Genomic DNA, 144,179 nt, shown 5'->3' with positions numbered 1-144,179 from the left:
TGGGGAGGTGACTGCCAGCCATTCACTGGGAGTTATGTCCCACTTGCATTTGCTGACTTACCTGTGCCACAGGCAATAGTGTGAATTGCAAAGGCATTTGCCGCCAGCTTCCTTTTACTCAAGAATGATGGTAGTTAGGACAGGCAGAAAAAGAAAACAGAGAGGAAATTCAGTTACCTGCTCCAGCAATTTAGGACTAACTCCTGGAAACAAAGCTGTAGCATTTCCTGCAAGTATCATCTCTACAAAGCCAGCAATGAACACAAAGGATTTAAAAAACAATCCTCAGTTACAAATGCACATTGATTTTCAATAAGGCCATTTGAACATTTTTTTTGCTTGGACTGCAGGTTACTCTGTCACCACTGATTTACTGACAAGATATCTCCATATAATGTTATTACTACTATTATTTTGTATGTGTTAAGTATTTTTTTAAGCATTTCTACTTCCAGCAGTGGGGAAAATAATATGAAAGAAAAAAAAAAGAAGAATGCCATTTGATTTTCTTTTATTTCCTGTTGGAATTGCTTGGAAAGCTGAAAGAACACATAATCTTACCAGATAAAGAGGCATTTGTTTTGAAATAGCAACACAGATCATATTGGCTTTCCACCAGCAATGTCACTAACAGACTGGCCACAGGAAATTAAGAAGAGACAGCTCTGAGAAAGCTTTTCATGATTCATATTCAAGGTGAGTGGTCAGCTTTTTCTTCCTCATTCAGCAACTTTCCACTACAAAACATCCATATACTAGAAGGCTGTCATGCAAGAGGCAGAGGTCATGCAAAGAAATTAAAGTAATACAACTGGCTGATATAGGTCAACCTGGTGACTGCAGACCTTCCAATTCAGAACTGCCTTAATTTGTTCAGCTATCAAGTAGGATAGCCCCTGAAAGAGCAATCACAGTAAAAATGTATGAATAGGAACATGGAAAGGATGCAAAGAGCACCTGTTTGGTGATGCTGGATGCTTCACACATACATCCTGGCAAATACAAAAGGAGGAAACCTTAGAACAAAACTCTTGACTATTTTTCATCCACACACAGTACCTATGGGATCTGATTTCACTTTCAAACAGATGCAACTACAGCTGCTTCACTTGCAAGGTGTCTTCTAACACTGTTGATGAATAGCCCTACATTTATCTCCCAGGGACATTGATCAGAAGGGAATCTGCTTTGTGCTCCAGATTTCAGTAAAAGTGCCTAAAACCATGAAACACCACAGACAACCGAGGGCTCACCTGGGAGGGATGATGCTGTTGTTATGATTCCTAAATAGTTTTCAGGCACTGTCTAAAGGAAAAGTGAGTGTGCACTTGGAATGGCTAACAGTGACAGAGGGTTACACACTGGAGGTAGGTCTTTCATTCTGTATCTCATTCAGGTGCTCAAGCCCTCAGCTCTTTGCTAGGACACCACAGTGAGGGCTGAGAGCCTGCCTGGCCTGCATTAGGGCCAGGAATCTGGTACGGTCATCAATTCAACATTTTATCCATTACTATCAGTACTTACTATTAAATATTTAGTGTCAATATTTGGCAGGGGTAAATGAAATTATCTGGATAATTGTAGACTTCTCAGCCCCACTTGAAATCAGAGGAAAATAATGAAACATTTGATACAGAATGCAGCTTTTAAAAAGTGATGAAAGGTGGTGTGATGTAGAACAATGTGGATTTATGGAGAAGAATAGAACTTTTCAAGCAGTTGTTACCTTTCTTAAGAAAGATACAAGTTTCAGTGAAAAGGGCAATATACTCGGCCTTCTGTAGGGTATTTGACTTGCTAGTCCTGATAGAGGAGATGAAATAATATGGAGTCAACACAGTTAGCACTTAATGTGTTAAAAATAGCCTGTCAGGTTTCATCTTAGTAATTTGAAGTAACTAGTTATAGTTGAGAAGTCATCACAAAGTAAGTACTTATGGGGAGGGCTCCAAGGATCTGCCCCTTGGACATACAGTGCTGACACCTCTCCTCAGGACACGAGAGAAAACAGAGCCTCCACACTGAGAAAGGTGGCAGAGCTGAAGATTGGGAAGGTGGTGAGAATCAAAAACACATCTTTGCTATAGAGCATTCAAGGAGTCACATGCATTTTAGGACAGCCAAATGTACATGTCAAAAACCACAGACAGGCTAAAAACAAAGAGTGAAAGCCAAAGTAAAAAAAATAATAAAATCTATTTTAAAAACATTTCTCCAGGCATTGGCTCCCACATTCACTCCTCCTTGTGGTGCAGCTAGCAATCATGCAGCATGGGGCTGGCTAGTTGTCTATGCAGAGTTAGTTTTCTGTTTGTAAATTTTGGAGGCTTTAAATAAAAACACCGAAGAAAAGGTTCCAGGCATTATGTGGTAATCCCAAGGCTCCAGCTAGCTAACACAAGGAGAAGGGAAACAAGAGAAACCTCCCAGGAGATGCAGAGAGGCTAAAAGGGAATGTTCCTCTTTCTGGAAAGTGCTCCACTGATGACCATAGACTTTTCCCTGTTCCTGATGCTGTGGAAAAGTCATAGATGCCGTGGGCATCCATGCATGTTGCCTCATCATTTTTGGCAAGTGGGATCTAGGTAAGAAATGACAGGTCACAGAGTGGACCCAGAAAGTATCCTTCCTAAGGACAGCACCTCAGTATGTGTTTAAAGTATACTGCTGCACTTGACGTGCAGCTAAGTATGTGTTACCTGCCTCTGATTTTTGTGCTGAAGAGTGATGGCTTCGAGTACGTGCTTAAATCAGTGTCAGAATCCTTCACTTCTTGGCTGAGCAATTAGTGTCAAGTCAGGGAAGGGGAGCATATTTTTATTGTGAGAACATATGCCCAGAGAGAGTAGGACCGAGCCCAAAAATCATCAAATATGGTCCTGAACGTTGCCTGAGGGTAAATTTCAAGTTGTGTCAACTTGGCCCACATTCGAAGGAGTAACTTCAGGCAGACAGGCGGGAGTAACCTGCCAGCCCTGAGAGCCATCCATTACATCCTCCCTGCCACAGAAGGAAGCAGGTTAATTTGGATTCAGACAGCCCAGCAAAATCCTACTTGTACAAAGTGAGCCATTCTTCAAGGCTTGTTTTGAAAGGCTTTTTTTTATAATGGTTAAATAACTATTTGTTTTTGTGCTGTTATCAATCATTGTGGTGAATGGCCAGTGATAACTGAAAAAATGGGATGTGTTCAGAAAGGAGGAATACCTGGGGACCAGGCTATAACCATCCTTCAAAAAGAAAGCATCCTCTGTGGAAAGCTGATTTTCATTCTTTCCAAACACATATCCTAGACACACTGGCACTTTGTGAATAAACAGTTAAACTGCTTTAATTAAGGCAATACAGCTAAGCTATCATATCCAGCCAAGCTAATGTGACTTCTACTGAGCAATAATGGTAAAAGTATTATTCCCTGAAACTTGGACGAGGGACAATTTTGCAAACTAATTTTTTTCTAGTCTGTCCATCATCACTCTTGTGTGAGAACAAGTTTGTGGTCTCCTCTGTACTGAAACCCACTGAGCTAGAAAATGTAAAGACTAGAAATATCTAGTCATCAATCCCCGTTAAAGCACTTCAGGAGATACCCAGTAAAAAATGGCATGGTTTTAAAAGCTGAAGTCTGATATCACCATTCTCCCTTCTCCCTCCTCTCCTTTTCAAGGCATACAGTAAGTTTCAGAAGGAACTGTGTCTATCACAGTAGTTGCAACTCTGGCAAGGGTATCTAATTATGGAGAAGGAAATGGCAGTGCTCTAGGTTTCAGTGCTTGCAGGCAAAGAACAATGCCTCCTCCTTTAAAAATAATCAATGAAAGAATAATACCCTAGATATTGTATAGGGAACTTCTAGTTAAAGAATCTAAAAATATTTATGACATATGGACAAAATCAACAAGAGCATTAGGAGAATTTCTCAGCATAGGCAAAAACATCCCTGACAGGTATGAGCAGTGTGTCCTGGAGACTTCCAGCAAAATATTTGTTCCTTTAGTAAGAAACCAGCCTGGATAACCTCATATCCAGCACTGTACAATTGAGGGGCCAAGACCAAGCTTAGAATTTGGACACGAAAAAAGATGACAAATTTTCAAGTGTAATGAAAATAGTTTCTCTAAGGATTTAAACATGCCTTCGTGGCATGAGCCCCTGCCCTTGGGCTCCCTCAGCATGCAGTACCCACCCCAGTCCAGGAGCCACCCCCCTCCACAGCGCTGGAGAGTTGGACTGTACTCCAATATCCATGCAGCTAGTCCAGAAAAGCTCCACCTGCCCACAGCATCTCCCTATTTGTGTGCAGATCCCTACTCTCGGGTTAGCTTAGACATGAACTGTAGCCATACTTTGAACTTCAGTGTTAGTATAAGAAATTAGCTGAGGTGACATGCACAGCCAAGGCACCCCTTGGTGCTGCTGGTGACACTGCTGGGACGTCTGTCCTCTGCAGTGCATGCATCCCTAGAGAGATGCCTTTGTCCCCCCTCTTTCTGACCTGAATCTCTCATGTCACACCTCCTGGGGCACAACAAGGAACCTGGCCAGATGTTTCAATTTCCTCATATTCACAGCTTTGATTACATTAGACTAGACAGGATTTCTCCACTGGCACTACCCGGGGGTAATGTGAAATGAGTTATGAACATTATCCACTCTGTGGTGTACATATCTGATGCCAAGGAAACCTTAATGGGGTCAAGTGGAATTTCATGCTTGAAGAAGCTCATATGCTTGGACATGACCCAGCTTCAGAAAATGAGATGCTTTTATGTCAGTAAAAAGGCTTTGGAGATGTAGTTCCTAGTAGAAAGTGACTGCTGTGTGAGGAAGCCTGGTATAACCCGTCCCGAAGGGGAGTCCTGCCTGTGGATGCAGCTTTTTGTCATTTACATCACAAACTGTTTGGCACATTAAATGGCTCTTATTCTTTCTGAAAGAGTGACTACAGCAGCCTAGCATGTTTGGTTCATTAACTGAAATGGATAACCTGATCTACAAGAGAAAGAAAAATACCAAGTTTCGCTTTTGAGCAGGTGGTAACCATGACTTGGATCTTCACATGAACTCAGCCACTTAAGAGAGAACAGAGGACACATCATCTCTTCTTAAATGAAAAGCTGAAGTTTTGATGACATCCTCTGAACTGCTGAGTAAAAGCACAAGTGAAGCCTCACTCCTACACACACCTCTTCCCAAGGTGAGTGCCTGCAGGCGGCTCTAGTGTCCAATCTGGTTTAACACAGTGCTGCCCTCACTGGTGTATCAGGAAGGTTTCCAGATGCCCTATTTAAATATGTAAGGACTTGATGCCTCTGAAATCTTCACCCTCAGTCAAACCAGACTGACATTGTCTGAACCCAACTGGCTCAGAAGTACAGGGAAAGGGGAGAGGGAGAACAGTCAGATAGAAAGAGCGACCACATTTCTCATTTTGTTGAGAAATCAGACTAAAAATCATTAGCTAATTAAGATGATCATTTTTGCAGTCGAAACACAATATGTTGGTATTGACTGCTATATGCATAATCGATAATAATATTTAACATTGCTCTAGCACTTTTTGTATGCAGCATGCACTGATTTAATCACTGACCAAGCAGTACAGAAGATGAAATTCTGATGTCTGCACAGCTTTTACATAATGACAAGGCAGACTTGCCTGATAAAGCCTGGACTAGAAGGAGTTAACATGGTGTGCACTCTTATGATGAAAGAATGTGTAATTGTCTAAAGATAAAATATATTTATTTTCTTTTAAGCACAGTAGCTTGTCCAGTATGCAGTCCATTACATCTGCTTGCCAAAGATTTGATCCAAGCCCGCTCTACATTTATTAAGTTTGCTTTGTGTAAATTTGTGGATTTAATAACAGAGGAACTTTGGGAGCAGAGTGTCCAGCAATCCATTTACTGCTGGCAGAGGCCGGTTACCACATGCTTCAAAGGAAAGCACAAGAAACCCTTTGTAGACTTGTAGGGAACAGCCTGTTCAGAGAAAAAGCCCTAATTAGTTCAGAAGATGGCTTGTACCCTGAAGCACAGGAGGCATTCGACAGTAATTAAATATAAAGAAAATTAGCATGTAGTTCATGAACCACACAAGCAAGATGACACAATGCCTGGTAGCACTGAAGTGAACTATTCTGGACGCCTAGAAATTAATACTTTTGTTATTAATATGACCTTTTCCTCAGCCCCAATTTAAGTCTGAAAGAAAAGGAGAAGGATGAGAATTCAGGAGCAACTGCAAAAGAAACCAAGACTTGCCAGTGGTGTGAGGAAGAGGCAGAAGCAGCAACTTCTGCTCGACCTTGACCTGGCACCCAACAGCACAGGATGCAGGGAGCTTCCCTTGCGCCTGCTCTTGCCCAAATCCTGTGGGAGGCACGCCAAACAGAGCACCAGATGGTTCCCACTTTGAAGAAAAAGGTGGAAAGGATTCCAAACAGCAGCTGAAGTTGTTCAGGGAAAAAGAAAAAACAAATGAACACATCACAAAGGAGGACATCAGCTAGAAAACATGCCAGACAGGCTGGATGGGTGCAGGGAACGGCAAGAAGAAAAGTAGAGAAAAGCAGTTGAAATGTGAATTTCCTACTGTAAGGTCCTACGAGAAGCCTGAACAAAGAGATGTAGAAAGAGCCAGACATGAAGGATATGCAGGCAGGAGCCTGGCAAGCCAATTAAAAAATAGCACTGAAGGGGTGAGAGGTAAAATGTCTTGTCAGTATAATGTGAGAGGTAAAGTGTGAGTGATACAGACCATGAGAATAACGATAGCATCTCAAGTACAAAGACATACTCCACCCCACCAAAATACAAGGCATTAGACAGAAGCAACAGTGGATATAAAAAGGATGTGCAGAGTAAATTCAAAACTGTTAAAGACTGCAGTGCTTGCCAACAGACTCTGCCAGCAGGGCATGTCAGGTTGCTGGTTTTTCCCAAGCCAGGCTACATTTTACAAAGATGGGACGTATGTCTGGAGGGAGTGAGGAGGCTTGTATCTTTTTCATCTGCCTCAGCCTAGAAGAATCTTTCCTTTGGGGCTATCATGTCTCATCACAAATGTCCCCACAAAGGATTCACTCTTCTCCCTATCATGACTGCACCAGAGGGCTTTACACTTAATGCTGTGAAACTCCTCCCACTTCTATATTTCAGTGTGCACCGTGACCTATTTCTGCTCAAATCATAGTCTAAACCTTGTCTCTATTGAAAGTACCTCCTAATTTTTATCATTATATCTGCTCAAGAACATTGATTTTTTTAGCCCTGCTATTACTTTTTCAAACTGTATATCAGTTCTCCTTTGGGAGTCCCTGTGAAATGCATCCTCCTACTCCCAGGTCTCCTGTTTTTCCTTTGCAAATTAAACTTTTATGGCTTAGTTCCTTGACGTTGCTTACAGCCTGAGATGTGATTTCAGACCCTTTTTCCATGTGAGCATTTCTCTGGCATTCTCAAGCCATGGCCCAGTGTCCCAGAACAAGCCCCATAACCCTGGGAGCAGCAATGTCACTGAGTGACCATCCTTTCTGCCTCAGTGAAGAGTGCTGAAACTTTGGAAGAGGAACAAAGATGAATTTCAAAATCTCAGTATTTTTCACAGGAACACAATTCCTATATCATTTCAATTTTCATCATTTATAAACCGAGCAACAAAACCCAGGAGCAGTGGGGAGGCAGAGTGGAGTGACTACCTTGCCAGACCTGGCAGACGGATGTGTTCATGCTCCTGGTATCTGATACGACAAAGGCACACTCAGCTAATCCCTGCTGGCAGCTACCATTTCAGCTTCTGCTTCTAGTGGCAACACAAGGCAGCTAATATCCCTTTAAATGCCTGGGAGATTCATGTGAAAAGAAATATGGGCACCTAACTGGAAAAAAACACTACAGAGCCATAAATCCCAAGTTAAATTAGGAAAGACCTAGCACAGTATTGCTGGCAAAAAAAAAAAAAGTGAATATATGTATAAATGGTGACGAGCTGCATGTTTACAGACAATCATCTTTAAGCAAGATATCTTTTGTCTTTAATAAACACACAGAGCTTTTTATATATGCCAATGCAGACAAACAAAGCAATCAATAATCCTGCTCAAGCAGGATTACTGCTCAAACAGTAGATACCAAGCCTGAAATTTTTTTTCAGGAGTTTATCAAACTATAAATGTGAAAGCCATAATGCTGTCTTAAAAAGCTATTCATAAATTAGGAATGACACAGACAAGGCATTACAAGTGTACAAAAAACCAGAACCCACCTTAAGTATAAGAAGACCGCCATAATTATTTGCCTGCTTTTCAGACTCTCTCTTAGAGATGCTTATTTGCCTGCACTCTCTCTCAGAAACCAAGGTCTGGCAGCTAGGAGTCACAGCTGGTCTCAGTTCCTCCCTGCAGGTTTGGATGCAGACCCCACAGTCAGTTCCTACATCAAACACCTCCAAAGTCTGGGGTAGGTGTTCCAAAGTCAGCCTAGCCTAAGCCTTAACAAGAGCTGACCTCATCTGCAGCTCACCTCATCCATCTCCCACCTTGGTATGGGTCTGGGTGTTTTCAATTACAAGCTGGAGTCCCCAGAGTAATAGGATTTTCAAAAAGCCTGTTTTATTTAGAGCCACAAGACTGGTGAGAATGGCGTTCTCGGATGTGTAGAGCCTATGCTCACCCTCTTATGCCTCCTCCTGCAGGTCCATCCCAGGCCAGCCTGCTCCTCTCCTTGCCACGCTCAGAGCCGTGTGTGGGCCCAGAGCTGGGGCTGAGAGGCCCAGGCAGGCTGGGGCAGAAAGGCGGCACAAAGCCTTGGGGCTTTCACACCAACCGCTTGCCGGGCAAGGCACAACCCTGCTTCTACTTTCCGCTTAACCCAAAAAAACAGTTTATATCAGTTTACATTTCCAAGGCTATTATGGCAAGGAAAAGTGCCAGAAAGTTCCTTTTTTTGAAATGAAAGCCTACTTTACATGTTTAGCTCCTGCAAACAAATGCAGCCTAGACCATGTTTTGAGAGGCCCGAAGTCTAGCTCTGTGCAAGCGAGAGAAAAACTCGAGGCCTAAATCTTCTCGAAATACATGTTGAGTGTCTGTGATTACCAATGGAAATGTGCCATAACGTGCATCAATCTAATTTTGGAAGCAAAATGTCCAACTGGATGGCAGATTGCTGGTTGTTTTCTCCTTGCCTGTGATTCCCTGCAGCCCCCGTCACTCCCTCCATCCCTGCGTGTCCGCAGCCGTCGGGAGCAGTGCCTCCCGTGCGCGGCGCTGACAGGAGCCAGCCCTCCTGGTCCATGCCACTGCTGCCCAAGGAGCTCCTGATGAGATTGACACACTACAGCACTTTGTGCTTGCTTTTCTCTCCTGCTCCCCAACCACACCTCTGCAAAATGTCCCAAGCCATTGATGTCTGTTTCTGTCACTGTGCCATTAACCTAATTAGCAATAGGAAACAAGAAATCAAGACAGTGTTTAGCATGCTGAATTTCCAGAACAATTTGCAGCAGCTTTTGTCTGTACACAAGAGGATGTCATAAGAAGAGAAAAGCTGAAAGTTTATCTAAATTAATCTCTTGGAATCAGAAATAACAAACAAATACAAACACTCAATAGAAAGCTTTATTAATTTCTGCATTAGCCTTGATTTTAATTCTTTGTGAGAAAAAAAGTATTAACAATGTGTTAAACATTCAATATTTAAAATTTCAGCATCATGCAAACCTGTAGTTACATAGCAGAGATATTAAAACATTAACACCTATTAATTTTTTTTCTTTTTGAGGAGCTGGCCATGACTCTTTTAGCATGTATTTGCCTGGTTTATCAAGTTTAACAATTGTAGTGTGTCTCTGGACTATAGGGCTAATGTAATTAAATCCTATTAACACATCAGGAATAAAATCCTTTAATAGGCACATGAGGCTTTGAGAGGCAGCTCATTCCTGAGCACATTTAATATCCTTAAATTAAGCAAGTGTGAATGGGAGGATGAATCTTATTAAAAACTTAAATCTGATTATATTTGAAAATTATTGGTTTCTTAATGTAATAAATTATCCAATACAGACTAGAACAAATAATATATCCTAGCTTCACATAACTCCACTCTATAACAAGTGACAAACGAAATTAAGAATGACTGTGGGGCAAAAAGGAAGGTCTTTTTATAAAAGTCATTTTGCATAATGAAATACTTAAATCATTTTAACAAACACTGGGGGAGGGGACGGAAGATATATATGCAGATGAGGGCATTAGAACAGGACTCATTTTTTCTCTTCAAAAAGGAAACGCAAAGACAGTCGGATTGGGTTTTTTTCCTCTAAAAATGCCATTCTGACGAATTTGTTGTAAATTTTGAAAAGAGAAGATGAAGCTTATGTTGGTGGGAGCTGATTCCTTTTCCAGAAGGCTAATGCAAATGTAAACCATCTGCCACACATTCTGCTGATAAAGCTGTACTTCCGAACAATGGACCAACAGCACTGGAATACTAAAACATTAACGCAACATTAGGAAAAAGTTTTGAAAGAGATAATAACTTCCATAAAATAGAGGTGTTTTTACTGCCCCTTCATGCAAAGAGAAATTATTTATGGTAGACAGATAGATAGATCTGTATATAGACACATTTTCTTATGTAACATGTATGGGGCATAAATCAGGAATACTGAGGAAGAAGTAAGGGAGTCAGTTAATGAGATCCTCTGCTAAGGTACAAATCCCATTAAATCACTCATATAAACAGAAATACCTCAAAGTTTATGAACAGCATTGCTACTTGAAATGAAAACTGGAATTGCGATTAGTCCCTGAACACAAATGTGTCTCTTCCTTTCAACATGGCACAATTTCAAACCCTTAGCAAGGAACAGCCAAGCAAGTAGTTGGACAATCAGTAGTCTGAGGTCTTTACTCAGGATGGTGGACACCATCCAATCCTTAATAAATCCAGTGGAAAGTCCCAGTAGACTTTTAATCTGGTCCTATGTGACACATTTCTGAATGGAAAAACTGGGTATCAGAAAGCTTGACTTTCAAATCAGAGTAACCAAAACGATTTACTGTAAATTCATGCAAATAAAAATAGTTCACCTAAACAAAACACCACAAAAATATCCTTATGGAGATAAAAAAATACACAACTGATTAAACAACATTCCCTAAAATGGTTTCTTAAACTACTTTGATGATGGTAGGTACCAATGTAAGAATTTCTAGTGAAAGAATTTATGATTTTTCTATCATGTAATGCACTAGCTTAAAAGTGTTGCCCTATTTCAGCACAGTAAAATACTCTCAAGTGCATTTCAGGCTTGGCATAGGGCATCATATATGTATTCGCCAGAACACATCTGGATATAAAGTAATTTGATCTTAAATTGCTAATGATTTAACCAGAAGACTTCAATATCCAGTAGTTCACTTAACTATGTTAATTATTCAGGCATCAAGCTGGAGGTGGGAAGCCAAAACTGCAAAATCACAAGTTAAAATTTCTTTAACATGCAACAGCAGTAATGCAAGAAAATAGCAGATACCTATGTGTTGAATAGACAAAATAGGTTATTCTAGAAAAAAACAAGTATATAAAATAAACAACTCTCCTCCACCACCACCTTTGGTAGCCATAACTCATTTCTCTTTAAATCTGAGGCAAAAAAAATCCCAAGAGTTCTGGTTGTTTCTTAGATGGATGACAGATTTTGTTCTAATTAATCTAGAGCACTGTGTATAGAAACGACTGCAAAAGCAAACATGTCTATTAACAAAAAGCAGTGATTACTGCTTGGCATTTAGCCAGTAATTCTACATAAGCAATGAATTGATGCCTGCAACTGTCTCAGTGCCATATGGGTTCTGCTGTAGCAATGAATTGGATCCAACGCAAGGTTAAGATGTGTCAAATTTAACTGGGGTTTAATTGATACTGGTAAAGAGGCTCTAAATAAAGAAACAGTGTGTGTGCTATTAGAAACAGGATGCATGTCAGCCTACATCCCCCAGCTTGTTGGCAACAAAACTATGCTTAGAGATCCAAAGGAGTTTCCAAACTCCTTTTTTTTGCCTTTTTCTCTTTTTCTTTTCCTTTTTTTCTTTTTTGATTAAAGAACAAACAAACAAACAAACAAACAAAAGAGACAACAAAAACTTTAGGTTAACAGGTTTACTATTGGAATTGAAAGATGGAACACTAATCAGGTGAACAGTGTTACTAGTTCCTGTTTATTACATGCTACAAATCTCTTCACAGCAACACCAGTCATTTTGCCTGGCTGAAAATCCAAGCTAGTATTTCCATTCAGTTATGAAGAAACATCCCTGAACTACACAAGTGGCAAGATTGCACAGCTTACTACGCAAGAGCTAAAATGGTAATGTTACCTCCAAGAAGGATTCTCATTTCTCGATCAGCAACAGAATACTGTGTGACCCCTAATGTGCCTCAGAAGTTACTCATTGTGTACGATGATTATTTTTGTTCCACTGACAGCTTTGGGGCAATGAGCCTTTTATCCAAAGTGACTCAGCATACTCAGAGCATAAAGACCCAAATTGCTCAGTGGGAGCGGATCAGCGCCCAGCCTGGGCAGCAAGGAGCTACTGAGAGTTATTGCCATCCATTTTGTGTTTGGAGTGAGTCGGCAACTGTGGGGTGCTGCAAACATCCACGCCTGGCTGGCTCCTGCACTGTCAAGGACCCTGCTCCCTCCATGCTGCCAAATCTCACCCCAAGTGGCAGCACCATCCAAAAGAAACCCAGCACCAGTCACTTGCCAAGCCCCTTCCAGCCGGCTTCGAAAGCACTGCAGCAACCAGGCTGCATCCAGACCCTCCTCTGCTGTCCAGGCTCACACCCTGCCAGGCCTGAGCTCCCAAAATGCCACTGTCCTCAGTGGCAAATGCTGATATTCATAACAACGGCCCCCCTGTGCAGACCTCAGGTGAGGAAAGGGGTTAAAGTGATACAGGAAGAGAAACAGAAACCACTCTTTGGTTCACAGCTTTCCACAGCAAGGAAGAAGATGGCAACAAGAACAAAACTCCTGAGTTTTTCAGTTTTCAACATTAACTAAATTCTCGGAAAATAAGGATGACTGTCCCTTCAAAACTCTTTAGTTTTTACACAATTAGACCAAACGACAGTGCCTATAAATACCAGATGGGAAAGAACAAAAACCACCAAGCCAAACTTTTAGTAGTACCCAGTGGAAGGACGAGCAGCATCATGCACAAGCTGAAATACAATGAATTTCACCTAATCAGGAACAAATTGGTTGGTTGGTTGGGTTGTTTTTTTTTACAGTGGGAGTGATCAAACATTTGAAGAGGTTGCGCAGAGAAGTTGTGGAGCCTCCATTCCTGGAGATCTTTAAAACCCACCTGGCTACAGTCTGGAGCAACCTGCTGTGGCTGTCCCTGTCCTGAGCAGGAGTCTGGACTGAATGGGCTCCAGACATCCCATCTCAAACACTCTATGATTTGGTGATTCTGTAAATTAGCATCACTTTAACAATGAGCCAGATCTCACTTTTCATGATACAAATCAAAAAAAGAAAAAAATTCTAGAGAAAGCTGATAAATAAAAATATGGAATGGAGGTATTTTTAACCTGTCTTCCACTTGTTACATTTCCAAAGATATACTACTTCCTTCTAACTGTTCCTCATGCTCCAGTGGTAGCAGCCCATAAATATCTCTAGTTTCCTTAAAACTGCTTTGATTTACTTCCTTCAAAGAGAAAAAAGAAAGAAACCACCCATGCTGAGACCCTACTGTACTGATGCTGGCTCAACTACACCTATCTCCTGTATTCTAAATTTTGTTTTGGAAATAGGTCACTGCTTTACCTCATTTTTGAGCAATACCTGGCATAGTGAGATCCATGTCATAAGCCAGGATTTCTAGGTATATCTCTATTAGCAATAAGAATTACTTATTCTAAGAACAACCTTGATATATTAATTTATTAAATTAATATCTTTGCTTCTTCTTCCAAGACTAGAGTGATTCAAGTTACTGTTTACGTCTAGTTTGGCATTTATACATCAAATGGTATCAAGCTTTTATTTGGTAGCCTTTAGCCTTTTTATCTCAGCATTGAGTTCTTCTGATATTCTGTGACTATTTTGACAATTCTTTATCATGAGGCTTTATTGTGCAACTAATTTATTTTTCATAATCATTTTGATGCAATTTTGATACTTTTGCCAGCAGTGGAAAATGTTTTCTAGTAATTGTAATAGTTCCTTTTCACTTTGCTTTGCTGGCAGTGTTCTAATCCTGTAGGTAGCTTTCTGCATTGTTTTTAACCCTGCAGGGAGTAATGACTGTGTGACATATTCAGCAAAGGAACCATTTACTGTAAAAGGACATTGTTCCATTACTTACACTAAGAAAAAAGACCAAAAAAACAAGACAGAGAAACGGAGTAAAAACAACTGTATCTGTATAGCTAATGTTTGATATTTGTCAGAAAGACATAACAGAGTTGTTGTTCTCTGTATGCAGACAGTAAAGTCAATATTATTCTACAAATAAATATATGACAAAGGAAAAAAAAAGGTTGCTCATTGCTTATTAATGCCCAGTTATATCATGTGCTCTATATATTTCAAGCAAAATGCAAACCCTGGTCTCATGCAGCAAGAAACACAATGACAAAACAATTATTTACTACTGTATCTTTAATGTCTCACTGACTGTCTTGCCTGAAAAGTAGGAGTTTGATTTTCTTCCTCTCTATCCTTTCACACGATGCCTGTGTCTGAGAGACAAGATTGCCATGTTAGTTCCAATTCTCTAAAACACAGTCTTGTACACTGGAAATCAGTATGGAACACTGCACTCACATCTCCCCTAACTTTTTACAGCCTTTAAATTGCCAGTCTTCTGACTACATTTCTTCAAACAATATTGCCATCTGACTGATATCAATCAAACACATTGCCCTTTGATGTCAGAACTCACAGAGTCATCCCACTTGACTGAATTTTGATTACCTCTGTATTCAGTCGAGTAATGTGCTGTTCTTCAAAAAATAAAGAAGCATAGCCACTGTGCATTTTTAATAAAAGGACTCTTGGCTCCTGTATTAGGAAAATAATGCCAAAACCATTAACTTTGAGATTCTAAGTTTTGTTAAGCATAAGCATAGCATGTACGTTTTGTTTCCTGAGTAGAGATGGATGTTTTATAATTTAGTATGAAATGAAGGAGAAACATTTAGGGATTAAACTTCTAATATCAGGCTTTCATCTGTTGTGGCTCACAAATTTCCCACATCTCAATAGTCCTACAGTATCAATACAGAGGGGATGTGCACCCATCTTTTTTCTTTTTTTTTAATTTTAATCTGTTCTACATTGAAGCATGAATCAAAAGCAGAAGGCTTTGCATAACAGGGAAGGAAAAAAACCCACCAGATATTAGATTCCCTATTGTTTAAGTCAGGTGCAAAAAAGTGCACTAGCAGGCACAAAGGACAGGAGTCCAACCAAAACCCTGAAAACCACTGATCATGATAACTGCTGCATTTGGTATTTTTTGTTCGATATTTATGTTTTTCCTAAGCTCTTTTCTAACCCCTGCAGTATTCTCTGTCTCTGTGCTTTACTCTTTGCTTCAATGAATGCATACCTTTCCATTCTGCTACACCCACCTCCATCCCTCCACGCTGCCAGAAGGAAGGCAAGAATAGCAGACTTATGTCTGCAGGTCAGAAGAAGAAATCTCAGCAGAACTTCCTTTGCAAGCAGATATTTTTAAAGCTGTCCAAACAGAGAGAGCCATTAGCCATCTTCCAATCTGAGACTGAACATTAGTATATGGTCTTTGACTCCTGAACAGGAAAAAGAGACCCATTCCAGGACATGAGATCAAACACAGTCTAAGCATATCAAAGATAACTGTCTGCAGAGTAGGTAGAGACCAGTGCAAGTCACTTTCTCCTTGTATGTTAAAGGTGCTAAGAAGATGGGCAAGATTTACAACCTTAAGAAGGAGGCAGCCCAAGCCACCATCAAGTGGAAATAGTTCTCAAACTTGTAGATAACAGAACTGAAAAGATGACTTTCAAAAGACCCCTTCTAAGAAATAGGACCTCAGGCTGCTAAAATTCTATTTTTTTTCAAGCAGAATACAGCTTTTAAAAACAAAGCAAACCAAGAAACCCCCTTCCCGAATAACAACCAAAAAACCCTCTTTATCTTCCTAAGCTACCTAAACTTCCTTTATGGTAATTTATGTAACTGAGTGGGCTGTAACTGTTCTTGATTTGGTTATTGGTACACCTGCAGTGCAGTACCTACTAAGCATGCTGCTTAGACTCAGTAAACTAGCACAGTTTCTATGGTCTGTGTTTCAGACAGCTCTGTCTTTGCTTATGTACCTCATGAAAATTCAAGTCTTTCACAATGCTTAGCTTTTGCTGCACTCTCACTCCATCACTGTTGCCAATACATAAAGTTCCTTGGCACATCAGGGCAGACAAACTGTTTCTCTGGATGGCTCATTTTTCCAGAAATGACATGTGTCACAAAGCAGCTCAGACTCCTTAAACCCTACATTCATTCCAAGCCACTCAATATATTCTCATGCCCTTGTATACAACCTTCAGTCCTTGAAAGGAAGAAGAATTAACTTTCATAAAATCAATCCTCAGTATTCCTAGCATAACTGACTGTACTGTCACACATGAAGTCTCTGCTTCTCCAAACGTCCTCCTCATCCTTTAGGGGCAAGAAAGGGATAACACCAGCTTTAGGAATTCACACCCTCAGAATAAGCACAAGTATTTATGGAGGTAGGAAAATGCCATGCCTTCATGGCATGGAGAGAATGATGGCCTCCTTTTGCTGGAGATAGACTCTCTGAACACTTGCAGCATCATTTTTCCATTTCTGGGCCAGGAAAACTCACCCAGCCATTCTTTGCAGAGTCTGATCAAGCAATGTGACTTGCTTGAGGCTATACATAATTCTTAAGATTGTACTTTGAAGAATGATTTTAACACAAAAGGGATTTTTTTGCTCCTTTCAATCTAAATGGCTTATAGTGACACTTTATTTTATTGGTCAGCTACATGAAAAGATTAGGTCTGCCAGAAATTACAGTATGTGGGTAGTGCTGATCAGAAAAAAAGAAACAAAACAAAAACCAAGATTTACAACTGTGGGTAGTTTATAACTCTGCTAGTCTTCCTTCTCAGTCTGCCTTCTCTAAGGCCATCAAAAGTTTCTTTGGAGTTGTTCTTACAACATGACTTCAACATGTAAAGGGATATATCAGTATGAGTTTACTTTGCTTCTTCAAAGTGCTGTTCTTGCAGACACACAGGCTCTCATGCCAAAAGGAAACACTTCGTGTTTTCAGTATCCATCACAAATGCTCCACTCACTGTCCCAGATTTATTGCCTGGCTGAGCATGTTTAAGCAGAAACAGCAGGGAAAAATGCAGGTGTGCTGAGGTAAGAACCTGGGTGAGGAGGAGAGCAGGGCTGCCCTTGGCTGCTGCTCAGGGCTGATGTGGCACAGCCACCCTTGCCACCCGCTGGCCATCACAGCCTGCCCTGGGATGTTGCTCATCCAAACCAGGAAACCACCATGCTTGTTGCATTAGGAATTGCATTTCCATTTGGAAGCTAAAAAAATATGTAGTTCTACAGCATCCTATCTCCTGTTTCCAGAGCTCTTCACTGGCCCAGGCTTTCTCCTTTCTTCTTTCTATTTTAAATCTAGGAATGCATTTGCCTTTGACTATTAAAAAAAAAAAAAAAAGAAGAAGAAGAAGAATATGTAGAGAACTCAAACACCAAAATCCTTCAATCTCTAACCACAGGTATGGAATGCTCAACAACTAGCACAAAAGAGCTCCTGAATGACAGTAGGAAAAGCACAAATGTGACTGAAATGGCATTTACAAAATTAAGACTCAAATCTTTGGCACTTTCTAAAAGCATTTTTTGAAAGAAAGATGTGTTAGTGGTGCACTAGCATGGGGAATAACTCTCCTCCAAATCTCTGACAAAATAGCTCACTGAATGATGACTGGTAGATTTTGTATCATTCAGAAAAAAGAAATGAAAATCAAATTTGAGTAGCTGAGCATAGTATATATTAGCATCGAATGGTTATTATGTTCTGGTCAACTGTTAGAAAGCTGTTAGAAGATGACATCTGCTTTTCAGAAGAGAACCATACTTAAATGGGACTTTTACACATAAGTGAGTCATGTTTTTAGCCATGCTCGGTCACGATTTTTTCAGACATATTTCTTCTTTCCCCTTCTGATAATCAAAGCCTAAATCTGTTGCAAATCTGATGGATACCACTCCATCCTCTGTCAGAGTCATGGTCTACTTACAGGTAAGAAGACACTTTTACTATTAGGTCCAAATCATTGCTTGGTTTTTTACACTCCTAAACACCAGTGTCCTACTTCCTTCTTCAGCCCAATCCCAACCTCTTAAATAATTCAGTCCAAGTTTCCACATTATGTGCAAATATAGTCATTTCTATTTGAAAGAAGGCAGGAAAATTAAACACAATATGTCATTCTAGAACAGGGGCGCTACTAAGATATTAATGACAATTAGCACACAGAGAGATATGCAGGCTATGGACTGGTTTAATGGGAGAAAATCCATAAACTCCCCCAGAAGATGCTCTAGCCAGTGCAGAAAATATATAAAATCCAAAAATTTAAAAATTAGCTAAATGCTGCTTATCCACCCAAAGTCTGGGGGTTGGTTGCAACAGCCAGTTCTTTCCTAAAGCCTGCTGAGTACAGAGAAATACAGAGATAATATGGAAGTTTCTTCTTGTGTTCTTTAGGGAATTAACAGAAAACACAGGGAAGAATTAAATAATATTTTCATTGGCTGGGATGTCCATTTCAGCAATTCGGAGGACAAAAGATTAACTTGAGAAGCTAGGAGGAGTTCACACAAGGAGTTTCAAAAGTCAAGTGCAGAAGAGGTTAGCACCAGAGGATACAATAAAAAAGTAGTTTAGTCTATGATCCAAGGTAAAAGCATTGTTCTTTAAAAGCTTACACAATGCTGCAAAACTGTATGGTGTGCTGCCAGAAAACAGCTTCAATAATATGCTTTAGAAATGGCAGCTTTTGCTTTTGGTGCTCATTTAAAACTGGTTCTTGTCTCTTTTGTACCATTGCTCATCATGTGTTGCTGTTCTGGACCAATTCTTTCTTTTTTGATTTGATGTTTCTTGGATCCTGAATCCTTTAGCAACTTATCTTTTAATTGTCACACTAAACAGAACACAGCAGTAGTACTTCTTGGTTTTGTCCTTAAGTATTATTTCTGAAGCCCTGTCAGAGGGATTGACCTTCCACTCTTGCTTTGAGTCAGCAGGTAGTCACCAAAGACTAGGTTGAGCCGTTTCTCTTGAAATACTTTTCCATCCCTGAGTTTCATGTTCAAAGGTTGGTAACTTCCCAGAAGCCAAGAGAGCAGCACCTTTCACTGATGGTGCTACAGGCCAACGTATGCAGGTACACACAGCACAATTACACTCTAATGCAAACAACAGGTGTTTTATTCCACTGAGGGGCTTTACAAACTGTGCAGTTTTCAATTCTTAACTGCTGTGACAAGTTACTCCCAGGAAAACTAAGCATGAAAGCTCAATTTTACCCTTCACCAGTTCAGAACCAATTGTTTTATGAACCCCATTAGGAAATATTTGTTTATGGACATGTTCCTCTGGACCAGAACCTTTGTATTTCTCTACTATTGCTTAGGATTTCTCTTCCCATGACCCACTATGCCCATCTCTGGACAGACAACAGCACAGGCCAGGAACTGTGATTTATTTCAGTTACAAAGCACAATAATTTTAAGTCTATTTTTTCCATTCTGCAAGGGAAAATACCTTTTAAAACAATAATATACACAAACAACCAAAGTCCTGAAAAGATACACATTGGCTGTTTTAATTGGGAAATTCAGAAAAGCTTTAGCTGTAGAAAGTATTTTAAGCTGAAAAAAAAAAAAGTAAAAAGAACAAACCAGTGAATAGCTGCATTTATAACAGTTTTGCACTGCCTTCACAGTGGCAGCATCTCTGTTCGTGAAAACAATCATGGACAAGTTCAAAACAGGCACTTGCTGATATGCTACCCTGAAGGTAGCCAATATTTGGGGCCATTTTTGGAAATTGACAGCCTACTGAAGGCTTGGATAATCTGTACTTTTGCCATTTGGTTTTCAAATGCAGAATACAAGCTCAACAGCCCTTACAAAATATTGCAACTGTGGAGTGATGAGGGCATATGCTGATAGAAAGACTTACTTCTGGTTCCAGCTGTGCAATGTCCTCACATCTCAAACATACAAAGGAGGTGACTCTCCCATTTCATTCATTACTACAATCCTGACTTTAATTCTTTCTAGATATTTTGCTAGGAATATGCATTTTCAAACAAAGCTCACTCCAAGCTGTGCCTTTGGCAGCACGTGGATCACCGCAGCAGTTCTTGGAAACCTTCATTCCTTGCAGAAGGCTCGGTCTGCTCCAGAGCTCCTACACAGCCACGTAAGAGCTTGCAGGACAGGAGGATGTGTGGCACTGCCCATGCTGGCACTGCCCATGCTGGCACTGCCCATGCTGTGCACAGAGGAGCATCCCCACTCGTGCAGGCACCTGCAGTCACGTGCTGCAATTGCCCAGGGTCCATTCTATTTAAAATTTTACTGCCTTCTCATATCAGCTCCAAGGGCCAGTAGAATTATAGAGATATCCAAAAAGGGGAACAAGAGATGGTTGCAGATCCTCCTGCCCTACTGTAACTTAGAGCCTTTACATCCCTTCCTGATGGCTGGCTGCTTCCTTCACCACCACCATGCTTTTACCACTAGACAGAAAATGATGAGGCAAGAGGAAGAGGCCTGCAATCATGAAGCAACCCAGTGATAGCCAAGCTAATAGCATGAAATAAAACACATTGTGCTTCCCTGCTCCTGTGAGAGAAAATGATGAAGCACAAACCCAGCTCTCATCATTCAGGAGTCTGGCTTAAGGAAAAATAAAAGAAACCCCACATGATGGCTGAAGAAAAGGATTTTGGATTGTGCTACAAAAATAGCTCCATTTTCTGTATTCCATAACTGACCAATTTTAGGTCTTTCTTCATACCCACACCTGTGAAGTTGTCGGGCCTGGTAAAAGTGAAGGGGTCCTACATTATTTAACAATAAATCACACTCTCAGCAAGGTGTAACAGCAATCCTGTTTAAAGAAAGCACATGTATGTTGTTTTGCCTGTGGATTATTCCCTCTAATAACTCACGAAGAAACTCTTTGTTGCATTGTCTATATTCCAAGAAAAACCCTGATGACTGTAATGAGGGAAGACAGTTGCCTTCTCCTGTTTACTTATTACCTGTAAGACTGCTCAAAAGAGTGACAATTTTATTGTGTTTAGTCTTTTCCCCAAAAGCTAAATGGTAAGAAATGTAATCAAATAAAATGTCTTTGCAGTCCATTTCATAATCTTTAAGATAAGATTTTACTTTTTAGTAGACTTCTACCTTTTTTTTCCAAAACAGTAAGTATTTATGACCTGTCACAGGAAAAAAAAATAGAAGAGTTGAAAAGCTCTGACTCACCAATTTATTGCTCCTCATCATCACCTCTGACCATGGCTGGATCTTGTAATTTAAACTTTTATTTCATTTATTCTTTGAGCAGTCTGACTTCTTGGGGAAACACAAGAGCAATCAAAACCAGGCTAAGAAGCATCCTAAATACATAACATTATATTCAATTTGTCTTTAAAAAAATTTTCTATTTCTACTGTCTCTGACTTAGCATACAGAGACTACATATTCTTTGCTATTTTATAAAAGAGCTCTTCAAAAATAAACGAAGGCATAAGTCAATTTTTGAGATGCAGAAGTGTTATTAGTACCTGAAATTTTAGTTTCCCACTGTAAGGCCACATTTCTTTGCAGCAGTTTCATTTTTATCAGGGTTTCATCAGAGTACAATGATAAACAACTGTTGCATACCCCCAGGCTCACAAGCAGATGAGTAAAAATCTGAAATTTCAGGAATGTACAATTGCTAGATTTTTAATAAATACACTGTATCATGCAGCTATATATAGCAGACATATATAACATATTAGTATTAGAGGCACATGCATATTATATAACTTCATTCTAATAATGCATTTATACCCTGATTTATATGAGCTTAATCATAAATAGAGACAAATTAAGAAGTGCATAATTATCAGCTCGGAGACCAGCACCTACTGTTCTGCACAGGGATTAATATTTTACTTAAAAACCACTGTGTAATTTGGAAGGAAATAATCTCTTTTCTCATGTTTGCATTTCTCTAGCAAAAGGAAGTGATTAATGCCCAAGATATTTTCCACTATGAAAGAATCTGCTTCCTCCATACCTTTTGATTTACTCTCTCTTATTTTTGTATTTTGATAAAGTCCATCAGGACGGCTCTGAATCTTTGTAACTAACCCAGTTCCTGAAGTCCTCAGGCTTCATGCAAACCATTATTACTTGTATCCAACCATATTACCAATTGCTCCAGACACAAAGCAGCTCCTTGCAGCCACACTACTCTTTTATTTAGCCTCAATATTTATTTAGCCTCTTATAAGAAGAAATATAATCAAGAAAAGGCACCAGAATTCACCATGCAAAGAGATATTCATTGCATAATTTTATGGCAGCAGCCTTATTTCCTACCAGTTGCCAATGTATTGGATCACAAGTTGCTTTCTCTCAAAATCAGTACAGCTGACTTCTTTCTCAGAAGGTTTTCCAACACACCCAAGAAGAAGAGAGTCCCCTGCCCAGTGCTGCACAGCAGAATGCTTTGCCAGGGAGGGCTGCAAGGGGCAGCAGTGGAGGCACAGGGCTTGCCCTGCCTCCCATCCATCACCACCCAGCCAGGTACCACCTCACTGAGGTACAAACACCCACCCAGCAGGGATCCCCCCCTGCCTGACTACAAGACCATGCCTTCCCAAAAATACAGAGCGCTCCCTTCCCTGTCCTGGAGGCTCACTGCACAGAAACCAAAATCCTAAACCTCCACTGTGCCCTTGGTCTTTAGCCCTTTGTCCCTCAGGCCATGTCAGCACACAGCAAACTCGGGCTGTGTCTCCCTGCCCTCCACACCCAGCTGCAGCAGAAGAGCCACATGGAAGGAAGCTCCTACCTGCAAAAGAGAAACCCCAGCCAGACCTTACAAGCCACATTTGACAAGAATGCTGTCACCTGTTTGGCTATGACACCTGCCTAAGTATAAGTTAAATATCAGAAAACACCCAGTTTTAATGCTAATTTGAATATTTTTGCTAACACTTGTTGAAAGGAGATGACAACTTGCCAGGAGCACAAATGCTCCAGGAGACACTGCATCCCAGTCTGACTAACAGCATTTATTCCCTGCAGCTTATAGCTCAAAATGGGATAAATGCTGGAAAATCTTTCAACTCACAGCACACAGGAGCCACCGTAGAAAGCAATGTTTGTTTTAGAAATAAGATTACAACAGTGATTCATAAATATTTGCATTTTATGTCTTTCTGCAAATGAGTTGGTAAGTCAATCCACATAGGAATGAGATTCTTCCCCTACAAGGGGAATGAGGCACAGAATTTTAACTGCCTGTGAGGTCTGGCCACTTTTTCCCTCTCAGAGCTCTTTCCTCATTTTGTGCAAGTGAAAAGTTACTAGCTTTTCTTTTGCACATCTTCTTACTTGGAGCTGTGTGGGAAAGGCAGCCATTCCCAAAAAGCAACAGAAATGGCAGGAATAAAGCAATGGTCAATTCCAAAACAGAGCTGATGATTCAGTCACCTTCCTGCAGTTCCTTCCCTCTGTTGTACAGAGTGTAAATACTTGGCTGCTACAAAGTCAACATGCTCCAGCTACAGGGTCTAAAGAGCACAACCAGACTTACAAATACTTTTTACTGTGATATTAAAGAAATCCCTAGCAGTACTGGGGAAAGCAAAAGGCTCATTAGCTCTCAACAGGGATGCAGAATAATGCACACTCTCAAGGCTGCTTTTCCTGAAGTCCAGGTATCCGAAATGCCAGTGCCACATTCTCTTCATCCTTCCTGACCTAAGGATATGTGGAGGCTGGAGGTCCCTCTCCATGCTGATGAATAGCAAATCAAGAGTACATGGAATTGTACTGAGTCACTTCTCTCTCCTTCCTCAAACACCATAGAAAGAAAGGGAGGGAACACAAAAGGTTGAAGAAAAACAATCCAAGTCACAAACCAATGATCACATGGCAGCCCAAAAGCAATGTGGTCACCTACCAGTGCACAAAGCAGACAGCATTACATGGAGACAAAAAAAAAAAAAGAAAAAAAAAAAAAAAAAAAAAAAAAAAAAAAAAAAAAAAAAAACACCTAAGGCAGCTGCTCACAGCCAAAACAGCACAATACAGCCTTCAGGGCACAAGCCTTGTGGGCTTCCTACTCAGCAATGATGTTACTCTCCCAGGCCTCCAGCATAAGGGTTGCCTCTCCTAGGAGAAAGAGAAAATGGCAGGTGCAGGACTTCACTTAGGAATAAACACCCTGAAGCCCTCCTTTCCCACACTCCTCTCCAGCTCTCCAGACACTCCCTCCTCCATCCAGATACAGGTGTGCTCACTGGGCAGTTTTGCTCTTTTTCCACACTGGGTTGGACTCTTGAACAGGCAAGAAAGAGTAAGGGACAGGTGGCTGCTGCAAACACATCAGCAGGTGTGTCCTCCTGCTCTACCCAAGGGAAAGGGCTGCCTTCGAGAGAAGCTTGCTCAGTGAGTAAACCAGGCTGAGGAGAGAGATGAGCATACCTAAAATGAAGGAAAATAAACACACTAACAAACATAACAAAGAAACTATCCATGTCTACCTACCACAGGAACAGACTTACACCACTGAAACAACATGGGCACATGAGGAGGTGCAAATGTGCTTAACCCTGGCAACCAGAAGTGTGTTGCAAATCACACTGAGCCAAATGCACACGCTTAATCTGGTGGCAGTAGTGGTTCCCTTTTCCATTCTGGACATTAATTCTTTTCTTTCCTTATCCTGTGCACCTGGCAAGCTCTGTGAGATATCTTCCAAATTCCAGCAAATACACCAATTTCTGACCATTTGAATGAGGCTGTTGCTAAGCAACACCTTTTTCCTTTCTCTTTTGGTTTGTTTTTTTAGGGTTGGTTTGGGAGGGTTTTTTGTTTTGGTTTGCTTTTTTCTGTTCAATTGAATTTACAAGAAAAACAACATAAGATTAACAATCTCAATTTCTTTATGAAAACAGCACCTCAAAAAGCAGCTCACTTTTGTGGAGACTAACTGTATTCCTATAGTCTTCAAATAAATTCTTTACATGAAAAACAATTTTCTAAATAATATGATGTTACTAATTCTTACCTACAGGCCATTTTATACTTTTGGTGGCTCCAATGCTAATCAGCTTCCTTACATCCATTTTTTTCCTTCCCACCCATACATCTGCTCCTCTGTGTGAAAGATGGAGAACCCTTTTCCCTAACTGAGTTATGGTAAATACGTGAGAAAAAAAATCCACATAAGAGATGACCCAAAGCATGCAATACTAGTGGGAGATTTTCTTTTAATTTCAACAGATTTTGGATCTGAAAGGAGTCAGACCATTTATAAATTTTCTTGCAAACACTGCACATAAAATCATGAAGCTGTTTCTGTAAGCAGCTCATTAATTTAAAAGGGTGGCTGATCCCTGAAGGGAAGACCCACTTCAACAGGAAGGTTCTGATGTCACGCCGGGATTTCATTAGTGTACCGGCTAGAAAAAATGCTGAAATAAAATGTAAATAACTAACTAATTATGCATGCAGTACAAAATGGAGCGCCTCCAAAGTAATTAGAAATGTCCATACATGGCAGTCGGAACTGCAAGCTGAGCACAGAGGGTTCGTGCTCTCCAGCTATGACAGCAGAGCCATCACGGAGAGTTTCTAGGCTGCAGTGGGGCAAAAAGAGCTGGCATTTCCTGAGTGTGCAGCCTGTGACTATATTTAAATTAACAAAATTACGGGGGACTGAACCATTGCCAAACCAAGACATTCTGGGTTCCTTGTCTGTCAGAGACTCGTGTTAAGGAAGGCTGAAATCTTACACTAGCAGAGAGATAGAAATGGATTGTTTTTAACAGAGCTGAACCTCAGTAAAGACAAATATAGTTCTGTATATTGTGAGTGAAAATGGTGGGAGCTACGAGAGAGGATGAACATAGTGACGAGTCAGGAACTAGGATGTTTCCCCTTCCCTTCACCAATTAAAATTTTCTTTTATTTTCATGTCATTATTCCACCTGTAAAACCAAAGGATTCAATGTAAATTCTTCTTTTATATATATATATATTTTTTTAAGAACTCCTTGTTAGATCTTTTTAATCCTTGGCACAAAGAGATGCAATTTTGAAATTATTTTCCTTCTAATGAAAGTACCGTCTTTGCTAGGAGATGTAGGAAACTTTCTTTGTAGAGAATACAATTATGCAGAATGGCACAAATTTTGCTGTCATTTGTAATCCTAAAACTCCTGTGGAGCTATTGAAGCTACATGGGCATTTCAGAGAAGAATCTATTTTAACTCTTAGACACTCTCTGCTTTTTTACAGCAAGAGCTGTCACTTCCCACTCAATTCTTCTGCCAAGACATCACTTCTCCTCTGCTGCAATCTGAACTGAGCCCTGCTCTGTCACAGTGATGTGATGCTCACTACCTGGGCCAGAGGTTTCATTCTGTAAGTCACACCTGTAGAAGCATTATTAGCAGCCAGAAGAAACACCATGCAAGGCTACTCAGCCTGTGGGTTTTTCCCTTCTAAAGCCTCCCCTCCATTTGGATTTAGAAAGTGGTAAACTAAGGAAGAGTCTCTCATGTCTCTTGTTCTTGGCTGGGTGTTGTGGGTGCCAATGCTAGTCCCTTCTTTTTGGTTTTTTGTCATACCATAATAAATCACTCATCAGTTTTAAGGTTCTTTATGGTTTACACTATTGTCACCCAAGCCCCTACATTTCCTCCTATAGATCAGCTTTCTGTCCTTCTTGCAAAAGTCTGTCTTGTCATTGTCTTTGTCACATCTATTCATAACATCTTCTACTCCTCCTCCAAAAATGCTTCTATCTAGGAAAGCCAGATTCCTCCTCCTATCTTCAGAGATATTTAAAGTATTACATGTTACAAGAGGCTTTCCAGCTCAACTAGCAACAATTTTCCATATGTTTGTGTAATTCCTTATATGCCACAGGTTTCTCATGTCTAACCCATACTGGATTAGAAAGCCTTGACCCCCATCTCCCCAAGGATGTCCTGTGTTTTATCTCTTTTGCACCTTTAGGTGAAAGCAGAGCTTGGCCACCTCCCAAACCAAAGTCCTGTTCTGAAGTGGCATCAGGTCTAGTTACTAGGAACTCCTGCAAAATGAGAGCCATCATCATCACACTTGGCACAGTAACCTACATTTTGGAACAGATAAAGTGCAAACTGCTCTTATTGCCTAGTTTCAGTCTCTTGCTCAAGTCAGATTTCTGATGTAGGCTCCTGGAGCAAGCACTGCTGTTCCCCTGCTCTCACCTCAGGTCAGCAAATGCTGCTTTATTAATAACTGAATTTAAAGCCAAATAAATGTAAGGCAAGTAAACATTCCTTTCCAAAGAAAGAAAGAGCTGATTATCTGATATTTTACCAGTGCCTTCTGGTAAGATCCCAGGATGATCATGGACTCAATTGTGATTTCTGAGCGGTGTTTTTTAAAGCGTGATGTTTGTTTACCTTGGGTGTTTGGGCTCTCTAACCCAGGGCTGATGTTCCCAAGGGTTAAGGGAAGGAGCCTGCCCATTGGGAAGAGCAGAGTGGAGCCAGGCAGGGATGGAGCTGCACACCAGGCTGCCCATGCAGCAGGCACAGAGCCCAAGGTGCAGGGCCAAGGAGGGCTGGCCTCACACGGAGCCCCAGGCTCACCCCTACAGGATGCCACATCCACAGCGTGGGGGAGTTGCCATGGGAACTTTATTTTCCCAGGCAAAGCACACAGATGCATGCAACCCAGCAGCTTGCCCACTGTAAATTACTGTTTTCTCAAGAGCTCAGTAACTTATGGAGGTGCTCCTTCAGAGGTTGCTTGAAGAGTTATGAAATAAACTCTTTTTTGGGACACTGTAATGACACCTGTGCCACAAAAGGCAGGAGTTGGCCAGAGAGAGAAGGGCAGGGGGATGGGGGTGCTGGGGGGGGCAAAGGCCACCTGGCACCCCTGCCTTCAGAGCTGCTGCACAGCCATGGAAACACAGGGAAGCAGTTAAAGGAAGCAAGTCCTACGTAGAAAAATGTGTCATGGAAATAAAATTTCATTTTAAATACATTGTGAATATTGTGAATTGATTGATCAATTATAGCAGACTTCAATGAAATCACTACCGTAAGTTCCTAAAACCCACAGGAGTTTTTTTAATAGCCTACAATTTTAAAACCACCTGCAAGTTTAAAAACATACCTAGGCTGCAGCTTAGAATTGAGAACGGGGCATGAACAAGGTGAGTTTACTGTAGTATGATTATTAAATAAAAATAAATTATCTTTTCAAATTTTGGAAGTGAAAAATAAACAGTTGAATAATGCAGGTGCATGCTGCATACCCTTTCACAATGACCAACAAAAAAGGTTAGAAATCCCTTGCGCATAGAATTTAGTTAACAAAATAGACTGAAAAAAATAAATAAACCAAAATCTGTACATCCACAGTCAATTATTTCTCTACCTTTATAAACTCTTCATAAATAAACATACATTTTTTAAACTAGAAATATTCTATTCTGTTGAAGTCACAGGGTGAACACTGGATTCTGAAAAGACAATGGATCCAAAGGGCAAGACACTCAAATTTCTCTGGCAAACATTTGCTGTGCGAGCAGAGCATTTACAACTCTATGTGCAGTCTTTGGTATTTTGGTTTTTTTTCCCTTTCTTTTTTTAGAAGATAAAGAAGGGGGGAAGGGGAGAGTGCTGCTTCTGGTTTACAGGCTACAAGATGAGATTTGCAACATGCCATATTTTGTGTGGTCTAGCAAGCTACTACTGGTTCAGGGAGCAGAGTATTTGCAACTGTTTTCCTGGATAATAACACCCCATGCAAGTATTTTCTAACTGAATCATATAGAAGGTTTGTAATCCAAATGTATTAATACTCAAATAACTTTGTGTTAAAGCAGGTAAAAAAATGCCAGAGGGAAAACAAACAACAAGAAATCACGTTTGAGGAAGAAAACCAAACAAACAAACAAAAAACAAGGAGAGTGATGGAAGGTGCTACTGCTATTTTTCTCATGCAGCGAGGTGTTTTGTGAGGAGGTTTACATCCCTGCAAGATAAGGTTAAATTATAACAATATTTTAGCCATTCAAATCATTAACAAGTTGATTTAAACTATCTCCTACCGAGGATTTGATCTAGGGGTAGAATACACAAGAAAGAAGAAGAAGCTTCACTGCTTGCTGTACTCTGTAAGTATTACTTAAATTATATTCAAGCCATCAGATAATTATGAACTTTCTTTTCCTGTATATTTATATGGAATATTTATTGAATTGCACAGTGTGCTTTTACAATAAAGTGCTTTTTACGTTGGTTTCTTTGTTCATCCAAAATAAAACTGACAGTTATCCTTTTATAACCTATTCTGAGAACATTTTCTCTTCTTTGAAACTGATTGATGCACTACTTTAAATGTTCCTGCAAATATCGTTTCAATTCAAGTTTCTGCATAATGTAATAAGAAGATAAAAGAATTCTATACTTCAACAAGAGACATTACAAAGCAACTAAAGACATTATCAAGGGCATTAACAAGCTCCTAATAGCAATAAAACCTTTTAACTGTCTGATGTAGAACATGCTCCCACCAAACCACCACATATTATGGTAATTGGCTCCAATTTCTGAATCTTTCATTGAAAAGTTACAAAGAGTTAGGTAGAACTGAAAAATGAACCTGGAATTCACAGTTCAGTTGCTTATCTTCTTTTTGTTATTGTTATGATGGTGTTTTCTGTACAATACACAGAATCAGCATGAGTTCCAGCTGCAGCAGCATCATTTTATATTCTGCTCTAAGGTTCCTGAGTCTCCTCTTATTCTTGTTTCTCAATATTTAAAGGTATATGGTTTTAGTCCTTCTAACAGCTTATCACATAAAGACTATTACAATGTGTGAATTAGTCATATTTTGGCAACCTCATTTGCTCGTTCACTACAACACTGAAACTTCAGAAAATTAAATAGAACTTAACTTCAGTGTTCTAATTTACCTTAGGAAATAACCTGGGGTAAGTCGCTTACTTTTCTTTTTTGGATTCTCCTCTCAAAAACATAGAAGTTCAGGCTTCATCCAGGGTCCCGTGAAAATAAATATAAAATTCAGTACACAATAAAAATGAAACCAGAACCTGCAGCAGAAAAGTGGAGAAGAGACATGAGCTGCCTGGTGATTACCCTGAGGTGTAAAGCCACGTGTCCTGCTGACACGTCCATCGCACCACACCATTCCTCACAGGCTGGCAACCTGTTCACTGGAGAAGGAATCATGGTCCAAAAAAGAAGTTGTCATTTCATGTCCCTGGAACTATCCTGGCTTAAAGGACAAGACGCCAAGAAAAAGTATAATGCAAAAGAAAGGGCAAGGAGAAAATAAAAATCAACCAACCAACCAACCAACAAAATTTACAAGTTTGTAAATTTTTCCAGCCCAAAGCTTGGTGTTCAGATACCACAAAACCTGCCAGGCTCCATTAAAATGACAGGCAAGGTTTAAAGAAGAAACACACACTGGAAACACCAAACAGGATAACTGGACTCCACATACCTCTCTCTCAGAAGAGGGGGCAACTACCTCATTTCTGAAGTTCTGGCTGATGGCCGGAAAGACAGTAGCTGGGACTTCAGTGAGATCACAAAAGCACAGCATGCAATTTCTACCTAGTCTGGAAAAGCAGTTCTACTATTTCCTGTAACATTGAATGGCACAATCCTTTCATTACAGTGTAAATTAAAGCAATCTTTTATTATTTCCATTATCAAAAGCTGTGTTAATTAGACTCACTTAAAGGTTTGTTAAGGTTCTTGACAACAGAGCACACAACTATTACAGTTATAAATACGCTTTCAGCATGATTACTGATAAACTCCTGAAACCTACTCAAAAGTAAAACAAAACTAGGACAAACAAACTCATTTTCTCCCAAAATGCTGTGACTATGGTCCTTTTTCTGCAGCTGTTGTAAAAGTTTTGGGGGATTAAAACAAAAAAATTAAACAAAAAACAAACAAACAAACAAACAAAAAAAAAAAACAAAAAAAACCCACAACACTTGAGGAGCAACAGACCAAGGACACCAATTATGAAGGTGAAGCATTTTATCAAAGCATTTTAATTACTTTGACTTCACTTCCAGAAAACACAAAATGGACTTTTTGCTTGATACCAGATTTTCTCCATAAATTGCAATGAAATCTGTAAAGCCTTGCCTTTGCTTATTTCAATCTATTGTATCTCTGGTGTAAACTCATTAACTATTACAAGTGAGACATTAGCCTTGAGAAAACAATAAATGCATTACTCAGTGCCATATTACCTTACATATTTCTGCATTGAAGGAAAACCTAATGTGGTGGTCTCCATCCCAGATCAACCTTTTGAATGGTAGCATTGCTAGAAATATTTTTAGGGCATTTTAGATTAATTCCAATGTTAAAACAATACATTTTCAAATCATTATTTTACAGAAACCAAGCAGAAAGAAACCAGCCACTCCAGAGCACGGGAAGAGGAATAAGCTGGCATCACGACACTGTCTTTGGCATATAGCCGAGATAAAAATCGCGCTGATACCGCCTCACGGAAGGGAGACGCGTGAGTTTTCCCCTGCGAACACGTTCCTCTCTGATCATCGCCGGGGCTGAGCGGCACTCGGCCCTTCACAGCGCACCGGCGGGCCAGTTTAAATCACCGCACTCATGCCTTGGGGGGAAAAAATTTACAAAATTAAAAATAATAATAATTATTATTTAAAAAATAAAAAAAAAAAAAGGAAAAAGAAAAAGGAAAAATATCCCGTGCGGTTCGGGGAATTAATGAATTAATTACAGCCCGCATGCAGGGACTGGCGGGGGGGGGGGGCGGGCGGCAGGGGCTACGTGCGGAGCGGGGCGGGGGGCGCTCGGTGCGGAGCAGGGAGCGCTCGGTGCGGAGCGGGGCGCTCGGAGCGGAGCAGGGAGCGCTCGGTGCGGAGCGGGGCGCTCGGAGCGGAGCAGGGAGCGCTCGGTGCGGAGCGGAGCGCTCGGTGCGGAGCGGGGCGCTCTGTGCGGAGCGGGGGGCGCTCGGAGCGGAGCAGGGAGCGCTCGGAGCGGAGCGGAGCGCTCGGAACGGAACAGGGGGCGCTCGGAGCGGAGCAGGGAGCGCTCGGAGCGGAGCGGAGCGCTCGGAACGGAGCAGGGAGCGCTCGGTGCGGAGCGGAGCCCGGGCCGGCCCGGCCGCCGCCGCGGTGCTCGAGCAGCCCCTGGCGGAGCCGGGGAGGCGCTGCCGCCGCTCCTCCCGCCGAAGGGGCAGCTCCGGCCGCGACACCGCCCGCACCGGCCCGCCGGGTCCCGCTCCCCGAGACACGTACCGCTCCCTTCGCCGTGTGCTTCAACACCGTCTGGCTCCTTCTGGCACTCAGAGAGGGAAAAACCAATGGGGAACGTTCAAAAATGTCTATTCGTCTCGTTAAAATGCCGTTATCTTCAGACAGGTGATTTACCAGACGAGCTGGCAATTCCACAAGAATTTCCCCTCAAAAACTTCCTCCGATCGCGGCCCTTGCTAAGTTTAAAAGGGCATGTATGATATTAGGCGTCGCATATGGATCCCGATTTTAGGCAACGAGCCCTCGTTTAACGAAGAGCCCGGGAGGAGCCCCGGAGTGCCGGGGTCACCCCCGCCAGCGGCCATCTCCCCCGGCTGGCAGGGGAGGCGCAGCTGCCAGGACCCCGGCCCCGCACTCCTGTCCCGCACCAGGACGTGCGGGGCTCAGACTGCTCCACAGCCCCGGCCCAAACTTGGTTCTAACAAAGACTGTTGAGCGCTGCAAGACTGAACTGCTCCTTCAGTACACGGGAAAATAAAAGGGGTAAGATCGGACAGTTTCTGGATACGAAAGTCAGTTTGATTATGAGTTAAAAAGATCAATGAAATCAAATAAATCACTGAAAGGGGGATTAAAAGCTCCACTGTAAGTTTCTACTAGATGTCACTTTATTTGAACAAGAAAGGGAGGAATGAACGTGAGGAAAGCAAACAGTGTGAATAATCTCAGCCTAACGATTAGTAATTGCTACTTACCTGACATCCGAAGGCCCCTCGTGAGCCCCGGGGACAGGGCTCTGCAGGCTCTGGCGGGGCTGCTCTGCAGACTCGAGGGGTTCATGTTAAACCCCAAGCATGGGGGCATCGGGCTCCTGCACGTGGGGTCTCTACACAATCTCTTCTACATCCTTGTAATCCACTAAACACAGCGCCCTGGACACACTGAGCCTCTCACAGGAGCCACTGCTCAGTGCTGGGTGCCTGCTCAGGAGCTCAGGCCACTTCACCATGACACCTTGCACCAACATATCTCGCAATGACCTCTTCATGAGGACAAACCAAACCACTACATGCCATTTCTTCTCCTAATCCTGCCTTTTTTTACAGGCAGAGCTGTGCAAGCACAGACCCATCCATGGGTTAGGACAGCACCAGCAGCTCGTGTGCTGCCCCTGAGCTGTGGGAGCTGAGTGCAGGAACTGCCGTACTGTACTGCTGGAAGTGAGAGATGAAGCACATCTGCCTAAATCACAAACTCTAGCACAATGCATGACTCATTCTAGCACCTAGAAAAGGAATTGCTTTTGCTCAGGTGGCACCAGCAGCTGAATTTTACAACCAGTTTTCCAGCTTTGCTTGTTTCCTCCCATATGAAAAAGTAGGGCCCTGCATTTTTCAGACTATTCTTGAAAGTTGTCTATTTCACTGTGCCTGCATGGTACTTAAAACACAGCCCATCACAGACCACCAATTTTTCAAAAATAAGTGGGCAAAATCAATCTCTAAAAAAACAAAAATCACAAAAAATCTCAAAAAGGGAATAAAAAGGGGGGAAAGAAAAAAAAGACCTTTAAGGGCCCCATCTGAAGTTACAAATATCTCCAGGGTCATTCAAACACATAAAAGCAGGTAACTTAGCACACAGCATTATTTTCAAGTAATTATCCAATCCAACCAGAACAAATGCAAATGGTTAAATTTAATCTAAACAGACTGCACAGGGCAAACCGATTCTGGACTAGGGAGTCCACAGAAACCTAAGTGTTTAAGAGTCACAACATTAGAGTTTCTCACACTGAATTTTTGAGCAATGTATTTTGATCAACTCTTCTTCCCCCTTTTTATATTCAGTTGTCAGACAATTGAGCTTGGAAGGGAGCATGGGAGTCCATCCTATCCAGCCTGTGCTCAGGACAGAGTCAGCCAGGAGACCAGACCAGGTGACTCTGGGCTTTTTCAGGTTCTCAGAAACCTCCGAGGGCGGAGGCTGCAGAGCCTCCCTGCTGCACTGCTAGAGCTCCCACCCATGATGGAGAAAGGACCCTCCAATGGGGAAAGTGCCTCCAGCAGGCTGCTGGAAGGTGACAAATCCACTCTCCATGCCCTCCCCTGGCTGAGCAAGTCCCCTTCCCTCACCTCTCCTCACAGGGCTCCAGCCCCAGACCAAGCTGCTGGCCCTTCACTGAAATCCACTTTAAGGATGTCATTACTGTACTGGAGGTACAAACTTGATGGATATCTAGACAAGATCTAGCAAGTCCTGAGAAGGAGATAATCACTTTCCTCAGGTTCCTGGCTTTGCTCCTGCTAAGAGCCCAGGATGCTATCAATCTTCATTTCTGGTGCACTTTTCCACAGAGATGTCCCCAGACAGCCCATCCCAGGGCAACCCCAGGGGTTTCTCTTTCCCCAGGGCACAACTTTGCATTTGTTGCCATTGCATTTCATGAGATCCCTGGCAGCTCCCTTCTCCAGCCTGGCTAATTCTCCCTAAAGAGCAGCCCTCGAGTATGTTGATTGGTATCCCTCCCCCAGCTGCAGCTGGTGACACCTGCACACTTGATGAGACTGCACCCTGTCACCTCCCCAGGTCACTGACAGGGAAATCAAACAGGACAGATCCCGGGACAGACCCTGGTACCACACTGGTGACATGCAGAGCAAGACCCACCACCCATAACCCTCTGAGACCCACCCTGGGTCTATATCCTCACAGCTGTCCACCCATCCAGGTCTTAGCATCCTAATCTGGAGCCTCCTTCTATTTAAAAGTGTTTTGTCTTGTACTGACATAACACAAAAAGAAATATCTCTGTACAAACCTCCTCCACAGGCAGAATAAGCAACCCAATCACTGGAAAAGACCATTACTCCTAACAAAGAGTGGAGAAGTAAGAAAACCACAGCAATGTCCTACACCTGACTTTAGAGACAAGCTTGTTTATGCAGCATTGCCTTATGCCATAAGTGCCTGAGCAATTCAAGGAGTCATTACACAGTGTAACAGATGTTTCAATACTTTACAGATCTAACTAGCAAGTACAAGCCACTCCATGCTGCTGTCACCTGCTTCAGTGCAAGCAGGAAAAGATGTGGACCCCCAACTCCATTTTTTTTTTTTACAGCATTAACTTCTTTCTTCACCACTGCCTCTCTTCTGAGTCCCCACTGCCTGTGCCTTTCCACCTCGCTGGGCCAAGGCCCTCATCTCCTCACTGTCCCCAGAGTCCCTACCTCAGTTTCCTCTCTCCCTTCTACTTTCACTTCTGAAGGACACAAGCAGCCAAAGCCAGACAGGCCAAAACAGATATTTTCCATGGTCAGAGAGACTTAGGTGAGACTCTCCTAACTCTCACCTGTCTCCTGCTGGGGCTTTGCTGCACGTTGCCTCCAACATTTCATGACAAACATTTTCTATTACATTTTCCATTTCCAACTCTCAACCTTTCTATCATATGATTTCAGGTTAAAACAGCAGGAATTTTGTACGGCTTATCTAGTACAATGTGATCTTTCTGTCAGCTGCTGAAAAGAGATTGTAGATGTTAAAGCCAAAAGCCAAAATCCAGCTGTGATTCATCTCCAGCCTCACCCTAGAAACTTAACCTCATCCCAAATACCAGAGTTTTTCTAACTGAAACCCAAGGCTTACACACATGAACCATCATCTGTAACCTGAACACTCACAACACACTTTCAGCCACTATAAACAGATTTTCCTCAGCTGTGTACATTTTTTACTGATTAACATAGTACAACAGCTAAAATAGAAAATACTATGTAGTTTCAGCTACTGAACCTGTATTTAACAGCTGCTCACTGCTCTGTGGGACTGCCAACACTGCTTTTGCTCCAGGCAGATAAAAGAAGAGTGCGAGAAGAGTCACGTTGGCTGAGACCACAAGCGCATCCAGGCAAGGGCTCTCATCCCAGCCAACAGGGAAAAGGAGGAGAACACATACACCCACAGGGATATTCCCTCTGGCTATCTGTGGCCTTAGACATAATGCCTTTATATTAATAAGAAAACATACAAGGAAGAAGAACACCTCGCTGCCTAAAAAGGGGGAGAAGGCTTCTGACAAGAACAGTCCTTCCTCAAACCGGCAGTTTGCAGTGCTCCTGTTAGAACAGCTCTTCCAGGAGACCCAGAGGAAGCTCATGCCCTAAACATATGACAGCGCTACAATGGCACATGATTTATATGAATTCAACTAGATTAGGAAAGAGACAAATTATATTTCTGCCATTTTAAAACTATTTCCATATTTAGACATTTTATATCACTTCACAGAAGGCTCCATACCCTTGTGTTAGCTATCTCATCTGTATCCTGTAGCAGGTTTTTCCATATTTTCCATCTTCCTCATGGCAGAGGAGTGGTTCCTGAACTGCAGCCCACCAAAGCAACTGATCCCCAGGAAAAGGCACACAGGGGTTTGCATTGCCTTTGTAATGCTCAATAAAGTTTAATGAGGAGGACACTTCATTCCTCCATTGGCCTCTCCTTGCACATTCATAGTTGCCTGTGCTGGAAAGGCAAAAAAGCTTGGGAGTCACTTTCTGCTTTCTGTTCCAAATAATAATGGCTTTAAAATGGAATTTTCCAATGACAAAATTCATCTGATCATATAACCAATTAGGATAACTAAGAAATTCACAAAAGTATGTCTCTGCAGCAAAAGACAATGATTCCAGAATTTTGCAAATCCCAGACACTAACTGGCTTGATCTTCTAATTTACACTGACACCACATTACAATGACCTGCCTACATCTGACATTAAACATAATTTAATGCTTGTTAATCAACAATGAGGGGAAATGTAAGCTCTGTGTTCCTTATCTAATGCTTTCCCTTTCCTCTGCTGAGAGAGTTAGAGGATTTGCCTTGTTCTGTCTATCATCTTCTTTGGTAAACACCAATCAGTAAATCTGGTAAGCAGGCTGACTTCTGACCTCTTTGTTCATATTTGTGCCATATATAAATATGTTGCTGGCAATATTTTCTGGTGTTTTTTTTTAACACATTAAACAGAAATGCATTATAGAATAGAACAGAAGGGAATTTCAAAGTATTATAAATATAGGATTAGGAAACTTGCCAGCAATATCTATTGCTGACAGCTGACTTTATTAAAGTTCATCAGCATTAATTGCCTCATTGTTGAATGACTTTTGCATGTAATTATCACCAGTCTAAACACAGATTGCCTCAGGTACAGTATCTAATGTGATCATGCATTCTGAATCCTATTAAAATAGCCAGGATGTAGCAGAAATCATTCTCTCCCTACCAGTAAGGAAGTGAAAGAAGCAACAGAAACAGGGGGAATTTATTTTGTTCTGTCTAAACAGTGTTATTTCTCTGTCTCATTCCAATGTTTCCAGCAATACTTTGGTGCCATGGATGCTGGAGCAAGACTTAAGAGATGCCAATTCTATACCAGTGACATTTATCTCAAGGACAAGTGAAAATTCCTGTGTCCCACTAGAAAGACAATGCCTGAGGCATGATTGCTAAAATGGGCTTTAAACGTCATGCTATATTTTAATAGACAGAAAGATGGATACATCAATGTCTAAAATAATAATTCTTAGATTATATTTATCAGAACAAGGCAAGGCTTGAATTGTAATTTGAAGAAGTCTGCGTTCCAGTACTGTGAGCTAATATCCAAGGAGAGAGGACACATAGCTCCTTCTTTGAACTTCTATGCTGTTTTAAGATGTTTTCAAGATCTAAAGGCTCAGCATCAAAGACAAAATTTCATACTTTTTTTACACCTCCCTAAAATCTTCACACCATATTACTATCCCATTCCCAAACCCTACTTTCTCAATAAAAAATAAATAAATTCAATTACTATTCCCTTTTCTCAATGTACCAGCTCTTTTGAGACTGAACAGAATATATTCTACTCTTTGGAATCATTACATGCAATAGACACATGAAGGATTTTTTTTTTTAATGAAATGGAATAAAATTTTGCAATTTAGCTTGCAGATTTATTTAAAGTCTTCAAAGGATAGTCTTAAAAGCTTCAATATCATCTTAGAAATTAGTTGCTCATCATAGCAAATTTTGTCAGTGTCAAATACCCACCATTCTCATACATATGTCTCCTTATATGCACACCAACCTATTACCAGCCAGGCTTCTGGAGTGACTTTTCAGAAATGCATATTCAAGATTGTGTTTCAGCCACACACTTAGCAGCAATGGGTTTCAAAACTGTTACACAGTATTTAGAAAAACAGCATGAAAACCTATGTTGAATATGGACTTTAGGCACAGAAAAAAAGATTTGACTATGGAATCACAGACAGCTTCAGAAATTCTACAGTCTTTTCAAACACTACTAAGCTGTTCTCCATTTGATGTCTGTTGTCAAGGGCTTTTGCAGTTCTCTTGTAAGAAAAGTGGCTGCAGAAATAAATGCTTGAATAAAGACAAAACTTGCCACATACTACCTTCCCTTACCCCTCCTCACATTGCTTTCTCTCTCAAGTTTATTAACATTAATAACTGGAAGCACTGATGTAGCCTTTTAGGGTATTAGACCAAACCTGTAAATTAATGCATTGGTTCATCACAATTCATTAATCAAGCCTGTGCTGGATTTAACAGACAGCAGATTATTAAAGACACCAAATTACACAGACGAAAAAGCCCAGTTCCCAGAGGGTCAGCTGTAATGTGAATGGTTTTGCATAAAACCATAAACCTGCTATTAAATTAAAAACAGGCAAAAATTATGTCCACTGCTTATCTAAAGTAATTTTTTTTAAAAGGGATGCTACACTAATTTACTTCTTAACTGGTCCTGGTTACACAGCAAAGGACTAAAGGTTAACGGCAATGGCTCCTCTGATGCTTGGTTAAGCAACTTACACCAACATATCCTGACTGAGGTGAAGAAATTAATGAAATTACTACTGTAATTCATTACTAATGGAAAATTGTCAATGCTTTCAGCCAGCAGTTCACACAAATTTTCTGCAGACATGAAGACCTAGTACAGTGACTCATGCTCTTAGACTTGCTACTCTTATTTCAAGTCCTGGCACCATTCATCACAGCCGAACTTTATGCCATGCTATACAGCAAAGTTGAGCAACCTTTGATCTCAATAGTTGAGGTCTTTCTACTTCTGTGACACAGCTTTATGAAGGAGGAAAAAATAACATGTAATTTTCAGCATCAATCTAGGGAATGCTAAAATAGAGGAGAGAGGCAAAATCACTGCAACCAGAATCCAAAGTATAACAAACATAGAAAAGGTTGTAATTTTCCAACTAATGATGCCAAAAAACAAACAGTGTAAATTAGTGTAAAGTTTATATATCAATTACCAATTTAAAGGACAATATCTGTAACAAATTGTGAACATCAACAGTTAGAACCTAAACAAGCTTGTCCTGTTGTACTACATAGTCTTGGCTTCTCTTTATATTCCTCACTAAACCACTAAACAGAACATCAGATCAAGGATAGCAAAATTATCCATCCCAAAAGAGAGAAATATTCATCTGTGACTACTCTAGTAGTTGTCATCTACAGAGAGCAAGAATATGTTATATTCAGTGACTTTGACATAAATAAATTATTTAATATTACTTGACTGCATATAACAGGAAACTCCTAACAGGAACATTCTTTTACATTAATTTATAGAACAATGTTAATTTATAGAACATTGTTTTATGGTTGTGGAGTTATGCAGGGAGGAAGCTAATAAAGCTAATCTTTATGATCTTCCCATTGATTTGCTTTTCATTTGTGAGCAAGAAAGATACTGTTTCTGATGGCCATAAATGCCCAAGAGATGAGAATTGTGCAGTGTCCTTCCCAAAGAGCAGCAGAGTTACACTGATGGAAACAATTAAAGTTTGAATATCAGTATGGTTTTCTCCCATAAGGAAGAGCAGAATTAAAAGGGGTAGGGAAATCCCTACCCCTTATAGGAACCTGACAAAGCACATCCAAAACTGCTTTGACTCTTCTGTGCATCCCACCATGTGAAATGGAAAGATCTGGCACAATGGTAGTAACATCAGCATGGGGGAGTTTTTAGTGGAAGAAGATAGCAGATTTGCTGTCACATTCTTCCCTTCCTGTGGGGAGGGGGGCTCTGTGAGTAACATGGCTAGAAAGTCCCTGTACATCACCTATTTTAAGTGATAGATGGTCTTCTCAGGAGAATCGAGTGCAAGTAAAAAGACCAAAATAACATGGACCAGGGAGGAGCCTTTCTGCAGATACTGCCCATTCCTTATCCTTGCTCTACGAGCATCCCATCAGCTGCTTACAGGGCGCACGTGCTGAGACAGGCAGGACCTCAGTACACTCCAACCAGTATTTCTCAGGCTAAGCAGAGTTCAAAAATTAGCATTTCTTGTAAGTCAGAGCAGGGTATTATAAAAGCTCTTAGTCAAACTCCAGCTAACCTTGGCATCGCAGTGCACACCGAGAGCAAAGCGCTGTGTGAGAAAGTGTCTGCCCGCTTCGCTTTGAGCTGTTACTCCCACGGATTAATACAGAGCAGAGTTCAGAAATGCAACCTAGAAATCACAGGAACAGTAATGTCTTCATGGAAAAAAGATGCTCAGAATGTATGCAGTGTAAAAGCCTCCAGTTATGTTATTTAATATATAAAAATTGCCTAGACTTCTAAGTCACTTCTCACTGAAATCAGATGAGTACTGCCTTTGCATACCCATCTATACTGGGAGAATAAATGTACTGCATCAGGTACAGTCCTTTTGCCAGTACCACAGGCCAAATCTTCAGTTTGCACTGCGATTTACAGTGCAAATCAGTAACCCTTCTGTCAATTTTTTAAAGCATTTTAAAGCATTCTTTTCTTTTTATTCTATATTAATATATTATTTATATCCCTAATTTAATTTTAAAACTTTATATTGCGAACCCCACTCTAGCATTCAGTGGGATAGTACACACAGTCCCATCCTTTATGCAAGTGTCCCAAATACCTGGGGGATTAGGGAGACAGCACATAAATATAACACTGCTGCAATAGCTGGACTTCTCTATATTACAAGCAGGTGAAAACAACAACTAGTTTAAGTGCAACAACAAAGCACACCTTCTTAGCACTGTAGAAATTGCAAAGCATTAATGAATGTGTTGAATGCATTCCTTAATTATATAAAACGCTGAAAAGAATAACATGATTTAAATTTATTATTCAAATGCTTTTAATTTATAACAGATTGCTACTTCAAATACAAGTATTAAATCTCTATTAGATTCATTGAGGTAATGCACTAATATGCATGACTGAGATCTTAAATTCCTAAGCAGCAATAGTGTTGGCTAGATGCAATAAGGATTACCTTAATTAAAACACTATCCTCAGCATCTCAGAAGATTTAATCCAAATCTTTATATAGGGCACATTCATTATCTATCTCCAGTTAATAAAAATATGACCTACGTCGGTTACATTTTAGAATTTAATCTTGATTACCATTTTGTTAATAGAAATAAGATACTAAAGACTTTAAAGACAAGCCGAAAGCAATTTTGCCAGCCTAATTAAAATATTATTTAATGGCCTCAGAAGGAGCTTTATATTTATTCATAACTGTGGATGTAGACTTTTTAGAAATGTTTTTAAAATATCAAATTAGACAATAGACTCCTAAAATATGCCTAAGAATAACAAGTGAGATTTATAACCAACGAGCTTAAAGCAGAGCCTGAAGAGATTCAGAGAAGAACTCCTAAACCCCACAGGGACACTTTGGAACACGCGAGCTGTTCTGATAAGCTCAACAAGACTCTGCACTTCTGTAGGAGGAGGCCCATACCATGTGTCTTTGCAGAAGCAAGGCTTAAATTAATCATAACACTCCAAATGTAGCGTCAGGTTACTGCTAAGTAGTAGTTTCCAAGGAGACATGATGCTTATCAAAATACTCTGATGCACTGCAGGCTGCCAGATCTAAGACAGCATCTGAATGGTTTAGTGAACTTCTTAGCAAAATGCAGCTTATTCTGCTTTAAACCAGGGATGCAGCCGGCTCAGCAAGAAGGCAGAGTTTTGTGAGAGCAGGGGGAGCACACATCCACACCATAAACCTTCTCCTGTACGTACTACTGACATATTAAACAGGATAAAATGAGTAAAGAAAGATCACAGCCAGCCAAAGCATGTGATCAGAGCCCTCACGGGGCCACCACTTCCCCAGAGCAACCCATTCACCTCCTTGGATTTCTCAAGCTGAAATTGTCCTTTCACAGCGTTGCTCAGCAAAATGTAGCCTCCCTGTACATATTGCCTTTTCCCTACAGAAAGGCTGGACAAAAACATGCATCCTACAGAGAGAGCATATCCTTCAAACAAAGGTGTCACCTACAACATCCTAAAACAAAATACTTACTTTTGAAGGTACAAACGTCAAGTGATGGCTGAATTCAAAGCCTTGTCCATCTATCACCCAACAAAAAAATTCTAGCATACAGAGTTCCGCTTGAGAAAATTCATTCAGATTGGACAGCTCTAGCTATTACTGGGTTTCATTTGTTGAAAGGGCTTGAGAGATGAAAGAATCTTGTTGCTTCCAAGAGACACAATGCTTATGGCTTTCTACTGAAAGTGATTATCAATTCATACATTGAAAATGAGAAAGCATTCTAGGTAAACAATGCTACAAACCTCTCACCAGGGTTCTCACCACAAGAGGCAATTCCCAGTTTAATTAAAGTCAGTACACACAGTTTTCTCTTGATCTCCATCATGTAGAAGCCACCTGCTTCAACAAGGGAACCAAGCAGACAGCGCTTCCACTTGGAATTTACAGAGGTTGGGAGAACAAGTGGCATGAGTGACACTGCTCAGAGGAGGCTGCAGGGAGACACACAGAAGCCTTGCTGCAGCCCGTGGTCTCCACTCACACGTTCTGCTCTAACACACTGTGCTCTGTCTGGCACCCTCTGCTCTCTTCCCTCACACTGGTTTTAGCATCAGTTTCTAGTCCAATGTCTTTTTCCTCCTCCCTCATTTAGTATTTTGACACTATTTCTTCTCTATTTTGTAATTCTTTGCTGGTCCCTTATCAATAAAAAATGTCTTCCCAACTCTCAAATACACTTTCAGGAAAAAACAGGGATAATGATGCACGTTCATAGAACCACAGTATATCCTGAGTTGGAAGGGACCCACGGGATTGAGTCCAACTCCTGTCCCTGCACAGCCCCATCCTCACAAGTCACACTATGTGCCTGAGAGTGCTCTCCAAACACTTCTTGAATTCTGCCAGGCTGTTGCTGTGATCACCTCCCTGAGGAGCCCATTCCAGTGTCTGACTACCCTCTGGGTGAAGAACCTTTTCCTGATATCCAGCCTAAATCTTCCCTGACACAAATTTGGGTCCTGTCACTGTCACCATGGAGAAGAGATCAGTGTGTGCCCCTTGTCATGCCATGAGGTCTCACCTCAGTCTCCTCCAGGCTGAACATCAATTTTGCCACACTCAGGCTAACAGCAGCAGCTGTTGCCCAGAACCATTTTGACTGCCACGTGCCCATGGCCAGCAGCACCCTGTCCTGTGTCTCTGTGTGTCCCCAGCTCCACAGCTGCCCGGGGCACCCACTGCCACACACACCTCTGGGGCTGTTCTCCACAACTCCCAAAGGCTGATGGCCGAACATGAGGAGTTAATTTTATAAGAGAGGTAATTTTGTAAGCCTAAAAAAACTGATGACATTAGAAAGCTCATTGTAAATTTTACATAAAGAGGTCTTGTCTTTTTATCATGTACATAAATGTCACCCACTGGAAGACTGTTGTCACAAATGCCTCCCATGAGTGCCAGATCTGTCTGTACACGGCATATAAGATGCTTGTTCTTCTAGTAGCTGCACTTTTCAGCAATTATTAATTCCTTAAACATTTAAAACAGACCTTTTCAATTGTGCTTTCACCTCTTGAGGTCAATGCAGCAATCTCAGCTTGTGTGGCTCATAGTCCCCCTTTTAACATCATTTTCAAAGACATATAAAACACCCAGACAAACCAAGAGTCAAAAGCAGACTCCTGAGGCTAAGATCTGTTTTTCCCCAAAAACTCTTCCATATGTTAATATGGAACCCTTTTACCAGGCTTCATGCATGAGACAAGGGATTGTAAAATATTTCTTATCTCAGGGAAAGCACAATAGTCAGGATTTTTCCCCTTTCAACTCTCGGCTATTCCTCTCCATGAGACCATAGGCTGCAAAAATGATAAGGAGAATATTCTAGCAGATCTATCCCTCTCTCTTCCTCTATTATTAAGAAAGCAAAAAAATAAAATACCCATTACCTCCAAAATGGAGGCAGGCATTTTGTGAGATAAGCCACTCCTCCACATCATATATTCCACCAAAGGGATTCATACTGGGCTCAGTATCTTCTAATGGTTTCATCAGTTAACATTAAATTGGTTTTAGATAGGAAAAAGGAATTTTCCTTGCACTGCACTAAATAAAATGCCTTTATAGAGACTGCATAAACTACATTTCTGAAGAGGAGCAACAATTATTGTTCCATTTCTATAAGTGACAGATTGACAGTTACATTCCATGCTGTCAGTATTTTGCTGTCTAGTTGACTTTTACCATTTGGTTATTTTCTTACTGCTTACAAATGGAAAGACATTTCATGGTAAAAAGACAAAAGGGTGGTGGTTCATAGCACAAAGCCCTGGAATTAAGGTCTTCCCATCATCATGACAGCAAGACAGTCCCTTGTGTCAGGGTTAGAAATGCCCATATACACAAAACCACCCATGTAACTTGGACAGTTGATGGGACAATGTGGCACATAATGTATGTGGGGTGACAGTCAGCTGTCCCCACAGGCACTGTCAGTACCAGTCCTCATGCAGCCTAAATCCAGCTCTGATACCCACCTGACCCCTTGTGCCTGTCCCAAGGTGGCCAGAAACAAGCACTGCTGGGAACAGCCTCTGCTCCCCTTGCCTGGACAGAATGGACATGGCTTTCCTGTTTCTTCCAGCCCCAGCTGCCAGAGCCACTTCCTCAGTTCTGGGGCCAGCCAGAGTGAAATCTTGCCCATCTGGTGCCCCTTCAGCCAGCAGCTGCACCAACACAAACTGCAGGAGAAAGCCTGGGAGCTTTTGCTTGCAGCACATGCCTGCTCCTGGAACAAGCAAACCTCTGCTCTCTTCTCTAGGTCATTATTGGCAAATGGAGACACTGAAGTAACACCCAGCCTGTCCTGACACAAGCACCCTCCATGGGAAGCAGTGGCTTTACCATGCCAGCTATAGCTTTCCAGGGAAATGACACTTCATCACTAAAAACCTTAGGATGCTGCCTTCCATCATAAGCCAATCACTACACCTTTATTTACAATTAATAATTTAATTATAATTAATAATCACTAGTCCTTTAATTACCATTCTGTCTGTATTCACTACACAAGGGGCTGTGAAACCAAATGGACCAAAGAGCAATGTTAACCACTGCACATTTCTGATTTTTACCATATTGTGTAATGATCCTCCAGAATTGCCAAGGCTTCCTGTTCTCTTCGGTTTATCCGTGCAACATCCACCCTTCTTCCTTTGTATCCAAGGGTAACTAGTCCCTGTTAAGGAAGCTTCCCTGTTCCTGTCTGACCATCCAGGAGCCACTCCAGCAGTCCCTCTCAGCCACCAGAGCTGGGGCTGAGGCCCCTTCCCAGCTGCACATCCCACACTCAGTCACACCACGCTTCCTTACCAGCCCTGCTGTCCCATGGCAGAGCCTCAGACTCCTGCTCCTGAAGATAATTTAATCCTCGTGCAATAACTAAATAACACAGTAACAGCTGGAGCTGGTGCCTCAGAGGAGGGACCCCCAACAAAGCAGCACCAGGGCTTTTACCCCTCCCAACCCAAGGGCTGGGGTCCATGGGCTCCCACCACATCCCTGAGTGTCCAGTCCCAGCTGTGCCAAGGTCAAGGGCCCTTTGTGCTGCCAAGGGTCAGCAGTTCAGGCCCTTTCCCTGCAGCTTGGGCTCACCCAGAGCTCCCTGCACTGAATGCATTCCTCAGCACACCATTGGAACAACTCACTCATGTTTGACCTTGAGTGGCGACCTGAGGTTTACTGCAGGTTATTTGTTCACATACTAGCTCTTGCTCAAATGTTTCAGAACATTCCAGCATCCCTTCTGGCTTTAAAAGGAAAAAAAAAAAAAAAAAAAACAAAACCAAACCAAAAGGCACCTGTGCAGACAATCATCTCTCAAATACATGTGCACAACCCAAAAGCTATCACTTCAGATTGCCACAAGCTGTATTTTACCATGAAAGTAATCTTTTCACAGACTGTTCTGGGGTTTGATGGTGTTTGGTTTTGAAACTTATGAATGAGACCTACAGATTTGTTAAAAGTTCTGTTACCCCTTCATGGTATTCCAGAAATACATCCCTTTTCTTTCTGCTGTCGGAAAGTTGGCATAAATGGAAACTCTTCCTGCTGGCTAAGAAAAAAAAATTAAACTCTTATTACTATTCAGAAAATTCTGAACCCCTCCCTGCTCGCTGCAAATCCCAAGGGTCCCTGCAAAATACTGAATAACAGCAGTTATACTCACAGCTTTCTGCTGTAGTTTATTGAAATTTTTCTAATGCTTGTGTCAGTTCTTTAATGATTTGCTGTTAATAAGACATTTTTAGGGAGCTGTAACTCATTCCTACTTCAGAACCATAAGAAACCTAACAGTTAAAATTTCTCTTAGAACTCTCACATTCTACCTAAAGTAGGAAAACTTTTGCTGATAAACAATTATCCACAACTCATTTGTTCCAACTTAGCAATGAATTTCTAGAAAACGATCCATAATTACACAAGCAATAAACAATGGGTTTTTTTTCCTTTTTTTCACACCTATTGCTAAGAACCATGCAAAAAAATCCTACAGATTAGCTTTTCATTGCCCTAGCTGCTGAAAACTATCCAGCTTTCAAAAACCAGTGTTCTCCAGTACTGAACAGCTTCACCCTCTACAATCACCACCTCTCTTTGGGAATGATTAGAAAATTTCAATTTTGTTACCTTTTCTAATAGACTTGGTCTGTTAAATAAGAGCCAGTAGAAGAGCTCCTGTGGATATTACTGACAGTGTTACACAGTGAGTAGCCCAGCTTTCATGACTGTTCAAAAGCTGAGACCCTAAAAACTGTCAGCGTGCTGCCTGTGCTTCCAAGCTTTTCCTTTAGCTGTCCCCAATCTTCCAACACTAAAAGCTCTTTAGTGCCAGCATCAGGCACTACTGAGTAGAAATACCTGTTCTCCTCTGCTAAGCACTAACATCAGCTTCTGCCAGAGATCAGAGAGATGGCAACTCTGGACCAGTGCAGGGATATCTTTACTCCCACTCGGCTTTATGACTCTTCTTCTTGTGATAAATCTTTTTTTTTCACTGCTCTAATATGTAAATTAACAGCTTCTCCTGAGATTTTATCTCTGTTCCTTTATTTGTTTTAAAAAGCATTCCCCTGCTTCTTCAAAATTAGTCTGAAGGAAACCTGTAGCATCCAAGAACAGAATTCACAGCAAACTCTCTTCCTGCAGCTGCCTTCAAATAAATTAAAAAATTAAAGGGGGTGAAAAAAACAAAGAAATTTAGTGCAATGCTGGCAGAGAAGACACACATACTGTGCCAAGCACTGTACAGCCCAGAAATTCTGATTGACACCCTCATACCCAGCTGAGTTTACAGCATTTGAATCCTTGTCAATGCAAGGGTAACCCTGAAGTTTTCCTTTGCCACACCAGTACCTCACAAACATGACTTTCTGGATTTCTTGTAGCTATTCCAGTGGAGTGTTTTCTTCCCCTCCTGTTTTTGCTCTTATTAGATGTGCCTTGTCTAATTCATACTTAAAAGCTGTTTCTTAATTCCAGAGCAAGTCCTTGATCCAGAATAGGCTTGCAGTACTTAAATCTTTTCATGCCACTGACCACCAATATCACCCAAAAATCTTCTTAATTGACCTGGAACTGAGATACATCAGGTTCCCAAGACATTAGGCACTATTTGAGCAAGGACCATCTAAAATCTCTACACCATCTGTCTACAGTATCAATGCAGAAAAAAGTCTTGTAAAAATTAAACACTTACCTGTATTCTCTGAAGCAGAATCTTTTTTCCCCAAAAGTGATTTGTGAACCCCCTTAACCCTTGCTTTCCAGAATGCCCAAATTTTGTAGAAAATCTTCTGGGAGCTGCTGGTCACCTCTTCCATCAATCTTCCCGACCGCTTGGAGCCACAACAGCCTGGTTTTTAAACCATGAGACTTTTGGAGTTTGTTGCCTCTACAAAGTCTCTGTCATTTCTGAGTCATTTGAGGACAATTTCTAAGAACTGCACTAATTCCTTCATGGACAGCCTACAGCTCTTGAGTGAGGTTTGTCATTTCTATACTCGTGAAAACTTCCACTACTTGTTCTCAGTTCTACACGCCGGTTCTGCTAAAAAGAGAAAATGACAATGAAACTGCATATTTATTTCAGACATTTCTACTTGAAGCTCGGATACAGTAGCAACTTCTTTGCTCATACTCTGAAACTTCTTTCCAGAGAGAAATCAATGCAAAAACCCCTTCCTTTTGCTTCTCTGAGAGCCACATCACCAGTGCTTTTATTGCCGTCTGTTCCTTTCTAACACTTCCACTTCCCCCAAATAAAAATCAGCCTCTGGCACAGCTCAATCCATACAGCTCAGCTTCTGTTCAGCATCTCACGTGGACAACATTCTCACAACCAACTCAGTTATTTTACTTCAAAAAAAGAACTGCTTTTTCTTGTATCTTGGCTGAAAGGTAGTCATAGCACCATCTCCCATAAAAATGCACTCTGCCTCTGTATACCACTACAGATGAGTGACTGATCAGAGACCAACAAAATCATTTTCTGTTGGTCTTTTTTCTAAGCACAACTAAAAAAATGGTCAAAGTACATTGAGTTTACCACCTTCAATCTTAAAATCATGGCACTGATTTTGCTGTGCAGTGTTCCCTGGGACTAGCACATGTGTAAACTTCAGCTCATTACCCTCCGTGGCATTAACATAAAAGGAATATCAGAGAGCTTTCCTGATGTAAAGCTCAGCTCAAGCAGCAGCCATCATCTTCTGCATTGGTGGAATTCACTCCATCGATTCTCTACACGAAGTTCAAGAAATATCCAGCTAATCCCTTCAGTGGCAGTTAGACATTATCAAAAGTGGTCCCACAAAGGCCTGGAGAGCACCCAGCCTCCACCCATCTGGCACTGAGATCTAGTGTAACACACTGGGTTGGCCTGTTAAGCTCAGCTCCAGAAAACTCTCATCCTTGGACAGCCTCCCATGGCTGCAGGAATGTAAAAGTTGACAACAGGAAAAGCAGCACAAAGTAGAGTTACTGTTCTCATGCAGAGCTCTTTTGTAATGAGTCTCATCCTAAAGTAATGCTTTGCATTCAAGTTATAATAGATAATAATGTATACATATAGAGAATCATAGATATTTACAATGGGAAATACTAATAAAATATTGACCCAAATTCCATGATCAGCTATGTTGTAACACAGGATACAAACTGATTACTGGTATCACATTAAAAAACACAAAGAAAATTCAAAAGTGCAGCAGTTGCTACCTTATTAGCATAAAATTAAAGCATCAGAGTGCATAATTAACTCAAAACATTAAAAGATTCATCTTTAGAGTCCAAAGAATTCCTTAAATTAATGTCTTTTAGGCAAATTTTTCTGTCACCCGGAAGAGTTCTCTTCACTGCAGGTTAATACTTTGAAGTTAGACAACACAAACTAATATAAAAGCCAATACATGAACATAGCAGAGAACAATAGCTGCAAAATGCTATCAGCATATTTATATTCCAAGTTCCATTTATGTCTATAATTAAGAATATAAACAATCATAACTCTTGCATAAGATAACAAAAATTAAGTATACATACAAAATATAACATCACAGCAGAGTGCTGCCAGTGTTGCATGTGTTATACACAAAGACAGGAAGATAATGCTTAGTACTACTGTAAGATATATTAAAGTTGATTCCAGCAATTGCACTATTTCATAATATATGCAATTTCAGTCTCAAACTCTGGCAGAAATACAGTGAGTGCAACATTTCATCATCTTATTTCAAATGTACTATAGCATGGTTATGTTTGTATTTTCACAGATAAAGCTGAACAAATCAAGGGACACTAGGCTTTAATTCATCCATATGTAGGGTTTATTAAACTATTTTTAAAAGAAACAATGTAAACAAAATATTTTTCCACTATGAAGTTTCTTAAGGTTCATTACAGTACCTTTGCATATAATTTATACTCATCTCAGTGGATTTTGTGGGTCATTCACACCCAAAGTAAAAGACAAATGCTCTTATTATAGGTAAATGAGATGTAACCACAAAAATCAGTCTTATTCACAAAATAATCAAATCTACTTTTAGTTATTTTTAATTCATTGTGTCAAGGATTTTCACATATGAGTTCTTACAGTGTCCTGTCCTCCCTGTAACATCAAATAACAAATTCAGGGGTGATGGGGGAAAGAATTACTGACATTAAGTATGAAAACCAGGTGAATACCCAATACTGATGATAGCCCTCATTTATTTCCCTCCTCTGGATTGTTCTTGTTTCCTCAACCTATTTTTAGTTTTCTTCATACTTAATAAGCCAAGGTATTCAAAAAGACCAATCAAACCTCTGTTTTGTCCTAAAAAACATGATTCAAGTTGTCATTCCTATTGCAACATCTTTCATTTTAGCCTGATTTTTAAAGGAAACTATGGTTATACATCTGTGCTGTCCATACAAAAGCAAGCATATTAATACTACAAAGTTTTCCTAGAACTTTTGAATTTAAGTCATTTCAATTAAAATGAGGTTAACAACCTGAAAGAAACCAAGTACCAACAACTTTGATTAAGAAGGTAACAGGTGAAAAAAATGCTATTCATACTTTAAAGATTTCTGCAAGAAATAATCAATTTATGCACAATCAATACCAAGGTAACCCACCTGGGACATCAGGAATGTATCTCCTGCAGGGAAGGCTTCATGTGTGCTATAGCTTAGAAACTAGCAAGGCCATAGGAAACAAGGCTTTACTGACCATGCTGTTTGAAGAACTATTTTATAACACCACATCCACAAGAAAGCTAGCTTCTAATTTGTTAAATCACCTTTAATTGGTGGATTTCTTCTTCTTTGCAACTGAATTGTCAGATTCCGATAGTTACATACACTTCACTAACTTTTTACACAATGATGCATTTTTTCCTTGCTTCTTGTTTTTCTGTATCTGTGCATTTTATTCTTCTGTGTATGCCTCAGCTCCCTTGGAAGGCATAACATGCACCACAGGACCCAATCTGATGACTTCTGTGCCCCAGAGGCTCACAGGCTAGCTCATCTCTTATTACAATGAATGCAAACAAACCATCAGTTAACAGACAGCTGCAACATCCTTCGAAAAGAACAGCCTTTAAAAATATTGTTTACTTGTCTGAACAGAAGATATCCTCTTACCCTTCAAAATAAGTGACTGATTGATAGGTAGGCAAAAGCATTTGCTTTAACAGAATCAGACTGACATCAGTTTTCATGTTCCCTGCTGCCTGAACTGTATCAAGCTGATCAGATTTGTAATTCTCCTGAAGCACATCAAACCAAGCTATAAACTGTAGTCCTTTCCTACAGTGAACTAGTGGATTTGTCCAGTGTGAGCTAGTGAATAACAAATTCAACTATGGTAAAAATCCGTTGTATAAACTGCATTTTCCAACTCCTGAAACAAAGAAATTGTTCAGCTTCTTACCACAACTTCATTTGGCAGGAAGATGAGCACACATAGGAGAGAGCTGCAACTTACCCAATTGTAACTTTTTCTTTTTAACTGGCTGTTGCAGAATGCCAGCTCTGGCCAACCAGTTGACCAAGAAGGCATGAGGCAGTAAAAAACAAATATGTTATATTCAAGTGCAACTGGCAGCCACTGACACCACAAATGGCTTTTCTAGTAGAGAGGAAAGCTTTAGTAAGTCTGCATCTAATCTTGCAAGAAAGGTGACCACAATAACTTATGCCTCAATTATTTTTGAAGTCACACGCATTTTGAGATCACATGAGTAGGTAATGCCATTCAACCTGATTCCTAAAATCAGCAGATTTACAATGCATCTGGCAAAATCTTACAACATTTAGGTTTGCACAGAGATACTGATTATGTTTTCTTATACTGCACATGCATAGGCCTTTGCTTGAGTTTGATATTTGTCAGATCTGTCCCACAGTATAAGGAGAGACCCTCTGCAGCTTTTCAAAACTTTATACTGTACTGACACACATTTTTTCAACACCTGAGAACAGCTAAATTCTGGAAACTGTAATTTAAAATACAAGTTATTTTAATATTTTAAAGATACTTCTGTTTTATTCTTCTTTGGAAAAGTAAGAATTCATCTTCACGTGCACTTAAAATGATAGAAAATTAGATTTCCTGTCCCTCGGGAAGCAATTTCAAAAAAATATGTAAAACCTGTTCAACCCAGTCTCTTTTCTACTGAGCCCGAAGTACTGTATGTGGTAAAAATGAAAGACTCACTAAGAACAACTTTGCTACTATCTCAGTAAATTTGCATCAGTGCATAAAATAACATGCAACATACATATTTGAGACACTCTATATTAGGAAAATCACCAAACTCCTGAAAAACTTCAGAAACTTTCAAACAATATGCAACCCATTATGCATCTGATAATTCAAACAGTAAAATATAAAACTCTTCCTAGTCTGCTTTAGTTGCTTTTCTAGAATATATAAAGGAAGAGGTATGATCTCATGGTCTGAGCATGGAACAAGAAATCAGATCTTACATAATTATTTGCCAAACCACACTTTCGGAACTAAACAAATAGTACTGGTCTTCCCCCAGAACAATGGAAATAAATTAGTTTATACTGAATTGATCAAATCTCTTTAATTACAGAATACATGAGACATTTGGCTTCTGTGACTGAATTTTAGAGAGCAGTAAAGCATATGCTACATGCTAAAGCCAATTGAAATGGCAAACGGCAGTGCTAGCTACTAAGAAAATCATGATTGCAAAATTTTTATTACTGGATAATTTATCTAGTCTTGTTAGAGAATGGTTTCAGGTAAAATAGAAACTAAAGGACTCACATTAATAATTGTAATAAATAAGTATCCAATCTTCCCTAGGTAAACAGAACTTGTAAAATTTGCACAATTCCTAAAATTATGCATATAATTTGTAACGCTATACAGATGTAAAACACAAACTACTGATTAAAAAAATTACAGGTCAAAGCCAGTGACCAATCAAAAAAAACCCAAATAAAGAAACAAAAGCAACTTGGCAGAAGCCTGGAAAGATGGAAGACTGAAGTCTGTATATATACTGCTCCAACAGTTTAATTCAATCAAGGTAACTGAAGCTGCACAGACAGTAAAACCAGATAAAGTGCAAAAAGACATCTGTAAACTATCAAAGAAAATATTACAATTGGCTCTACCTCAGCTTTTTATCAATTTAAATCCTCTATGTGGATGTTTTTACAAATTTTAGAATAAAAACTAACATTCAAAAAGACACTTCTAAGTTTTTTCAGGCCTCAAGTGACTTGAGCTTTTTCTTCAAATCAACTATCTAGTATTTGTAGTCAATACAGGGAGAATGAAAAATTAGCAGATGAACTCCTAAGGGACATTAAGTATATGCTGTCCTCACATATTCAAATGTGTTTTTGCTATGTTTTTTTAATGGAAATATCTTCATACAGTCTTCCAAAGCAAAATTAATCATGCACTCTCACAGGCCATTATTGACAAATTCTACCATGAGAGAGAAGAAACAGAACATTGAAAAACAGGGACTACAAAACAGAGTCTCACTGTAAGACTATCTTTTTAGCATTATTTCTTCCCAGTCTCTCATGCTTGCCATGCAATTATAACAACCAACATCACATTGTTTTTTGACATAAATCTCAAAAAATTACAAGTTCTTAATGTATTAATTGCCTTCTTCTTGCAAAAGGATGACTACTACTGGTATTTTTTGCAGAAAAGCTTCAACATTGTTTTGCCACATTAGTCCTTTTGTCTTCCATCAGCATCTGCAGTCAATTACTGCTTTGGTCAAAGGTCCAGTGGTTTCTTTTAATTATATTTCAAGAGAGGAGGCACAAACTCAGAGAAAAGAGTTGTAAGTCCTGCAGTTTCAAATTCCTTTTGTAGCTCCTCCGGTGCCGAGTATTCTTTGACTTCAAACGTCTGAAACCTACATTGTAAAAGGGAAACTCATGAATATGCCTGGATTTGTCAGAATGTAATTATAGATTCTGTTACTTTTCTATCCACAACAGTACTAAATTATACCTTTTATGCTGGGACTGTACTTCTGTCTCACACAGTACTCTCATCATTTTCTCTTTGCATTTCTTTCCACTTGAGTCCACATCTACCTTTGAAGTTTTCTGAAGAATCAAGTATTCCTAAATGACACCAAAAAAAAAATCCCAAAATATTACATGTCACCTAGTATTTCCAAAGTTTAGTAAAATGCAAAAGCTCACTCAAAATGTAGTCTTTTTTTCTGAACATAGCAATGAAACTTTGAAAGTGCCATGCCAAAAAGTGCACGACTGCTTCTATTCATCAGTTCTAAGTTAAGTAGGCCTAACTGACTGAGAGAACATGAGTTAGAAAAGCCAAAACATTCTCCTCCAACATCACCACAAAAACCCACCTAAGACAGTGGGAGTTTTTAAGTACAGACAAGAATTTCAAAGCTCAGGCATACACTAGGAGTACCACGTGGTTTTAAGTCAAGGAAAGAGACAGTTAGCGATGATTTAGAAATATGCCTGTTACTAATTCCTCACCAAAATTTTTTCCACTTCCTGTGGCATTTGGGAAATATGGGAAACTGAATCTAGGTATATTAAGGTGAGGAAACAAAGGGATATGGGGGTATAATTCCAGTGGAAAGCAAAGCAATACAGGCCACAGGTCTACAGCTATCACTGTAGACAGAACACTTTCTTTTTCTTAAATACAGAATAAAGTTGCTGGGTCTTCCTACTCTCATAATGATCAATTTGCTTCCAAAATTGTTAATCTTAGAAAAACACACACAAAATATTCAGACATAGAGGTTTCAATGGTAAATCAATAGAACGAGTCAGCAGTCATTGTTCCTGCACCTTAATGCTGCTCCTGTCACCCTGAAGAAGAATCAATATTATCTTGCCCATGAACATCAGTCTTCCAGTCAGCCTTAAACTTGAAGCCCATTTTTCCACAGTTTTCACATATTTTGCCTTTGCTCTCATGTGATCTAAATGCAAAAGGAGCATCCAGATACCATCTTCTGTTCCTTTTGACAAAGTAGTTTTTTCATTGCAAACTGTTGCTGATTGCTTAATGACTTCTTTAAGATGCTGCTGTACCCAAAGAATCAGATCGTGTACCATGGGTTCAGAAAGATGCTTCTTTGCTTGTTCAAGTAATTTCTCTTTCACATCCATGCACTGGGCCCTTGTAAGCTGGTCTGAGTTAACAGAAATATCTGGTAGAGTTGATGGGTAATTGACTGGTAAATGAAATAACAGCTTTAAAAGTATATCTGTATCCAGCACTTCTTTTGCACTGATTTGAATTCTAAATGAGATCCCATGTATCTCTGGAAAACAGAAAAAAAACCCCAACATTAATAGTTTGCTTGAAGTTGAAATACATATATATCATTAAATCATGTTATTTTCTTTAACAATTCAACTCAAATAATTGACATTTCCTATAAAATAAGAGGGGGTGATTTTTTTTTTCTGCAGGGTCGGGGCTTGCAACCAATGGCTCAAGCTATACCTGCAGGGAATCCTGAAATGAAACACTTCTATAACATAGTAGAAGGAAAGTTATTAACACATTCTAAAAAGCATTCACACCTTTTGGCTCTTTCAAAGTCTAGACAAGCCAGTAATAAAGAATTGTCTCTCTCAAACACATAACTCAGCTTCCACAGCTCAACAGCAAAAGCAAGGAAAAGCAAAGACAACTGAAAATAGTGACTTTTCCAGATGGATTCAGCACTGCCTTGAATTTACTCCTAAAGAAATCTGTAATACTTCTAACATCAACACTAATGCAAGGCAAACAGACTTGCACCAGGTATTTTTTAAGACAATCACTCAAAAGCAGTTCCACACTAAGCAGAGACTTGGAAAAAAAGAAGTCAGATTCTTTGTCCCCTACAAATTGCAGGGAAAACACACTTAAATCTTTTCTGCCAACTCCTCTACAACAGTTGGACTGACATAAGGAAACCATCTCTGTTGGACACCTGACCCTAGATACTATATATATAAATATGCATGTACTCATATTAATGCATGTTTATATATCTTCATAGCTGCTCAAAATCTGTTGTAGGTCTACTGAAGAATAGAATTATTTTCAGAGTGAAAAGGATACATTCAGTATGCAGCAGGAAAGGCTGAAGACCACATCACCCTGATACATCATATAATCAAAGATGCTTAATATGAAAGTTATTTACAGTATTTCATTAAATAAAGCCTTCTTAACTAGAAGTTTCACAGAAAAACAATATGAAACTTGACAAAATGAAAAGCACGGACAAAGACCTAACCTATTTTCACTCCTCTGCCATGAAGCAAGAGGGTATCAATCAGACAAAAGATGATGATCTTCAGATGTTCTCTGCTTCACCCCTTTGATGCATTCTAAACACTTCACTCCTTTTCTTTCAAAAATTGCTAAAATGTCAGGTTGATTCACTCTATGAGGGCAGGAGATGCCAGATTTGAAAGGCAGATTAGAGGAGAGCTGAGTTTCAGAGCAGGTCTTTTGAAGTGACTTACACTCTTCCCCCTCCACCTTGCCTTCCTTTACATGACAGTCAGATGAATTATGTTTGATTAGTATTACTGATGCCACTAACCAACCTCTCAAAGTGCCTCTCACATAAAATGTATTATTTTATATTTGAAACCTTAAAAAAGTAAAAGAACCTAAAAGTGACTTGGACAGATAGAAGTACTTCAGAGAGCTTATCCAAGGGCTTGTTTTCAAACCTCCTTCCTGGGTCACACAAAGAACTCTCAAGGTCAGAGAAGTCACAAAATAAAATCAGCAAACCCTCCAAATCCAATAACCAAAATCTAGCAGTACTATGAAGAAGTCTCCAAGTCAAATCCAGTGATGAAAGCAGTAGATGCAATTCCATTGAATTCAATGAAATTACACCCAACCATGCCCATATTTATAGGCACCACATGCCAAAGAAGTAATTTCCTGCCAAAAGGAGTTTGTCTTCTATTGTCCAAGTCCCCGTCAAAGGTTCCATACTACTTTTAAGACAAATGTATTCCTCAGAAAAACACCAGCCTCGGAAGAAGACTCTTGCACATGGTCAGTAGCTACCGAGGAGGACCTCAAGCCTTCCCACTCCTAATTTCTGTCTTCTGCTGCCCTGACAAATGTTTCTTGCCGGGCACCAGCAGCAGTAGCTCCTCTGCCATTATGCTGGGCTCAGCACACACAATCACAGACACAGGGAGCAAACCTGCCCTGCGTGTCCTGCGGCTCCCAGCACCCTCCTGGCCACCACGGAGGTGTCTGCACACACAACCACAGCACCAGACACTGCTGCTGCCCCATGTCCCTCAGCTGCCTCCACTCAGGGCAGCCACCTGGTACACAGCCAGCTGGCATCTGCTGAATGGGACGAGCATTATTGAAATCCTGCCTGCGAATCACTTTGTTTTAAACTATGTTGCCACAAGATTTTAAAATGCACGGCCTATATAAGTTGAAAAACCAGCTTAATTACAGTGACAGAAAAACATGTTACCTTTCTGATAATCCTCCTAGGATTTTTCCACTACCTTGTCACAACAGATCTCACCAACTCAGAAGCAACAGAGGGATAGACCCTGTTCCTCCGACAAGGGCCTCCTGCTGCAGTGATCTTATTCTTAAACCTGCAAAAATCTCACACCTTTCCTTGCGATGAACTAATCTGAAGGAGGCAGAACAGCCTCGCATCCCAAGGTGTATCATCCTGAGCCATCAAGAAAAGCCCAGCCATGCTCATTTACATCTGCTTCAGACTTACTTTTAAAAAGAAGAATCAGTTCAAAACCTTTGCAGGGCTACAGCATCTAAAGTTTATTTAAACCCTGCAGCGTCCATTTTCTGCACCAGCGCTGCAGACACTGGCAGAACAAAGAGCAAACCACCGGCGCCCTGCGCAACCTGGCTCCAAAGAAATATTTCCTTTGTTTGCACATGCTACAAGGGCCGAGTTGTCCTCACAGCAACATGATGATTATTTCTGAAATAAAAGGTTGGGTATGACTGTTCTGCTGGCATTTAATGTGCTAATCAGACTAAACTCAATACATTTTAACTCATTTCCCCCATAGCAGCATGCTTATCAGTATATTTAGCTCTAGCATACTTCAGATTTTTTCTTATGTTCCATGTCAACCAGACAGATATCCCCCTCCTCTCCTGCCCAAAGGCATTTTATGCAACACATGCAGTCTATTTTTAAATTCAGAAAATGGCACCTACTAACGTACAAGCTTAGAATATCTAAATATATTTTTATAGCAAGCTTGGTGAACAGACCAAAAGAGAAGAGATTAATAATTAAATTATGGATTTCTATCTGTTACACTAATCTTTGCAAATAGATATGTAAGGTAAAAAGACGCTGTAATTAGTTTATTTAAATTCATCCACACATTGGTTTTGATAAAAACACATTTTACATTCTGAATACTTCATTGTTAAATTCAAAAAGCCAAGTTTTTACCATACCAAGAGACCTGTAAAAGCATTCTCTTACATTCCTCAAAACCACTAATCCCCAGTGGCCTCCTTTTTGATCCCATGGATCTACACACAAATTACTCTTAATGTCTTAGAGATCGCATAACATAACAGTCTTCCTGGAAGTTATGTCTGTGCACCCTTTGTCAATGACAATTTATATGGTTTGAAGAGATAAAGCAAATGTAATCTAATGACTGGAGCACAAGTTAACTGTATACTGACTAGAGATTCTGCAGCTCCAACAAGTAAATTCCAAGAGTAAGAAAAATACCAATAATCATTATTGTAAAATAGTATTTTCAATTCCAGTAGAAAACTATCCTACCATATCATGAACACAGCCTGGTTAAAGGCCCTCCAAGATCACATAACATCAATATAAATAAAATAGTCTACTCCCACTGTGCACTTGTGGCACCTCACTTTATATCCAGGAAGGGTTTTAAGCCTTTTAGATTATGGTAACTTATAAATACAAAATCATTTTTCCATATATAAAGCACAGAGAAGAATGTGCCTATATTTCTTAACAGATTTGGAGGAACAGATGTGTATATGCAATGTTCAGATATGCTCACGTTTTTTAAAATTATCTGATAAGCCTGGATACTGCTTTTCCAAACTATGCCCAGAATAACATTCTTGGAATTTTTCACTTAAAAATGAAGCTCAGTTTAAACATTTCATCAATCATATTTTAAAAATATAACCCTAAATACCAAATTAAAAAAATTAAATGGCAGTACTACATGCCTGCACTGGAGCAGAAGGTGTGTCATGTCTATCTAGATACAAAAATTGGTGGTTTTAGATTACTGTGGTTAGTTGTGCTCCCTGCAGATACTAATGCCTTCATCCAACCTCTCTTCTCAAGCACAGTCACCTACAATAGGACAGCTGCCCAGGACAATATCCACATATTCTGAATATCTCCACAAGTGAGGAAGACTCCACAATCTCTCCCAGCAGCCTTCAGCACTTAGTCACCCTCACAGTAAAAAAAAAGCCTCCTTATCAACCCCAGTTCTTTAGGGCTGAATACATACATGTGCAGACAAAATCTGACAGCAGGCCACTACATCCATCTTTAGCAGCATTCCCCAGGACTTAACTGCAGTCCAGCCAGCAGGAAGCTGCTCCCTGTCCTGGGCAGCTGGGCACAACTCTGGGCAGCTGGGCACAACTCTGCAGGAGCTCCCAGACACCAGGGACCTGTGGCACACAATACAGGCATACTCTGTGTGTATGTGCATGTGTATCTCTCTCCAGCAAATACCTGAGAGTTGTCACATCTGTGGTGGGCACTAAGCAAAATTTACCAATGGCCTGGATCTAGACACCAACATTTGCATATCCTACCTAGCATTTAAGCCTGACCGAGCTGTTATTATACACTGGAACTACTGAGATTTACTCTCCCTTGCTGAAGAGGCAGCTTCACAACACTACACAGCACAGACTGAAAAAAGCCATCTCTTAATACTATGTTCTGATCAGCGGCCACCATGGCTGGGGCAGAAACCATGAAGGCATCGACACTCCCCGCACTCCTTGTCTACAGCATCCAGCGGCTGATGGGAGCAAGTATTACAAACCCGATCATCCCACCCACAGCAGACACGACACACGAGCCTCGGTACCCTGTAACACCTACACCCGTACACATCTTGCCGAAGCAGGAGTAACATCTGGCACGTCACAGTGCCCAGGTCATCCCAGAAAAATACAGCGATAACCCAATGCTTCTCATGCACTGCAACAGCTGTACTCTACTCAGCATTACCAGACAAATACCTGGTCTTGCTAAGGCGTACAAGCTTCCCCTGCTTGTCTGCCTAGAGAGCAGCCAGCCCGTTCCCAGCGCTGCCCCTGGCTCGCCCCAGGGCCCGCAGACCCTGACTATAACCGAGCAGGGCCCGCTGGGCTCCGCGCCCCAAGCGAGGCCGCCGGCACAGACACCCGGCGGGGCGGGGACACGCGACAAGCGACAGCAGCGAGCGAGTGCGCCCGTGCTGCCCCGGGGGCTGAGCCCCGCCGTGAGCGGCCCCGGAGCGCTTCCTCCAGGGGCCCGGTCGGGCCGGGAGAGCCCGGGCTGGGAGCAGAGAGCGCGGCCGCATCACCTGAGGCCGCCAGCACCTCGCAGGCGCCCGGCTCGCAGTAGATGGCGGCGAGCGCCGACAGCTCCTCCCGCGCCAGCTCCGACATGGCCGCCGGCGCGCGCCGCCGCGCCCCCTGCCGGCCGCGGGGCCTGCACCGCCAGGGGGCGCCGCCGGCCCGGCCCGCGCCGCTGGGAGGAGAACAAAATGGCCGCTCCGTGCGGCCTGGCCTGTGTCCGTGTGTCCCTGTGTCCCTGTGCCCGGCCCTGTCTCTCCGACCCTGCCCCAGGGTGCGGAGCGCTGTGCGACGATCTGACCCACGGGAGGAAGAGCCGGCTCGGCCTCGGGCTGTACACGACCCCCTGGATCGCAGCGCACACAGCCCTGCACAAAGAGTTACTAGAATATAAAATAATATCACTTATAATCAACTACTGTGGTTTCACAACCCCGTTACCAGCCCTGACACCGAGGTTGTGCACTGCCAACAGTACCATTATGATGTCTGAAAGATAGGCTGGAAATAAATCCCCATAGACCGATGTCTGCAGAGCAAGTATTTGTTTACAGCAGTGCTGGTGTGAGGGGGCTATCTCCACCTGACTGAGCCACATTTGTCAAATGCTGTGGCACATTTATACAGGAAGTGTTGCTTAGTATTGCTGTGTCACTACAGCATCATCATATAGGCGCCATACATTACGCAGTATGATCTCATGGTTAGTAGACCGTTCTTTTGCCCTGTGCTTGTGCCTCCCCAATTTGGGGGCCTTTGATGAAGGCTTCCAAGCTCTTCTTCACATCTGAACTTTTCAACTTTGTCTTTGGATCGTGCGTAGTTACAGTGTTCCTTGGTCTGTCTGGTCTTGACCGGCCTAAATTCTTTGTTTTGTGGCTAATTGGCTTTGCACTTGCCAATTTTTCATTAGTACTATACTTACCTATCTCTGAAGCTATCCACCTGGCGAGTTTTTTCTTCTTTTCTGTCTATTCAGCATTAAGCAACTAGTTAACCACATACTAGCTATTACATTGTATAAAAAGTTATTTATATCAGGTTATATAGGTATAAAAAACTGGTTCAGGTTATCTAGCTATCAGGTTATATAGATATATAAAAAGTCATGATTTAAATGATACTGATACCAGGTTACATAGATACATCAGGCTTTACTGGTATTTTATAACTCAAGCCATATAAGCACCTTTTAACTTTGATCTAAGTTACACAAGCATCAATTAACTCCCAGGCAAAATCATCCAGTATGTCCTATTATTACAAAATCACTTCTAAAACCAAGGGTTGGGGGTTTACGTCTTAGGAGAGTATATCCTGCTATTTCTAACCCCCTAACTTGTGTTGAAATGACAAGAACTATGAGCTGGCTGAGCAGGGGAGGAGGAAGATGCTGGGAGGGCACAGCACAGCCAGGCTGCTGTCAGAAAGAAGGCTGTGGTGGAAATTAGCCTTAGAAGTGCCTCAATTCTATTATTAAGAACTTCCATGCCCTGGTCTTTCCCCCTTCTCCTGTGCCACTCTGCATATTCCATTTTACCTGTTTAAATAAAAAAGTCGATGTAAATGTCTTTTGCATTGACACTATCACAAGACATGGTGGTCCCTATGAATAAGTTACTGCACTCTGACATTTGGAAGTCATCAAATGAGACAGTATAATGTCAGCTTGATATTTTTCACTCTCTGAAAATATCAGCTTCATGTCAAAGATCTAAATTCCATCTTAATGTAATAAATTTTCGTGTATTCACAGACAACTGAAAATGCTAAATATTTAAATTTGAAATGAACATCTACAGTTACAATCTGGCCTTCATATTGCATTATTATGAAATTGAAAGTCAAGATCTTATTGCCCCTCTTTCTTTATTTCTTCAAGCATTGAAGTGTTTGATAGAATTTTAGCCATATTCTCTAAATGGATACTTCCCTATCAACATGTGGCAAATAAGTTAAAAAAGAAAAGTTTCACTTCTTAGTCAGCCTATATTAAACCAGCTCCAAGATCCTGTCACACAACAATTGTGCCACCAGTATCTTCCACTTTGCCTGACAAGGCAAACAGATTGCAACCCTTCATACATAGGTTAGATTAATCTTCCCAGGGTTATTTGCAAAAGCAGTATCCTTTGCCTTCCAGTCACTATAATTACAGCCTCAATTGGGTGTTGTTTTAACAACCACTAGTGAATATACATAAAATAGTGCATTTAGACCAGTTTTGCCCTAACCTGAGTGGCAAATCAGAGAAGTAGACAGACATTTGGAAAAAAGTAAATTTGGAATATCCCTCTGTATCTTTTTACCATCATCTCCATGCCAGCCCCTTTGCCACCTCCTCGATCGTAACTGCAGGCAGTGCTAAAAGCACATCCTCCAGAAGGCATTAAAGGACACTAGGAAGTCTAGAAGTCACTGCAGGTGCCCATCTGGGGCTCACAAGACCACATGAGGAATGAGGAACCCGTAAGCACGGTGAAGGTGACAGCTGACCAGGTCAACACAAACCACCTCTGCCTTTTGTCACTGCTGCAGGACAGCTGCAGTGCCCATATTTTCTGATACAACAGTGCTGCCAGCTCTAGTGCAGCCAGAATGGCATAGTCAGACCTGTCCTTACCTGAGTTAAATAGCAATGCTTTTTCAGAGACCTGAGAAAGAAGCTACCATTTCTCTAAAAACAACTCTAAGTGTTATTGCAGTGGTAGAAGTCTTACCCAAAGTGGCTTGTACAAAAATGGCAGAGAGAAACCAACAGGAAACTTGTAAAAATCTCTCTAAATAAACTAAGGCAAAAGCTTGAAGAAAACAGAAAGAGAAGCAATCCCAGTAACTGTGAAAATACATGATAAAACATGGAAGTATTTTTCTCTTAGTATTCTTAAGTACACCTAGTGGAAAAGTTTTCTTTTTTTTTTCCTTGTGTTTTTTTTACAGTTGAAATAAACGCATTTTTAAAAATTTACATTGCAAATTAAAACTGCCAAAAATTGCATGGTTCGCTGTAAGGTTAAATTCAGCATTTTCATGAGGTTTTGCTTTTCAGTTCTTGAAAATGCGGCAAGAAATTCTCATTGATATATAAAAAAATAATTTGAAGAAAAAACAAAGCAGAGGAAGAACCTTTTCTATTACTTTTCCTTGTAAGTATTTAATAAGTAAGTTTTTCAAGGATTTGTGATCTAGCAGTGCTTTTTAAAGGCACTTGCATTTATCCTCCATGCATCAAACTGCTCTCAGTCAATTCCCTGAGACACTTAATCTTTTGGCAGATGGAAACTCATTTTCAAAGTGTACTAATGATCAATTAAAGCATTAGCTATCTCTGCAGACAGGAGGTTTATGGGGTCATAGTCTTCAGAAGCTGGAGGCAAGAACAGCAGCATGTTAGCAAAATAGCTAAAACTTTCTCTACTTACCACAAAATTGGCATAAGATTGGAAAACAAAAAACATGACAGTCTTTTTTTTTTCCATAATATGTAGAAAACAAATGTGATGGTTTCTATTTTATGTGAGAAGCCATAGTCCAAACTGAATGTCAGCAAAATAAATAATCTAATCTTTTAAATTTTCTTAATGAAGCCTAATAACTATCCTAATAACTTCCAATCAATTCAGATAATCCTTTGAAAATTTGATTAATTCCGACTCCAGTCAAAAGTATGCACCCACACTGCAAATAGGCAGACCCTTATTGTGGGGAGCTGCTATTGGAATCCGTGGCTCTCTGGTAATAACGTGTCATTTCACACTTGGCCAAGGCCCCGCGATAAGGTCTGCAGTCCAGTACTCTGCCCAGAAGTTTCTATGCAATGTGATGTACAAGTAGTAAGACCAAATAGATGTAACTGTCACATTAATAAAAAAATATAAGATTCTTCCTTTAGGCGTTTGACAAGCCATTTTTTCTTGAAGGAGAAGCACATAAAAGTGATTATCCATCTAATGCAAACTAAAATGGTTGCTTTTTACGACCTGACATAATATGACCATAGAGTCCATTGATGAGAGAATCAATACTTACTTGATTCACTGCATAAATATCTTTGCATGCAATTTACTTTGTACAGAGGTAGAATGATAAACAAAATAAATTTTCTTTCAGTGAGAGTAAAAATGCATGAAGTTGCCTACTAAAATTTTGTAAAAAGCTAGCAATCCTGTGCATTTTTTAAATAACATATGCAAAGATACTTGTAGGTATCGATAGGGTAGGGAAGGGTATGATACTGAAGAGATAAGCACATCTAGCACAGAGTACTATATTCTATCCTCAGAACATTCAGCTTCCACATCAAGTACATTGCCTTGTGGAACCTTACTCCTGGCTTCTCCTCCAGGTGTAAGCAAAGGCATGCCATATCATTTAGTCAGTGTTGGGAACAGATGTCTTTAAAAAGTGATGGCTCTGAAAGAGGCATTTCTACCCTCTATAAAAAACAAACTTCAGTAGAAGTCCAAATATTAGGAAGTGCTTCTTAGTCTGGCAGTTCATTTTTAGCTGCTGAGCTACAGCAATGTATCTGCCTTCATCTTTTGAATTTGGCACATTAGCTCCTCTTCCCCCACACTTTGATACAAGAGCGGAACAAACACAATGGGAGTGCGTAAGATGACAGACTATTTATGTCCAATTTCAGAGCACTGAGAGGTTCTTTGTCACTCTCACACCTTTTGAAAGCAGAACAGTATTCATCAGTGCATTTGAGACTTCAAATTTACAGAGCACATTAAAGTCCTGATGGTAAATAAATTATGTAAACACTAGACAAAATTTCACACTAAACTAGCATGCCTTTTTCACCTCATAATTCAAAAGTGGTAATCCAGAACACTTTGCTTTGGCAGAAGAAAGTAGCAATAATCAAGAATGGACACAACTATCTTCTTACAGCAACACCATTTCTTTTACAGCAAAGCAGGGCAGAAATTTTAAGGCTTAGCTGAAAAATTCTTAGAGGAATTGAAGGTCAGACCATGGACATAGTATGAAAGGAAGGAGCAAAGGTGTTTCTAGGGGATGGGGGAAAAAAATAAATGAAAACTGACAGAAGAGCTACAAACTGCCTCCAAGGGCAAAATGCAGGATGACTCGAGAGTCAGGAATTCCAGGCATCCCAGAAAGATCAGCCTCTGAATTACTCCCCAGTTACAGAGCACTCATGTTGGCCAGATACTAACAGGACAAACTGCAGAAGAGCAGAGAGCTGGTCCCTCATGCCTGAGCAGGGAGGGTGTTGCAGGCAGAGCAGCAGTCTGGTGCCCCTGTGCAGTGGCAGCAGTGCCAGGCACCCCAGGGCCGGGGAGCCACTGCAGCCTGAAGTGACACAACTGCAAGTGGCCAAAACCCGTCCGTACCTGAACACAGAATGGCTTCCTGCTCCAGGAAATCAAGGTCAGAACCACTCCTGACTGCATGTGATTACAGCTGGGAATGTTATGCTGGAGTCCTTTTCCACCAGTCCCAGAGAGTGCATTTTCTGGGCACTGCAACATCCTTCACATCTTCAGGGCAGGCCAGGAGGGCACCCCTGACTTGTTTCATCTGCAAGAGTCAAACACAATAGGTCAAGCAGGGCTTTGATACAGTAAAGCAAAACACAGTGATCTTGAGGTATCTAAACAGAGAACTAATTATAGAAGCAGCCTTTCTTTAGTGAGTGTCTGCATTTTCCCTTTGGAATGTGCATAAGGTTAACCTTAGTTTGAGATGGGTTCCAAAATTCTGTTTCAGCCTGACCAGGATTGGGAAGCTGATGCCACTGCAGAATTCCCTGAAAGAACTTATCAGGATATGTCTTCACTTTCTTGGGCTCCATGAATTCTCCATACCTTCCTATACTTACAAAGAAAGGATATAAATGAATTTATTTATGCATATACACACATTTCTTTTAATATAGCCTAAACAATAGTTTTTCAGTTAAAACATCCTTCCTAAAGATTAAAAAAGGCCAATTTAAATCACCATTTTTCAAATTTACATTGGAATTGTAATAATTTTAATTCTAACATCTATGCATCATGCATAAATGCACCCAAGCCAAAAGAAAACTCCATTTACTTCCTTAAGTCTTACTGCTTGTAGAAATTAATTATTTTCCTTTTGTCTTCTAGGATTTTTTAATTTCCTTGCATTCCTCTCAAGTTAGCCAGACTCAGGATGAATGTATTTTTTTGTCATATGCTCTTATTCTGAAAACTGCTGTTTCAGTTAGCAAACACTTGAATTTAGTCCTTGGGTTTTGGTTTTGTATTCACCTGAAAAATGAGTAAGAATATATTCAAAGATGTGACAATAGGTAAATTGTAAATATACAATAATACATAGTAACAATATCAAATATATATACTCTGTAGCAAGATTGTAGTTCTAACAGACTAGAATCTCATATGACACTGCAAAAGCTCATTTTAATAACTCTTACAGCTAAAAGCATGATCACCAAATACCAAAGTTAAGAAAAGTATATTTATTTGATTCTCCTTTTAGTTTGATGACAAAGTAGTACATTTCATTAACAGTAGCACAGAAAAGAACAATTTTGAATCTGTGATAGATGGAACATAACAGGAGATAGTAAACACATGAAGTGGCTTGTGACAGTTTCCCCAGATTTAGCAGCAATTACCATTTCCATGCTCTCAACATCACACTGCCAAAATCAACAAAGCAAACTCCTGCTTTTGAAGCTTCTGAAGTACTCCCTACAGTGGTGTAGCCTTTCCATATTTAGTTATGAGAAATACAGAATCCTCAGTGTAGCAAGTTGCCAAATACATAAACCAACAACTACCAAAAAAATCCCAAAGGAAAACAACCCACCACCCCAAAAAAGTACTCTTCAATCTTTACTGTTAGAACAGAGCAGTTCCTTCATTTGCTTCATAAAAACACTCTTTTATCTCATCAATACATTGGATTTAGATAGAATTTTTATCTTCCATGTTTATCATTTATGTATCTATATAGATATAGATATCTGAATCACTGAAAAGGTGAAAAAGGAATAAGCAAAGTGGATATGGGTAAGAGCATGGTTCTCCTCTTAGTATTCTGGATAATATTTATTCCTACCATGCACAGCAGCTGTCTCTGAAGTGGGAACTATTCATGATCATTAGAATTCTAAAGTAGGAAAGCTTCCCTGACTAATTTTTCCCTAAATGGGAAGTGACTTTCCTGAAACATTACAAGGGGCTTCCTATCAAAAGAGGAAAGGGAAAGGGAACGTTCCAATGTCAGTTAAACATAGGCCACTTTCAGAAAATGAAATTACAGCTACTTTCCCGTTAAGGTTGGGGAGTTTCAAGAAGGCAGCTTCCCCCATTTGAGAAGCTACAATGTGCTACTCTCTTACTCCCTTCCATTCCCAAGTGTTTTGCACAGCACCTGAAACTTACTGAGTTGTGCAAACTTAAAGCTATTATAAGACTTTAAAAAGTTAGTTTCCCTTACTAAGCACAAACAATAATCAAATCTTTACGCCATGCATCGCCCTTAGAAAACACTCCAATCAACCTCCTCCCTTGGCACTTTTGATACCCTTTTAGGCCAGTTGCATACACACCTATAATACACCTCCCTATACTCGTGTGTGTGGCTGTGTAGTCACACCCCCTTGTGCAATTCCTTATTATATAAAAAACCATGCTAAATAAATATAAATATCATTAATGCAGCCAGGATGCCAAATGTAGATGCACTGCAGGAGGTTCTTTAAATAAGGCTTAGCTCTGTCCTAAATTCATGACATGACACACATTACGGACATGAAAATGCTGTAATAATGCATTTTCTTACATGAGAAAACTACCTCTTTAATATTCAAATAAATAACCATTAAATAAAAATTTTGTCCTTTTAGAAATGCTGTTTTAAAAGTGATACTCATTTTCTGCTTCTAACAGGTGTTCTTCAGTTCAAAGAAAAATTGCGGATTAAGGCATGAGTATATTCTCTTTTTCTACATAACATACCTTTAAAATACTCATACCATACTACACCTCCTTTAACTGATTAACTGAAGTTATCTGAGGATGTATTTGAATAGGTAAAATGTCCATATGAAAACAAATACGTGGTTTTGTTATGTAAATAAAACATGGAATTTGAAAGCGTCCACATCTTTTACCCTTTATTCATCATGGAGGTATCCAAATACTTTAAATATGTGAAATAATTTATGAAATTTCCAGTTTTCAATAATCAAATAATACTCAAAACTCCAGTCAGAATCAGAATTGCAATGTATTTGGAGCAGCACTGAAGTCATGAAATGAAAAGAAGGCAAGCTTATGCAGAATCTGAGACAAAATAAGAAAGGCTTCCCAGTTCTTAAGAAAATTAAGATACATGTTTTTGCCACTGTAACTTTATTATTCCATTTGAAACACCACAAGCATTGGTGTACTTAAGGAGAGACTTTTCTGTCCTCCCTTCCCACCCCCAGAGAACAGTGGTGATGATGAAAGCAATGACAGCTGCAGTGAACTTCTGTCTCAAGTCCTGATATGCACACGTCCATTGTCTAGGAGGAAAGTGGTTACTTTTCAAGTACACACCACAGGGGCAGTTAGGAAGTCCAGCGCCACCAGGCCACCTTCACTCTGTCCCAGACGGCCGAGAGCGAGTCCAGCGCAGGGCGCACGTCCAGGATGGTGAACTGGTAGTTCTTGTCCACTGCTCCGCCGTCGTAGTAATCGATAACGTAGCGCACTTCCTTCCCACAGCGGTCAACGATCCAGTCATGCCGGTCAAAGGGCAGCTCGTACCTGGAGAGACAGGGAGGTATTTTAATGGACATTATGAACCTGGCAGAGGGAGTCCAAGATTTATTTGTTCATAAAATCCCACCAGTACGTCTATCTTCTGGCAATTCTAACTTGCAATACCAGTTCTGAAACATGTTTAAATTAATTCCACACCATGTTTTCAGACACATTTCTCCAGCCTCCCATCTCACTGAAAGACCTTCTCCCTTGCCCACATACCCCATCCATGAACGTATTCTGGCTCTCGGTGAGTACTCCTTTGCTTTGCCTCCAAACCGCATCAGTGATGGCCCACACGGACATTCCCTGTGCACACAGTTAAAAAGGAAAATAGTTTTTACCTGTTAACACAGTCTTATTTTCAATGATTAAACCACTATGGTAATTTGTTTTAGCAACAGTAAAAAATTAATTACAAGTGATATAACCCAACTTTTTTCCTTTTTTTAAAGCTTTAAAAAGTCACCCACTTTCTGTCAGCACTTACTGCTGGTATTATAAAGTATCTCTGATATGCTCCACACCATTGTTCTAATTTGTCAACAAAGCAGTTCTCTGCAAATCTAATCCACAGATTTAATACATTAAAGAACAGAAAACCATAATCCAAACTACTGTGTAAAAACGATCACAGAATTTCAGAGAAAAATTTATAATCCCAAATGCTTAACTAGTCTGTGTCCTGTAGGAACAGGGACTATGCTGATCTAAAAAGTGACAGTCTGCTTTGCAGCAGTCATGCTAATCTAAGTTTACAACTCATATCTTTGTCATAACAAATGCATATGCAACATTTCACAGGTACATACACAGCATGTAGAGCTTCCCACTTCAAAATCTCCTTCCAGGCTTGCTCATTATTTTGATTATGAATCTTAATAATGTTGGTCATGTCTTCACTTGTTATGTCATCATCTTTCCACCTCCACCTAAAAAATAAGAACTTGAAAAGAGTTTATAAACATTACAGCATAACTACTCTACCTTCCTATCTTTACCTGATGAACTTTTGAATCGAGATTTAAGGTTGTATGCAAGACACAATACAAGTATGCAAACTTCTGGCTCATCTGCTTAAGCATCTTGAGGACCACTTCATTTTCTGTGCAGCAGTGTGGTTATCCAAAGAGATTCACAAATTCTACATAGCCAAATTAACAGTTTAACTGGATCAGAAAGTTATCAGAGTGTGCAAGCATCACCTCATCCACAGTATTCATAAAAATGCTTAGGAAAAATCCCACTTGCATTCCTAATGCACAGAATCCTGTATTCAATACATTTTGCAAACACTTAGAAATAGTTTCCATCTCTCTTGACACTGCATTTTGACTGCATGTTTGCTTCCTTATCAACTGGCATAACATTAACACATTTCAGCATTTACAGGAGCCAAACTTGTTCCATACAGGCTGCTTATGTCATACTGTTTTATGAACCACACTGACACACAGAAAAAAGAATTACTATTCCTCCAAAAGTAAACTACCTGTAAAGTTCACCTGTTCGAGAATGACAAACAAATCATTACAAAAGAACAAGGAAATATCATCACAAGAGGATTTTTAGTCTTGCCTAAAAATCTAAATTTTTGTAAATACCAAATATATCTACTTGCAAATTCCCCCATTTTTAGCTTCTGCAAAGTTAGATGTTCTCACTTAGAACTTCTACTGTCATTTTACAGCATTAGCATGAAACCAACTTTGTTGAAAGCTGGCAATCATGCAAACTTTGTCTACACCTATGCATAGACTTTGAAGAAAATTTTCTGAGCCAGTAGCAGTTGCTTGACATTTTTTGCCATCCTCCTGATCTCTAGAAGACATCTGGCCTTTTGAGACCAACTCACCCTTTAAAATATAAAGATGTTTATAAGAATAGTACTTTTTTAAAAGAGATGCTTTATTATTTACTGGTTAAAATCCACAAACTCTCAAAAGAAAAAAAAACACCAATAACTAATGATACTAGTTCATGAATTCCATGCTCACAGACACATCTGATAATTCACAGTGTATTTACCCTTTTCTTAGCATAGCATTCCAGAACATTTGCTCTGAAGGGTAGACCCATTTCTTGTCAGAATGTGCTCTAGGAATGGAAGATTCTTCTCTAACAGTTGACAATGGAAATGGTTGACCTGGAGATGGCTGCTGATTGGGAGGAGGCATCTAGAGAACAAGGAGAACCAACAACAAACTAGAGTATTAACATTTTGGTAAGTTACAGTGTTTGAGAAAAATCAAAGCATGATCAATCAACTCCTACAAAGATCAAGAAGTACAGCCTTTATTTAATTCCACCAATATTATCCTTTTTTGCAGCAGAACTCTGCACAAGCTTATCATCAAGAGACTACAGGAAAGCTTTCTGTCTAAACTTCAACTTTCAAAAGAGCAATGGTTTTTGTAAATCAGAGGAAATCTTGGAGATGCCAATCAGAACTCAACCATACTGCTATTACACAGAAACTGAAATCCAACAATGTATCATAAAAAGCATTTATGTAACTAGTAAGTAGAGAGCAAAAGATATTTAAAAACAGGAAAACCACCACAGATGTAAATTTTAATACAATGCTAAAGAAGATGCAACTTGTTTTTAAATAAAAATGTGCACAAAAAAAAAGAGAAAAAGCAGTCTTAAAAATAAAACAAATAATGTTATTCCCCAGAGTTTCCAGCTTACATAGTAATACTATTTACATTTCTGGGTATAAGACTTCAGAAGAAACAAGATAAAAGAAAACATGTGAAGCAAGCAAAAGTTACCATATTGCTGGGATCTATGTCATCTTTCATTTGAGATGCACCAGACTTCACAGGACATGCTACAAACTCATAAGCTCTTTCTTGATGTGCAGGAACATCATCTGTGTTCTCAGTTCTATGATCAGCAGTCTTCATGTGCATTGGACAACCTTAAACACAACAGCAATATACATTTTGCTACAAGATGAAAACTCTAATACATGAAATGGAAAAGTTCATTGAAGGCTCATATAAATGCAAATGGCTATTTCACTCTTTCTTCTGAGCTTTTCTACAGTTTTAACTGCTCTCTTTCCTGCATTTCAGGACCCAAAATCATGATAAGATCTGAGTTTCCTGTGTAATCTTTGAATGCTCATTTCCTACCCCCATCCTGGTCCCAATTCTGAACTGTTTGCACAAACAGTTGGGACAACTGGAAGTGAACCACAGGTTCTACAGTAAGCTCCTCCTGTCGTTACAAGCAAAGCACAGTGTTCTGGTGAACAAGTGACTCCTCCTAAGGAAAATTTACTTGAGAATGACTTTTGTTAAACAAAAAACTCAAGTTTATTTGCAGAATTTCTCCCTCCCCCCATGCCCTCCTGCAATATTTTTCAGTCTTGTTTCCATGTAGAGTTTAGCTCATTTAAATTTCAAGAATGATTACCGCTCATTTTTTCCTGATGCATGGGACATTCTGAAGGTGGAGACGCCGCTGGCTGGTACTGCCTGGATGCATTTGGCGACTGCTCTGTAGCAGCCGGGGAGGATGCGGACAAACCCATGGCCTCTGCACACCGGGCCTTTTAAGATCAAATTTCTAAAGAAAAAGAAAGCAAATATTCGTAAGACAAAACTACACTGGCTATTTATTAAGGTGAACGCCAAGTGCAGGTGCAGTGCTGCACCACAAATTAAAAAAAATTAATTGAAAAATCGATGTAAGTAACAAGCTTCCAGCCCAAACAAAAACCCAAGCCCCCAGCAGCGCTGTCCCGAGCTCCTGCCCAGCCGCTCCTCACGGTCCCAGCCGGGGGCTGTGCCCGCACGCCGAGAAGGACAGCGGCTCCCTCCGGTGCGGCCCGGCCCGGCCCCCGCCGTGACCGACCCGCAAGGTCAGGGCAGGCCCGCCCCTCTGCGCGGCCCGGCGGCGCCGCCTCAGCGCCCGCCTCCCAGCGCCGCGGAGCCCGGAGCTGCCGCTGCCCCTCCGCACCCCGCACATCCTCCGCACCCTCCTCCTCCTCACCTCGCCTCGCCCGGCCCGGCCCGGCCCGGCCCGGCCCGAGCCTCCGCGGCGGCCCCGAGCGCCTCGCGAGAACGCGGCCCCGCTGCACGCCTGCGCCCGCCGGCGAAGGGCGGGACGGGGGCGGGCACGGGGCCGGGTCCGAGCCCGGGTCCCCGCCCGCCGCCGCGGCTCCGGGAGCGGGGCGGGCACGGGGCCGGTTCCTCTCTCGCCGCCGGGCACAGGGCTGGGTCCCCATCGGTGCCCACCGGCCCCGGGGCTGCGCCCTCGCCCAGCGCACGGCTGCCCAGGCCTCGCAGCCCGGGGGAGGCGCAGGGGGAGCCCGCGGGGCAGGGGACAAGAGCTGGGTGTAAACTTGCCAACGACAGCGAACTCTGCGAACCGGGGCTCGCGGGCAGCTGCGCTAGCCAGAGCTACGTGTGCCCGTACCTCCTGCTGGGGCTTTATCCCTTACAACCGCAAATAATCGCTTAAGTATAGAAGGAGCCCACAACGTCCTAGCAGCACGCACCGATACCGTACAGGCGTATCCTTTTGAGTACTAAACTTGCGTAGATAGTAAAGTTATTTAAGGTTATTTTTAAACATCAACTAGCCAAGAAAAGTATCACAGATCTTTTAAGATTTCCTAAGAATATTATTTCCAAGCCAGAAGATGCATTTTACCTGTGTGTGTGAAGTACCGTGCATAACACACAGAAGATGGAGCTCACTGTGCATCAGAGCACGGAATACTGCCTTCATCGCATCCCCTTTTGAACAAGTGCTCAGACCTGGCTATGCAGTGACCGCTGAAACAGTAGGTACAAACCCCACAGGGACTATTTCAATGTTCATCCCACCACGTGGATTCTAAAGAGGCTGTCAAGTGCAAAAAGCACGTGGGGAGCCGAGAAACATTCAATTAGAACTGATTAAAAAATAGCAATAGTTTTTTCCCATATACTCTATTTCATTGTAACAATTAAAAATAGAACTGAAGGAGACAGGAATTTAATCTTCAAGTGGCATAGTTATTACAGTACCTTAGGATGAAAAAAATCCAAATTCTTATGTGGAAGAAGGGTGTACGTACATACAGAAATGACTGATTCTCTCCCATTTCTTTCAAAAAAGACAAATTCTAAACCACACTGAAATGGTTCTAAGCAGCAGTATTTCAAAATATATATCTACCTGAATTTAAAAAGCTTTTATATATTCCTCTCAAGAGGTTTTTTGAGATAACTTTTACATGCCATCTTTCAAAGTAGGGTCTTTCTTACTAACAAGGACATTGCCATTCAGTGTGAACATGAAATAAAAATACAAGTATAAAGCAATACCAAATATTCATCCTTTCAGTAATTTTTGCCCTTCTATAGTCTTGATTACTTAAGAGGAAATTATTTTCTACCCCTTCTGCATGCAGGAATTATTAGCACAGGATATAGAACCTTAAGATAGAAATTTAGTATTATATCACTAACCAAATCTCTATTATATGCCCTGGAAAATACTCTGATTGCCTCCATCATTTCCCAGTTTATGTATATTTAAGTTTACTGCAGTATCTAAGACTACACTCACAGTAACAGCTGTGTAAGCAGCACTAAGCAATCATTTTAAGTCTTCACTTGCTACACATACAGAACCACAGAACAGATTGGGTTAGAAGGGACCTTAAAGATCCTCTCATTCCAACCCCTGTGCCATAGGCACACCTTCCCCTGGAAGGAATGAGAAGGAAGTGTCTTTACAAACAAAATGTGGGTAGATAAGGCCAGATACACAGAAGTGAAAGAAGCAATGGGGGGAACCACAAATTCCATAGGAATTCCACTAATTGACACAGACTGCTACTCACTCAAGACTGTGCTAAATCTCCAGATTTAGAGAAAAAGAACGGAGACACAAAGAAAAAGAAAAAGAGGGTGGAGGGTATTAGGTGTTTCAGGGAGTCTGTACCTCTGAAGTACCTCAGCCAATGGGGAAAGAGAGGAATAATGCAGCCGGGAAATTAGGATAAAAAGGAGGCTGCATCCCCTAAAAATTTCAAGAGACCTGATGGAGAATGCCCCATTACTTCTTTTATTTGAATAAAGTTACAGGACTCCTCTGTCTCCTTTTTGGACATAAACCTCTGGTGTTTGTGGATTAATTTTCCTGACAGCTTCACCAGGTTGCCCAAAGCCTCATCTAACCTGGCCTTGAACAGGGGCACCCACAGATTCTCTGGACAATCTGTTCTAGTGGCTCACCACTCTCACAGGGAAGAATTTCTTCCTAACATCCAAGCTAAACCTGCCCTCTTTCAGTTTAAAGCCATTCTCCCTTGTCCTATCACTACATGCCTCTGTGGGGCTCTAGAGTGTCCACAGAGCCTTCTCTTCTCCAGGCTGAACAGCCACAAGTTGCTCATCTTGTCTTCACTTAATGACACTGTTTAATAAGATCCTCCCACAGAGCAACTGAAATATCTGCTTCTAAATATTTCAAGTCAGTGGCAGAAGGACCCTACGGTAAAACAGATTTTCTCTCTCTGATGTTCTCGAATGGAAAATTGCTTCTCCTCCTTCCTCTCCAAGTAGATAATGCTGTAGATGTCAGTATGCCATCTCTCTGCTTCCACCATCACTCTCCACCAGAAGCAACAACTGCACTATTAGTTATTGTATAGATAATAGTTTTCACCCTCTGTAAGATGAGCCAAGTAGGAAAAATTTTTTTACTCAATGTAACAGCTTCTTCACAAAGAACATCAAGGTCCCAATCTCAATGAAGCACAATCTACCCATAGGTATACTGCACTGTGAACTCCAGAAAAGCAGAGCAAAAGAAGACACCACAGTAGCCCACCTTCGAAAATATGATAGATATCCATTGCAAAGATTGAATTTTTTCTTTAATCTTAGTCAAAATTATCACACCAATATGAGGAGAGAAACCAAAGTTTTCAGCAAGAACACAAAGAGTAATAAAAAAAAAAAATGGGGAAAAAATGAAAAGTACCTGCACACCCAAATATGACAAAGAAGTGGATATAAAAAATACTTCCTATATCCTACATCTTAGGGAGAGATGTTTCTCACACTTTAAGCAAAATTTGTTGAAAGCATCAGTTTAAGAATGGCTCACTGAAAGGCATCCCTTGTTCCCAGCCATGCTCAGTCCTTCCTTCCCACTATTCAGTGTTAAAAGCTGCCTAGTGCCAATACAAAAACCTCCTACCAAGCCCCATTTTCCTTCCTCAAGCAGTTGGAAATCTGACCTATATAGCATCTGACCCCAAAGAACATCTGTTCCCAGAAACTCCCACTCACTTTCTAACAGGCCAATTAGTTAATGAGTAGTTTACTACACTAGCAATGTAAAATTAGTTCCTTAAGTATATACTTTACAAATGCCAAGTAAATTCCCTTCAAAAATGAGAAGAAAAAAGTAAAAACACTGGAGTGCTCTGTGCTTTCTTCTAGCAATTTAACCACTGCATAACACAAGAAAACCCAAAGAAACATGAATAATTCCTGTGCTTGGAACCCAGTGGTTAAGATATAAAACAGCAGCAATCTCTAAGGATGCTCAAAGAAACCTGTAGGCTTTACCACACAATTCATGCTTCCATGCACATATAGAACCTAGGAACTACCATATTGAGGAACTTAATTGCCCATCTGAGTATGCAGTAAGGGACTGTGTACTGCATCATATTTATAATATGCTGACAACAGCAGCTTTTTATCCCCAGAATCTTCAGAAAACTGTCCAGCCTATGCCCTGACACACATGGTATTACAAGACAATGCAATAGAATTATATTATCCAATCCAAAAGTTCTTCCCCAATACACAAATTTACATAATGTACAATTCCCCAATATACAAACTTAAACTATAAGTTACATTCCTGGCCCCAGTGATGTCCTACATAGAATTTCAGCATTCAAAATTCCAGCCACCTGAGCAACAGTGGGGCTCAGACCTCATACACCCATTTTCACCTTCTTTGAAATACATAAGATACAGCATGAAATCTCAAGATACCATAAAAGCCAGTTGTTTCAGAATTTAATCCCCCCAAAACTGTTCTTTCATAATGTACTCATTATAGGCACATAAGTTCTTAACCATAGTAAGAAAGAAAAATTCACAAAATAAGAAACTGTGTTCCTTTCCTTTATTATGATGTACCAATACCTTGCATACAACATGCAATTTATTGCTTATTGACATTATTGCATATATCAAAGGGAAAAAAAAATCAGCCAATATAATTTTATGCAAGCTCCTAAACTGTTTAAACAAAATACAGAAATGCTTTACAATATCACTGAAATGCTAACAAATAATCCAGATTCTTTCTTGTAATAGAAAGTAAATTTAAACCCATAATACTTAATAATTCACTTTACTATGACGGATTACTTTTATCACCAATCTTCAGAATTGTTATATTGCATGTTTAAGTTCTTGTGCCATGATAAGGATTGCTACTCCAATCAGGTCACATTACTAGTTGAATTTAATAATGTGATCCTGACATTTTGTGACAATATTAGAATTTACTGCAAACCAGATTGTCAAGATTTATCAGAAATCAGTCTAGCAGAATCTACAGTTTTCATCCTTGCTCTGCACATAAGTTAGATAAACTCATCATGTTTCTTCTTAGGTAGACTATATAAACATTTTCAAATTACAGTCTCCATTACTTATGCCTAACTTGTAACTCATTTGTTCCAAACAGGTTTTTAAATTTGATTTTGTAACAGGTTAGCTGTGCTTATTCTACATAAATAGGTATCTGTCAATATTGAAGAAAACACTGTTTGGTAAATGCATGCTAGAAACAAATCCAGGACATTTGGATGTGTGCATATTAAGTGTGCAAATTATATAGCCAAGCTCATGAGTAGCCCTTTTCCTCCCCTCCCCCTATGATTTGATGTTTCTTGTTAAACTTGATTAGGATTACTATAAACAAAACCCCATTGAATTCAAAATTTTGTGTTCTGTATTACAGCTTAGTATTCATATTTAAATGTTGCTTTCAAACCTAGTAAATTTTTAAAAATACCAAAATTCAAAAAATTAGAAGACAATTTACATGCAACATATTCCATTTGGGTGCAGATTCTCATATACTTAAATATTTATAGGCTCATAAAAGCATGTCCTGTCCACAAGACAAGTACAATGTTTGACATCCCACACACAGATTAAAAATAAAGATACAATACAGAATATTTTATTTGCATTTATATTTTCAATTTCAGTAAGTAGGAAGTTATAAATAGCACACTGAATCATTATGTGGTTGATACCAAGCCATGCTGATCTCTTTGTACTTCACTCTCTTACAGACACTTCTTTTACTTACAACTAGTTAAAAATGTATCTATTTCGTATTAAACTGATGCCCTCTCAGTGCAGGGCATCACACAACGAAACTGTTTTTGCCAAAATATTTCTTATACCAAACAATATGATTTATTCTTCATAGCTACCTTCCATTCTTTACTGAGCTATAAAGTGCTTGGTTATTATAAATAGAACAAGACTTTGAAAGGAGGTAGCTAGTAGGAATTTTTAATGGATAAGAAACCTTACCAAGTGTTACCATCTAAAAGTATGACTTGATGCTTTATCCCAGATCTCTAAACAACCCAGGCAGCACATATTTCATCTTCTCTGCCATAAAAACAACTTCCAAGTTGCTTTCAGAAAATCCTAAGAACTTCATCTAACACAGATTTCATCCAGGTTTGGATGAAGGTTAAAAGTCCACAAATATTATCACTATTTCCATCTGACTGTCATCCATCAGGGTATCAGCAATGAAATACTATTCTTTTTCTGCCTGTATTCCATAGACAGAGAAATCTGACCAGGAACAAACTTTACCTCATGGAGTTCCTTGTAGCCAGATAATGCTGTTGTACAGTAGGTTATTAAAATATGAAAGGGGCTTGCAATGGTTTTCAAAGTCTTCTACACTTGCACTTTTTCATCTGAAAATTCTAGTCCCTTTCTATTTGCTTCATTGATAGCTTTCAGCAGCAGCCAACAGCACACCAGACACTAAGCTGGAGTAATTGTCAAGCAGCCCTTTATTTTCCTCTGAGTGGCTCAGCAGAAGCATCACAAAACGATTTTTCAGGCTTCTCTATTAAATGGTCTTTTACAGAAAGCTTGTACATCCATATGCTTAAACACACTAATGCCATGAGGGAAAAAATCCTCTTCATACAATAATCAACAACTGGTATTCCGTTTTATACCATTTTATATTTATTTATTTTAAAGAAGAAAATTTCCTTTCTCATCACAAACAGAGGCACAAACCTTTCTGCTATGTATCTTCTGCTGTTCTCCCAACCACAGCAGTAGGAAGACATCTGGATCTCTAGGTGTGTACTCAAAGTTTCCTCCTCTTCTCCTCTTTAAAGCTGCCTGAATGCATTTACTCACTTGTGTAAGCTTTTACCCTTAGGTTGTTAGTTCTGCAAGATGAGTAATCTTCTCCCACAATATTTGAAGATGGAAGTCATTCTCTTCCAAACACTGTAAATAGTTTAACTTTTAATAAACTTTAGTATATAATTTGGAATTGCTAAGAATTTATATATGCAGTCAGCTCCCCTCATTTTCCTCTGCATGTATTTCATTTTTCAATGGATTATATTTTTTAAGCAATTAAGTTATTAAATTATGGAGCTCACTCATGATAGCATGTATTTATAGAGGTAGAGTAGGCTTCAGAGATGTATTTCTTACCACTGAAGAATTCACACAGATAACCCAATACAGCATCCCTGTTGTGTGAGACTCTCCACTGAAATCCACCGAAACATTCTCTGAGAAAATGAGTATTTGAAGTATACTTCCTCTCTGCAAGTACTGATTCCACAAACCAGTTACAGAACACCTAACCTACCATTCCCCTCTAGAGTTCTGAAAGTGGTATTTACTCATCTTTTGATGAAAAATTAAAGCCATAAAAAAGGGAAACCTGCATTTCTACATACAGCCTAACCAGTATCAACAGTCTGTCCCATGACCAGCAAGCTAATGTCACCTGGTATTGAAGAATGGAAAAGAAAAAACTATTTTTTAAAGAAAAAAGAAAAAACTATTTTTTACAAGAGTCACTCCTTCCATTTGATATGCCCACAGAAAGGACACCTGGTGACATGCCAAGAGTCTGCTTTTACAATGCATCTGTTAAAAATAGAAACTTTAAGCCACTAATAAGATATTACATTCAAAAGCATTTCTTACGATGCTAATTACCATGCATTTACTTTTTTTGCATAAAAAAAGCAGACGCAAGCTTACAACATTAAATTTTATCAATATTTCACCACATTTTTAAAATTAATAAAGTGCAATTAAAATATAGGTGCCACGGCTATCTAATTTGCTGTATCATAAGCTTTTAATGGCAGGCAAAAAGTGCCCTATATACTACTGTATTCAGTACATCACAACTTTGCTGCCTGTTTACTAAAGTCTTTGCTGAAACCACAGCTGTTAATAGTTTTTTTTAATTAGAAAATTTTCCTCTGATGCATCAGGACATAACTGTAATAACTTTTTTTTAAAGATTATAAAATTTTGAGCTAACACGTTGCAAAATAGATTTTTAATTACACTAATTTTGTGCAGCAATCCAAAATACTAGCTGTTCTAAAAGAATTATCTCACTGCCCTTCAATCCTGGATTGTTGGCCAAAGTGGAGTATGCAGAGTTTTGGATTGTTTTTTGTTTCTAATCTAGTTTTAACATCAATTTTATTATAGCTTGACTTACTTTTTTTTTCCCCCCTATCAAACACAAGTCTAACTGGAAGTGGAGAAGTAGGCCATTTTAATGAATGGCCTCTACTGACAACAAAATATTTAAAGTACTGAAATATTAAAATCAATGTAAGAAACTATAAATTTCAGAAACTTTTCATGAATTATCACCCTAAGAGTTGCTCCAAATCGTCTTCTCAATTTTTTCATCCTACTTCCCTAAAAAGAAAAGCAGACTTCTATTTTCAAGCACAGTTCTCCAAAACATTTGAATGTACTCAGTTTTGGAAAGGAACAAGCTTTTACAAAACTATTAATCACAGGGATCTAGTGATGTAAAAAAGCAAAGAAAATAGTATTTTGCATCAGGTATACTGAAATCACATTTTAAAAGATACCAGGTTCTGCAAATGAGCATAAAAGAGAGTCCATTGCTTTGAGCAGGATGGACTCTCTGTGGATTTACTGGTACCCAAATGAGGCACTGCTCACTCAGATCATACAGCTCAAGAGATTCATTGTTAACTCTCCCAAGGCATAAACAGCTCTTTTGTCTGTGAAGTGTTAATAACCATGGGATCCAAAACCACAAGTACTGACAATCCTTGCTATCTCCTTCAACAAGGCAGGATTGGGAAACTTTTAGAAAAAAGCCTGCCGAGCAGAGCAATGGAACTAGGCTTTCAAAAGTGCATTTTACACAAGTCCCAGCAATACTCCCCGACAGCATTTTAACTGGGCAACTGAACTCGTTGCAGCTGCCTTGGTTAGAAGGCATTGCAGCCTATGCAGTTCTCCTGGGTCTTACGTGCAATTTTTGGACAAGGGGAGTGCCTAGTTCCTCACCAGGGAGGACAGGGGCACTCACACCTCTGACTACAGAGGGGAAAGCTCATGTTACCCAGCTTTGTCAGAGGGAGCAGGACTCTTCACCCAACACGGGGTAAATGTGCTGCCTTTCTGTTTAAAAATGAATTGCTTTAACAGATTGCTACATTAATCGGGATGTGCACTGAAGTCTCAGTGAAAATGATCACTTCTACCACACCTACACCAAGGAAAAAAACTAGAAGTTATTCAGGCACAATTCTGGATTAAAAAAGTGAAACAAAATAAATTTACACGTAAATATAGCTCTCAAAATAATTTTAAATAAAACATAACTCAGAATTTCCTCAAATTGTATTACAAATAAGATTTAGGACTATTCCTAGATGATGAGATTCCTCTCTGATGTCTTCCAAGCCCTCAAGTTCACAGACAGACTAACTGAGTATCTATTAACAAACGTGTGGTTTAAAACAACAACAACAAAAAATTGTGTCTACAGAGGTCAACTGTTGCTTCTACGTAATTACCACACAGTTTTAGAGGAGTTTGGCACAGTTAATTCAAGAGTGTTCTTAATCACACCTCAGATTTCTAACTTGATTAACAAGAAAAATGTGACAAAAACTCAATGCTTCATATCAAACAGGTAATTTTTGTGATAAAAGAACAAAGTATTACTTGAAGTTACACATCACACATACAGAAGATTTTTATATCTTTGCAATTAAACTTTGAATCCAAATAGCCAATGGTTAAAAATACTCTGAGAAGATTTGCAACACTTCTCAAAGGTAGTAGCAGCACAGGAAAAAGCACTTCAGTAAGAACTATGCCATTTCCACACATCATCTACCATATTAACTTACAAAAAAAGTTCCATGGGGAATTTAGAAGATGTACTGTTGCATGTAACCTAGCACAGCACATGGGAATCCTTCCCATCAAAGTGAGAATTTTAACAGCTCTTAAGATATCATGTGGTCTTATAATACAGCATTTTAGATAAATTATTTCAAAATTTCCCAAAATGGTTTGCATTCATATAAGGCAGAACAAAAAGCAGTAAAAGTCTTCATAGAATCAAAGCCAAATTTTTAGCTTTTCTTGTAAAAATTATAAAGTTGTCAAGAATGAAATCTTGATTGTTATTCCTAGAAGAAAACATAGAAACGTGCCTGGAAAATTGCACCATATCAGGAGTTTGGGGAATTTTTCATTTTCTAAAAAAACCAGATATGTCAGTATTCACTGGATTTATAAAACATTTTTATCGGAGAAACCTGAGAGAAACACTTTGAACACACTGGTGGACAACAAGCAGTAACCAGTCTGCTCCTTTCCAATTTCTGATGCTTGCAACTGCTTAGAACAGGCATGTGGAACTCATCTGTGTGAGCTTTTGCTTTTATTCCTCACTGGACAGGATCCGCAAAGCGTGGCCCTGGGCGTGCAGGCAGTGTGGCTAGGGAAAGAGTAAGGTCAGTACAGAGGTAATACCTTGTTTCTGTAATAGGAGCATTCCATGGCAGAAATGTGCACTGCTTCAGTGAACCCAAATCATTTTCATAGCAGAAATTTCATTTATGTATGATTTCTAGGCAGATTTTCCATTTCTATGAGTTTTTGCTTCCTCCTGTCCAATAAGACATATGACCTTGTAGCATCCTTTTGCAATTTTGACCATCCACATCACATTCATAATATCCAAGACAACACTTGAGATCATCCAGGCGCTCTGGGCTGCAAATCCTAATCTCTGGAAACCTTCTGTTCCAAAAGAAGAAATTACGTGGCTGTAATACACAGGCATGACGGCAATCCTCACCACGAAGAACACAACTGTCATCAGCACACCATTGATGATGTTGGCCTTTGAAGATTTGGGATATCCCAGAACCTCAAAAAACCACCTGCAAAAGAAGTGTTCACAAATACCAGGCAGACTTGAAGCCATCGCATTAAAAATTATTTTACTTCACGTTTATTTTTAATTCATCATGTATTAATTGCTTCTACCTTTATAATTTCTAAATTATTGCACTTTTTCTTGGCCTAGTTACAAATCCTTCTGGCTGGCTGCACTTTTTCCCCACCATTTAAGCAGTGTATGAGATCCACAATACTGCAGAATAACACATAGAAAATCCTGACATGAATTGTGAACCAGTTGACAACCCACATGCATTTCAGTGAGTATTGTGTAATATACAATAATAAAACTATATTTTAAAATCATAAAGACATATTTATTACTTACTGTTATAGCTTATACCAACAGCAGCTAAAATTCTTTATCTTACTGAAAGCAACTCTAAAATTGCATTTGGATTTGGTAATTCAGATAGAGCTCTAATTTCTTGTAATTAGGATTTTCTGACTGCTTCTGTTCAGCCCAAAACCAGAACATTTTCAGAACGAGACATTGTGAACTCTTGATCATGTCACAACTTGGACCATTTATCCAATGAAAAAAGAGAAATCTAAAAACTGCCTCTCCATCTACTGCTGGGTCATAAATGGTCTCTAAAAAAGAATTCTTGCATATTTACTCCTAGATATAGTAAATATAGTAGACAGGCATAACTTATCTATTGCCTAGCACACAGAACCTGAGAGTTGAAAAAGGAACAACAAACTTCTCTAATCCTTTGTCATTCACACTTAAACTAGAATGAACAAGTAAAAATTGTGCAGCAGTGGCAGGCAAAACCACAGCAAAATAACTTGAATCACTGTATTCATAATGGGGGATGGGGAAGAGAATGAAATAATCAGTTTTTCTCCAGTAAGATACATGGCTAAAATGATTTAACAAAAAAACAGTTCTAAACCTGGTTTTAAAAGTAATTTTTAATTTAATTACCTACAGATTACAACCTCGGTAATTATAAGTACACTAGAAAGATTTTTCCAGACATCCAGCTCTAACAGAAATATTCTAGAAATTCATTAAGCATGCAACTAGGACAATTAAAATCCAGACACTCGAGGTGGCAGTCCAGCCCGGAAGCAGGATGCCTCACCATAGAAACACTTACTGACATCATGAAGAGCAAGACTTGATATGTTTGATCAGATTAACAAAGCCTTTACTTTCAATGATATATATAAGATATATATGATATATATACAATGCAGAATCGAAAATTAATGTAAAAATGGTTTTCAAACATACTGCAACATGCTAGTATAGGTAATTGCCATCTGTTTAGCAACTTCCCTTTCCCAGCAAATAAAAAAAAAAAAAGTCTGTAAATAACAGTTACCATTACAATTTTACTCACCACAGTTCAGAATTAATTACATAAATGCTGATACTAACATTAAAAGATCTAAATGCTTGGCATGGAGACAACCTCCAATTAGAGATCCCTAACAACACAGACAGGAAATACACAGACAGTTCTAAGATTAGAATATCTTTTTATATTTTAATAAGAGCTCTTTTGGTAGACTAAGAATGCAAACAAGAAAGATAATGTAAGTCATTATCATTACCCACTACTTACTCTCTTAAGGGTCTGATTCACTTCAAATTTAATGGAAAAAAATCATGCACTAATGAGATGACATCCCTTAGTGCAAGGGACTTTATTATCTCCTGTAGCAATTTCTGCTTTTCTGAGAGTGCTAAATGTCAGTATTCAAAAACCCATAATCTCACTATGGGCATTTTAAAAGTATAACATAAATTACTTTTAATAGCCAGATGTACCACAGTTCTTTCTAACACCACAGTCTGAAAGGTGAGCACCACTGGAGGAACCCACATGAACCCAGGATGACAGCCTATCTTGATAGAAGCTGGGACAACAGCCTTTCACAAGGACATGAATAACAATATAAACCCTTTTTTCTTCATTAAGTTCAAAGAAGTGTTTATTTAGTCTTTAGTTCCTCTGTTTAGTTCCTGAACACAGAGCACAGGCCACAACAGACTGTTATCTCCCACTCAGCTGCACTGGGGCAGAGGAGAGCAGCCTCTGGAGAGCTCCATTACCCCACCCTGTCCTCCTGAGAATTCGAGTTTACCAAACTGATGTTCAAAAGGGACTACCACACAATCTTTTTTATTTGTAAGAGCTCTGAGGAATGCATCAGTGTCATGAAACACTTCAGAGATTACAGTCACAATGCAATGATGGGCAACAGCCTGTCTGCAGGAGGAATGCAGTTTCTATTTGCCTTATCCTTTCTCTACCAGACATCTGGAAAAGCAAACAGATGCCACACATACACCCCAAAAAGCATGGTTAAGGAAAAGGCATCTGATATACTCAAAGTCCTCATCCTACCCTGCAAAAAATTGGAGGAAGAGGAGAAGACTGCAGCCCTGCTCTGTACCAAAGCCCCTCACCTGAGGTGAAGTCTTTCTGGGGTAAATCCTATTCCCAGCTGTGGCCTGAAGGCTACAGAGCAAGGGGAGAGGCCACCCTGAAACTCCAATGACAGCCTTCCCCTTGCAGCAGTATGTGGCATTATCAGCCTCCTTTTCTGATACAGCAGCACATCAGGTAACAACACTTGAACCAGTAGCCAGGGCAGGCTCTGAGCTCTGCAGGAGAAGCTTCAGCCCCTTTCTTCTCTAATCACAGGTGTGAAGATTAACCATTTCAGATATAGTTAAGTGCTCAAAATAACTTGCAGAGCTATTTTTCAAAGCAAATAAAGAGTATACATTTATAGTATTCTAGATATTCATATGCATATATTAATACTGATCTACAAGTGTGGAATATTGGAAAATAAATTTCAAATTATACAGGACAATGCAATTCCATTCTAGGATTCTGATGACAACATTATCTTGCTTCTTTTCCTTGTCCATGATACAAAGAATAAACATCCATATTGAAGATGGCTTTATTATAAAAAATAAATGAATATATAAAAGTTAATAAAGAATAATTTATTTGTGAATTTTTGTCTGGTATTTTATAAAAAGCTGGCATTTTATACAAAGCCTGATCTAATCTAGAAAGGAACTCTGAGATGAATACATTAGTTATACTGTTGCAGCTATAGCAGCAAAATATTTTCATAGCAAAAAAGACTTTCATATAGTAATTCTTAGTTCAATATATATAAATTCCCTGTCAGCAGATATTTGATAACTATTAAAAGACTTCCTAAGTGACAGAAATAGTAATGCAGATTAAATTTTAAAAGAACTACAGAAAACCTCCCTAACCACTTACCGCTGATTGACAAAAGGAGTGGAGAACTCTGCAAGGAGACGGAAGTTTCCAAAATAAGCCAGCAGACCTTTGCTCTGGTTAGCAAAACAAAACAGACATACAAAAATCAACAATGTAGATGTGAAATTGTCATTTGAGTCTTTAAGTATACACAGAATGATACATCATCTCAACTTCTTTAATGGAACTGAGTTTGCCAGCTGTGGCCACCTTTCCTGCACTTTCAAAGAAAGTTTTTTCACAAAAGCTGCAATTGTCCTTCAGGTATCTCCAATCAGCAGCTTCTTACTTCAAATAAACCTTTATAAGACCTACAGCTGAATGGCCATGAAAACTAACTAGAGAAGGTTTGCACAAGTAATCATAGATTACTAATTACCATGATAGCATTACAGTCTGAAAGAATTATAAACATTTTTGATTTTTCAGCGTTTAAACAAGAAACACTTTATGCTGAAGAAAAATCTCCCTGCATGGCTGTAGGAACGTATTTTGCCAAAGCAAAGACGAATTCCCAGCTCTTATTTGACAGCAGGGAAGGGCACAGGATTCCTTTCTTCCCTCCTGCAGAGGGCAGGGGCGGCCCTTGCCAGCAGCTCTGCCAGGTCGCTGCAGTGCCCATGGGTCGGGCACAGCTCCTCCATGGGGCACATCCACACCACACCCCCTCCAGCTGAGCTCTTCCCTCCAGGTGGCACACAGTATCCACTTACACAATTGCTGGGTAAGCAGCAGTTGGCAGATGTAGAGATCAAAAGATTGGGGGTTTTTAATTTCCTTAGGTTTCCTGACCGCCCTATGGAGTGAGTGTCACGATTCCTCTTTCCCCCACCAAGCAAGCAAATACCCACTACTTCAAGCTTTTCACATCAGATTGCACTCACCAAAGAGAAAATCTGTGTGTTTAACCAAATTATTTCCTATCCTCAAAAGGCAATTTGGAAATAACATACTTAGGGGTAACTTTCTCTGAAGACAACAGACCGAGAGCAACACACTGGCATTCACAGGCAGAGCTAGATCCACATAGAAATAAATGCTTTTAAAGAAGCTCACACTAATATAATGCTTTCTGTTTCCTCCAGAAACAGCTAATGAATTTTCTGCATGGGGGATTAGCCTTGGTAGTGGTATTTTAATTTATCTAATATTCAGCTCTAATTCACTTTCATTCATGATAATATTAGTAAATTTAATTATCTTCAACCAGAAACAGAGTATTTATTTGACAGTGTACTTCAGCCCCTTAAAACCATTACATGGGAAATCTGACAGTAATCTGGCATCTCGACACTTTTAGTATTATAAGCCTGGGATTCACACAGTAGGCAGGGAAGACATCATTAAGGCTGGAAAAGACCTTCAAGATCGAGTCCAAACATTAACTGTGCTCTGTGTGCTCACCACTAAACCATATCCCCAGGTGCCACATCCACACGCCTTTCAAACCTCCAGGGATGGTGATTCCACCACTTCCCTGACCACCCTTTCAGTGTAGAAATTCTTCCTACTATCCAAAATAAACCTCCCCTGGCACAACTTGTGGCCATTTCCCCTCATCCTGTCACTTGTTACCTGGGAGACAAAAGTAGAACATAACCACTTGAAACCATTTCCTTCTAACTTTCCAACTAAATATTCAAGCTTGTTAATAAAAAATATTAAAACCCTGTCCCATAATATGAAAAGCTCTTCTGTCAAAATCTCTTTACAGCAAAAATTGAGAAAAGCTTCTAAATTCAACAAAGTTACACATTTTTGTTGGAATGTAACATTGAAAAGTCATGCATTTTCCATAAATAACTGATAAAAATAATGATTCAAAGTATAAGTATGCCTTTCATTAACCAGTGAAATTTTTTAAGCAAGTGAGGTCTATAAAAGCTGTTTCTTTAATCTCATCTGCTTATGTTACAAGAAAATACAGCACTTACCAGTACAAAATAGTAAGCATACAGAGCTGCCAAGTGATGTATTACAAAAAACTTGTCACCAATTGCCTTCCAGTAGTAAATAATAAGCAACAGATCTACAAGAGAACAGAAATAACTATAAAGAACTATTTATTATACAATCATTTTATACATATTATACAGAATAGCTTCTGTGCATTTTAGACATATACCAAGATATGGCATCAGTAGAAAGCCTCTGAATTAATGATGCCTGAAGAGAACATCTTTAGGATAAAGACTTTACTTCAGTCAAAGCATTAGGCAATAGTATTCTCCCAACACTTTCCATAAAGGATTACTTTCCACATCAATGGAAATACAGATGTAATAACTTTAGCCTAAGTATTTTAGAAGGAAAAGGTGGATCCTGAATCTCATAGTGACTTCACAGTTATGACCCTAAAAATCTGGAACAAATGACATAAAAAAAAAAGGCATGTCTGTAGGGGGCATAGCAAATACACAAATACATGCAACAAATACAGGGATCAATTACAGAGAACCTCTAAATCAAAAAGTAAAGTATATTAGTAAATTTGGAACCATTTACCAAAACTATTCGGCAAGAGGCATTTGGAATAGGAAGCATATTTGCTTTATTAAATCCCAATTTTCTAACTACTGCAAAAGCGACATAGCAAGTTAGTGTTAAAAAGAAAGCTTTAACATAAAATAAACCAAAAAAAAAACTACTAAAAAATAATCTTTCTTCTTCCATGATGGTCTGAGAATTCAGAAGATTTTGTTCTCTGTACGGGAACAAGCCATTTCTGTCCCTACTTTCTGCAAATGAGTACTTTGGACTGGAATATTATTGACCAAGGTTCCAAATCAAAGACTTTACCCCTGTGCCTTTCTAAAGTCCAGAGTGTGCCTTGATCTCTTTTATATTAGCTATCCTCAGGCAGGGCTTTACATCATCTGACATAGCTGCTCCCTTCCTATTAATAATTAAACATCAGCTATATAGGGAAGTGAAAGAGAATGAGTGGTCAGGTTGAGATGCCTGTTCAAAGGCATTCATTAATTCATAATGAAAGTTTAATGTATAATTATTCAAAAATAGATACTGATTAATTTAAACATGGCAGCAGAAGCTATGAAAAACCCCAGACACTTAAAGTAATGCACAGTTCAACTGAATATGCTGATCACCAGATTATCACTTCCACTGGGTTGAGAAATCCAGTATGAGATAACCAAGTCTGTGGCCCAGTTTCTGATCAGAGACTTCATCCTAACATGAGAAGTTTTCACTGAAAATAGTCCAAGTCACAAGTTTTTGCTTTGATAAGCCAGTATTATCCCCACGCAACATAAAACAAAGCTCCAAAGCATTTTGTAGCAAAAGTCCCATGCCAATTTTAGTTGACAGAAAAATTAAGAACATAAAACATATGTAGGAATAAATAACATACAAAATAAATGATTTCCATGTTTTATACATGGCTGAATTTTGGCTTAAAAGGAGACTAAAAGATGGCATCCTATGGTATCGTTTGTCTCAGCTTGTATTGAGGGTTACTAAAATTCTTCTGCCAGCATTCTGGCAGGTCACAGGAAGAAAAACATGATGGAAGAGCTACGAGTTGTAGGCACCGAGAAGAGAGTGAAGGCCACTGCTCTAACACCTTCTCAACTCCAAAGGACAAAACTGAGCTGGAGCTGGTGGTTGCACATCAAACCATGACAAAGCCACAAAATGGTATTTCCTCAGTGCTTGGGGAGATATTCCATCTTTCACATCTGCTAGCAAGATCCTGCGATTTCACCACAACCCACAAATCCATTAGCAATTTTAAAAGCCACAGTAGAAACTGTATTGTGTACACATACCACATCTTCACCACAGTAGCTCAGGATAAACATATAGGTATAGTGATTTAATATAAATAAACAGGTCATGCATGCTATATACATGTTGCATAATTACCCGAAATGAGGTAGCCTGTGGTAATAGCAATATTCAGCTTCACAATTGAAGGGTCACCCCTGTAAACACACCAAAAATACATAGTTACAGCCTCATTTGTAAAGGACATACACATCTCAAACACCATGCCCATCAGGGCACATTATTCTTAGCCCATCAGCAAGAGATTAAGCAATCTAGTTAAGAAGGGTTCTAATCATACAAGTGGATTCATTTTCCACCCAAACACAAGACACCTACTAACTACCCTAATCAGGATCAACCCCTGCCTTGGTGCAGACTGCCCCAAGAGCCTTGCTAGAGATTTGAACAGCAAATACTCTGAGCTGGCTTCTCAGGAAACTGAGGATAAAAGAGAACAGCCCAGTCTCTGTCTCTTAGCCCTTTAACTGACACTCTGTGTCTCCATTTTTGTTTTCTGACAGTGCTAGAAGTTTGTTAAGGATGACAAAAATATCTTGCTCAGCTGATTCCTTTCATATTCATAATCAGATGGATGTTTATAGGGATAAACAGAGTAGAAGGACACAGGAAAGGAATTATTTGCCGGTTCTCTGAAGTCAAAGAACCTTTGAGCAGAAATGCTTTTCAGAGTGGTTTCCACACCTTTTATCCCCTCCCTTTTGGTGCCAAACATTCAGCAGGCAAAGCTCTTCGTAGCATACCCACAACTTCAGTTCCTCTAGAATGTTCAACAAACCCAAACTTGTGAATACAGCTCAAGAAAGGAAAGCATCCACATTACAGCAAGCAATGTTTGTTCTTCTCTCCACTGTCCTCTGTGCATTCCTACTTTGAGGAGTTTGGTAAGCAAGTCTTTTTTCCTTGGCACAAGGATCGTAACTTAATTTAAAAATTAAGTTGTGCAACTAGTCTAGCTATGTTTGTGTAAATATGAATTGCGCTTCAAATGACAGGTCAACAGATCCATAAAATGTAGACTGCTCAAGACAAGCTGTGAAAGCAATCCTTGTTGTAAACCTTCCCAGAAAAAAGGAAGCTAACTGTGCTTACAGCCAACTCCAATACAAAGTCTGCCTCGGCATTTTACTTAAGTAAAATGCTATTTACTTAACTATTTTTTCTTAATCCTATTGGAATGGAGGAGTGGGAAGAGATTTCCTGTATTATTACAATCTGATCACTAAATTGTAAAGCTTTCTTAGTGCCTAAAACTAACTGTTCCCCTCAGTGAGAGGGTAGTTTACAGGAAAATAGGACTCACAAAACCAAAATTCTGCTGTTAGGTGAAGAAAAATCACTACTAGGAGAGTTTGGAATTCACTCAATCTGTTAAGATTGGCCATAGATGTTCTTTTAAATACAGCTTGAAATGGGAACATTTTTCCATGGCTTCAAAACCTGATTTCATGAGCTACATATGTAGTGGGCTAAGTGCTTCTTTAGAGGCCTCATGTTAGAGCTCTCAGCTGCAGCAGTAGCATCATAACTAAACTTCTCAGGGGTCCCAGCACACTTCCGCACATCACCACCAAGACTAAGCCTGCACTCAAGAGCCTTCATATTCTCCAAAGAACATGCAAAGGACTGAGTATATGAAATTGGTTCCTTGATAATGGTAGACATGACTTAACTGGATGGGACAGGGAATGATTCACTTCCCTCCTTTTTTTCCCCAGAGAATGGTCACTTTGCATCAAACCTCCTCTAGGCTTTCTATACCAACACTTCAACAACATACATGGCTGCACTATCCATCTGTCACATCCTTTCAAGAAGAGCCCATGTTAGAATCCCAAATTATTCTCCATAAATGGAGAACTCAGAATTTAGTCTAAAATCTTCCAGATTTCCTGACCTACCTCCTTGAGTGGAAGGTGCAATGGAATTAATGAGCCCTGATTGCAGGCCAATTTTGATGCAAGCAAGAGCCCAGAGTGACAAACAGGGAGTGACTTGAATAAGCAAATGGGAAGAACTATCTCTTTGATGATTGTTAAGAAGGTATATGTGGCAAATTAATTACACGTGAAGATGCGCAGGCAGATAAAACAAACGAAAGTCCATACAACTGACTTTCTTCAAACTTCTCTGCAGATACAGAGTTATATAAAATGGTAATCAAAGATCAAGCTTGAAAAACTGTAATGACTATGAAGTGAACAGTCATAGGAAAGAGCCTGTTCTCCTATGAAGCTACAACTTAATCTACTTATTATGTCTTCTCCCTCTCCTTATCTGATCTCTACCACCTCCACATTTTCTACCATGTGATTCTCACTACCACAAAAACAATTTCTACATCATCTGTGTTAGTCCCTAGTACATACAGAAAAAAAAGGAAAAGTTTTATGAGAAGTCCTAGAACATCAAAAACCGTCACACACAACACTGATGCTTCTCTGGAGCTTACCAATGCTCCAGACTCTGTTATGATCTACTACTGTATCTATTTTCAGGCATTACGTGACAGTAATACCACATTCTCTCTCCACTGAACCCAAACCCTTTGTAGGGTTCAATGGAGAACTTTCACACAGATATATACTATCCAGATCTGCTATAGCTTTTCAATTTCACTTTAAAATGATTACTGTAAATAGCAGAGTTTCAGTCATACTGACTTATAGTTACAGTTTCTTCTTTAACAGTTGAATATGCTATTTCAAATCAATTGCTTGTATTTTATCTATTCCACTTCACAGAAACACATTGAACTAAGACACTAATACTGACACAATTGTTATCAAATTTTCAAATAGTACAGACAAAAAAAAAGAACACATCACAACTGAATATTTTAATGGAAAATGAAACAATCATTCAGTACTCAATACACTGCAGGAATCTTTTTTTTCTTCTCAATTATGTTCTTTTATTGTGCAACTATAACATATATGTAACAGGCCTTACCAGAGATGGTCAGCATTAACAGCATCATCGTACAATAAAATATAAAGGCAAAACCCTCCAACCACCAAGGCGTGGAATGTGGACACTGTCCTGAAAAAGAGATCACAGTCACAAGGAGGTACTGCCATTCACAACTTCCCATACTGTGCTTAAGGTAGGATGGCATTTTCAACTGCCTCTAGATACTTCTGTGGGAGACAATCATCTGTTCTCTATGCTACATCCAACCACTTAGACAATGACAGGTGGGAAAAAACAGTCAAAAAGAAGGAATCTATTAGATTGGAGTGGGATCGACGATATTAGATACAAAGTGAGTTTTAAAAGTAAGGGAGATCTAAGTTTTCTTCCAATTATCCCATATATTAATGAATCCTTAAAGACAGTATGACATCTAGCTCTCTAACAAATGTTTTCTGTATTGTCTCATTTGCTGGAAAATGTATATGCAATTTCATACTCAGATTAGCCCAGGAGTCCTGCAACAGTAGGTTTCTCCTTTCAGGCACCAAATTAGAAGACCCATAATAAGTTTGGATTTGGAAGGTGGCATTAAATGAAAAATCCTAAGGTTCAGATAGAATTTCTAGTGCATTTGAAGTAGATTCTGGTTTTCAAAGAGAAAACTTGTATAACTTGGCTGTAGTTGAGTACCCAAGGTAAAACAACTACAGGCTTATATCAATTAGCAGCTCTGTAGCAGACAAGGGAAATATAAAATAAACATCACAGTAATCAAGGTTGCCTTGTCCCTACCTGGGTACTAGACACATTTTTCCCCCCAAAGACAACAGTCTCCAGTTTACAGGGCTGCATGCACAGTGTAGATAAACTCTGCATGTTAACAAGCATGCACTTTTAGAGAAATATCTATTTACAGAAGCCCCAGCAGGGTTTCTGCCAGCACACCGGCCAGGGCCCCTCCTGCCCTTTCAGTCCACATGTATTCTTGGAAAGTAGAACAATGCAATGGGCATGGCTCCAAAATGTGTAACCCTCTGCTCCAGCCATGGATTTAACACAACTATAAGGTGCACCTAATACTGTGTAGCTACAGTCTACTTTCCCACTTTCCAAATGTAATTAGAAAGAAAAAAAATGATGTGAAAAAATATCCATAGGGAATTACAGATACTGTTTGAAAGATGAGAACTAGGTTCAGTGCTGTGTGATTGGAAACACTTCACACCATATTCACAGCACCAACAATACACACACAAATGCACAGATGCTGTTAGTTATTATTCTTGTCTTTGTACATATTGAATACATGTATTTGGGAGTCATTAATATTTTAGATGTCCTTAAGGCACTCTCAGGAATCTAAGCTCTACCATGCAAGATTTGAAGAAAACATCTTACTTCCTGCAGAAGACTTCGCATAGAAAGAGGTTATAATCCCTATTCCATTTCCAGAAGTGGTATTATTATCTATTGGCAATAGAAGATTCTGTAACTATTCATAAAAGAGACTGTATTTACCATTTGTTTCAAGAATGTCACTTTACTATTTTCAGCAGCTTTTTCAATAGTGTGCCAGAAAATAAATGGCGATTAGTATAATATGAATAGTCAAAAACTGGATGAGAACAATTAATAATAATTACAGTACAGGCCACACTTCTGCCCTCTCTTCTTTTAACAAAGAAAGAAAATTTAATTATCAGAATTTTAATGACAACTAATAGTTTAATTAAAAGGTCTACTTTGTAACACAGGATTTAAAAAGATAGGAACTTTTCTTGCTTTTTAAGAACAAAGTGGAACATGTGATATTAGTGTCTGAGAAATACCTGGAATTTTTGAACTTGAGGAGAGGATAACGCTACAAGAAGGAAAATTTGTCCTAAAATGTAGCTCATTAGTTTACAGTTGTAATTTGTCTTTGAAGAGGCCATTTACCTGAACCTTTCTGTTTAGAATACAACTTTTATACAAGTAGAACACTTGATGGGAGTGAAATAAAAGAAAAAAAATAAGAAAAGAAAAGGCAGCAGATTTCCTCCTTAACTCTGGACTTTGAAGCTTCTCCATAGACAGGGCAGAAGGGAAGTAGTACAACAGTCCATTTTAATAAGGAATCTAGGTCAAGCTATCAAGCTCTGTACATTTCCTTGAAATTTTTTTCAAAGCTTGCATCCTTTAACTCCTCATTAAGCTGCAAACAAAAAAAAAGCTGCAAGGCTAGGTTGCAGACTTGCTTTTTTTCTAAATTTTTTTTTCACAACTACTTAATAGCAGTACAAGCATGTATTATAGGAGAGACGAAAGGAATATATGCACAGCTTGAAGAGTTATACTACATCTGAGACCAAATATAGTTTTTAACTCAGTTTGAGTGTCCATATACTTCAGATGCCAGAAGCAATTACTTTATTGGTTCATAATTCTTGGAAGGTCAGAATGAACAAACTGACAGCATGGAAAATACAGTCAAGAGCTGCAGCTCAAATGCTTGATTACAAAGCCCTCCAAACTGTAACAATATATTTTCAATGCTACAGCTCATTTCAGGCAGATGCCCTCTTGCAGACCCAGCTGAGCTGATAAAAATGCATAACCATCCTCTGTGCCAGTTTCCTTAGCACTGCCAACAGAATCATTTGTGTGCACACTCCCTACACCAGTTCAATATAGGACAAAATAACAACCATCTACTTTTAAATAATTTAAATGAAACCAACAGATTTTACTGGGACATAGTAAATGTCTCTACCTGCAGAGCTCTCTGCAGAATAAATAGATACTCTGCATTCTATGAACTTGCAAGATACTCCTTGAGGCCTCTCTTCATTTCCAATACTGGAGTGACAGGGCAGTTTGACAAAACACTGTGTTTGGTTAGCAGAGCTGAAGTAACACAAGCACAGCTAGCCTTTCTTTCCCTTCATGCCCTCCTCAGTTATAACATCCACAAGATGCTGATGAACCATGCTTTGTGTTTCATGCCTTCCAACTCCTGAACTGGATGAAGCCTGGAATCACAACCCATCTGTGTGCTAACATCTACATCCTGCTATCAACCCCAAGGAAAAGAAAATGTGCAAAGAGGTAAAAAAGGACATAATCGGGGGTACTGTGTCAAGTTGATCAGTTAAACACCTTATTACAAAGTAGCCCAGAGATTATGGAGCAGCTTATTTCCAGCACATTTGTGATGTGTAAAACAATTCATGTTATTATGCAAAGCACTACACCAGCAAAGCGCTACCAGGCATGGGGTAAGTTCTCATAAAGCCTATTATGCAATTCAAAGGACATTTGATGTGGCTTACAGACAATAGTGCAGCTTCACATGGGAACAGTTTAGTTTACTTTCCCTGTCTGCCTCTTATTGTTAATTGGAACAGAGAGATAAACCTATGCTGCATTGATACTGTGAACTGGTATCCTACACAGTTGTTCTCACAGATAGGTAATTATTCAAAGATGGAACTGAAATCAAGATGGTGCCTTTAAGAACACTGCAGGTGGACATTTGCCAAATGGAAGGGCAAGGCTATTTGAGTTGCTAATGCTGCCTAGAACAATGGAAACAACTTTAAAAAGTATCCACCTGATACTAAACAGCACTGAGGAAGAACAGAACTGCAACTAATGCCTTTTGAGTGCAGTGACAACATACCGTACACATTTTTGAGCTTTAAATTTGGGAAACAGCTGAAAAAATATTTTAAAATTGTAGTAGGCTACTCAAAGTTATACTGTACCAATTAATTTAAACTGGAGAACCTTGTGTGCCATATATACCCTCTCAGAGTAGCATGTTGCAAATAAAACCTCACTGATCACCCCATTTTCAATTACTATCTTATACTTCCCTTATGGCTTAAAAGACTCATGGGTCAAACAAGTTTCCAGAAGTCCTGTAACTGACGAAACAAGTGAAATGCAGGTGGATCCATCCCACTAATGGAAATGCAGAAACACAGAGTGAGGCATGTTTTTGGACTGAGTTTCCACAACTCCTTCCTGCATGTGTACCCTGCATCTGCTATAGCTTCCCCTCCTCCTCCTGCAGTCTCCTTTCCCAACAACACACATGAACCTGACTCTCTTCAATACTACACCAAAGTGTCACTAAATTCCTTGGGAAACCTTAACCTATATAAAACAGTTTGTAGTGTAGTGGCACCAGGTGAACACAGAGCAAACTGCTTTGCTCCCAAAAGCATGACCAGAGATACACTGGGACTCAGAATAAATTTCCATAGGTTTGATTTTCACATGTGTTTGGAAAGGAATTTCTTATCTCTTCTCATTACTAGAAGCATCACAGAGCATCGCGTCAGTTTATTCCCTCTCACCAATCACTGTTTTATCTTTGTACTGACCTTTACTTGGGCACCCCTGTCTAACAAAGTCTTTAATGTACAAGTGTTAGTAATGCTGTGCTTCCATGAAGGGGCCTCAACATTTCACATGCATTATTTGTCCAGTGCCTAGAGCCAGTCCTCTGATCTTTACAAACATTTAACTAATAGAGTTTTCTTCAGTCTTACACATACACACACAGGTGGTGCAGGTATCCATGATTTCAGGTAGGTCTTTAACTGTTGTTTTGAACACTTTACCTTGAATTCCATTCGATCTTCCTTTTTTGGCTGAGATTGTTAAAACCAGGTGTTATTCGTGTTGACACCCAAGAACTTAAAACATGGAACAGGAGCTGAAATACAGTAAAACTGGCAACAGCAATGCCAATAGTCAGGTTGCTGAAGGAAGCCATTGTTCTTCAACCTGTGAAGAGAAAGCAGAAGGTAATTTCACCCATTCTCCATTTAATTATTTTAAGCAAAAACAGAAAGTGTTTCTGACAGCAAACTTACCAACAGAAATATTATTCACTAGAAGTTTCTACCTGTTCAATGGCTCTACTTAAACATTAACAGTATAAAAGTATGCCCAAACTTTTAGATACACAAGTTGCATTTTCATTTTGGTTTTTTTTTTTTTGTTTTTTTAACATTTGCATATTATACATTTTTGTGACCTAAAATTGCATGTATTTTATCTACACAGAAAGGGAAGTGAAGACCACTGACCAGGGCAACCACCAGCTCTGCAGCCTCCACTCCTGTCCCAAGAAGCTCCAAAGTTAAAACTTGTTTCATTATTGCCAGATTGAATGCTGCCAACGGGAGTTTAAAATGCAACAATGAAATCAGATAAGCAGAGAAGAGAGGTTTTTGGGTCAGCCCAGAGAAGCAGTAGCCTCGCTGCAGCTCTGTGTGTGCACTTTGCAGAGCCAGTAGCTCTCAATCCCCACTGCGCTCAGTCCTTGGGACAGGCTGCCGGCTATCGCATTGGAGCTTTCTTCCTTCACAGAGCTCTAACCTCCAACATTTCCACTCAGGGGAAAGCCTCTATCATCACAGCTGACTGGCTTTTCTGTTGCTGGATGTTCAGCTATTTCATGAGGCCCAAATACCAAAAGAATTCCAAACATAAGTGTCAGTCTCTAAATGCTTCAGTCGTTTTTCCTGAGTTGCCAATATTTGCAACATAGAATGATATTTTCCCAGAAGCCACAAACTTCTGACATGCATCTCCAATTTGACAGTGAAGTGGTTTACACTCCAAGACTGGCAAAAGTTACAAACTCAAGAAGTGTCAATTTCTATTAAGTTGAACAGGAAAGGGGGAAAAAACCCAAATGGCTTCATTTCAAATATTTAAATAATTATTTTAATACCTATAAAAATCTGCTGTTACTTAATTTAGTTTTACTTTAAAAAGTATCTAAAAATAAAATGAAGACTTTTAGGACAGCATAATTTGATGTTACTACAGCAACCTAATGGCCAGCAAAGCAATACAATGACATAATACAATTATATCCACCTTTATTTCATGTGCATTACAGAATGAGTAAACATGCCTTAGATTTTTGAAATTGTATCTGCATTGCAGATGGCAAGAAACTTGAACTTCAGGAAGAAAAAACAGAGGAAAAAGTCCACCACAATAACAAAATAATAACTTTTTTAAAAATTAAGTACAATATTTTCACTTTGGGGTGTAAATGGTGAGTATACTGAAACATATAGATCAGAAAAAACGTACTTTCATCTTCAAAGACTTAGAAGCAGAAGGTTCAATGGTTTCAAACTTTTCCCCCTCTACTTATTTTCTTTTCTATTTATTCTCCCAGAACTGAAGACAATAAAACTTCCTCTGACTAGTACACCCAGAGCTACATGTATAAAAACAGAATGCAGGACAAATAAGAGTAGATTTGCTGAGTGAAATCTGCCTCTATCATGTAGATTTCAAGCGCTTACTTCAGACCAGCTTTAATTCTCTACTACAGACTCCACAATTCTTGGAACATATTTGATGTGTTCCTAGGGCCTGTCTTCCTGCCCAGTTGAACCCAAAAGGAATCCAGCTTGCATGCTCTGGGACAGCTAAGCAGCACAAATCACAGGGGGTGATGCAGTTCATAAATGCATTTTTAATCCAAACTAAAATTGTGTACACACACTGCAGTGCATTGCATCAAACTAATTGATTCCAGTTGTTTTCTGATGACCTGTTCTAGTGCAGCAGCATGTAAGTCCTGCATACTTTTTGATGTTACTCTATCAAAACTTCCAATTTCAATTACAATCCTGAATATTCAGTATTCTCGATTCTCCACATACTTCTCCATTTACCTCCACTGACCAAGAAGACACAAAACACAAACCAAACTTTATATCCTTTTCACATAAACTACCAGAGACAATGGGTGTTAAGCTCAATTTTCTAAAACCTTACAATTTGAAGGAATAGAGCTATTTAGTATCTACCAGTTTAAACCCACTGAGAAGCACTGTATAGTGTCCAGTTCCAGGTTCTAACCCCAAGGACAAAATTTTGTTATTACATTATCTCATTTGTAGCAACCAAGTCTTCTCTTGGACCATGTAAGGGGAAAAAAAATCAGTTGGTTTAATTAATGAAGGAAGCCAAAATACAGGTTAAGTACAAATCTCTTCAGAAAAATGGCAAAACCACTGAGCTTTAATCACACCTATTTCATCCTTTTGACTAAAATATAGCAATTCTCATGATGCTACATTTTATTCATCTGCAACAACTACACTAGTATCTCTGAGCTTCAAAGACACTGACATAATCTTTTGGACAAGAGAAAAGCATGTTTTGTTTTGTTTCCTTAGTACCAGAAGATTATATAGGTAAGTAATGTTTCAGCTTTTAACAGGTGCTCATTTTAGTACAGATTATGGAATTAAACAACCTTGCAAACATCCCTTGAAATAAATGCATTAGAAGACTAATCTTTCACCTAAGGAGCCTGTGGAGGGAACTCATTTTTTAAAAACTTACTTGCATGGAAAGTGCATGAACTGACTTTCAACAAATGCAGAACCATGATGCCCATGAAGGAGAATGGTACAATGGTTTTAGAGAAGAAGAAAGGCAGACAAGAGAATTAATCACTAAGCCTCTCTAGTTGGTCTCACAGATGCTCAAGTTTTGCAAGCCTGATTTCATATATGCTTATCAAGATGCTGTTTAAGTATAGTAACTACCAAGTCCAGAATAATTTTATGCTTTACCTAGCAATTAATAGTGTCGTATTTTAATTCAATTCAAGGACCTGGTGTAAATTCAACGTTTCACATGTGTTCAGCTATAAACACTGTCACATCTATAGGATGTTATTTTCTCATATCTCCAGGTTGTTTTCAACTGTATCCTGTTTAACATGAAAACTTACTGGTTTTTACCACATTTTCTTTTCATTTACAAGAAAATTTATTCATGTTGCTGAACCTAAACAGCTTGTTGCATTGTGCTTGATGACTTAGAACAAGCACAATTAGCTTCTGATTGCAATTTTCCTTGACGAAGTCCAAAGTTAGTAAGCCAGACAGCTTCAACTACACTGTGGGGTTTTTTTTTTTTTTTTTCCAAGTATCTTCTTGTAGCTGTACAGCAAAGTCTGATCAAGATACAGAACTTTGTGGATTATGTATGAGCAGACACTTTATCACCCAAACTGCATAGTCATTGATTACTGTTCTGTCAGCTGATACGGGGTTTGAGCTAATGGGAGGCTGGCTGGGGAGGAGGTTTAGTGTAACTACTTTGTAATGCAGGAAAAACAGCACACTATACAGGTTGGCTCTCCATCATTAGCATTTGCCTTGCCTACCCAAAATTACTGTCTTAAACACTCAGTTAGACAGTAACTTCATATGATCAGAACTTCACTCTTGTAGCTTTTCAATGGAGTCTTTAGGTAAATAAATATTACCAAACACTTGAAACTAACATTTTTCAGCAAGGTAGAGCTGAACATGCCTAGTGTGATTTCAAATTACTCTACTGACCCAATGACTTTGAGAAGGTTAACAACACGGGTTTTTTCATCATACTCCGTAAGAGCTAAAAATATCTTGGTTTTCATTTGCTATTGACATGCAGTGGTTTTCCTTCAATTCTGTTTCTACTTGAAATTCAGAAGAAAAAGCAATATCCATTCACCCCCAATATAACACTATGAACTCCTGATAGAAACAAGTTGGCATTTAATGAAAGAGGATAAAGGAGCAGGTAAGTTATCAAGTGTTGTACTATCAAAAGTATTTAGCATTTATGTTCTCCTCCTCTTACTCCTTCTACATCATAAAAATAAGAAAAGTAACAGTATAACCAACAAGACATGGTAAGAAGGTGCAGTGGAAGGTTTAAGGCCCACAGCTCTTACTTTCTTCGAGGCTGGATTTCCAGATGACTTGGATCAATTTCCAAACAAGATTACACTGTAAAGCTGCTATTGATACCAGGACATCACATGAAATACTGTGCTCTCCTGATCCGCTTAAAACTGAAAGCCAAATCCAACAGCTGTAAAACTTGTCAGACCAATCTGCAGAGAGCAACACTGGACTACTGACTGTTTCCACATTTTATAATAAGCCCAGTAACAAAAGCAGTGTTGGAGCTTTGCTGTGCTCTTGGTTCTGAATGGCAGATCCTATTCGTTTGATATCTTATTTAGCTCAGTAAGCAGCGTTAAGGAGAAACACAACAAAATTCAAGCTACTCACACTTAAGCCGTTCCCCTTTCTGTTTAAGGCTATTCACACCCTAAACTCCACTCAGCGTTCTGCTCTTAGAACATCAAAGCAACCGGCAGATAAAGCATTCTTATAAAGGCAGTGTACTCAGGATGAGGTGGCCGCTGCGATGCCATTTACCGAATTTCCTCAAACCCCGCAAGCAGTCTGGAGTCGCAAAGCCCCTGGGAGGGAACCCGCCCAGACTCGGCGGGCGCGGAGGGCCCCGGGCTGCCCCCGAGGGACGCTGCCCCCGAGCCGGGCATTACCTCGCCGTCCCGGTCACGCGCGGCGCCCGCCGTTCGCACCGGCCCCGAGCGGCCGCCGGGCGGGCAGGCAGCGGGCAGGAGCGCGGAGCGGCGGGCAGGAGCAGGCAGGAGCGGCCAGGAGAGCACAACAGCGGGCAGGCAGCGGACAGGCAGCGCGCACCCTCCGCGCTCGCTCCGGCCGGAGGAGGCGGCCCCGCGCAGCCCTGCGCTGTCAGCGCGCCCCGCGCCGCCGCCTGCGGCCCTCGGGGCCGCCCCGCGCTGAGGGAGGGAAGGGGCCGCTCCGCGCAGCCCCGCGGGGCGGGGGAAAGGGGCCGCACCGCCGCCGCACCGCCGCCGCACCGCCCCCGCCCCGCCAGCCCCGGCCTCTCAGCGCCCTGCCGCTTTCCCTCCCCGCCCGCCGCACCTGGGAGCGGGGTTACGGGGGCTGCGGCGTCGCCGCCTCCTCCTCCATGCCTTCCCCGCGGCGTCGGGCACGGGACAGCCCTTCCCGGGCGCAGGATGCTCCGGCGGGGATCGGGTTACGGCAGCCGTAGCCTTAAAGGGGCCGAGCCGCCGCCGCCACCTGCTGCCGGGCTCCGCTCGCCGCCTCCGAGGAGCCGCGGCTTCCCCGGACCCTCCTCCCCGCCCGCCCAGCGCTGGAGGCCGCCGCCCCCTCCCCGCAGCCACCTCCGCGAAGGGCCGCGCGGAGCGGGGCTCGGTAGCCCACGGGAATGGCCCGGGACCGTCCCGCAGCTCCTCTGCGCGGCCCGAGCGCAGCCGCGGTGACAGCGCGCGGCGGGACCGCCCGCGCGGGCAGCGGCCCCGCCGGCCACCCCGGCTGCCACCGCCGCCCCTGCGAGCCGCCACCATGGGCGCAGGGGCCCTGAACGCTGCTGAATGTTCATGGTGATTGTGCTGGGGCAGGATAAAGGCCAGTCTGACATAGCAGTTCACCTTCCAACATTTGTCACTGTGTCTTTCACTTACACAGCCCGGTTGTCTGAAATATGCCAGGAGAAAAATGCTGACGTGAGCATTCGTGTCCTAGGAATCCATTTATGCACTCCTTGGGAGCACTGTACAGCACAGAGCCATGGGGAACACACCCATCACAGAGAAAACAGGTATTGCTGATACTTGCTATTTACTAAATTCAATGCTGTGGTGTATGAATTTTATTTTTTATTTTACATTTTTGAGCTGTTGTGTTGAAAAACAGAAGCAAACTTATGCTGACAAAATTAAATATGATAGATGTTGCATCCTGGGGGATAGACATAGTCTTTCACCAACTAGAAAATGTAATGGTCATGACCGTTCCTCTTGGCATTCTTTTGCTATCATCCACATCCTAAACCACCTCAACATTTCAATTAATGATTTCTGATTAATAAATTTAAAAATCTCTTCTAACAAAATAATCATGAAGGTACTAATGTACATCTCACCCTATAGTTTAAGCTCCAGCTGACAAGTCATCTACCCCACTATGTACACTGATCTCTCTTGCAAGACATCTCCGACAGCAGGAATGCTGTGGCTTAAGCCTGGATAGAAACTGATGTTGGCTTGCCTTAATGCACCAATCTGCAAAATGCAGAAACCCAGGTGCTGATTAATGAGGCATTGAGCCATTCCTGCTGCAGAAGTGGGAACCTGTGGGAGGTGGGCAGGGCACACTGCCAGCATCTCTAACTGTTTCCAGCCAGCTTGGCGTAATCCATTGCTGGGCATGAACCAACTACCAGGTGTTTGTGTAAACATCGGAACTACTAAAGTTTGCTTTCGTTTAGACTTGCGTCTTATGATTGATCAGTTTTTGAATTGATTTTTGTTAACAAAATTTTATGAGATGTCCTCAGATAAGTGAAGGGGATCCCATTCCTGCTTCCAGTCTCCTTCCATTTCAAAAACAGATGGACAAATAAAGACAGCAATACCATAATTTCACTTAATTTCTTAGTGAAATTAAGATTAAAACCTCACATTTTACTCTGATGTCATATTATTCTTGATATAAATTAATATTTCAACCTATTTTCTACTACATCTGCAATTTTTAGTGAATCAGAATAGCCATGAAATCCTAAGAACTCCATGGTAGGATCATAAACCACTTTTAAGATCACATAAACTATAAAAATTCCAAGAGAATTTTTTCTTCATCAATTCACCTTCCAAAGAACAGCCCTCACTTTTTGCTTAATACAGTACCAGTTTCTTTACATATGCCTCTTTCTCTTTTAAGTTGTAACAGCTGTGACACCAGTACTCCATATGGACAAGCAGTGGACTTCTGGGGTGATGGAGGACCTGCAGTGGAAGTAAAGGCATGAATGGTTGTCCTCAGGCCTGCAGGTACTGGCAAGGACTCTTTCCTCTCATGGTTAAGAAACAAAGGCCAAAGGCTCTGAACAACAAGCTCTGGCAGATTTAGTTGCTGTGTTTTAAGATGTGATTTCTCTCAACTGCCTGAGGTCATGATCATTCTAGGAGAGTAAAACAATTAAAGTAGGTGTTATTTTAACATGCCAGCCTGTGACCTGGAGTCCCCACCATAAGAGTATAGTAATACCTAATAGCAGAGTAAAATAGACACTTGAGAGTGGTAATGTCTTAAACTGAACGGGTAACTCTGCCAAAGACCCCTTATCAGAGCTGTAAGCCTCAAAACAACCCATCACCATTATGCACTTACAGGTTAGGTAGCATCTAGAACACAAACCAGACTCTCCCCAAACCTCTGTATCAGGTCTGTGTAGCACACAGCCTACCAAAGAATTCCTCTGGCCCAGTGTGCTGCGTGGGTGAAAGAAACGAGTTTGTCCTGCCTCACTGCTCTCTTCTTGGCCTGAGATCAGCACGTTGTTGAGCACGCAGCAGATCGTGACCAGAGGCAATGGCCTCTGTCAACAGCCCATAACACGTGCTGGGTTGAGAGGTGCTGACTTTAAAGGTGAGAATGGTGATGCGCTGAGGATTCCTCACTGGCAACTCCTCTCCACATGAGCATACAGCAGGGTATCTCACACACTTTTAACTAAGAAAATTTGCAAATAAAGAACTAGCTATGGGGAAGCATGAAGACATTGCAGTAGAAGGGAAACCTGTAGACATGGTTAGATATGGCTACCATATCCAGGTTGCCTTAGATTGGTTGTCTGTCCTTTTTTTCCAGTCAGAATTGTTCCAATCAGAACTGTGTATGTTTAGAATTTTGAACTGTGTATGTCTAGGATTCTTGGTATCTAATAATCTCATAATGTTATTGCATATGTGCAGCAGTCTCAACCTTGGATGTCCCATGTCCAGCAATCCCAGAGACCTCAGAGCAAACACCATAGGCCCATATTCTATAGCCAGTGTAATGCCAACAAAACTAAGGGAGTGCTCTACTACTCCTACAAAGTGTTGCATGAACAGACCACACAATTACTTTGAGCATTTCCAGCAACTATAAGGCTTTCTGTACTTGCATGATGCAACTGGAGCACCTTTTTCTGCATCAGAAATAGAGTAGCCAAAGGGTGGGATAAAGAGCCACCAGAGCAGTATCACAGCCAACTGGCTGCTGTACAGTGGCCACAATCTGGCTTTCACAACTAATACACCTCTTCCTCCTTCCCTTGTGATGTGCAGCCACCACCTTCCTGCTGCTGCAAACCAAAGTTTCCCCTGCTAAATAGCAATTGCCAAGAACTTTCCTCGGTAACAGCGGCAGCTTCTGAAGTGAAGCTTCAGAACAGAAGGGAAGTACTGGCAATGGGCTTGCTCAGGTGAGCTGCAGAACAGAGATTTAGCAACACAAGGCAAAAAATAGCAGTGTATTCCATATCAACACATATGCATAGCAAAAGTAGGGAGGATGGGGAGGTATCACAGTAGCATTTGCAGGTAGCAGCATAATTCTGTTGGCTTCTGCTGAATCATCTTATTTGTACTATGTAAGAGAAAAATAGGGCTGTGCTTTTCATCTGTTCTTTAATTACAATAAAACTTCTTGATTATATTGATGATTTTCAACTTCATGTCAATTAAACTCATAAATTCCATAAATGAAGAGCAAATTTGGATAAAATGGATGGGATTTGTTACACCAGGGTAGTAATTGGAAGGCAGCCCAAGATAAGTAGTCAAAGTCTGCAGTAATATATCCTCAGCTGAGTTGTACACACCTGTTCCATACCCTTCTCCTTCTGGAATTACTTTCAGAGTGGCACTTCAAGTATGGTAAAAATTTGTCGTCAGATGACTCCTCCCACTAAAATCTGCAAGAGGGATGTGACCATAAAAGAAAAATACACAGTAACCTTTCAAAAGTATGCCTGTAATTTCAGAATTGTGCTTTCCCTGAGCCTCCTTCTGCCAAGAATGAAGCCTTTATCATGGTTGCTGTACTGAAAAGTGAGACATAGGTGAGAAAGAAAAATACTTTTGGAGCATTTGAAGATTATTTCAGTTATGGTTTTAAATTTACGCAGGATGTAACTAACCTTTCTGTCTGAATTTACCCACTGTAGTAAGAATAGATCTTACTGAATGTTTAAAGCCTGAGTAGTTTATGAAAGAAATTATATAACATGGTGTTGTAGAAGCAGTAGATTGAATTCAGTGACCTAAAAAATGCTTACATTTATTTCTGTCTTAGGAAGTTCCTAGGTCTACCTGTCAGCAGCAGGATATATTCCCAGAAAATCAATTATACATGTAAACAAAAACATCATGGAGATTAAAGACCAGATGAAAGAGCAAGCACAATTCTTCTTTCACAACACTGTGAATCAAGAGTAACTTCACTGAAGCCAATGCGTTACAGTGGTGTGAGTGAGAAAAGAACCAGCTCCATTGTTTGAAAATTACTTGGGCCACCCATGGAGTCCAATCACAGGAACTGCAGGCAGTTAATATTGCAGCATTTAATTCAGAAAGCCCAAGTCTGAATAGAGGAGACCGAAAAGAAAGGATCTGGTTTTCGTAAAAAAAAAAAAAAAAAAAAAAAAAAAAACTGAAAAATAGCAGCAAAATGGTGAATGGAAACAAAAAAAAAAAACCAAAAAACTCAATTTCTAAAAAAACTCCCTCCCAAAAAAAAAAATCTGCATAGACCAAAGAACAAATCTGTATGCTTTGGGCTTTTTTTAACACCCTGCAGGTACCCAGTTAACAGTGGCTGAGCTGTACACTTCCCTGAAGGGAAAGTGTTATCTTGGCTTTCCAAGCAGCAGACACATTTTGTGAGTCGATGCATACTGTGCTACACCTACTCAGATGAGTGCTGCAGAATGAGTATCACACCTTTCCAGCACAGATCACTGTAACATATCCTACCACATTTTTAGGTAGTAACATACCTTCACTTTCCCTGCTTTAGTTTACTCCCTCTAAACACATGCTCCATTTTTCATCTGAGGTCAGTGAGTTGAACTTTCCCAGCTCCTGTCACCTCCCATTTGAGAGAGCATTTCTGCCAGTAGTACTTACTGTCCATACGAGAACAAAGGCTTGTTTCTGGAAAGCTGTCTGTTCATGAACCTCTTCCTGTCCCTTCTTCAGTTTTCTTCCAGTTTTTCTGTCTTCTCCATTTGTGTCTCTCATCACACACTGTCTCTTTCATCTATTTACACCTCACCTGCAGCATTACCCTCTCCACTGGTATTATTGTCCTGATTATAACTGTCCAGAAGCTACTGAGGACCCGTAAAACAGCACATTGTGAGCTTACCCTGCTGCACTAGAAACCCCTACACTGATGCACCACGTCAGCATTATGACAAGACGTCAAACCACATTAAGATGTGCTGAGTATTGTCCACAGAATTTGCAGGAACGCCATCTCTCTTTTTCTTTTCCAGGTCACTGTCTCCCCTTTTTTCCCCCTCTTCTACTTTATATTCTATTTTACTATCACCTTTTCCTTTTCTGTCACTTTATTTTCTTCCTCCCCACAGTTATCCTCCCCTGGCTTCCTTCAGTGTCCACCTCACATTCCTCCATGCATTTTCTTCCCTCTGATGTGCCTGCACAAAGGAGTATAATGGAGGCAGTACTGCAGCTTTGTTAAATGTGTCCTTGGCTCTTTAGTAAACAGAGCTGTAACTGGGTGCATCTTTGGGATCTGCAAACCACAAAGTGTTTCATTCCCAAGGGCTTAAGCCAGAGAGCTCTGAGATTTTAGAAAACTTCTTGGTTCCCTAATCTCCAACATGAAGCACACGGCAAACAGCAGGAAGAATTTTGAAATAACACCCGATTCTTTTCTTCACATGCACATATTTCCTTTTGCTTTGTGAGCTGAGGCTCTTAGCAACAAGAGAACAGGGTAGTGACTAGAATTTGATGATGTCAGAAAATTGAAAAATATGTACTTTGTAATGGCATACAATTGGAAAGAATAAAAATAGTACCAAGCAGTGCTAAAACCAAACAAAATGTTTCCCAATAATTCAACATAGAGAGGGTCAGAAAGCAATCTGGGTTTTAACGTTCTGTCTGGCAATTAAAATCAGCATAATTCAAGTGCAGAACAAAATAGTACTTGTTGATACAAGGTATTTTGTTTTATTGATAGCATCAGACTTTCAGGTAAAAAGACAGAGCACATGCTTTGGATGGCATCACTCATCTGTATGCTAAAGATAGCTTCTAAGCCTCGCTCAGCTCAGTCTGAACTTTGGCACACACCACAGCAGCTGCACAGCGTGTCACTGTGCCTCCTTCAGCACACACCACAGCATGGAAAGGATGGTTGGATATTTTAATGGTAGATGTGTTAGCCCGAACAGGTCAAGTAGCTTCTTCAGACAATATAATTCCCTCTGAATGCTTTGGCAATTTTTTCAGATTACGCTATTCAACACCATACCTTACTGATTAGACAAATACCAGAAATATATTGACTACAAAACTCAAGAAAACCTAAAAATAAAGAAAATACAAAATTAATCCTAATTCTGTATGTGAGATATATATATATACAGATATATATAGAGATAGATGATAGATAGATAGATAGATAGATAGATAGATAGATAGATAAAAAAATGCTAAGGTGGAAGAGTTTCACCATGAAAATGTATCATGCAAACATAATAAATGGATTTGAAAAGTCATTTTGTGAATTGCACCAAATATATTGTCTAACTGAATAAATTGCAGGAAAATTGCATTGTGATATACACAAATTAGAACATCTTGGTTGTGGTTTTTTAGGTGTTGTCCATTTCCTTTTATTTTGTTGTAAACATACACATTTTTCTTCGATAACTCCACTGGGACTGCTCGAAGAACCAACAGATGTGCACCTGCTCATCTGATTTGCTGAATAAGGGACATTACACATCTGGAGTGGCTCTGGAGATGTCCTCTTCTTCTGTTTGGAAATTATGCTCCAGTGGAAAGAGGAATCTCACCACTGAAAGTGGAAACTTTACTCTTAAAGGCATATTGGACAACTGTAGCTGCACATACACAGATCAAAACACTGCAGTCCAATGCCACGTTCTGCACTGCCAAGTCAGGTGAGTTCTGCCCACACTGTACTCCACACGTATGCACTCCTCAGTTTCACTTGGAACAAACCTGTTTTTTCTTTTCTGTGTACAGTACTCTTTAAAGGTGATTGCAGTTACAAACAATTCATCAATTAAATAATAGTAATGATAATAATAATCATCATCATCATCAAGACTTATACAACCTCTTGGCTTGACTATTAGCTACTTAACAATTGCTTGTATTTACAATTGTACCAGTCCTCCAACACAAACGTACAATCAAAAAGACAACTATTTTTTCTTCAAAGTATTCTAAAAAGAATATGAAATCACATTAAAGGTTTCTTTTTGGAAATTATTTCTATTATTTATTTTAGTCAGTGTTAGTAAATTGGAATCTGACATTGGAAGCTGACATAAAACTTGTGTTTCCACATGTATAAAGTTTTTTTCTTTTCAGTAATATATTAATCACAAATCAGCTAAATAATTAATACCATAACTTAACTCTAAGCAATTGTTTCATTATCACTGTTTAATTCACAGGCACTAGAGTCGACCAACTAACTCTCCTGACACCTTAACGACACATTAAATTCACAGTAACTAATGCAAATGGTTTATAATTTCCTAGCATTCATTAAAACTGTAATAAAGGCAAGGACATTCTTTTCTTGTACTGTCAAACAGAGAGAGAACAGTGTTACACTTCACCTGTGGTTAATGAAAAAAAATTGAGGCGTATCTGTTTTTAAATCTTATCACATAATTAAAGACTGTTAAAGTACAGTGCAGAGGGCAAATTATGTTGGCAATAGCTGGACTTTAGACTGTGTCAGCTTTTTCTTAACAGGGTTTGCTATGGTTGATACCTTACATATTTTAACTAAACAGAAGAAAAAAAAGAATTTCATATTTTGAAATAGTAATATTTTGTCTTGCAAGTATTATATACAAATATACAGAAATTAAAACACTGAGATACCTTTGGCAGCCCTTGCAAACTCTGCAAATAATTCAATTTATCTACATTGAGAGCTAGTGGAGTCATTACATTCAATTTACTTAAATAGTACTTGATCAAATCCCTAAACCCCCAGCCATATCTGGCAACATCCCCAAACAACAGTCAACAAATTAAATATTTTTAAACACAACTGCATGAATAAAAGATGGAAGAAAAATGGGGGGAAAAGAACATGAAAGACAGTGTACAGCAAAACCAGAAGACATCTTCCCTTCTCTTTTAATATGACCAGTTATTTCCAGTCCAGCATGGCATTAATTCAATGCTAGACCTTTAGAACCCTTAACAGCTCAGAAAATTGTCCTCACTTTCAAGTGAGTAGTGTTTCCTTACAGAGAAGGGTGTCAGTTCTGCTGCATTTTGCATGCTCATAAGGAGGTGAGGGAGAGAAGACAGAAGGATGAGAGGCCCTTTCCTCAAGCCTAAGAATGCTGAGGGCTGGGCACTCAAACCCAGAGCTGTGACAGCAGCAGCAGCCCCACAGCTGCCTGGGTTTCAGAGAGAGGAAAAGCTGTGCACCCAAAACAAGCTGATAGCTTGGTCTCATCTATCTCCCTGCACAAGCAGTGGTCACGTTTTCTGACAGCAGGAACCCAGGAAAGGCTAAACCAATGTGCATTTCTCTTCATCCTCCTTACAGATGCGTACATGGAAAGCTCAGGAAAACGCCAGTCAAAAAGCAGCAGTGAATAGGTAGAGAATCCTACATCCTAATCCCCAAGTATCCTGCAAGTTTCATTTAACATATCAGAAAACAGATTTCCAGGAGATTAAAAATAGACTTCAAATCTATTTTTAGGTGTGTTTCTTTATTTAAAAAATACCTTATTTTTACAGGCCAAGTTGCCTGCAGCACCCAAGTGACCTCCAGGCCACTCAGTATTTTTAAGGAGTGAAACAGCAGTCTCTTTCTCCTGACCTTTTGACCAGATAGAAGAGCATTATTTTACATTACATTACAGGGACTGCTCCCTGAACACACTACCCAGCAATTACAAGTTGCATTATGCAATTTCAGTGCTGTCTACTATAAAAGATTCTGCTTCATAAAAGCACACCCAGGATGCACCCAAATGGTTACAACGCCTTGTGTCATCAAAGCCACACGTACCAGCCCTCCAGACACACTCTCAGATGTAGCAGGTTAAAGAAACATTGGCTGGCAGTGTGGCTCGTGCCTGTAAGAGAAAAATATTCTCCTTACAAATTGCTACTTTGATACTAAATTCATACATGGTATTTAGACTTAAACAAATTTCTAAAAACAACCTACTCTCCTACTTCCAACAACTATTTTCAGAAAACTTGACATTGCCAACAAGAGGGAAATGTAGGAGTGAAGGATACCTCATTTATTGAGCTGCTGTAAACTCACAACCATTTTGCTGTCTGTCACTGAAAATTAAAGTGTAAAGAAAAGCAAATGGGAATGGGAAAAAAATAAAATTTTTAAAAAGTTTTAGTATGGAATAAGCCTTATTATTTGTGGAATTCAGTTCCACTTTTTTGGTATTTAGCACAAGCATTGTTTAAGTGTTTGCAAGTGCTGAATTTTTATATCTAAACAAAAGAGACTCAAATGTATATGAGAAGTGCCCTTATACCAGGAAGCACAGCATTAACTGTAATGTTAACATGAGTATAACAGATTTATTGATTGCAAATACAAATCAGGACTTCTAAGATTACATTCCTTTAATTCTAATGACTAATAAGAAAGTGTAACTACACTTGGCCCAAAGCACTTGAAATTAGCAGCTGTCTAAAGGGACAAATCTTGCCACAGACTGGTTCTGATAACATCCTAATTTTTCCTTCAAGTGAGATCAGCCAGCAGCTTGTCTCCAGTTGATCCCAAATGGTCTACTCCACTGATTAACTTAAAAATACCTTTTCTTTCCTGACCACAGAAGTTGTTACAACACTTAGGATGTCACTGCTCTTCTAGAGTCTTCCAGATGCAGTTTGCATTTCTAATATTAAAGAAGAACCCACTTAGAAGTCTTCAGGTTTTGTCTAATCAAAAAGCATACCACTTCTCACAGTGTTTCTAAAAACACCATAAGCACCTACAAAGAAATAATTGCTTCTGGAAAAAAAAAATCAAGTTTACTCATATAACATATCTGTTCTTACAAATCACTTCTATGAAAATATCATGCAGAAACTAAGAATAATATTTAGATACATTTAAATAAATTACTGAGGTTTAACATGATAAATGGTTCCACATTACAATCTTTTCCAATAGCAAAGCCCAAGTGATTCCTGTCCTTTTTCTCACCCAATTGTTTCTACCATTTTGCTAGTTTACTCATCAGTAGTGCTGATGCAACTGTTTGTGGAGCTGCACTCTAAGCCAAAACAAGAAAAAATTACTTCATTTTAGAAGACAGTACACTCACTCTTGTTCATAGGTGTAATTTTAGAACCTATAATTAGAAGGGAAAAAAAAAAAAAAACAACAACACAAGTATTCAAAGTGCCAGTTAAGAAATCATTAATAAAAGGTATATTTCAGTTGAATGGAAAGATTTTTGTTTAACAGTTAAGAGTTAGATCACTTACAGGTGGAAACTCAGAAAGGGAATTACTGCCAGATAGCCAAAGCTGTCTACATTTCATTTCAGGGGAAAAAATGGTTTTATTTATATTCCAATTACAGCCTTTCCTGCTGGAGACAAAAGAACCTGAAACACAAAGAGGGAGCTTTGCTCAGTTCCCTTTAGTGCCCAGCAGTGTAACTTTCAAAGCAGACATGCACCCCAGGTACCAGGAGGCTTCCACAGAGAATATTCACGTTTAAAAGGAGAGCAGCACATCTTTCTTGGAACATTGTCTCACAAGTGGTACATGGAAAAAATATTATACCTATTTTTTCCTATTCAAGAGTTACAGAGTTGGACAACAGTGACCAATTATTTAGAACAAGTGTGGTTCATTTCTCCTTCAGAAATGTTCAAAGTTAACTTCCTGCATCAGTAGCAGAGGTGTCAGAGGCAGCCTCTGCACCTGCATCACTTTCTGTGGAATGATTTTTCAGACCAAGTGCACCACTTCCTCCCAGACATACAGGTCACTCACTCACTTGCAGTATCAGTGATTTTGCAGACTGGAGAGCAGTATCCAGCACTAATCACTGCCTTCCTCATGGAAACCCTGTACTTCACCTGCTTCACATTGCTTAGCTAACACGGCCATGTTGTGCCAAACGTTGCATTTCATATTAGCTGTGCATATATGCACAGCTGATGCTGAGATGAAGATTTCTCAAGGCACTTCCCAGACTGGAATCATGGCCAAGTGTTCAGCACACACCTGGAGGAGTAGACAGCAACCTGCTTTCTTCAGGACTGCTAACAGTTGTTGCACTGAAGTCTCCCAGGCCCAGAACGTGGTATCAAGGGAGCAGGGAGTTGCCGTGATGAAAAAACACAAATACACCTAAGTCCTACTGAGAAAAGGCAGGATTAGCAGTGTTACACTACAAAAGGGCTCTGCTTGGTTTTCACAAAGGAAAAAAAAATCCACAAAACTTTATTGCAGTTAGGTATCAGACTGTTGCCTTAGTCTTTAGTTATTTTAACCAATCTTACCAAATTCTGAATCCTCCCTCAAGCCTTGCAATCTTCTGTGGCTACTACTTGAAAACTATATCCCCTACTCTTGCAAATTTAACAGTGAGTTAGCAGACTTCAAGCACTAGCTGCAGTTTATGAGGCAAACTCACTGCTTAGATTTTTAGACTCCTTGAAAGTCAAAACATTTTCTTTGCATCCAAAGAACTGTCTACTCCAAATAACAGGTCTGCGTCACTCTAATTTTTTACTCTTATTTTTAAATGCCTTCCAACTTCCCTAGTTTTAGGTCAGTTTCTCATTAATTTCACCAAATACATTTACACAAGAATTCTGTATTAGAAGGGAATGTATGTACATATAGAATAAATACCATGAAAAGGAGAAAAGAAGTTGAAACTTTTTATATCAATCTCTACTGCTGAGTTTCCAGGACTGTTTCTTGGGGTCAAATGCCTCATAAAACGCAGTTCTTTAACATGTATAGTAGGAAAAAATAAGAGCAAAGATCTTGAGAAGTCTTGAAAAAAACCCCACCTTAAATAAAACAATTGCTAGCTACACCTGCTGTGGCAACTGGGATAAATTCTACATCATTTATTTTCGTTGAAGAGGCTGCAAGTGGGGAAAAGATGACCATAAACAAAATTAGTATTTGAATTGTCTATAGAACTTACTGTCTTGTTTTAACCTAGTAGTTTATGTCCTGAAAAGGTATTGTGGTACTTTCTTCTGTCATTGACTTGCACCTCTATTGCCCCTACTTATTAGTTTTATGTAGCTAATTAAATGGAAATCAAAATGAATTTTGGAAATTTATGCATCATCAACAGAACTTTTAACTAAAACCTTGTTGCTACCAAATGTCAACAATGACTAGGCAGTGAGATACTTTTTGTGGGGTTACTCATTTGGGTGGAAGACAAGCTAACCATGGTAATACTGTTTTTAATACTCTGAGCTTAAAGCATCTGCAAAATTACATGTTACAGTGACATAAAGAAAAAAACAATCTGTAGAGCTATGAAGCATGAATCACAAAGATTCACTTCAGATCCTGTGATGGCAAAGGATTGGTGGAGCTTGTATCTTTTACTTGTAAGACATACAATAACCATTGGAATCCACAACTGGCACATCTTTCTTAAAAATGAGAGAGAAATATTAAGCTTCCAAGGCTGGTTGGGATACAAAAAGTCCAATTGGTTCAGGAGGAGTAAGAGGGGAAAAAAAAACAGCCAGAGAATCCAGGGCAGGCAGATGCAGAATTGCAATGCGTTTGATCTATTGTGGTTGTACACTTGAGGTACAAGTGCGCAGCTGTCACATTTCATGTGTTTGACAGCTCACCCCATAAAGCAGTAGCATCAAACCTCTCCATAAAGCTCCAGAGTTCACTGCTCCTGATTCACTGGCCAAGAGGAGGGCCTTGCTCCCTGGCAGGTAATTTAAGGACAATGATGAACAAACTCCTAATCATACAATGCAGCATCTTACTCTTTCTAGCAAACACGCGTCGCATCTGAGATTAGCCCAGTGGCTGAATCACCGCTTTCTCCCAACAAAGGCTGGATGCTGACGGAGGCAGAAAGAGTGCTGATCTGCTGCTCCACGCTTCTTGCTGAAATAAAAAGCTTAAGTATTACCATGAATGAAAACTAGAACCACGACAGGCAGTGAAACGTTAGCATTCTTTATTTTATGCATTACTGTAGGCTGTGTAACATTACAGCTGCATGTAAGCAGACATACCTGGATCAGTATCAGCGCATATAGGAATCATGCTCCCGCAGGAATCCGTGCGCTCACGGAGCCCCCGGCTCCTGCAGCCCGTGCCACAGCCGGCCTCTCTCGGCTCCCGCAGCCCGTGCCACAGCCGGCCTCTCTCGGCTCCCGCAGCCCGTGCACAGTGAACAGGCTCGGCCGGCGGGCCCCGAGAGCGCCGGCTCTCATTCCCCCGTGCTTACGGCGGTATTTCGCAGCTCCGGGACGCCGGCTGGGGGGCAGCGGGTGCTCGGAGGCGCGGGGAGCACCGGGCGGGCACACGGGGAGCCCCTCACGCCGCATCACCGCGCCCCGGGCCCGCCGAACCCCGCCCCCGGAGCCACCACCGCGCTCAGAGCGCGCGGAGGTTTGAACCGCGCCGGCCGCCGTACGGGGGAGGTGTCACTGTTGCTTCCGCGAGAGCTGGCCCCCGCCGCGCATGGAGGAGCTGCCCGTCGTCGTGCTCCTGCTCCTCCTCCTCTCCTTACTCCTTGTCCCGCTGGTGCTCCTGAATAGGAGGCGCCGCGGTCGGCGGACGCCTCCGTTCAGTCTCCTGGTGGTGGCCGGCTCCGGTGAGTGGGGGTTGCCGCCGGCGGGAGCGGGTGGCGTCGTAGAGCTGCCTCTCCATGTTCCTGGAACTACGAGACCCGGCATGCAGCGCGACCGGCCAGCGCAACGCCGCCCACCTAGCCTGGTGCATGCCGGGAGTTGTAGTCGCGGTTGCGTGTGTCAGAAGCCGGTGCCGGGGCCCCGCCACAGCAGCTCCTGTGGTGCCCCCGGGCCGGGCCGGGTGTCCTCGGGGCCGCCGCCTGCGCTTGGGTGTTTTACTTCTGGATTTGAGTCATTGTTACGCGTTGCACCAAGTCACGCACGAAAGCACCGGAAGCACTGGTGCAGGACTGACTTGTGCAGCTGCTCGCTCTTGTGACTGGACGCTGCTGATGGCGATGCAGGGCACGGCGTTCCAGAGCCTGGCACGCCCCTTACATACGTGGCATTTTGCAATCTACCCAACCCACGCTGCTGTGATTTACTTACAAGAGTCACACGTGGATCCCTCAGAGACAAGAATGTCACCCCTCGCTAAAGGGGATGTACACATCTGCTACTCCTTTTTACCTTGTTATCAGAGTTGGAGGGCAATTAATTTATCTCCAAAAAATTTATTTGAAAATTTGTAGTTGACAAATACAGGCCAGCTGTGATTTCAGTACCTCAGTATCCCTTTGGTTTTTGCACACCAACTAATGGAGTAATAATCCTGAGAGCTTACTGCATCTGAGTTTGACTGGCAGGTTTCTAATTCTTCTGGTCATCTTTACATCCACTAGGGCTGGCAATGTGTGTATTTTCCTTCAGTCCTCTGGAATCTAGTTAGTCTGTATTAAAAGAATACTTCCACTGTACATAAGCTTACCAGGTGAAATAATACATGTCAGTTAAGATTCACGTAATGTTCAAGCCTATTCTTTGAGACTTTTAAGTAGAAATCTCCTGCTCTTCTGTGAATGCTCAGCTGATTGCATTAAAATTTGTGAAACCTTAACAAACACCACTCAGGAGAAAATATCTCCAAACATATTTGAAAAATACCACATGAAATAGCATGGAAAGTTGGCAAAGTCTAGTGCAATGCTGCAGCATAGCTCTGCTTGTCAGTTGTTCACCAGCTATGAGTGTTTAACCTGTGCAGCAAAGGTCTCTTGGGAGCCTAGTGACACTGAACAGCAGGAGGTAGTAGGAATACACGTAGTTTGCTGGTTTTGGTCTGCAACTTCCAGCAGAGTGAAAAGCAACACACCCAGTAAACACATTATGCATTTGTGGGTGTGGTTTCATGATGGTCTGATGCAGTCCAACAGATAAAAGGTGAGATGGCTCCACTTCACCTACACACACACTCTTCCTTCTCCCCTCCTTCCACTCTAACAATATCCCTCTAACTGCTTTTCAGGAAACTCAAATGACAAAAAATCCAAAATTAACCCAGCTGCTAAAAAGCCCAGTATGTACACGCTCCCCTTCTCTCTGGTTTAGTGCCACTTTAGCTGTGGGACACAGTGACCCTGCAGTTAGAAGGCTGTGAAGGCCCGTTCAAGGGCAGTGCTCAGAGCAGTGGCTGAAGCAGGACAGTTCTGTCAGCACCCAGCAGCTACACTGCTGTGGCTGCAGGGTGACACTGCTGTGGCTCTCACTGCTGTGGCTGCAGGGTGTCACTGCTGTGGCTGCAGGGTGTCACTGCTGTGGCTGCAGGGTGACACTGCTGTGGCTCTCACTGCTGTGACTGCAGGGTGTCACTGCTGTGGCTGCAGGGTGACACTGCTGTGGCTCTCACTGCTGTGACTGCAGGGTGACACCGCTGTGGCTCTCACTGCTGTGACTGCAGGGTGACACTGCTGTGACTGCAGGGTGACACCGCTGTGGCTCTCACTGCTGTGACTGCAGGGTGACACCGCTGTGGCCGCAGGGTGACACCGCTGTGGCTCTCACTGCTGTGGCTGCAGGGTGACACTGCTGTGGCTCTCACTGCTGTGGCTCTCACTGCTGTGGCTGCAGGGTGACACTGCTGTGGCTCTCACTGCTGTGGCTGCAGGGTGACACTGCTGTGGCTCTCATTGCTGTGGCTGCAGGGTGACACTGCTGCCTGGCTGGTTTCGCTGTGATGAGCTGGGGTAGCACACCCCTGCCCTGGCAGGTCACAGCACTGGGCACAGGGCAGGATCAGTGGCAGTTCTGATTCCAAGGTGCAGCTCTGAGCCAGATCCTGTCCAGCTGCATTTTGGCCTTTTTCTTTTTTTTTGAGTGCAGAGCACAGTGTCACTCTGTGCCCCGTTGTTCTGCACCGTGTACAGGACATTAAACACAAACCACAGATTCCTGTGTGACCCTGGTTCAATCCCATTTCACTGGAAAACGTCCATCAATAGTGCTTCCCTGGGAGCTGAGTTCCCTCCATGTGATTTAAACAGTCTCAGCCATCCTCTAATTGAATTGTTTACTCTCAGAAGATACTTTCTCACTGGTAGTAGCAATTCTAATATGCTTTAAAATGAAAATTGACTGATTCAGCTGGAGAAATGGAAAGTTACGAAATTTTTCACATACTGACTGCAGTTTGTTTTCTTTTACAGGTGGGCACACAACAGAAATCCTGAGGTTACTTAGCTGTTTGTCAGAGTCATATTCTCCTAGACATTATGTTTTGGCAGACTCAGATAAGATGAGTGAAGCTAAAATACGTTCTTTTGAACAAAAAAGGGCTGAAACATTCCCCGAGTCCCAGGTAACTTTTTAAATACTCATGTAAGAAAAATGATCTTGACATTCTAATTCAAGGCAATTTGGTAATGATTCTTTGAAAGGACATTTATATCAGCTAGCCACTGAAATGTTGCTTGTAGCTGTAAGAATGTAAGAATGCTGGGGAAAAATACTGCAGAGGGGATTTTTTTTTAGTTTGGCATTTCTCTCAGTGACACATAGTATTTTTTGAAAGAAATTATATATATAAATATTTTATCTAAGAAAACCTTAATTTAAATTGTATTGGCTTTGTGTGTTTCTAAACTGTGTCTTGGTTGTATTTTTAAAATAAAGTATTAAATGTTTGTTTAAAAGGGATGCAAGGCCTCTGAATGTCAGTTTTCTGGCTGATGACCTGAGCAAATGCTGAACTTCTAAAACTTATGGAAAAATCATTAAAATATTTTGGTTTTTTTTTTCTCAGATGTTTGCTTTATTTCAGCTCATTTGCTGTATGATTAATAGACAGCAGCATAACTGCTGACCTAAAGTGTGATCTGACATCCAGTGAAATTAGTAGAAAGTATTAGTGGAATAAGTACAGTGGAAATTAATGTTTTGACTACAAAAATTGTAAGTCCTTTTGAGCAAATACAGTACATTAATTATTTGCATGGTGATGATTTCATATGGTGCACTTCCACTGTTTTCAGCAGTGCTGTTGGGACAAAAGACTGTAGGACTCAGTACCAATGATTTTCAGAATAAACCCTTTTAATGTAAGGCAACTCCTGCTAAGGAGAACCACAGGCTCGCTCAGGAATGACATTTTTGTTTACTGCAACTTTCACGTCTCATTGTGCACCAAGGCTGAATGTTTAATAAAGTGACCAGAGGTATTTCCTGTTCAGAGACTTCTTGTTGGGTAAATAGCCATTCACACAGTCATATTCACTTATCTGAAGAATATCCAACCCTAAATTATTAGATTTCTTAAAGATACATATTTTCAGTATTAAAAGGTTATGTGGTTTTCATGGCTCACTTATTTTTACTAAGCAGCTTCTCTTTTATAACCCCTCCAACTACTAACAGATCCTGTAGTTATATTTTCCTCAACACTGAAAGCCAGAGGAGCATTTTTGGCTGCATGTGAGTTTGATGTCTGGATAACAGATGCTCATTTTCCTTTGACCATTCTCTTTCTACTGAGCAAAAGTATTTGGAGTGAAAATGAAGGATGAATTTTGGAAAGTAAATATCACATGCCTGTAACATATATTTGCTAAATTTTAAAGTGCGCTGTCATACACACATGTGTGTGTTTTGTTATTGGGGGCACTGGAGATCATCAAAGATTTAAAAATTATGTCTTAGTAGCTACTTGAACCTTTGCATAAGTGAAAGGGAGAAGTCTGAATGCTTCAACACATGGTCATTCCCTTCCTCATCCTGTTAAGGAAGTACATTTTTCCAGAACTAGGGACCAGATGGAAGACAAATTGCAATAATGATGTAACAGAAAACCAGTGATGTAAGAGAAAATTAAACACACACACCTCCCACCCCTCCAAATATTTTTCTTTTTGATCTGTGGTCTAGCTCTGCTCTTACAGCTATTCAGGGCAAATGAAAGAAAGCCAGAATGAGCATCTTGCTTACAAGAAAAAAAATGCTGCACCTCAACCCACTAAGCCTCTTAAAAAAGAACTAAAAAATGCCTCCTATGAAAAGTCTCTGGTCCTGCTATCACTGGCCTCTTTGTTCTCTGTCACTCCCCACCTGTAACCACAACTATTCCATGTGGATGCCCCAGAGCTGTTACTTAGGGAACCTTCTATGCTCATAGAGAACCTGTTTCAGCTGCTGGCAACATGCTCTAGCAGCAGAGAGACAACTTATTGAAGAACAGGAATTCCTGTACCCCCATGATCATGTGTGAGATGAGCAACCAGATTAACTAACTTTTACATAAACCTCTTCTGACCATATGTTCTTTTCCAGTTCATGAGAGGTACTATGCTAAGAAATCTTATTTCTCATAATGAAAAATAATTATGTAAACTCAGTTGCTTTGCAAGCATTGCAGTATGTTCAGCTGAGAATATTATAATAATTCACAGCAGTTGCAGTTTTCCACCAGCTTTTCCTTGCATCCTTGCAAAACAACATTAATGAGGTAAAGGACTACATCACTGGTTTTGAAATTACATTACAGATTTGCCAGTTTGGAATATTTGTTTTCAAATTAGAAAAAAATATTCTGAGTGTATTAAAGATGTAAAGGAAAAAAAAGATGGAACAATATGACACCATAGTAGATAGGGGAGAAATCTTTTTCTGGTGTCAGACATTATGCAGTATTCCAGCAAAACATACAGGATGTACCTTTGGAACACTGACAGTACTTAATGAGATGAGAGGCTGGGATTATAGAAGCATCTGGCAGTGACTTCTAAATGAACAAACAGCAACAAAAGCCCCCAGTTTTGGTTTTTCATTTTAATTCCTAGGAGTTGTTCGATGTGTGGACTGAAGTCCTAACATGACATAGACACTGATGTGCAGAGTTTCCAGCATGTTTTTTGAAAAGTATAGATGAAACCAGCTTGATCTTTACTTGAACTCTCCAAGTAAATTCCTACTTTGATACTGTTTGGAGTTCTTGTCAAGTTCTGCTGAAATTATTTGGGTTTTTTAATGATTATAAAAATCACCTACAGTTTTTTTGTCAAATGCTCTTTAACACCATTCTTACAGTGAAGGTTCATCTTAATATTCCACTGGACCTTTATCTGCCTAAAACAACTTTATCATACCCATATTTTTTGCAGGGCTGAGTGCTATGCAAGGGTCTAAACTCCACTTAGAGCATTTCTTTTTATCACCTGAACTCCTCCAAAGCTTTGAGAAACAGAGGCAGTGATAACCAGAAACCTGTTGAATAGGGAGCAGGGGGTATGTTTATTTTTCCATATTCTGTTGTCAGAATAATGCAATCAGAGTTTCAACACCTGCAAATAAAACATAAAAAAATCCGTTTGTAACATCTGCTAATGCCTTCCAGTATCACAGCTATTAAAGAAATATATCACAATAAATCAGGATAATCTCAGTCAAGAAAATTAACATTCTGCATTTAAAGTGTTGGTCTTTGTACCTTATATATTAAAAATAGTCCTAGTTCCTACTATTCAAGACGGATTTGTAGTTTGTATTTACCATACAGCTTTTGTTAACATCCTCTTTCAGGGGCACAAATCACCAGGACTAAGCTATGACAATTAGCAATGTGCACATGAAGTAACTGGGCAATTTTCAGTATTTAGAGTTTCTCACACCCCACATAAGTTATTCCAGGGTGGTGGTGAGGTGATCTGGTGTCCCATTTGAAGTGAGGTAACAACCACTATCCACACGTCAGCATCACTGAACACTGCACTGCAGCCACTACATTTGTCTTTCATTTAAACAGCCCAAAAGGTCACTGGCATCAGGAGTGCCTTGTGCCATAGCAATTATTCTTAGGTGCAGCTCCTCTCCAGTGAGGTAAAGGCACCTGCAAGGAGGGCAGGCAGCCTAACACCTGCTCCCGGGGTTTCAAGACAAAAGGAATTCCCCTTGCTTTATTAATTGGATTCCTTTTACACACTGTGAATAATCTTAATTTTGAGAAAGAACCAAGAAAGTTACTTATTTACCTATTTTTTATTTAATGATAAGATGTTCTTTCCTGTTTGTTTATACAGATATTTTGCAGTTTGAATATGCATCGGGCGTATCTTTTGAATACTCAGCGAGTACTCATTTAAAGGGGGGTGATATTTGCTTTTACACGTTTAACGGCACTCCGCGGACAGCAGCGAGCAGAGCCGCTGCGTTTCCTGCAGTGGAAATGCCCCGGGAGCTGCGGGAGGCCGGCGCGGCCCGAGCGCCGCCGGTGCCCACGAGGTGCCGCCCTCGCCCGCCGCTCCCGGCGCTGCGGCTGCGGCTTGCGGGGGGCTTGAGGAGCCCGAGACGGGACCGAGCAATAGCTACCGACTTCTGGTGTTTCTCTGTGCTTTGTACTTTACTGTATGCTTTTTATACACAAACGTTCCCAAACTAGACTAAGAAAAGGGGGGAAAAAAGGCTGGCAGAGATTTAATAAGAAGGAGCCACAGCATTCTCAGAAAAATAACATCTCCGCTCCTCGTGCTCTTTTCCAGTTCAGCCTTGATCGCATTCCCAGAAGCCGGGAGGTTAGACAGTCCTGGATCTCCTCTGTGGCAACAACACTATACTCCATAGTTTACTCTCTTCCTCTGACCTACAAACGGAAGCCAGATTTGGTAGGTACAGAAAATTTTAATTTATTGAGAACTTGCTCATCTGCATCATAAAAGCCCTTGGAATATGCAGACTGCATCTCATATGTATGCTTAGGTTTACAATTCACAGGAAAACTATTTTTAATTTTAAATTAAATATAGCAGCAATACATCAAGAAAGAGAGAACAGGTTGCACTGCTGGTGAATTAGAATAGCAAATACCAGTTTTCCCTCTCAAAGTTTGCAAGTACCTTCAGAGAGTCACTCCCTTGTTATGCTGGCAGAGCTAGCAAAAACAAGATTGCTGCTTCCTGATAGTATCTCTTCAGGATTGCAGCAGCACAAACTATGCCTGAAAGCCTGGTTATCCTGTTGGCTGGACTTGCTTCTAAAATGGTATGACCAGTCTGGCACAGACAGGTTCAGACCAGCACAAATATATACAGATTCAGTTCTTGTGCTTACATGGACTTCTGGGCTACAATGCATATTTATTTAGTCTTTGGCTGACTGACGCTAATTATCTCATCTAACGACAAAAAGCATCACTGCTGAAGTAGCAATTCCTCAGCACTTTAATAGCTTTTTCAAGCTGTTCAGAAAACTGCACTCTTATGCTAATTACATTTATTTTAAAATATTCCACACAGTTAAACAAGCCAGAAGCGTTCAGGGTTGTCAGATGGTAGAACTACAATGGAGAAATTCAATCAAGAAAGTTTTGTGTTAACACAAAAGGTAGTGCACTGTCTCCTACCTTTAAGTCTTAGAATTTTGTACGAAAAGATTTGGTTACGGCTGGCTTCTTGCTAGAGTTGTTGTCATCTTGAGTCAGTAATCTAAACTTGAGGGTTTTTTAAAAGATATTAGTTTAGCAGAACTTCAACTTAATACTTTATGAGGTTTAAAATGCTTAAATGAAACATGTAAAAACTAGTGCAAAAATGTGAGTAACTATTTAGTAATCACTTTGCTACACCACTGTGTTAGTTGGTGTATTTTTTTACTTATTGCAAAAGAAATGGACTGGAAAAATCTCACTGCGTAGCTTAATAAAGGAAGCAGGAAGTTACTAATCTAATTCCATGTTTTCTGTTTACCAAAGGAATTTAAAGTGACAGAGAGATTTACACATAGAGTTATTAGAAATGGTGTTGGAGCTGATAAACTGTGATAAGCTATCAGAAGGCTAACGTTTTGAAAAACACTTGTGCTTGTAAAATTAAGGCTATGTTTTAGCAAGGCCTTTAAGCCCTTTACAGTATTTAAAGTAACACCGTCTCAAAATGAGATCCAAAGAGTATTTATCCATGGTTAAAGAGCTGGAGTGGAAGGCAACCCCAATTATTTTTTGTCAGGTGCTATTATCAACCAAAATAGCAGCTGGCAGAAGCATCCCTGGCATTATGGCAAATCACGTACCACTTGAAAGCTGCTTACATACTACTTGTATGTATATCTTAGTTCAAGAATTCTATAAAATATAATAACTCAGAGAGCTGCAAAGATTTTAGAACACTTTCCCAAGGAGACTGTTTCAGGGATTAAAATACCTCACATTGCCAGTGAAAAGACTGTATGGTATGTGAAGCAACTGGTAGTATTTAATTGCCTTTCCACAAAAATGTTTGTAGTCAATTGAAACTCACTCTACTCTTGGCAAAATATAATGCTTAGTAATGTAAAGAACTAGAACTAGGCTGGGACAAATGTTGGCACTCACAGGTTCATCTATAACTTTTGGCATGAAAATCAACAACCGAGTTTAGAAACAAGCACAGTATTACATCATGCTGAAAGCTTCATATTTTTAAACAGGAGAGCTCATGGGTGCTGTACATTTTCAGTCTAGACACTGGTTTTGTTTAACTGCAGGAGGGAAAGACAACCTTGCTTCTAAGTGATTTGTATGTATGAGTGATCCCCAAACCCTTACACTTGCTTTCAGGCTTGTCAGAAATATGGATATGTATGAAGGAAGGACTGACATCTTCTGTAGGCAGCCTAAAGCTAGATAAACACAGAAGTGTTGCAGTTGTCAAGAAATGCAGGACAAGAAAGGTACTGCAAAGGGAGCCAAAAACCATTAGGTGCACAAAGGCAAGATTTGGAACAGATATGCTAATTATGCCAACCTAAGCCTCTCTGTGGAGTGCAAATAGCTGCAAAAGGGAAACAGCAAACCCAGCTGCACTGGAGTTACTTGATAAGCACTTGATATGTGCTTTACTTCATAAGCACTGTGTCCCTTTTCTATTTCACACTGATCTGGCAAAGCTTCCTGGTTTAGTTTGCCTGAGCAATCAGTTCCATCTAACCCTTCTTCAAGGTAGTAAGTTCAGAAAGAACCGAACAACTTCCAGGAGATCTTTGCTGTCTTGCAGGACTTGACCCACACTTGAAGTGGGCCTCCAGAGAGTTTAAGAAATGTAAAAGTTAGTTGAGTTGTTCAGCTTGAGATCATCTTCAGGAGGCCCATTTCTGAGTTAGGAACATCTGCACTCTACAAAGTTAAGTCCCTTTAGCGATATTAAGCCAAGTAACAATTAAGATGTCAGAAGTGATGATTGGTTTGTGTTTCTATAGCCAAGAAATACAGAAATGTAAGTATCAGAGTGTTTTGCAGGTGAATATATGGTGAACATTTTTTATAATATCTGCCTTAGATAGGCTTCCTATACAGAGGCCTACAATTCCAGGGAAGGAAAGGCTTGTGCCAGGACACACTGTTTACACCCACCTTCCCCCAGAAAAGCTTTTAAAACCATTCATCAGCTGCAGCCACATTTAGCATGCAGCCTCAGAGATTGCAAACTCCTACCATGAAAACAGGCAGCTGGTCAGAAAAGAGAGACTTCTGTTGTCTTCATTTGAGAGAAAGGCTAAAAAGAAATTTAAAACTAGAACAAGATGTTATAAGATCTATTATCTAGAAAATGATGCAAATCCTTCTTATTTATAGAAAATTACACAAGCTGCACAGAGATTTTTTTTTTTCAAAGATAAAGAAAATTACTCCATCCTACATAGATCATTTGATATACAAGAAGGACTAAACTAGTGTTACATCTTTCCTTTAATATGCTTGAAGTCAGTCAGTAGATAGAAGTTCAAAGGAAACTGGTCTTCACTTCTCTTGCTGCTTACAGAACCTTTGTCTTTGGGCCAGTTTGCCAACCCTGCAACTAAGTTTTCAGGTGATCTAGCCTTCTGTCTGGATCATGATTACCCTGCTCATTCCAGTATACCTGAAATCCAAACTGAAAATGAAGGATGTGCACCTACCACACAGCAGAAGCTGCAAAATATTGTATCCAGTCCTTGTTTTCAGCCATAGATGGGTTTTGTATCTTTTAATAGAATTAAATTTCACCTACAGTTGTGCAGAAATGCTGCATAAAGCCCCATTCAGTAGCAGATTGCACATCCTGGACTCTTAGGACCAGATTTTTTTCCTTTTCTGGGGACTCTTCTCAACAGTTCCCACTGCCTCAGGGCTCTACAGAGCCTGAAATAAGTAGATATTTTCAGATGGCTGTTATTTGGAAAAACATGGGTTAAATCAGGCTAAGAAGATGGTCCTCCCACATTAGGGCCTCCTTCCTGTGGGAAGTCTGTAGTAAGTTTACATTTGCACAGCAGGTACGTGTTCTGCTGTCAGAGAATGAAAATGAAACTTCTTTCTAGAAGCCTGAAACCTGCACAGCTTATTATGCTTGTAGCAGTCACCTCTTCTTTTATGACTGCACATCCTATCACACATGCCTGATCCCCTGACTGGTTAAACTGACTAAGGCAGCTTCTGGTTACAGAAGTGTTTGCACAGTAAGCTAAATGAAAGGAGATCATTATTTCATTTAGCTAAGATTTTCCATTCTTTGTGCTCTGCCCAAAATGCCTTAAGTTCATAACACTCTCACAAATTACTGTGACAAATAGTAAGTTATTGTCCCTTATATCATGGTTCTAATTGGAACTTTGTGGAAAGCTACAAAATCTGGGTGGTGGCATTTTTTTCTTTATTCACTTTATAACAAGTGATCTTTGTATAATGCAATATTAGGACTATCTGCTGCATTCTTTTGTACACTGAATCTTTCCGTAGTGCTTTCAATTCTTTGGACCAGATTGACTGTATGTCTGACCTGCTAATGGTCTTCTAGGATCAAAACAGTCAAAATAAGCAAGAGTAAGAACGCCGGATTAAGAACTTCAGCAATACAAATTTTTTCATCCAAAAACAAAACAAAGTGAAGGCATCAAAATTTAACTTCTCAGTGTGGATGGTGTTGAGCCTTATCCACCCCTCTTACCTTGTGTACTATGTGCAGCTTCCCTGCAGCCCCAATGCAGAATTACCCTGTGCCGAGTACAGATAAACATCTGAAGCTGGTTCAAAGCTTTGTTGTAGCTCTGCCCTTTCTGTGACTGCTAATTAGACTTGCCTATAGACACCCATTTTCAGAGGGAGGACAGGAGTAGCAGTAAAGATGAACTGAGATATTAGCTTAGATTTAAGGAGGCATTTTTAGACGTAAAAGAGTCTTAACTCATCAGCTGTCAGGGTCATTATGAACATAATGAACACCCTGGTCACACTTCCATGTATGTTATAAAGCATAACAGTCTTAATAAATCTAACCACTGGTATGCAGAGACAGAGTGCCAACACCTCTAGGTTTTACACTGTGAAGATATTTCAGGTAGGTATTTGATGCACATTCTTGCTATACCAACTTCAGTTATTAGGCAGTAGCCCAAGAGATGTTTTATGAACATTTAAACATCATGTTTAGTTAACCTAAAATACTGCTTTCAACTTGAAGTTAAATGTCTGGTTAATGAAAGACACACTGAGATTTGCAATTAAAGGCTCAATTTAGGCCACTAGTAGTAACATACATGAGTATATTTGAAAGTCCTTGGATTTAATTTCTCCTTTCAAGTAGAAGCAGGCTACTAGAATAAGCAGTATTTTTTATATGAAGAGATATAAAAATTATTTGTAAAGAGGCTCTAAAAGGTTGGATAGTATTTCTCAGTGACCAAGAGACTGTAGTCTGGTTCATATTCAGCCAAGGTGACACTGCTGAAAGCGAGCTAGTACCTAGTGTTGTAGCTAGAGATGTAGTTTGGTAACTACTGTTTCATTTACTTGGCAAAGGCTTTTTACTGAATTCTTTTATGACCAACTTTTTCATCTACACTAGGTCAAATTTCCTCTACTTCCTACTAATTTGTCAGCAGCAATAAACCACATACCCACTCCATAGTAATGTAGGTAGGGAGTTAGTTTATTCTCCACCCTGTATGTGCTTTGGTAATCTTGTTCTTTTTTAACCAACCTATCCATCTCCCACAATTTCTCAAAAGACTCAATGGTTGTTTTGTTGGTCCCACTGACAGCCTGGGTGTTCATGTAATGTTTTAATAACCAACACTAACATTTTCACAGAGTTGAGCCTTAGTGCCAGTCTCACAGCTGTCATTTATTGCTATTTTTAATTGATCATTCTGTGCTTCTCATTTTACACTTGGCAGTTAGGCTGGGAAGTATGCTGATGGAAACTACCACTCCAAAGGCCTTTTAATCCCAATGACAGACCTGTCACCTGGCATACAGGGGCAGTTAGGTACGGTGCCTAATGTTAGACTCCTTGGAAAAAATTAAAGCCTACATGTTTCTTTAGGCATCCAAATTAACCTTCCTGATGAAGCTGTTGCCTAACTTCTGACACTCTTAATGACCCCAGTCATATCTTCTCTTTTCATCAGTAAAGCCCTTGGGCATACCCACAAGCAGACCTGAGCTGTTTTAGGTCTTTACAGTGTCAAATAGCCACATGCATAGCTAAACTCTGCTGAAATCCAGGGGCTGGGAGCTTCCCTCACTGCTTTGTATTCAGAGGCTGATGCAAATCACATCAGCTGGGCCTCTTCCCTTGTCTCTTGCCCCTGATTACAGTGGGTTGGTAGCCCTGGGTCAGGCCTAGAAGGCAGAAGTGATAATGCCTAATGCTGTTACGATTAAAATCTTACATCTAGTTCCTAGTGCTTTTGCAGAAGCTCTCCTTTTTCCCATAGAAAAATCCACTAGGTAGGAATTTTTTCTCTCTGTCCCCAAACCTTTAGAAAGTGAGAGCTGCATAAAAGGTGATTCTTCCCAATCCATTTCATTCTATGATGAAAGAAATACACAGAAACAAACAGAAGCCCAGCTGTGTAGTGTACTAATTTAGAGTCCTTGCTCTTCCACTTCTCTCTTCCCCACTCTGGCATTCACTAATCTTATTTATCCTGGTTAGGTAATCTGCCTGTAGGACCACACATGTCTCCACTTGTTTTGAAGAGCACCTCACTTTCTGGCTGTATTGTATGATAACAACAGCTGCTGTACCAGTGAGACTCAGAGGTGAGCAAGGAAGGTTTTCATGGCAGTGCTACAACCTACACTTGCTGACCAGCCTGAACACAAGCTGTTGCTGTAGGACACTCTAACTCCCTTCTTGCACCCCTGATGATTTAGACAGCAGAAGATAAAAGTGTACCCAGGTGTAATTCAGTTCCACCTTAATTACCTGATTTACATCAGACTACACAGCTAATTTTGGCTTTTTTTTTTGTCCTGCCTTGCATTCTGTAGGTAAGTTCAAACAGAAAATAGGGTGTGAAGTTTTAGCTGATTTTATATGCAGGTGGTGGAGAAAAGTTAACTGGATAAGATCTTCACTCTTCAAAAAGAATAAACCAGTAGGTAGTTTAATGATCTTTCTATTGTGCAAACAGAACCTGAAATTCTTCTTTCTCCCCATCAATAACAATAATAAGGAATTGTTGAAAAAGGTTCCTGCCTTTTTTAAACTGTAAAAAGTATTAACAATTCTAAGTTAATTTTTCTCAGTGTTCAAAACTTGAATTTTCAGATATACTAAAGAGCAAAGGCTTCCATAAGAACACTCCCTCTCAACATACTTAAGTATTTGAGTGTAAAGTTTTTGAAATAGTAATATATTAAAACCAAGCAAAAGCTGATGAGCTCATGAGATGCTGTAATTTACATAGCAGAATACAAATGAATTCACTGCAGATTCTCACTTCTTGTGCCACAGAAACAACCGCCTCTCCCATCAAAACAAAAACCACACAAACAAAAGAATTCATTATTTCTATAACATAGGAATATCTAATAAGTTTTTCCAACATTGTTAAAAGGTAGGTATTGCATAGCAGTTAAAAGGTAGGACTTGCATAGATAGGGATCATTCAGTTAACCCAGCTTTGGTCCATTTTGTATCACTCCATTTGTGTTTGCCTCTTTTGGTTGTCTACCACCACCACCTCCTATTTCCTCAGTCTTATCTCCAAGTGTTCAGCTCTGTGGAGTAGGGAGCATTACCAGAACAAAGGAGGCCCAAGCAGTGTCCTACAGGTACTCCAGGAGGCAGCTCCATGCCTGGCAAGCAGCACAGCCTTCAGTGCACAAATGCACATTCCCACAGCACCATCCTCCCCAGCGAGCAGAGCAGTTTTTCTACTCTTGACCAGATGACAAAAGGCTAATCTCTGCAGAGATCGTTAAGGAGAACAGCAGGTGTTGCCAGTCTCCTATGCAAAGCAAATTGCAAATTAGTTTTCCACTTTCTACTAAATTGAGGGGGACTCTCATTGTCCTCCTTTTGATTGTTGTACTTTGTTTGGGGACATAAGTAGTACTTAAACACTTGTTCTTTAAAAGATACACAGCAATTGTATGTTTATGTACTTATGAGAAAAACTAGAAGTTTACTGCTTTAGTCATTTTTGCTTTGACCAGTGACATTTAATCCCAGTGAAGCTGCAAGCTCTGCTTTCAGTGTTTTCCCTGGTAAATGTCACTGCTACAGTGCTGCTTTCACCAACTCTAAAGTAGCTTTTATCAGCAGTAGTACCATGTGCCAGTGTTCCCAGTGTTCCCAGACTGCTGGCTTAGCTTACTTTCTTTCAACAGCTGTGGAAAGTATCTGAAACACAAAGACAAGAACTATTGCATTTTTATATAAAAGTGATTAATAGGAAATTAGATTTATAGAGTTGCTGAAGGTAAATGTTGTGTTCTGATCCTTTACTTTTAAACCTCCGTTAATATACAGCTTGATTTATTTTACTGTTTGGAATTTGGTTAGATTGAATTTTAGTATGTAGGACTTAGTTTATAGACCTAGCTGTGAGCCCGGGCAGCCAGTGAGCCAATTTAACAGTGAGCTGGACATTTCTTTGCATTCCAGGTGCATATGAATGGTGTAGAGAGACCTGTAGCACTGGCTTCTGGAACAATCCCTTACAGCTTCTTGGCAACAAAGTAGGAACCCCCAGTGACCAGGAAAGTCCTTGGACAATTGCAGCTCAAGAGGTCACAAAAGTGACACAAAAAATTGTCTTTGCCCCCCCTTTCTGCTGCCTCATTAAGGAAGGCTGAACTCAGAGGTTTTCAGAGACATACATATATCATGCAACAGAAATGTTCTACAGGCAGAACAGCTAAAATAAATGGATCCTGAGGGAAAGAGATAATTGTAAATAGATGCTTGAGGGAAACACCCTCGACAGCTGCTTGACCTTGTAGAAGGCCTGGTCCCTTCCTGTCCAGTAGATGCCTGCCTCTTCCCCAGAGCATACTGGAGATTGCCATGGGCTTCACTGGGAGATACTGGTATTCTGCTGTGGGGAAAAGCAAAAGCCTTGGTCTTTTCAAGGTGTAAGATATCAATCTCCAGAACTGACTTTTGAATAGTGCTCTGAAATTCACTAGTAGGACTGTTCATCTTCTCATCTTTGAGGAAGGCTGTAGGTGAGTCAGTTCCCTTTCCAGTTTGTGTACAGGCAGGAACAGCAGCATATCTGCTTACACCTTCTGCAATGATTCCTCTTCTTTATAATGTACCTATTTGTTTTCTCAGAAGTTTCCCTGTACATCATACACTTGAAGAGTGTATGATGTTGGACTCCAAGCAGAAGGACCACTGGTCTCCCTTTCTGCTGGCAGTGTGAGAGGGAGTAAATGGGACTGGTTAGACCAGATTTTTGGAGAGGAATTTCCACTGCAACAACACCAGTTCTAAGCAGGACATGTCTGTAGACACGTACTGAAGGTTAACTGAAGGTTAATTTTTAGTTCTGACTTACAGATCACAGCCACCAGTTGAGATAGAGATCTGTTTGTGGGCTTCAGCAGGTTTATAACAGTCCTTTTCATGGCCAGTTCCTAAATCCAAGTATTTTGGGATAGGATCATCTATAATCAGAGTATTATATAAGCATTTTGCATACAGAAATCCTATAGAGCCACATCTGCTTTGTCTTGTTTGAACTCATGTGTGTGGAAGGGGAAAGAGCAGAGGACATGAGTTATGATCAGACCATGTTTTTTTTAAAGATGCCAAGTCCATAATTTTCCTGATCTTTTTCCTGCATGCAAGTACTTTTCAGTGGATCAAAGGGCATCTGAGAGGCAGCTTACAAATTATAAACAGTCAGAAAGTATAAACTAAAAGTTTGAACTGAATGCATCATATCAAAACCTAAATATAGGAGAGGTATTTTATTATGATTTTAATTGTGATTGCTGCCTTTCTGTTTTGTACCTCAGCAAAGTAATAACAGCAGCTCAGTGTAGCCTTCAGAGCTACACAGAGATTCACAAATAGACCCATTTACTGTTATTTCATTTCATGATCTTTTGTGAGTACACTTAGTTTGGAATTCATTGTGGCATTTACCTCTGTGTGTGCATCTAGACACAAGAATACCAAAATACCAAAAGGACTGGAGCTGCTGGCCAGGCTTAATAAAGGGGAGAAGTAGGATGAATTCTATGGCTTGATAAAGACAATGGTTGTAAAAATTCAGCTTTTTCTAAAACCTGTTCTACAGTTCTCAACTTCTGGGCTCACTAGAATATTAGAATGGCTACCTGACCTAAATCATATCCACAACTGGTACATTTTGTGTCAGACTGTGGAAAGTAAGGGACCAATGTTTGAGCTTTCATAGTAGATGGAGGCTAAAAGAGTGCAGAGCCATTCAAGAAGCAAGACTGAGGTGCCTGAGAACAGGGATGCAAAGAGAGATGAACACCAGTGATCACAAAAAAACCTGAGGATGGGTGGGAGACATGTCAGAGGAGTGGGTAGAGTACAGACAAACTGATGAGAAATGATGGCATTGAGGATAGGACAGGGAGAGGATGGCAATAGAATGGAGGAAGGGCTGGGGAGCAGTGAAGAAAGACAATATGTGTACTCCAGGTAGCTCTGCTAAGGGAAGGGGAAAGTGGCGTTTCTCTTCAGCAGTGGTGCACATTTTTGTCTGTTCCCTTAAAGCTAAATTTTGAATAGGAAATCAGTAGTTAGACTGTATATTCAACTCACAAAAATAGTAAGTAGTAAATAATCTTTTGGGACTTTAGGTGCTTCTTATGCACTTTTCTGAAATAGCCCAGCTTCTGCAGGGATGCTGGTGGGTTTTGCCAGCAGACACAGGACAACAAATTGTTGCCTCTGCCTACATTTACACTACAGAAACAAATGTTATTACAAATAGAGATACCTAGACATGCCTTAAGTTACATGTCAGTAGCATATACCACCATTACAGCCAACATTCATGCAAATTAATCAGACTTTCCAGGAAATACGGCAATATGCATTATTTAGTTTACAGATATGGAAAAGTTTCTTTGAAATGCAAAAGGGCAGCATGTGTGGTTGGTTTATGTCCTTACTCACCAAGCCAAATTATAAAAATCAGATCTTCATTCTCAGTAGATTGTAGAATAGGATATAAGGTCCCAGTGTGGATATGCTTGAAATCAGGTTCAGCAGAAGGTTTGAAACCAGAATATTCTTCTCTGATTTCAAAATTCTGGGATGTAAAGATGATGTGTGCAGCTTCTGAGCTATATAATACAAAAATAATCCAAAACAAGTACATTGTTGCAAGTTTTAAATTCGAGTATCTGTGGATGTTGACACCCTAAAATTTCAAGATTAAAACTGCATACAGCACATTACTTGTAAGGGACTCTGAGAAAACATCAGCCAAGTCTTGCATTAATAAATAGTTCAGTTAAGATCAACAATAAAATCAGAACATTTTTAGAAACAGCATTACAGTCTATTGATTCTGGTCAGAAAACACAGCATTACAGTCATCACATCCCAAAGCTGTATTTCTGGGGCTATAATCAAGGCAAAGAAAAGGTGAGAGAATTTGGAACTCTGTAGCACCAAATCCTTTGCTGCTTTTAGCTGAGGCAGGGTGCTGCCAACCAGATTATCAGTGGGATCTTGCCATGAAGCAGGAAAGGAAATGTCCTGAACTAATTGTTACAGCCCTGAAGCAGAAATTCAAAATTTTCCCCCACCAATATAATATCTTTCACAAGCTGGTGAACTTGGAACAAAAAAAAAAAAAAAAAGTGAGTTTATGGGGTATAGGGCCATGATTTTATAAAAGAACTCTTTATTTCCATGTAACCCCAGCTGTGCAGAAAAGTGCTGATTACATGGTAGTATTTAAGTTTAGTAAGAAATTTCTTGCCTGAAATCAATTTTGATACCAAGTAAAGTGCCTAATATACCCTGGTTTAAACCTTTTACTTTTAAGCAATCTGTTTTTCAGTTGAACAATGTCTAAAATTAAAAGAGTACTGTCTTTTATTGTTGACATTTATAAGTGAATTTGAGATCTCTGCTCGAAGGACATGACATGTTTTTACCACAACAGCTTCCTTCTGTATGCTTTTAACTGTCTCCTACTGTTTTTTAAAAACAAAAAATAAAATCTAGTCACACATATCAGCTAATAGATTCTTGTGAAGGTCCTAATTCATCAGCACGTTTTTGATGAACTCTTTAAGTGTTTTGCTGACTTAAGCCAAGGTTCAAGAGGTTTATAACTGGATCCCAGGTTTACTCCTAATTAAATTTCTTTGGTTTTATTATGTGCACAGATTTAATGACTGATACAACACAAAGCTGTGACTGAGAGTGGAAGTTGTTTTAGTTATATATACCCACAGGTCAAGGAATTGTAAACTTTTCCTCCACAGAAATAACTGTGCCATTTCAGAGGTCGTTTCCTCCTTCATAACATGTACAAAAATATGGTATTTTTGTAAAGAAATATGGTATTTTGAATATGGTATTATGTGGTACTTTGAAATAATGTATTTTGTTTGCCCCTCCTATTTTTTCATGGTCATGTGCTTTTCCTGGGTTTTTAAAAATATTTTTGAAATATATGTTTTGTTTAATGTTAAATGAACATACACTTAATTCTTTACTGTATGAAAAAAAACTCATTACTTACTTTTGTAATGTGTTTCATCTCTTTTAGATATTGTGCAATGGACCAGGAACATGTGTTCCTGTCTGTTTATCTGCTTTTCTTCTTGGCCTTCTACGAATAAAGAGAACGATCATTGTGTATGTAGAGAGCATCTGCCGTGTGGAAACTTTATCCTTGTCTGGAAAGATTCTTTACTACTTTTCTGATTATTTCATTGTTCAGTGGCCTGATCTAAAGAAAAAATATCCCAAGTCAGTATATCTTGGTCGAATAGTGTAACAACAGAAGACAAACTAAACTTTACCTGAAATAGACTCTACAAGCTCCTCACTTGCATTCCTGTAGTAATTTATTTTCAAGAATTCCTGATACTAAATTAGGCTGCTACTTAAAAATGAGACAATAAAGATTTCTCTACATTTAAGTAAAATTTGTGTATATTTGTATTTATTGCTACCATGTAGGTCTGTTTGCCAATAACTCATAGTGGCTTTAAATCTATCCTGTCTCTGTTTTCATCTAGTTTTTCTGCTATGTGAATGGTATTTTTTGTCTACAAATAAATATGGGAATTTGTATGAATGTAACATTTCCTGTAAGGAAACTTTGTGTCATTTCTAAAATTGTAAGCAACAAAGTCTTTTTCTAGGACAACAGATTTTATTTCCTTTATGCTAGTGGTGAAGTCCCTTGTGAATCCTTAGAGTATAAAGGAAACAGTTATATTAAGTTGGCTTCAAGACAGTTTGTACTTTACAGTCTTCCAAAACCCCCAGAGCATTAAACCAGTATCATTTTTCCTCTGGTCTTGTCAAAGCTGCCCTTATAATCTGTTGTGCACCTTTTGAAAATTGCTTCTCACTTCTTAAGATGAATAAAAAGGTGACAAGTGTCATGCTACAGGCACAATACTTACCCATTTAAGAAGACTTTCTTCAAAGCTTATGTGCAAAAAGCCTTACCGAATCTACATCAAACAGAGCAAAACTGTCAGGTGGGGAAATTGAACTGGTTCAAGCTCTGAAATAGAGAAAAAAAAAAACAGTAATAAGGGAAATAACAGCGTTTCCCTCTTTTCCTGATACAGTGCATTTGACTTCCAGTATATCCCCTTTTCTCATTTTAAGCACCTTACTTTGAACAGTAAGGTGCATATGCGCTTAAGACTTTGCCATGGAAAATGGTATCCTGTACATCGGAACAACTTTTAAAAGGTATCTTGTTGGCAGTAAGTGTTTGAAAGCATACTCCAGCATTTCACATTTATCTGGCAAAGCGTAATTCTACAACTATCCCACCTATAAAGCAATGTAAACACATCTGTCATCTGTACACACACAGAGCTCTGTGGCTGGCTGCAGAAACATAAACAAAAAAGCTCAAAGAAGAGCAGAAATGCCCTCCAGAGCGCACAGCCTGACTCTGGTGAAGCCCAAGCAGCTCCTCACGCTGCCACACGAGGAGACTCTGGGAAGGCTTTTCCTCAGCGTCAGATGTCAAAACATTGCGGCAGCTATTCTGGTAGGGAATAGGGGGTGGAATTTAACTCAACAGAAACAATGGTTCCTGCTGTTAGCAAACAAAGGTCCAGAGGAATAGGCTGCTTCATGTAGAAAAACATTAGAAATCATCAGAAAACCTTGCTGTCACGATATTGCAAGGTCCTGTGGGGAAGCCAGCTGTTACAACCTGTCCAACAGGCTTAATAATCCTCAGTGTGAGTCCCTTGATGTGGTCACATGTGAGAACAGGGAGTTTTGTGGGTTCTAACCAAGATTATGTCTGAAATTAAAGAGCAGTTAATAAGTTAAGGCTATGTGAGAAGGACTTTGTGCAGCACATACTGAGGTCCTTAAAAATGACTTGGTCGAAGTAAATCTGATGTGTCCAAGGGCTTTTTTCCCCTGAACCGGAGTGAAGACTAGCTTATCATGACTTTCTGCACAGTTGCAGATAGTTTGATAAGTTGGAGATACACTGGACTCTATTATGGCTAATGGTAGTTTATTTTAGATCAGTGTTTTATGTTTTGCAAGGGAATTAGAGAAGAGGGGAAGAGGACAGAGGCAGCCTCTTCCTCTGCTCTGGGTAAGGGGCAACAGCACAGGCTCAGTGTGCTGGGCTTTAGAGAAGCCAGGGGGAGCAGGGCAGTGAAGGCTGCCATGGCTGCAGCACAGCCCGTGGCAGAGCGATGTGCTGGGCTTTAGAGAAGCCAGGGGGGAGCAGGGCAGTGAAGGCTGCCATGGCTGCAGCACAGCCCGTGGCAGAGCGATGTGCTGGGCTTTAGAGAAGCCAGGGGGGAGCAGGGCAGTGAAGGCTGCCATGGCTGCAGCCCAGCCCCTGGCCCAGCAGCGAGGCCGAGGCCTGCCCCGAGCACAGCCAGGCCGCGCTGCCTCTGTTCTGAGCAGAGCAGGAGCAGCCCTGGAGGCCTCGCCCTGCTCGGGGTTTTTACCTCAGCAAAAGCATCCCTGGCTGCTCCGTTACTCCCTCAGAGCCCTGCCCAGGGCAGGATTTGGGGTTTTGGTGTGCTTCCCAACTGCGGGTTCATAAACTTTTGAGTGTGCCTTTGAACGCTGTGGAGTTCCAGGAATTTTTTTCACGTGTCACCTGCATGGCAATGACTACTGCTAAAAGAAAGAACTTGCCTGTTCAGACTTGTCACCTCCCATGTAAACACTCTGAAGGTAACAGTAGATTTCTTCACAAGAGGCTGTCCTGAAAAACTGAATTGCTCCAGGCCATCTGATGTAGAGGAGTCTCCTTTTCAAGGATTTGGGAAGACTTTTCACACTTTTCTTCCCTGGGTGTCTTCTGGGGGAGCAAGGTCAAGAATATCTCAGCCTATGTTCCCCCAACAGCATGTTCTTTACTCTGGTAAACCTGGGAAACACGGTTTAAGATAGCACATATCAAGTGGTTTTTAATGCAGATTGTTGGCCATGAGGGTGTGGGATGGTACCCATTCCCTGGGACTGCTGTTTTCCTAACTGGCTCAAGTGCCTACTTGAGTTAAGGACATTTACTTTTCAGCAGTTTATAATTAGTTCTGCCAAGTGAAAACTTGGATTAGAAATGACCCAGAAGTCTCCAGAGTTGAAGCAGGTAAAACTGAAATGGGAAGATCACAACCTAACTGACCAAAGTCTTCAACAAAACTCTGCATTTACAGTCATAGGAGATAGTTCAGAAAAAAAGACTTCTGGCTCAAATTCTCTTAAAGGAAGTTTCATTATCAACCAGAGTGTCTTTTCCTTGAGAAGATTATCTCAAATAACTGCTAGTTCTCTCCAAAAGCACAGTGGAGCTGAAGTAAACTAGCATTTTGTTATTGAGAAGCTCTTTCTTATCTTTTGTTTTTAGAAGGTGGGTACAACCAAACAGTCTCTTGTTCTAGGGGAAAACTAAATTTTTCCTCTCCCAGAACAGAACAGAAAACAGCCCTCCCAAGGTCTAGCTAAAGACTTAAAGATCACTGACTGGATTCCTTAAATTTAGATTCTTGGAGTTTCCTACGTCTCATTTTTTCTCTTAAACATTAATATTATGGCAAACACATTTGCATTACATACAAGAAATGTTTGATGTGAAATACATTACCTCTTTTTCTCCATCTCCAAAAGAGGAAACCGTAATATCTTAGAGATTTGAAGCAAAATGAGGAAGAAATATATTCTTAAAGAAAACAAGTATGACTTTATGGAAATATCATCATCAAAATTGGCAAAGATTTTCAAAGAGAACAGAAGGCATCCAGAAACTCATTCTCTGAGTCCTAGCATGGAAGCCAAATTCTAAATGAATTTTCTTTATCAGATTGTTTTATCTAGATATGCACTAGCTGACAAATATTAAATATTCAGTTACTTTACTTTGTTTAGTGCCAAGTGGAACCATCCAATTGAAGATATTTTTGCCCCACACTTCAGGAAAAAGCAAAAAAGATTCACTGTCACCATTTCTCTCTAGCAACTGTATCTCTTACATCTTCTTAGTGGAAATGAAGGGTTCTAACAGACCCTTGGGAGATGTCTCCATGGTTGTTCAAACACATTGCACACACAGTGCTTGTGTCTCCTTCAAATCATGTTTACGTTGCCTTTGCAGGGGGTTTGAGGAAGAAGCTGCCTGGCTCTCAGTGCTCTGCCAGGCCTCTCCTTTGGCTGGCCCATGTGCTGTGCCAAAAACTCCTGCTTGTTCCAGAAGCTGGGTGAGGATCTAGGAAAGTAAGCACTGAGCCCTCAGGCTGCTCACAGCACAAACTGAGCCCTAGACCTTTCTGAAACTTGAATTTGACTTTTTCCAAAGACCATACTTCCTGATAGCATAATGGTAGTCTCATGACCAGTGTTGTTGAAATCAGTAGGAAGTACTCAGAGGCAGAGGTCATCTTGCATAAGCTTCTTGGTAAAAACCAGAATTTTGCACAAGAATTCAGGAAAACCAATAGCTCTCACAGTAAGAGCTTTGGACATTTTTCCTCTCGTTGCTGTTTCATGCTGCAGTGGCAATGGAGAAGGAAATAAAAAAGGCCTATGATACATGAAGATGGACCTTTGTTGACATATTTATTTCAGTTCAGGTCACTATTCTGCAGAGTATAAAACTTCTCATTTAGAATTTCTTGTATCTATTTTACTCCCTTGCCCAAAAAAATTAACATGTTTTATAATCTACTTCATGAACTAGTCAGACATAAATATGCATGCAACAGAAATAAGCACTCTCACATTTAGCTGTGTCAAGGATAGGCTTTAACCATGCATGCTTCTATAAAAAGATGCATTTGTTAATTGATAATGTGAGTTTTACACATACCTTGTGTTATCTTTGCATGTACCTGAGGAACAAAGCTATAAAAGTGTTTGATGTATGTGTTATTCTCTAACAAGAGACAGAGCAGGAGTAATAATACTTAACAGACAAAAATGGGGGAAATGAGGGTCTCTCTGAGGAATGTTTAATGTTTAAAAAAACTTACAACACTTTATCAACTAAGATATTATGCATATTAAAGAAATCTATTGTAAATTGATGAATTAATGAATAGTAGCACAGACATTAGTCCACTGTTCCACCCAGAATGTTTAGTTTGCAGTTTGGAGTGCCTTTTTTTCTTTCTTTTTTTCTTTTTTTGAGGAAGTGTGTTGGGGGTGTGGGTTTTTTTAATGCAGAAGTCAGGTATTGATTACTATGCAGTGAGATGATCTGGACTGTATTGGGTTTAGGCAACTACCCAAAGAGATTTTGTATAAACTTCAGAGGAAGAGAAAGAGAATATTCTTAGATGGATGAAATTGTCCTTGTACTATGCAGCAAATAATTTTTAAATGAGTTAATTAAAAAGTTATAGTATTATTTTTTAATATTGTGACTTAAGAAGTATTTTAGACCCTACAGTGAAGTTGCTGTGCATAATCCTACCCATTATATGCATTAGTGCACAGCAGCTTCTTAAAATCAAAAAGCCCTCTCCTTGTTTTAAGAAAGAGTGGATACTTGTACTGTTGTACCAACAGTCAGACCTGCTCAGTTAGCATTACGGTAAATTCGACTTTCAGCTGCCAGTAGCTTGGCAATTAGAGTTTCCTGCTTTATTGTTACACACTGCAATTGAACTCTGCTGCTTTTCATTTGTGATCCAGCTTGGGATGTCAGCTGACACTGAAATGAATGTCCTAACCTCCAATTCAGTGGCTTAAAGGATATCTCCCCAACATTCACTGCCAAGATGAAATCCAGAAATTATTATTCACCAGCAGTAAACAGGGCCTGTTTTTGCAGGCACCCATTTGTAAAAAAGCAAGCATGACAGCTGGGAATTCCAGTAAAATGTGCTTTCCATATCCACACTGAAAAGCAGATTAAAAGTAATGTAGCTGTATTTGTAAAGAAGCACTTAAGTGATATCTTAGCAGCTCTGCATTAATACTTGTAATAATTCTTTTAAAAAGTAACTTCATAAGAAGGTACTCTAAGATTTTTCAGTGCAGTTAGATACAAAATAAATACCTTCAAAAATTATTGGTGGATCTCCACTC

At 40.1% G+C, this 144,179-nt stretch overlaps 4 protein-coding genes and 2 long non-coding RNA genes across 11 annotated transcripts; 1 reads left to right on the top strand and 5 right to left on the bottom strand.

Annotated features, from left to right (window-relative positions):
* Positions 1 to 50,924: 50,924 nt before the first annotated feature.
* Positions 50,925 to 61,821, bottom strand: RWDD3 (RWD domain containing 3). Its single transcript, XM_053950786.1, has 4 exons — positions 61,737 to 61,821; positions 55,956 to 56,434; positions 55,129 to 55,244; positions 50,925 to 55,030 (listed from the first exon to the last, which is right to left on the bottom strand). The coding sequence occupies exons 1-4, from the start codon at positions 61,819 to 61,821 to the stop codon at positions 54,910 to 54,912; spliced, it is 801 nt and encodes a 266-aa protein (XP_053806761.1). The 3' UTR covers positions 50,925 to 54,909.
* Positions 61,822 to 68,191: 6,370 nt separating this feature from the next.
* LOC128792543 (holocytochrome c-type synthase) lies at positions 68,192 to 88,387 on the bottom strand. 2 transcript variants are annotated; one of them, XM_053951032.1, is made up of 7 exons: positions 88,315 to 88,387; positions 73,932 to 74,084; positions 73,283 to 73,431; positions 72,534 to 72,682; positions 71,318 to 71,437; positions 70,728 to 70,814; positions 68,192 to 70,508 (listed from the first exon to the last, which is right to left on the bottom strand). In XM_053951032.1, exons 2-7 carry the CDS (start codon positions 74,047 to 74,049, stop codon positions 70,310 to 70,312), a joined length of 822 nt encoding a protein of 273 aa, XP_053807007.1. In that variant the 5' UTR covers positions 74,050 to 74,084; positions 88,315 to 88,387; the 3' UTR covers positions 68,192 to 70,309. The 2 variants fall into 2 exon arrangements, with proteins under 2 accessions (XP_053807007.1, XP_053807006.1); XM_053951031.1 differs by lacking the exon at positions 88,315 to 88,387 and adding an exon at positions 74,511 to 74,604.
* TLCD4 (TLC domain containing 4) lies at positions 78,649 to 104,908 on the bottom strand. 5 transcript variants are annotated; one of them, XM_053951033.1, is made up of 7 exons: positions 104,823 to 104,908; positions 99,651 to 99,816; positions 95,077 to 95,166; positions 92,203 to 92,261; positions 90,249 to 90,343; positions 88,315 to 88,388; positions 78,649 to 85,026 (listed from the first exon to the last, which is right to left on the bottom strand). In XM_053951033.1, exons 2-7 carry the CDS (start codon positions 99,803 to 99,805, stop codon positions 84,711 to 84,713), a joined length of 789 nt encoding a protein of 262 aa, XP_053807008.1. In that variant the 5' UTR covers positions 99,806 to 99,816; positions 104,823 to 104,908; the 3' UTR covers positions 78,649 to 84,710. The 5 variants fall into 5 exon arrangements, with proteins under 5 accessions (XP_053807008.1, XP_053807011.1, XP_053807010.1 ...); XM_053951036.1 differs by lacking the exon at positions 104,823 to 104,908 and adding an exon at positions 104,420 to 104,448; XM_053951035.1 differs by lacking the exon at positions 104,823 to 104,908 and adding an exon at positions 104,292 to 104,407.
* Positions 104,909 to 118,699: 13,791 nt separating this feature from the next.
* Positions 118,700 to 138,728, top strand: ALG14 (ALG14 UDP-N-acetylglucosaminyltransferase subunit). The gene is made up of 4 exons (XM_053951038.1): positions 118,700 to 118,832; positions 121,392 to 121,543; positions 125,712 to 125,834; positions 138,190 to 138,728. The coding sequence occupies exons 1-4, from the start codon at positions 118,700 to 118,702 to the stop codon at positions 138,418 to 138,420; spliced, it is 639 nt and encodes a 212-aa protein (XP_053807013.1). The 3' UTR covers positions 138,421 to 138,728.
* Positions 124,440 to 126,812, bottom strand: LOC128792548 (uncharacterized). The gene is made up of 2 exons (XR_008432444.1): positions 126,572 to 126,812; positions 124,440 to 124,517 (listed from the first exon to the last, which is right to left on the bottom strand). It is a non-coding gene; the product is annotated as an uncharacterized LOC128792548 (long non-coding RNA).
* LOC128792547 (uncharacterized) lies at positions 132,643 to 138,251 on the bottom strand. Its single transcript, XR_008432443.1, has 3 exons — positions 138,163 to 138,251; positions 136,578 to 136,747; positions 132,643 to 133,814 (listed from the first exon to the last, which is right to left on the bottom strand). It is a non-coding gene; the product is annotated as an uncharacterized LOC128792547 (long non-coding RNA).
* Positions 138,729 to 144,179: the final 5,451 nt, after the last annotated feature.

This window comes from Vidua chalybeata, chromosome 9 (assembly GCF_026979565.1).
Source record: "Vidua chalybeata isolate OUT-0048 chromosome 9, bVidCha1 merged haplotype, whole genome shotgun sequence".
NCBI classification, from domain to species: domain Eukaryota; kingdom Metazoa; phylum Chordata; class Aves; order Passeriformes; family Viduidae; genus Vidua; species Vidua chalybeata.
The sequence above is the reverse complement of the archived record's forward strand: the minus strand, read 5'-3'. Positions and strand labels throughout refer to the sequence as shown.

What these genes read in the sequence shown, in the direction of transcription:
- TLCD4 (XM_053951033.1), bottom strand. Translation starts at nt 99,805, where the DNA reads ATGGCTTCCTTCAGCAACCTGACTATTGGCATTGCTGTTGCCAGTTTT. An exon ending in GTTAATGCTGACCATCTCTG is followed by an intron (nt 92,262 to 95,076) that starts GTAAGGCCTGTT and finishes GTGTGTTTACAG; the next exon opens with GGGTGACCCTTCAATTGTGA. An exon ending in ATGCTTACTATTTTGTACTG is followed by an intron (nt 88,389 to 90,248) that starts GTAAGTGCTGTA and finishes TTTGCTAACCAG; the next exon opens with AGCAAAGGTCTGCTGGCTTA.
- ALG14 (XM_053951038.1), top strand. Translation starts at nt 118,700, where the DNA reads ATGGAGGAGCTGCCCGTCGTCGTGCTCCTGCTCCTCCTCCTCTCCTTA. An exon ending in CCTGGTGGTGGCCGGCTCCG is followed by an intron (nt 118,833 to 121,391) that starts GTGAGTGGGGGT and finishes TTTCTTTTACAG; the next exon opens with GTGGGCACACAACAGAAATC. An exon ending in AAACATTCCCCGAGTCCCAG is followed by an intron (nt 121,544 to 125,711) that starts GTAACTTTTTAA and finishes GCTCTTTTCCAG; the next exon opens with TTCAGCCTTGATCGCATTCC.
- LOC128792543 (XM_053951032.1), bottom strand. Translation starts at nt 74,049, where the DNA reads ATGGGTTTGTCCGCATCCTCCCCGGCTGCTACAGAGCAGTCGCCAAAT. An exon ending in AATGCTATGCTAAGAAAAGG is followed by an intron (nt 71,438 to 72,533) that starts GTAAATACACTG and finishes CTTATTTTTTAG; the next exon opens with GTGGAGGTGGAAAGATGATG. An exon ending in AGAATACGTTCATGGATGGG is followed by an intron (nt 70,509 to 70,727) that starts GTATGTGGGCAA and finishes CTGTCTCTCCAG; the next exon opens with GTACGAGCTGCCCTTTGACC.
- RWDD3 (XM_053950786.1), bottom strand. Translation starts at nt 61,821, where the DNA reads ATGTCGGAGCTGGCGCGGGAGGAGCTGTCGGCGCTCGCCGCCATCTAC. An exon ending in CGAGGTGCTGGCGGCCTCAG is followed by an intron (nt 56,435 to 61,736) that starts GTGATGCGGCCG and finishes TCTGTTTTCCAG; the next exon opens with AGATACATGGGATCTCATTT. An exon ending in GTACAGTCCCAGCATAAAAG is followed by an intron (nt 55,031 to 55,128) that starts GTATAATTTAGT and finishes TTTACAATGTAG; the next exon opens with GTTTCAGACGTTTGAAGTCA.